A 144,179-nucleotide genomic window follows, 5' to 3' on the forward strand; every position below is an offset into this window, starting at 1 on the left:
CTGAGGGAGAAGGGAAAGGAAAATTCAGTGAAAACCTTTTTGTTGAAACTGAAAGAAAGGTAACATGGGGTAGAGAGATGGAAATGGATCTGAAACTGAAACACTGTTTATTTGTATTTTTTCACCTTTATTCATCACTTGTGTGATGGTAAAAAATAAGTTTTGATATATCTTGCAAGACTTTCCAAATAGTAATGTTTAGAAGAAATTTGTAAAGGAAAAATACATTAGAATAAGATTAGTAGCTAACAAGGCTGGAAAAACCTCATTCTTCACAAAGGACAAAGAAAAGGTTCTCTTTCACATATGGCCACATGGAAAAGGCAAATCAAAGTTTAGGGCAAATGACCCAGGACAAGTGGCTTCCCATCCTTGCCTTAGGCATTTCACAATCTTGCAGTATAGAAGAGTGTCTTTGATATTCATGGAATATGGCTAAGGTGTACACCCAGGTTATGGCACTCTTGATTCAAATGTGTTTCGTTGCTTCTAAATTGAACTATTGGTTCCTGATGAGTATTTTGTTGTATAACCGATATCTGTTTATTATATTTAGCCTTTTGAAAAAGTATTTTATATAGCACCATTTTATGCGGTCCTCTGAAAGTGCTCTACAAGCAAGAAAATAATTTGCAAGTGCAACTGAAGCCAACAGGTTGGTCCATAAAAGGATTGAGGTAAATGTGAACAATATAGAACCCAATGAAGCTCTTTTGTTGGTTTTTGGTTGCTCATTTGGTTGTAGTCCTGTTAAAAAACAGTTAAGTGACAGCCACACCCTAGTCATTAAAGTCCCAAGTTTCGTTGAGAGACTTTGTGACTGAGTACTGCAATATTAATAAGGAATTTTTTTGTTTTGTTTTTTTTTACGCTGATCCAGTCACTTCAATTAGTGCCCTGCTGGGTCTGGCAAGCAACGCCAGTCTTTTTGCATGGCATCTTTGCTTCTCCTCTCATTAAGAGGTATGGGTTTATTTTCATTGCACATCTGTAGCTGGGTCTGGGAAATTCAGCAAGCCAAACAAAGCAATATGTTATTCTTTATTAAACTTTCCTTAAAACAAATCTCTTTAACATTTATGTCAATATAATGGTATGTGCTTACTGGGCACAACCTAAGCATATACAGTATGTGTTGTTTATTTATGGTTCTAACATCTTACTAAACAACTATGGGCATGTTTGTTAAAATTTCTTTAGCTTAATGATTGTGTGTAGCTCATGACTAAATAATAAATGTTCACAATACCTGGGGTTCTCAACCTATTTCTGCGTTTTAGGCCTAGCACTTAATTTAAGCATAAAAGTCAACAGGCCACATTTTATCTTGGATTCTTCTTCTGCAATCAAATCTTTATTAATGTACATATAATTGCAAGGATATTAAAGAAACAGACTAAAATTTTTATGTAATAAGGCAACAGCCCAATTCTGAAACGGCCCTCAAAGCCAGTGCTCAATGTTGTAGATACATTAGGTTCTTGGTGGGATTGATTCCAATACTTTCACTAGGATAAATACTGTAGAAGTTCTTTAATGTATAAACAGCTTTTTATGTTAGTTATAATTTAACATTCCATGACAATAAAAATGATTACAAAACACACACAAATAAAACTCAAATACTGACGTTCTCAGAACATTACAAGAAGCATTGTATTAAAAAGAATTTATGGCTGAATCTAAATTTGTAAATAATTCTTACAGCAGGACTTTCCCTTAATCAACAGAAATCACCAATCACTTAATTGATCTGGTCATTCAACAAATCATTCATTTTGTACACATTTTTTATTGATAAAGTTAAAAGAAGATAATTCTTTTTCTACACAATGTGAACACAGACACATTGACACACATACTCTCACCTTACTAGACTGAAGAGCAATTTTGTAGCTCTAGCCCCCTGAAAAGCGTATATATATATATATATATATATATATATATATATATATATATATATATATATATATATATATATATATATATATACTACGTTAATAAGCCGTAAATTTACATGGAAATTACACTTAGCAGTCTGCATCTTCAAAATTCACCAGGATTCAAAAGCTTTTAGGTGCAATTGTTACTTACTATATCACCATAACACTCTCCTGTTCAATTATTTTTAACATATCATCTTCTGTTATAAAGGTTATGTGGTGTACTGGTACTGGAAAAGTGCAGAAAAACCTACATTTTTAAATGGTATGGTACCAGCATTTGAAGATTTTCGATATCGGAAGTAAAAGTCCGCTTTCTCTCAATCCCTGTGCCCCCGCCCACCCTTTCCCACTTAAACCCTCAATACTCACTATTGGAGTTGGAGAAAACATCAGTTTTATAGAATTCATGAAACGAGAAACGATGGCATTACGCACCAGGGAGGTGAGCAATTGTGTGGTACACCAGGGAGGCTGGAGGAAGATGGGATTTTAGATCTATCTAATATTTGCTTTAGAACTGTTTTGGTAGGTACTGAAGTCCAAATGCTGGTATCAAAGTCAAAACATAAGTACCATTCCAATACTATGCGTTACTTAAAATAATTTGTATAACTATAATTCTGCACCTGAGGAGCTCAACAATTTGAACATAAATTCAATATGAAACTTTTGTTGACTAACTCAGGTTTGCAAAATGAATATGCAGCTTTGAGGTTTCCTGTCTAACCGTTTAGCCTTACTTCAATGTTTAACTGTTATAAATCAATAAAGGTATATGAAGTAAAAGAAGATAAAAGGACAAATCTTTTTTAATTTGATTAATATTGGGAATATTTAATTCAACTGAGGTTTTTTTATACAGTGCTCTTCGATGAGTGCCGGGTCATGGTATTTAAATAATTTAAGACTTAAAATGCAATTACCCCTTATTAACTTACTAATTACATAATACGCACATATGACACAGATTTGTTTCAACATACAGACAAAAACAAGAAAGGTAAGCAGGACCTAGGCCATTTAAAGATTTATGTTTAAGAAGGAGAATTTTGAAATCTACCCTAAGATTATTTGGAAGAAAGGTATATTGACTTAAGAATAGAGGTTATGTGGTTGTATTTTCTAGTTCTTGTAATTCTTGCAGCAGCATTTAAATTTAAGCAAGTAAATGAAAGCTACATATGAAAACAGATTGAAGAGCATGTCTTTCATGGTGGTCTAGTGGTTAGGATTTGGTGCTCTCTCTGCTGCAGCCTGGGTTTGATGCCCAGTCAGCGAGTTGAGTTTTGGGGTGGAGTGATGGCTCTGAAGATAAGGATCTGGAATCCAGAAGGTTGCCAGTTTGAATCCCTGTTACTACTAAAAGAGACCCTATTCTGCTGGGCCCTTGAGCAAGGCACTTAACCTGCACTTGCTCCAGGGGTGCTGTCCAATGGTTGTCTCAGCGCTTTGACCCCAAGTGGTATGCGAAAACTAACAAATTCCTAATACAAGAAATTGTATAAGGCAAAATAAAGAGCAAAAATAAAATAAAACGAAAAAAGAATCACACATTGCAGTATTCAGTCTGACTAGCAGTAAATAAAGGAATTAAGGGAAAATCATGGATGACACACAATATAAAACAATTATGTGTCGAACTCTGTTCTACACCATTGGATGTGACACTGCAACTGTTAATTTACTAGAATGCCTTTACCATTTGTCCTGTGTTCACTAAGGTCTTTGACAGATGTTTGCTTATTCCACTGACTTCAGGCTTTTTCATATAATCTGTTTCAACTGAATGAAATGAACCTAGAAGTATACCCCAGTTCTCAAGAAAATATGACAAAGAAGACCACCTAAAAACTGTCGGATCGCTTGGCCGTCCCAGCATTTTATCGCCGCAATCTAGTTAAAGCTTGCCTTGCTACTTTATTATTTGCTCTGTCCACCACAGTTGAACATCTGAAAGTTTTATAAATTGTGATGGAAGGTAAGAATGAACTGGCAGACTGGACGGGTAAGGCTGGTGAGCAGTTTCCTGTTTGGGATGACATAATGGATGGACAACCAATATTAATTTACACACCCAATATGCCAGGAGGATGAAACCTTCTGCTGAGACGTGTATACACAAACTCACAGGTCTGCCTGGGAGTCATAGTGCTCCTTCAAGGTTGTTGTAAAAGTGGGCTCACATCTTGGATTCCATTACTAATGGTGACTCTTGGCTATTCTTCATTTACAGAATATTTTCCCTAAATGTTCTTTGTGTGCAGCAAAGGAAGAGCTGCAGGGAGAGGACATCTCCAATTTAAGGATGTTCCAACTGACCTGGAAGTGCTTTCAGAGTTCAATGCTGTGGCACTACTGACACTCCTGAGTCTAGTATAAAAGAAGCCGTTCACCTCACACATTTGAGTTGGAGTTGGGAGAGAAGAAAGGAAATGCTCAACAAAGAGAAAAAATTATAGGGTAGATCAGCGCTTCTCAACCTTTAAGTATTTGCGACCCGAGTTTTCATAACAGTTGTAATCGTGACCTCCCTAATGTTTTTTTTTTGAAAGGAGCCCACTAATACCAATTTGTTCTTTTTGAATTAATGATATATCATATATGCATATTTTATTATACCTACTTAACTTTTAGCGACATTTATCTAACTCTCTATTTATTTTTCTAGTATCAGAAAGTAGTTTAAGTTAATTTGTTTTGGTTTCAATAGATGTATTTTTCATATTTTTGATTCTTGTTTTCTTTTTTTCACATCTTCGTGCCCCCTTTTTGTTACTTTGTGCCCCCTAGGGGGGCCCACCCCACAGTTTGAGAACCACTGGGGTAGATGAAGAATAAGCCTGTGTAAGGTATTTGGTCAAAGAAAAATATTTACTTGATCTTGAAACTTGTGCGGGTCAAGTTGTGTCAGGGGTTTGGAGCTGTGTTTTTCCCCCTACAGGCCACATTTTGTTCTGTTTATTACAGCTTTAAAAAAAAAATCACATGTCAATAAACATATCTCTGTGTGGTTTACATGCAAAATATAAGTATCTTTTCAGCAACATAAAATACTAACTAATGCTGCTGCTATCTTATCCATTTTTGGTTATCTACTCCTTTACTATTTACTTATTGAAACACACAGAGTAAATTAAATTGTCTGAAGCTTACACCCATTTCCTGAACCTGGTAAATGAGAACAAGGTCCAGGAAGGCAAAGTCTATAATTCACAGAACATCAATATCATCTCAGCCTTGTTGCAAATCTCAACATAGTCACTGTCCGTGTATAATTTGCATGCTCACTCTACAGAGACTCTAGATTCCCTCACTCATCCCAAACATACTGTATGTCTATTGTATTGAGTGAGAACTGCAAATTAACCCTGAGTGAGTAGGTGTGATCATACCCAAGGATTGATTACCTGCTATCTTGTCCAGGGTTAGATCCACGCTTGTGTCTAAGGCATCCAGCTAAAACTCAGGGTGCCTGCAATATTGCACTGGAATTTGAGTATCCAGGTAATAGACGAACATTATTACACCTGCACCAACTCATACTGAACCAGTCTGGAATAAATTGTACATCTTTAGGGTATACGGAAAAAATTGATGCTTATGCGGGATGAATGTCTAAAGTTCACAAATTCATTGACTCAAGTGCCTGGAACAGTAAGAAAGCAACTCAAACTAATGTGCCAATCCTCAGCCAAACCAGTGAGTTTTTAGACACTTTAAAATCATTTCGAGCAAATGTTTTTTTTACTTTACAATATAAGCATTACACATGGGTGTTAAAGTGTACAGAAAGTAAATATCAAAATCTTTTCTGAAGAGCCAATGAAGAATTATGCAGATGCTTTCTACCCTATGTTGAAACAGAGTTAATCTTTCACTTTTTGAAAAATGTAACCCTTCACAAAATGACCTTGCAAGAATGACCTTGTCTATTTAAAGAAGAGATAGAAGAGTATGATACCACCCTTTGGGACCCACTCCCATTAGATATTTAGAAATTATAAAACAACCAAGCAAGTAAGGAAAGCCAAAGGCAATACAGCATGATCATAGCTCTGTGGCCTTCAAAGTCAACCTATGCCAAACTGGGAAAAGAGAAGGTCTTGTCTTAGGCATATGCATTCTTCAGATCATGCTAGGTGAACTTCAATATTAGAATGAGCATTCTAAGCCTAAATGTCTCACAGCTCCATTAGTTAATGCAAGATGGAGTTGTGATTGCTTACAGGTTTGATTTTATTGACACCTAACTGGCTAAAACATGTGTTGCTCTAACTAGCTATTGGTAAAGTCTGTATGTGTTATTGAGTGTCTCTGTCTTCAGCCAAATATGCAACCTTATCGATTCCATCCAGGTCAGGACAATCTGTCAAACCTGGTGGAAACTGGAGTTGCATCTAGATGTACTTTTTAAAGGGTAAATTATCAAAATAAAAATCACATATATAGTACTCCCTACTATTGAATCAAATTTTACTACACTATGCTGAAACTTTTTATATTACTTCATACTAAATAGCACCTTTTTGTTGTAAGCCAGGGGTGTCCAAAGTTTTTTTTCACTGGGGGCCACATACAGAGAAATATACGAAGGGCTGGGCCACCCACTAGAGGTGAGCTATATTGCCTCACCTCCTGTGTATTAAGCTAGCAAAATCAATCAAATATAGGTAAGTTATGCTTCACAATTGAATACACTTAAAGACAAAAACAGCATCACAGCTCTCCATTAATGGGTTTTCAGTTATTGTATTTCAAAGTGCTCTCATCACATACAATCAAGTAAAAATCAAAAGCACAAGCTTTATCTGACACTTGATGTTTTAAGTTAGCTGCCAAATCTTTAATTCGCCACGCAACTGTGTTTTCTGGACAAGTGAACGTTGTTGAATTCCTGCAGTTTCTCCAGGCACATTATGCCCGTGACTTTAGTGAGGCACTTTTTTATGAAGTCATCATCTGAGAAAGGTTTCCCGTGTCAGGCAGTAAGTTGCACTACCTCGTAACTGGCTAATGTGGCATTTTCTTGTGTTTTGTTAGGACAGAAAAAAATACTGTTGTTGAGTTAGCAGACGAGCTGCCATTTGCCTAACTTTCTGTTCTTGCTCGGCACCAGTGTAGGACATGTAGGTCGGATGTTAGCTTTCGTAGTGTCGACTTGCCCTTCTCTTCTAGGAAGAAATATTCATTTTCCCGCCGTGTCTGAAATTTTCTGCGCTCACTTGTTATTGTGCATTTCTTGGGTTCTGCCATTTTTGGTCACCCATAGCAAAATTGTTCTTTGGTTGTGCTTATTGGTGAAGACAGTGCCTTGATCAAGACAGTAGCTACGCCTTGTGTTAAACATAAGAAGTACGATACATTTAAGAACAAGTTTCGTATGTGGGCAATATTTCGTTATATTTTTAGAGTTTGTGGACCATAGTTGTCCCACAGGCCACAGTTTGGACACCCCTGTTGTAAGCAGCCATTGGTTAAACTGTGATTAATAATAAAAAAAAAAAAACAATTGAAAACAGGAAATAGACAACAATTTTATGGCTAAAAATGATACAAGATAAGTGAGTAATGTGATCATCAAATGGCTGAGGTGCCATGAGCAAAGTGGCCAGCTCCTCATTCTGTCCTTGACTTTCTCAGTCCATGCAGACGTCAGCAGCGACAAATAATGGAGCTCTTCAAAAATGAAGTCATTGTGTTACAGTAATGCTAAAGCCAATTAGGAATTTTCTTCCCTCCATTTGCTTAAGTCTCCCTTTTTCTTAAGATCGGGATCTTTTTTTTTTTTCTTTTCTAACTGCAGTGTATTACAAGAAACTGGTGTTTCACATTGATTCCAGTGTTCTCCATTTAACTCCTCATTATTCCCCAAGGCAGCAGGAAATTGGTTGTCATATTGTTTTTATTCTCTTGTCCTGTAGTCTCCAACTGACATCTCTTAAATATTAATTAAAAAAGAGCAGTGATAAAGAAAGAAAGAGATGCAGTGAACACAGCAGCTCATTTGCATGCACTCGCTTGGCAGAACTAGAGTCAAACTTTGCCACAATCTTTTTTTAATGGAAAAATGAAGTGCAGGCTACATAATAGATAAGAGGATAACAGGCAGATGTGCAAAATAGAAAAAAAAAATTAAAAGATTTCAGGATCTATCAAGATTGGGCTCTTCAATGAGGCCATTGTTAAGAGCTAGAAACTTGAGGTAGGGCCTGCCTGTAACATGCTCAACAATGGAAACATTAACTCAATGCATTCTGATGAAAAATAAGGTACACCTGTAGTTAGTGATTAGTGTCTCTTAATTATTTTAATAAATTTCAGTATGACTGTTGAAAGTGTCTCTGCTAGGGCTACTTCTGAGCCTAATGCTGTCAGACAAGGCTCTGGCTCTCTGTATCTCTAAGAGGAAAGACACAGCTATACAAAATAAGTGAAAAGCAACTTACATTCCTACATTTCAGAAATTCACTCTTTATAACTGATATGGTATAGCCATTTGTGTTATGTAGTATATCATGCAGCCCTTGAATTTCATCCGTGACAGAGAGGGAGATTTCCTCCCAATGTAACAACAAATGGGGGATTTTATTGGCTTGATGAGGATTTTATCTGACTATATATACTGTGTGTATCCTTATATATAATTTGATACTATCCGTATGTATGGTGTTCGCATCAATACCCCGTATGTATGGTGTTCGCGTCAATTTGATACTATCCATTTGTATGGTGTTCGCGTCAATACCTCGACTCAATACAAGTTAGAACCATGGAATGGGACTCTGCCTCTGTAGTTAGAACATAACGTGGTAAACACGGACACAGTATTGCATGATTGGCTAAGAATGTTCGAATGCTTCAGTGACGCCGCTGGACGGCCGAGTATAGTAAGTCAGTGTTAGTTCAAGCAGGTAACAGTAAGTTCGGTTGGTTTTTGGAACGTTGGTTTGGTGGGGCATACTTTCCAGGACTAACATTGTCGACTGACTTAAACCCTTCGACAGCTCTAGAACCGTAAGTAACTTAAAATGTATTGCCATTTGCTTGGTACGTCGAAATCTATCTTTGGGCAGTTTGGTTTTGGCATCCGTCCTTCTGACATCTATTGGCAAACTGAGTAATGATGGCTGGGTATTAACAATGGTCATTGTTTAAATTTAAGTCGATCTCAGATCTACAGTAAAATGACCACGCCAACATAATTATTACTCCGACTCTGATTAGAGTCGTAAAATACGGTTTGTTTTAAAAATTTGTTTGCCGGAAAAAATCAAATGAGGTGCGCCAAAGAGCTGATTTCATGTCTCGCAGCCCCATTTAAACAGGAAGCTCTTCATTACATCAGCCGAAAAGGTCTATTTTAAGAACAAATCAGTGCCATGATAACAAAATCATTTCAACGACTTAAAAAAACAAATAATTCTTTGCAGAGAAAGTATGGATTTTACAAACGTAGAGTTTGTAGCCCGATTTGATTTTGCTCCCAGTACATATATATATTGGCAGACAGCCAGGGCATCCTGGACAATACCTCCCCTGGGCCATGAGAGGGCAGCCACCAGGGGGTTTGGAGGACGTGGCCACCACTAAAAAGTGCCTGGACGGTCATGGAACCCTGGATGGCAGTACTTCCGCCACACCAGGAAGTGCTGCCGGAAGAAATCTCAGGGGCACCGGGTGCTCATCTGACACTTCTGCCACACCAGGAAGTGTCGTCGGACAGAGCACCTGGAGCCCATCCGGGTTATTATAAAAGGGGCCACCTCTCTCCAGCAGACGAGCCGGAGTTGGGAGGAAGGAGACAGAGCTTGTGAGTTGGGGAGTGGAGGTCAGAGAAAGAGAAAGAAAAAGAGACAGTTGTTGGTAATAAGGCATTGAGGTGCTGTTGAGGAATAAACGTGTGTGTTTTGGACATTCTGGTGTCTGTCTGGCAGTGTTCGGGGGCTGGCTTTCCACAATATATATTAAAAGAAGCACACAATAACACAGTTAAAGGGTTGGGGAACTGTCCCCATATACTGTAGAATCAGGAAATTGGTCTGGCACAGTTGTTACAGACAACTTTAAAAACATAAAAAACTGTCTTTAGGTGGAAAGATGGCATATTTATGGAGAAGGGGAAGGCGAAATGGATGTTGGGAACAGCAGGAAATCCTGGGAAGGCTGTGATGTCATCGGGAAGGGATGAGACGTGACTAAGGAATGCGGAAGTGGCGTGTCCGTCCGGGCAAGCAACTGACGATGCTGTTACGGTGTTGGATTCGTTTGTGGCTCATGCTTCCTATGAGAGAACACAGAGATGGCTCCTCTGTCTTGTTGGTTCACACAGTGCATTGGGTCCTTTGGTTGCCCCCTAATCGCACGTGTGTGACATGTGCCCCCCCTCCCCCCTTAGCCCAGTCCCGTCGGGTCAGGATGACCCACACAGAAAGGTCATACACGTGGGAGAGAACATTGGTGTTAGCCTGTAGAGAACTCTGATGATAAAGGACCATTAACTCCCCACACTTGAAACAGCGGGGGAGACCAAGAACATTCTCTTTGGGTCTTCTGGGAGCTTTTGGCAGCACGACAACCAGGCTTGAGGTTGGCAACTCATCCCTGTCGGGCTCCACAAGCAGACCACTCTGACCCCCCCAATCTAAGACCTCCAGCAGGCCATCCATGTCCTTAAATGGATGTCGCTGGAGTTGCTGGGCAAGGTAATCAGGCAATGCGTGGACTAGGCCCTCACAGGCCACTTGTTTGGCAATATGCTGTGGATTATTAAGGTCAGGTCGTAACCAGCAGCCCAGTTTGCCCCAGTACTCAAAGGCCTGAGTCCTTGCAGAATGCTCAGGGTCCAACTTCAACTCACACCACATCCTCGCCTGGTGTCTGGAGGTTACACCACACTTATAAATTTCAGCCCACAGGAGGTCTTAATTGGCAGCCTCCTCCTCAGGGAGATCATGATAGGCCAGCTGCGAATCCCACCTTCAAGTAAGGCGCCAGGATGTGAGCCCAATTCGCCCTTGGCCAACGATTACAAGAGGTTGCCCTCTCAAAAATTAACAAAAATGGCTTGATGTCATCCGAGTCAGTCGTGGCTACCATCTGGGAGGGTGGAGGCCATACTGGCTCCGGTTCAACCACCTCAACTGCCGCTAGTCAGGTTTCGGTGAGTTCCATCCAGGTGGTCACCATCTCTGTCTTCAGAGTCTGTAGCTCATTCATGATTGTGGTTAACACCGTTGTGAGGTCCTGTCCTTCAGACATTCTTCGGACACTATCCTGCCGACTTTTCCACTGTAAAAGAAGCACACGATAACACAGTTAAAGGGTTAGGGAACTGTCCCCATATACTGTAAAATCAGGAAATTGGTCTGGCAGATTTGTTACAGGCAACTGTAAAAAAAGAGAAACAAGACAGTTCTTAGGTGGAAAGACAGCGTATTTATGGAGGAGGGGACAGCAAAAAGGATGTCTGGAACAGCAGTGAATCCTGGGAAGGTTGTGATGTGAGCGGGAAGGGACAAGACGTGACTAAGGAATGCGGAAGTGGTGTGTTCGTCCGGGTGAGCAACTGCCGATGCTGTTAAGGTATCAGACTCTTTTGTGGCTCATCCTTCCTATGAGAGAACAGAGAGATGGGTTAGTACACTGGCCTTCTCCTCTGTCTTGCGGGTTCACACGACACATCAGGTCCTTTGGTTGACCCCTAATCATATGTGTGTGACTATATTATAAAATTCTAAGCCTAAAAGTGAAATGATTTTGTGCAACAACTTTATGTGCCTTTTTGTCATGCTATATTTGGGCTTATTTTAAAACCTACATATACATGTTTGGTATCATTCTTTTCAGAATTTATTGAACTGTTATCAGATTTTCAGATTCTTATTCCATTTTTAAATTATAAGCTAAAATATAATATTCCAGCACCAATCACCCTCAACACTTTCTCTCAATATCCAGGGGCTGCCTTTCTTCCTCCTGTCCCTGGAGCTTCATCCTGATCCAGCTCCCAACTCTAGCTCCCCAACTGTCCACCCAGATGTCCCTGTAAGGTTCTTCCTTCACCTGCTCAGGTGTGGTGGAAGTGCAGGTCTCCCTGGCTCCACGACGCCCGGGGCACCCCCTGGCAGTGACCATGGGCCCCAATGGGTTTGAGTCTCTTTGCTCCATCCCCGTGGTCCCCACATCATCTGGGGCTGTTTACTCCTCATGGTCTGGGCGATGTATAGACCGCCTCCCGGTCCTTCCAGGCGACCAGGCTGGGTCTGCCACTGTAGTGAGAAGCATAAACTTTAGTTTTACTAAGATTTTCAGTTTATTAGGTAATTTAAGGCACATTCTCTCACCTTTCTTTTTTATTCTTTGATATTTTTAGCATAATTAATTAAAGAACCTCCAGTGTGACATAATTCCAAGACAAAAATGCAGTCACAATCCTAACTCTACCTCTAACCCTAACCTCTTTTTTTCCTCCATCCTTTATCTTATTCAAAAATGTCTTATTTGCAGGCATTTTCCTAGGTTCTCATGGGCCCGATTTCGCTACATGTGCAGTACAAAGTATACTTTCCCTTCACACAGCTGCATGTTATTTACATTGAAGCCTAGCTGATACTTTTTTTTCTAAATCTCCATATATATTTATCTATTCTTTTGCACATGAGTGTTCTGAGATTTACTGCACAGTGACTTCTGTAGTCGGTCTCACCATGAGACAGTGTGGTAGCACTTGTGCGAAGCAAAGGGGAGTTAAATGTCTGAACAGGTGCACTTTGGAAGAGACCAGATGATGTGCGATGACACCACAGCACAATCTGTAAAGTGCTTTGGTTGTGAAAAATGGTATATAAATAAAATTCTTAATTACTGGATAAAACGACAAATTCTTTCCCCTCAAAAATACCAACATCTATTAGTTAGCTGCGTGTTATACCTTTATATTCTGCACATTTCACTTCTTTGCTGTGCACAGATAGTTCATGAGTACTTTGGTTAGTCAGTTTCATACCAAACACTTAGCTGTCTGCATACACAATACAGAAAATGTTTATTACACTATTAGGCTTCCAAACTACTGGTTTAATGTGGCTTTCTAAGAAAACCTTTAAAAGTTATTTCCAACAAGCTTGAAGAAACTTTTGAGCATCAGGATCTTTTTCTTGTTTTAACAACTTTGAGGTTTAGTTAAAGTTCTTGGCCTCGGCTTTCTGGCTTTGACTCTTGTTTGTTTAAGGTTGTTCTCTTAAAGTTCTCTTAATGTCCTTGTCCAGTTTCATGTTTTGAAACAGTTGATTTTTACAAACTATTTATATTTGTTTGCAGATATAGCTACAAAAGTACAGAATTTAAAAGAGGAAGAAACACCAGATCTCCTTTCCACAGGAAGCCATGGCATTATTGTGTCACATTTATGTAATGGACTATAGAGTTCAGAGTTCAAACATTTTCTGGCCAGTAGCAAATCTGAAAATGGAGTAAGGGAAGACCATTACCTGCTTTAGGAGGAGGAGGAGGAGGTTAGGAGCATGCACTGATATCGTGCATTGCCCCACCCAGCACACGACAAATCAACTCAGGATCCAGATTAGGACCTGAGTGCAGCAATGCAATGGGTGACACCTCAACACCCCACTAGTTCAAATGGAGTGGATAGGTCACCCTAAACTAAATCATGACAAAAAGAGATATTTGGTGTCATTTTTATAGAAATGGACTAAAAGAATTTTAGGCAGTTGGTTTTAGAATGCAGTAACATTAACCCAAGAAAAAGTCCTGTCTCCTTCTCTCTTCTCTCATTATACTTCTAACTACAAATATAAATCCACATCATGTCACTTGCAGAAATTCTTAGATGATCCTGTACTTATGTGGTGTATTGATAAGAGAGATGAGACAGAGTAAAGAGTCAGGTGGAAAACTTTGTTTTTGGTGGAAATAGAATTCAGAATACTGCACCAAAGAACCTTTATGTCCGATCAGTATTCAAGGCATGGATTTAGAGGTGATCCACTCCTACAAGTACTTGGGTGTCCACATTAGTGACAGATTGGAATGGTTTCGGAAAACAGAGGTTTGACCACCTCCTCCCGACTCTGGCTCCTGGAGTTGTGGTAGGCAGCTCTTTTTATGTTACACCCAGAAGCACTTCTGGTGTCCCAAAGATGCACTTCTGGATGTCGTGGGAGCCTGACAAAGGCTGATTCACCAGTCCCTGTACCACCTTTGGCAGCTCCCTTGGAACCAAATAGGGCTGAGTTGAAGAACTCCATTTCCCATGGTGCACTGTGGGAATCCGTGGCGCTGCCACATCCCAGAGGGGCTGCCATCTAGAGGTCTGGGGAAGACAATGTCCTGTGGACGCTATCTTTCCCAGTCCTTCCCGGCTGAAGGTGTCTCAGCCAGGTAAGGCTCCCAGCTGTCCCTCTCGCTTTCTATCTATCTATCTATCTATCTAACTCTCCAAATATTTCTTAAATTCTCATTTTGAACATATTACTTAGATTTCTGCCTTTTTTCATAGAGAAAGGAGGGTTTAAATGAGGCCAATGTACTATATGAAAATATGTAAACTATTTTAAACATTCTGCTTAACTAAAATGTGTTAAATTGTAACACCTTTGACTCATCCTACATAACGCATAACTTAACATTTTCAGACCTTTGTAATCCAGTTCGGTGTGGTAGCAGGATAGAGCATATCCTGGAAGCAATAGGCATAAGGCAGAATGCAACCCTGAATCTGGTGGTACTGTATGCAGGGCCCACTTTCACACACTCACACACACACACACAGGTCCAATTAAGAAATAAATACCAGTTAACATTCACATCTTTGGAATATTTTAGGGTGACCCTAGGATGAATTGATCATGGATGGATATATACATTAAAGGCTATAAATATCATATAGTCTTTAAAAGCCTGTCATCTGTTTGTAACAGGTTCAGTTTGTATCTGGATACCATAATATTCAGTATTGTAAGGTGTACATGCTGTAATTTTAAAAGGCCTTGCCTCTTTTTCTTTCGTCCGGTTCAATAGCAACTTAAGATAAAATTTAAATTCAGAGCTAATCTGTTTCCTTGGTCATATATTTGCTTAGTGAGACATTAGATGGCTTGAGGCAAGTCTTTAAAATAAAGTATTGTTAAAAGGGTTATTGAAGCTCCAGCTAAGAAAGCATTTTAAACAGGTGTATTTCTCAGCCAAGTTTTAGACAACCATCCAATTAGAAATCTAGACTGAACATTTTTATAGAAAATGAACACCAAAAGGAAAAAAAAGTGCAAGGTGCTCCAAGTAGACATGCATTTGGGAGGAAGCCCTGGCAAGGTTTTCTCTCCACTGCCTTTCTATAAACCAGCTGCAGATGTTGGAAAGAAACAGATCTGTGGCAGCTTTAAAAGAGAAAGTCTAAAAATGGATTGGTCTGCAAAATTAAACCCAGATCTTGCACATTCTCTCTGGTAGCTGTGGATGAGTACACAAGGCAGAGAGTGAGAAGGGCAGCAACAAGCCCTCCCTGAGTTTATTTTTTGGGTAGAATGCCTCATTCGAATCGTAAAAGAATATGTTTTAGTTGTATAAAGACTTCTTCCCTGACTTTGGCATTAAGAATTTAGTTTATCCTTCTGAGTTCAAGACCTTCATGTACAGGATTATCTTCATCAAGATCTGGACCTGAAAGTTACTTCAGCCCACAAGCTGTTTGCTTTTATCTCTGATTACTTTCAGAAGTTAAACAATCTGAAACGTGTGTACACATTTCGATTTTACTGAGAATCACTTTGTATTCATATTCAGTGTTTTCTGAAATGGGAATCCTATCAGGGTGTAAGTAATTTGAGCTTTCATTAAAATATTAAAAGAAAGTCAGTCAGTCATTATCCAACCCACTATATCCTAACACGGAGTCACGGGAGTCTGCTGGAGCCAATCCTAGCCAACACAGGGCACAAGGCAGGAACAAATCCTCAGGCAGGGTGCCAGCCCACTACAGTATTAAAATAAAGGACCAAATTATTTACTGAGTCAGAACACTCAACGTCAATTTGGTTTGTCCACACATCAATCCAGTATAAAGTACTCTTAATCCAGTTGAATTTTAAAAGAGCCAGAACCAATCCCAACAGCACCAATTAGAAGACAGGAACAAATCCGAGACAGGACACCAGTTTCTCTCAGGGGTACACTCAAGTAAATGCCCACTCGCATATCAATTCACTTCACATACATTTCTTTGGTAAGTGAACGGAGAACCAGAGAAAAACACATGGATACTGGGGGGAGAATGTGGAAACTGCATGCTCTCCTGGAAATGTAAGAAACAGCAAACTAAAGAGTCATCTTGAAGGAATAGTTCACCCAAAAATCATATTTGTTAATATATTACTACTTTGATTGTTAAACTTTTTTGTCATGTCCTAATTTTGCTTTATTTGTTAATTTGAGCCCCAGAAACCCCCCTTCATCCTCCTTGAATAATAATTAATCAATGCCCTTAGAGAATCCCGCCCTTAGAGAATCACTGCCAAAAGTTATCCCATAACCACTGAAGACCTGCCAATAGAGGTCATAGCAGAGTAATGGCATTTGCTTAAACTACCCTTGGTAAACCATCGCAAGATCATCCACATGAGTCTTTCCATTTGATTACATTGGTAAATTCACAACTCTGTGTGACCCAAATTCAGACAACCCATTTTGGTTCACAACCCATAGTTTAAGAACCTATGTGTTACTGCATTGCCAAGGATTAACACCTCAAGCCTTCTCATTTGGAAGATTTACACATTGCTAACTAGCCATGATCTCCGGATTGCAATGGCCCTCAGATGCAGAGTCTTTACAGCTTTAGCTGAAAAGGAGGACTCCTTGGCTTTGGCAAGCTCAGTTCTTCCTAGTGATGCTAGTTTAACTCTCTCTTTCTCACTCAGCCCCCATCTTTCCACACAGTGCCACTGTCACCAAAGTTAATGTCCCCGTTAGCTTTGTATTGATGTAGTGAAGGTTTTATTCCCAAGTTTTCATGAATTTAGAAAGTAAAGTGTCTGATAGAGTAGAAGTGTACTGAGAGCTAGCTATCAGTACAGGGTTATCTTTGAAGGAAAACTGGGAGAAGAGGCATAGTTAGAGTCAGAAAAGGGTCAAAACAGGACAGTCTATCATACAGCCAAATTGAGAAGCAAAAATCAAGGTCAGAAAATCACAGGCAAGAGGAGAAACCAAAAAGAAACTAATCAGAGGGAATATCTATCACAAAACTGAGTGGCAAAATGTTTTTTTTTTACAATCCATATACTTAGATAGGGACATTATCTCATAGGTGAAATATTAAACTTGTTGCATCATTAACATGAATCACAACCTTTCAAGGGACACCACTAAAAACACAGTAGCTGCCCTAATAACGGGAAGACAAATGTCACGCATGTGTGCTTGCCAAAACAGCTTAAAGGCTTGGGTGATGGAAATTTTGTGCTGAGAGACTGTATTGATGATCACTCTTAACCCTCTTCTGCAGAAAGGAAGATTAATGCCATTCCATCTGTGATGTCACTTCTGGGGTCAGGTCACCTGGACCCACCTCGTCCTTCCACAATTACTGAAAAATCGGAGGAGCCACCATCTTAGGCAGTCTACTTGAGATGGATGTTGGGACGACTTGCTTTTTTGCGTTGTGCAGGCATTTCTTTTTAAATTCGATCATTTCACTTATACAGGGTTGGCCTCAAGGTACTCCAAAGCTCTGACTTTGTTCTGCTTGTGGTTTACACAAAATAGCAGCAACTGTAAATAATCCAGGTGGTGGCAAAGACAGTACAAAATAATTTAAAATCTAAAATAATAAAAAATAACACTAATGGAAGATTCAGGATCCAGAGCTAAAGATCACCCTAAAACGAGTGCTCCACCTCATAAATTAAAGCGGAAAAAGGAATGAACAAAGAATAGTGAAGTCATTCATAATAAAGTGTCTAAGGTGACTAACACTGGATGACAGCAACAATATCAAAAGCATTTGTGGACAAAACTTGTGTTACTCGTGTTACAGACTAGGAACAACTTGTTTATTGGCTAACATTGTGCTTCATACTACGTCAACATTAAAAAGTGCACTGAGCTATGAGTGCAACAAAAGATTAGAAGTTAAAGAAAACCAAGTGAAAACGTTATCAGGAAAAGAATATGCCTCACATATTTAATAACAGTCTGTGAAACTGCATAAGTCCAAGGTACTCCAGTTGTGGATATGAATATAAATAAAACAATGTGTACAATTCAGATCTTCCTTTTTTGTTTCAGCAGATTCAATTTTTGTTCACAAAGGCATTTTCAAGAAATGGTCTATGTAATAATATTTTAGTAAAAATATGTATCTTTGGGATGTTGTCAGCATATACAGGATGACTTGCGATTTGGATTATGCTACACAAGTTACATGAGATTTTTTTCATGGACGTTATTATACTATATGCTGTAGTCCAGCATCGGTTCCCAAAGAGGCTTATGCTCTTAGAAACTTTGTTACCTCTGTTCTGCATGAAAACATGAGATTAAAATTATTTTTCTTATCTATCTCTCCAAACCACGTCATAAGTAAAATATGTAAAAAATAATCAACAAGACTTATTACTGTGTATTTTTAAAGAGGATTATTCACAATGCTGGGATGATGGTCTGAGTTGGCTCCATGCTCCCTGTTGCATTCTGGGAGCCTCTTGCACCTGAAAACATTAGTAGTCATGTAAAGGGATGAGCCGGGCAAATGAGGACACACACATCTTGCCATTGGTTGATTCAGAAGTGTTCACTGCTTTTATTAAAAACAATCCAAAAACGGTGTTCAAAAGTGCAGTGCTGAAATTCTTCAGTAAATAGTCAATATATAATTATTACAGATAGTAGTGGTGCTACGGATCACTGTTGATCCACGATCTGAACCGATTCCTGTCCACGGTTCGGTACACACGTGATCCGAAGAACCGAGAAAAAAAAAGTTCCACTGTATTGTGTACGTGTCTCTCGCGCACTCTCCCAACCTCTCTCGCGCACGGAACTGCAATTAAACTTCTCTCGTGCACTAACTCGGTAGCTCTCGCGCACTAATTCAACCTCTCGCGCATTTTCGCTCGACTTTTGTTTGGTTTGCCGCTTCATACGCGTGGTCATGCACAGCGGTAGCAGTTTTAGCAGAGGAGCTCGACAAACCTCCAGCATCATTTAAAAAAAAGTTTTAATCAATAATGTAACTTTCCCTGCAGCGTCAATATGCAGCACCGACCAGAAGTCGGCAATGGCGGAGCTTTTTGGCGAGACCTTTGCACAGAAGGACATGGTCAGCAAGGCTTTTGCTGACACCATCAAAGAGGAGGTGGTATCCTATAAGGCAGCAAGTGGCATTCCAGTCGATGGTGATCCAGTGACTTGGTGGAAAAGCAACAAATGTAAATACCCTCACCTTGCCACAATGGCAAGACACCATCTTGCTGTGCCTGGCACTTCAGTGCCTAGCGAGAGGGTGTTCTGAACAGCAGGGGACATAATTACAGCAAAGAGATCTACACTTTCCCCAGAAAATGTAGACATCCTCATGTTTTTGGAAAAAAAAAAAAAATTGAAATTATAAGCTCAGGTCTGCTTTGCTTTCTTCTTTTTTGATGATGTGGACATAAGCTAGTTTTTGTTTCTCTCTCCATGTTCAAAGTAAGAAGCAATTAAATTGCATTTAAAGTTGTTTTTTATTGTGTCAACATTAAAGGAAATAGTTATCATGCCCTATATTGCAACTTCATTTTTATTTATAAAATTGAGTGGAATGAGTCTTGAGTTGAATGTTTTTTAATGGGCAAAAAATGCTTAACTAAATAAATGGAGAGTTAAATTTGTCATCTTTTATTTATTTTTGCTGATCCGAAAATTGATCTGATCCGTGACTTAAAACCGTGATCCGATCCGAACCATGAGTTTTTTTATCTGTTGCACCACTAACAGATAGGAGCACAGAAGTGAATTAATATGCAAGGTTTTCTTTAGGCTGGTCTACTTGAACATGCATGCTCATATGACATTATTGCTAGTTGGCAGTTGGTGTTGAGATGAAGACTAAGCAGCTAATGTTTAATAAATCCATTTTATGCTTCTACTTACAAGTTAGCAGGACCTGGCAATTTTAGAAATATATGGCTTGGAATGGGTGAAATGAGTCATCAACAGGCCTTTCAGGGTGACTTCAGGTCATACATTAGGACATTTTGGCCTCTAACCCCCTGAGCAGCATTATCAAAGAAAGCAGTTGGGCACAGACTCTGAGGCTGTGCCATAATAACATGTTTATCATAGTCTTAGTATTAACTGGCTATACTGTATAATGAACTATGACATACTTTTAGATTATTTCTATTTCTATACCAATAAATCACAGAAATACTGAAACAAAATATATAAAAAAGGAAAGAGATTTACCTGTGAAAATGTAAATATCTAAGAACCTCAATTCACATTTTTGAAATGATTAATCTATTATAAAGTAAATACCACTGGTTTAGGTATGAGCTCAGCACTTGTTACACTGAAAAGCAGCATCTCTGTATTTGATGTGCAAGTTTCTTACCTTTCTGAGATGACCCTAACATTGTAGATAATTGGGAAGCTACCTACCAGGTCTTCTTCATCTCAGCTGGTTGGGACATTTCTTTGTCCAATTTGAGGGGTCCATTCAGATGTAAGGATTTAAGTGTGAACTCCATCCTGATCACAACACTGTTAGGGCTTTTGACTGCCTTGGTGAAAAGATAAAGACGACTAGTTGGGCAGAGATGAAAGGAGATACGGTAAGTAGAGCTGAGCTTAGCAAGTCTTCAGGCCAGTATAGTTTAATTATGTCCTGCATGTTTCTCGCAGAACACAGGACACAGAGCCACCATTGCTGCTCCCTGATGAACTTGGCCTTCGATTCTATCCAGTTTCCAGCCAGATTCCTGCTTGCCAAGGCCAGTAATGTGTATTCATTCAGTGGTGTTAATGCTGTGCTGCTGTTAACAGCATACTAAAGAACTTGTATAGTAAATCCGAATACTTCAAATGTCCTTGTATCTTGCTTAATAATGTAAAACAGGGGCGGGCTTGTCAGGTTAAAATTTCTATGAGGGTGGCAGCACAGCTCTGCCAGAGAACACACTTCTCTGGCAGCTCCGTGGAGTTTCCAGGAAAGCAAACACAAGCCCTCTGGCAGGCGAAAAACAGCCAGATTTTACTTGCAGACACCACACGGCCTTGTGACTCAACAGCCTAAGGTTACAGAGTGGAACTGTCAGGCCTCATGATGCCTCTCGCAATGATACCATCTTCCCCATGGGCAATTGTACACTCCAGGGCTCCATTTGCAAACTGGATCAACCAGCCTAAGCAGAAAACATGTCAGAGCAGCTAAATCAAATAAGGATACTGCAACTCTGACAACACTCACCTTGCAAACACTTCTGCTAGTCACAGACCGTTAGCTAATTTAACACTTGGCAAAAGTGAAGTTTCATTGTTGAGACCAGACAGGTTTCACATAGCGAGGTTTAATCCATACCCAGTACAAAACTGCATACTCACTTTCCCTGGGTAACACAGACTGCTATCCTTTCTTAATCTTTTTGGCTGTTTAGTAATCTTTCATATCAACATCTAATGAAATGTCAGCAAACACTTCATATTATTGAGGCAGACAAACAAAACTGAAATAGAAAGAAATGCATTACAGGGGCCCAGCTGCCTCCCCATTTAAGATCAATATTAGTAGGCTAGGAGGGAAACAGCTAATTTTCACTTTCAAACAATATGGGAGGATGTTTTGTGGCGTTGTGTCCATCAGCTTGAACCTACAGAAAAGATCAAAAATGGACTCATCGTGGATGATAAAGTTAGTTACATTATAGATAAATCATTTTATATTCACAGAATTGCAGGAAGCAACAGTTTGAGATCTTTGTGTCTTTAAAATTACATCATCATAAAAATGTGAAAAGGCGGATCAAAGTTCAATTAATGATGAAAAATGTAAAAAATGTTGGAAACAAAATATATGTCATCTGTTTTGTCTTTTTGCAGATGTTTGCAGATGCAGCCCTCTTTGTCCTATAGTAGCAAGCCCGCACCTGGGGGGGGGCAACCATGACACTTGTCAGGGGCCCGAGCTAGATAGGGGCCCGCCCTTTAAGTGGCGTTTTAAAATATACGCACATATTTGAAACACGAAAGGGGCCCGAACTCTGTCAGCTCCCTGGGGCCCAGAATTTCCTAGATGCGGGCCTGATAGTAGAGAATTATTATATATGAAGTTATTGAGGGGCTGTGTCAGTGTGCATCTGTAAAAGGAAAAAAAAATATGTCAAGATGCTTTCCCTGGTCACCATGTTTAGTCTATTTAACCTTCAATGCAGTTATCTCCTGGGAGAACACACACATATAACAAAGGTTTGTTTTTTTTTTATTTCACACATATATATTTTGTAACAGTTCAATGACTCCCTCAATTCAGTACTACTGACTGTCTCCTTTTTGTGTTGTCTCGGGTGCCCAGTGTTGTCTTGTCTAGATTTAAAGGCTAGATTGCTTATTGAACTTATAACACCTCAGAGTGGTGGGGCTCAAGTTTTCCCCCTATTTGCCCTTGGAGTTGAAGGTATTAGAGAGCTCTTTGTTGCTGGTCTGTCCTCAGTCAGAATTGCAACCACTTCCAGTTTTATTTATTTCTTATCTACTTATTTGAGGAAAGTAAGAGATAGGCTTGGTGCATCAGAACTGCTTGGAAGTTCCTGGATGCCCCATTATGATTATTTTGTGTAGGAGGGAAGGTTATAAAAAGTTATGATAAAGTTATCTTACTTTACTTATGTATATAAATGTTATTTTGTTCCACCTTATTCTGTGTATATCTGTGATACCTTTATCATGAACTTTTTACTAAGAAGTTTGTATGGGGTTGTGGACACTGTTTAATTACTGGGACCTGAGTGCTGAATTTCATTTCTGCTTATGGATGTTGGAATGACAATAAAAGATCTTTGATCAAAATTATGGTTAATATTAGAGAATGAAGTTTCTTTTAAATTGTGACAAGGGTGATTCCCAAAATATGACATTGTCAGTCAGTCATTGTCCAACCCGCTATATCCTAACACAGGGTCATGGGGGTCTGCTGGAGCCAATCCCAGCCAACACAGGAACAAATGCCAGGCAGGGCACCTGCCCACCACAGGACGATTTAGGATCGCCAATGCACCTAACCGTCATGTCTTTGGACAGTGGGAGGAAACTGGAGCACCTGGAGGAAACCCACGGAGACACGGGGAGAACATGCAAACTCCACACAGGGAGAACCCGGGAAGTGAACCCGGGTCTCCTAACAGCGAGGCAGCTGCGCTACTACTGCATCACCATGCCACCACTTATGACATTGTAATAGGTGCTAATACTAAAGACACATAAAAAAAGTATCTGACATAATACAATAGGATTGCTGCACAGAACAAAAAACAGTGGATTTGAACATTAAAGGAAAATCCTAATCATTGCACAACCAATGATGTCCAGCTCCAAAAAGCCAAATGACTTTCAAAAAAACCTAAAACAAAAGTCTAAAAGCTGAAAGACTCATGAGAACTTGAATAGACAGTCTGCATCTTAAAAATAAGTGTTACTGTCCCTTCATTAAGTGGCATCTTGAATAACAAACTTAGCATAACTTTTTATAAAAAAATAAAACCAATCACTGCTAATTATCTGACAAGCATCACAGCTGTTTGCGGCTACATGTAGAATTTATATCATGCAAATGCAGCAAGAAATGTCTATATGCAATGCAGCATCTTCCAACAACGCAAGGAAACAACACTGGAGTGTAAGCTAAACATCACCACATAACTGTAAATGCAGAGATATAGTAATAGCTCTGGGGCTATTGGAGAAGGCATGCACAGTACAGATGCCTTCTGGGATGTCAGCATGACCACATGTGGTGACGTGTGATGTTTCAGCCATAAAGGATGCCTGTAAATATGAATAGGTTACCATCATGTTTCAGTTTTTATTCCTATTCTTCTTCCACTTTGTCATTTTTATAGAAATTACTTTTGTGTTTTGATACTGCATGTTGTGACTTTGCATCTTTTGAACATTCAATTTGTGTTTTTTATAATCTTTGTTTAAAGTTTTGCTGATTCGCTGCCAAGTTTGCATACTTGCCTAAATCCTCTTTACTTGTTAACGTCCATATGTGCTCAAGAAATAACTGTTTTAACCTGAGAGGAAATTACTGTGATATCGAGCTAAAGCAAAGTCGCTATTAATAAAAGTCAAGTGATGCAACCCTCAGACCCTGTCCAGAACATGTGGCTCGTGCACAGCTTCTGTGAGGAGCAGATGCAGGAAAAGAGAACCTACTAAAGCCACAGAAATGTGACAGACTAATTGTTCTTTCTTTTTTTTCACAAATACAATGTTCTTTTGTGTAAAAAATGAACGGCAAACTGTTCAAGTAGCGATTATAAGCGGCTAACAGATAGCCACTCTTGTCTCAGACAACTGGCAGCAATAAAGAAGCATACTCAAGAAACTCACATTGAGAATAAGGAAAAATTGTGATACCTAGTTTGTTAAAAAAGCACTTTTTTGTTTTCTACCATGGATCGGAAACGTTGGTGAAAAGACCTACAATATAAATGCTGTTTTATGAAGGGATACTTATTCATAGAATATGAATTCTAATGAATCTCTGCCCTAACCACTAGAGTCTCTACAAATGGATGCCATTGAATAACGCTGTCCATTCACTTCCAGTTGCTTGTTTAGCAAGTGATGTTCTAAAACCAGCTCCAATTTGAATGAATAAATTAAAAGTGTTTACATAATCATGGGGATTGGGCAGTGATTAGTACTGCTGCTTCACAACTCCTGGGACCAGAGTTTGAGCTCTGGGGTTTGCGAGTGCAACCTATGTGGGTGTTTTGTGGATATTCTGGTTTCCTCTCAAACACATGCATGTTAGGAAAATTGGTGACTCTAACATAACAGCCTTGAGTGAGGATGGATGTTTGATGTAGCGAAGGCCAGAAAGTGAAACTTAAATGGTACAGAAAAAGGAAAAAGTCACTATGGAGTCAATGTTCTACTTAGCAAATAACAGAGTTGAAAGGCGCTTGGCTACAACATCTTTCTTCTGCACTCTTTTCTAGAAACATTTAGTGTAGCACAACTTTGGTTTGCATTTTCACCACTGACACGGACTTCTGTGTTACTCTTTGTTCATGTGTGTTTATGTACGTAAATGTTGCAAGATTATGTACTTTATTGTTGCTGTATTACATACGTACAGTACATCAGTGTAAGTGTTCTGAGCTTGTGCTCATTGGAGAATGTGGAAGAATAAAGTGAGTTGAATTAAATAAACTATGATATACAAAAAGCAGCTTCGCTCCTTCCATTTGTGCGCAATACTAAATTAGTTAATATGTCTGTCAAACTGTTTTGTGGTTTCTACTGCTGCCTCACAGTTTCAGGAAATAGGGTTTCAAAATGTAGCCAGTTTCCATACTGTTTATGTGAACCGCTCACTGGACTTATAGTGGATTTGTCCTGGTACCCTGGTCTCTGCTCATATCCCAAAAATGTACATTTGTGTTGATTGATTATTCTTAAATGGTCCAAAATGAATGGGCATTTGTACTGGACCATTCCCTGTGACCCAATCATCTTTTGTTCCCACCTGGACTCTGTTGCTGCATGGACAGACGTTACATCTATTAAGCCTTCGAACAGAAAACGCAGTCTCAGAAAATAGATGCATGGGTCCCAATACTGTTGTATTTTGAAACAACACAAAGGTTAAATTAGTTAGCATTTACCCTTTTGCTTTCAGAATCTTTCAGGTCAATGCTTCTCACGCTCACTTTAAACTTATAGGCCAAGTTTAACAATACATTTTGCTCCTATGCATCCATTTTATAGGTTATTTTGTAATAAGAAATGGATACATAAATAATCCCCTGATATGATGGTCATAGATTTGATGATCACGGATTTTCTAGTCAAATCAAACATTTCTGACTTACCTTCAAAGGATGAACTAACCAGGTACATTTCATAGATTCAAACACATCATCCACCCAGGTAGAAGCATTTCTGTGCAAATGGGGGTTAAGACTTTTTTTTTTTTTTGTAATTCCTGCTAACTCTTCATAGGATTTCCCTAATTTCACTTCTGCTTTTAATTATTTTTAACTGAGTTGAATACTCTCTATTCTTGCCACATGCATCCCCACTTCTTAAGAACAGTGGTTAGTAAATTTCCAGAATAAAGCATTTTTTATTTGGTCCTTGTCTTCAGACAGTAAATGTATAGCATTTGCACCTAGGTTAAAGCAAACTGAAACTGAAACATTTCTGAGAAGAAACATGTCAAAGTATCTGTTCAAATTCTTCTTCTAAAAATACAAGTCATTATAGGATACCTAAAACAGGTCAAAGGCTTCTAAAATTATATTTTTGGCATCCTCCACAAATAATTTTGTGCTATTACAAAGCAAAATTCACAGAATGATTTTTATTTAAGGAAGTCACTAATCCAGGGGACTGGGTTTCACCCTGGCCCAGCCATTATTGTTGCGGAGTCTGCTCATGCACAAGAGAACAAGGGAATCCCTTTGTAAGACTGAGATTCTGCAACATGCTGAAATTGGACAGATTAATCTACATAACAAGCTTTTACTGTAATGATTTCACAATTTTTTTTTACCAAAACCACAGCATTATAGTCAATGGATTAGATATAATGGAAAAGAGAAAGAGAATGAACGTGCCAGTTTAGTGTTGTGCTTGTCTAATATTATGTAATCTTATTTGTGTAATAATGTGATTAATCTTCTTGTTAAAATTCCCTGGGATTTTATAATATGTTATTAAAAATGTTGAGATAATGTATTAATCAATTGATTGATTTTCAGAGGAAAATTCAATTGTGAACATACTAAAATGGTGACATTACTGTATAGTCATATACTGTTTAATATGTTCAGGCAGTGTGAAGTAGTGGCATACACACTGGACTTTAAAAATCAAGGCTGCTAAGTTGAGTTCTGCCTGCAACGGAGTCTGATTCAAATCATGTTACTTAGTCTACTTCTCCTCCAGTTAGTAAAAAAATGATAAACAGCTGTCCTGCGGTGGGTTGGCACCCTGCCCGGGATTGGTTCCTGCCTTGTGCCCTGTGTTGGCTGGGATTGGCTCCAGCAGACCCCTGTGTTCGGATTCAGCAGGTTGGAAAATGGATGGATGGATGGATGATAAACAGCTGTAAGGAATACAATTTTATATGTCATTTAAATGGTTAGAGGCATCAGATATTAATACTAAGATTTGAATGAAGTGCAAGAGTAACTGATCCACCTGGCACATACACACTGTCCATTTGATACCAAACGGACTGATTGCACACATTCTGTCGTGGATAACTTTGAATATGAACATCACCACTGTTTTTCCAACCAAAAACGCTGACAACACCAGGAAGTAATAGACTCTGTATCATTGTCTGTGGAAACAATTACTCTTTCAGGGGATCACTGTATCACCCACCACTGTATAATGACAGCTGTCATAATTGGACAGATCTTAATATGTACCTTCAGCAAAGGAATTTTGTCAATCTGGTGAAACCAAGGCACTGCACACTTATAGAGAACAAGGCATAGGGACTGATGTGGAGGAAGCTGGCTTGTCATCAAGTTCAACTGATGTAAATTCGTTATTAAAAACAGCTCCCCAAACTCACCCCCAACACTTCATATGAAACAAATGTTAGAAATTCTGTGAAAAAAAAATTAAAAACAGCTTGGCTTTGATTTACAGAGATGCCTTCATATTGTTTCAACTTTGTACACAGTGTTTCTAGACTTTAAATACATTCATAAATGGATACAATAAGAAATATATTGAAATTGGATGAAGTTGCATAGGAAGTAAGGAATGTTAGCATTTAAAAACACTAAGCAGCAGAAAAAGCAAAGGGCAGCAGGTGATGAGCCTAGCTCATTATGCATAAAAATAACGGGCAATTTTTTTTTAAGATTGACACTTCAGTGCTTTCTTCACTATCAGATTCATTTTATTCTATATTAAATTAAATTATCAAAGGCTTTGGAAGAAAGATGATTGAAGATAAATAGGAAGAAGACATAATATTTGAAGGTTAACAATGATTAGGATTCAGAAATTAGTCTGCAGGGAGAGGTATTGAAAAGATTGGACACATTTAAATTTCTAGGATCAGTGGTAGCTCAAGATGGAAAAATTGGATGCAGAGATACTCCATTGAGTGCAGTGTGACTGGAAGAACTGGAAGAAGGTATTAGGAGTATCATGTAATCGAAGAATTAAAATGAAGGGTAAAGGTAAGGATTTTAACACAGTGGTTAGACCAGAAATGATGTATAAAGGTGGGACATGGACAGTACAAGAGAGTGCAGGAAAAGATGTGGCAGAAATGAGAATGTTCAGACGGATGTGTGGAGTTACAAAAAGAACAGAACAAGATGAGAAAATCAGAGATATCTAAAAAAATACAGGAAAGCAGGTTGAAATGGTATGAACATGTGATGAGGACAGACACTGAACACGTGGGCAAAAGAGTGATGTGAAGTTAAGTACAGGGGAAGAGAAAGTGAGATATCAGAGGGGAACGGTTTGACTGTAGATGGAAGTGCAGCACCAAGCATAGAGAAGGTTGATTGAGCACATCAATCCCACATAGAAGTGGGAAAAGATTAAGAGAAGGAAGAATAACTTTAGTTATTCTTTCCATGTATGATAAAGTAACTGATACCTCACCCAATTACTACTGATTATCTGGGAACTCCTGAGAACATCTAAAAACCTTGTCAGCTATCCACCACTACATTTATCTGCTCTAAACAACTAGTCTATGCAAAGACTGTAGAAGCTACCATGGTTCCAGGGTGATATACTGAAATATATGTATTTATGTATGCATGCATATACTATTTGAAGGGTCCAGTAGTGAGGGAAACATTTTTTGATCCTGAAAACTGTGTAATAAATTATGTATGTAAAACCTGGCACCATCCCTACAGTGAAGCACGGTGGTGGCAGCATTATGCTGTGGAGATGTTTTTCAGCGGCAGGAACTGGGAGACTAGTCAGGATAAAGGGAAAGATGATTGGAGCAATGTACAGAGACATCCTGGATGAAAACCTGCTCCAGAGTGCTCTTGACCTCAGATTGGGGTGACAGTTCATCTTTCAGCAGGACAACGACCCTAAGCACACAGACAAGATATCAAAGGAGTGGTTTCAGGACAACTCTGTAAATGTCCTTGAGTGGCCCAGCCAGAGCCCAGACTTGAATCTAATTGAACATCTCTGGAGAGATCTTAAAATAGCTGTGCACCGACGCTTCCCATCCAACCTGATGGAGCTTGAGAGGTGCTGCAAAAAGGAATGGGCGAAACCAGCTAAGGATAGGTGTGCCAAGCTTGTGGCATCATATTAAAAAAAGATTTGAGGCTGCAGTCTTAAGTGCATACACGGAGAAGTCCGTGCATATAAATCCGCCCTGTGTTACATCTGCTTCGGAGGGACGCTAAAAAAATACCCTGCAGTGGTCCTTCCCAACCCACCTTTTCCTGTGATATTAGGGCGGGACTGGTCAAACAGAAACTTCGGTAGACTATTGAGCACTCCCAATCAGGATCTGTGCCTAATGGTAGGTGAGAAAGACTCATCTCAAGCTGCCTCTACACCACGTAACCGGCCGGCAGAAAGTGAGACAGAGGGCCAAGACGGTGACACAGAAACTCCTGGTCTGTCGAGGGCTGCTACGTCATCTATCGGCACCCCGGCAGCTCAGGAAGAATCTCCGCCCCTTGAGGTCAGACCGGACTCTATCTCTGAGTTGCGTCGTTATAGAAAATGATCTGTTACATCGGGTCAAGTAGCATGGGGGGGTGGGGGTCAGAAGTTCCTGCTAATCCCGCGAGCCTGCCGGCAGCAGGTCTGCGAGTTACCGCACGCACACCTCCTTGGAGTCCATCTCGGCTCTGAAAAGACATTGGAGCAGATTAAGTTCTGGTTTTTCTGGCTGGGAATTAATGAGGAGGTGCGTTTTTTTTTTGCATTTCGTGTCCGGATTGTCAACTGCGGCAAATTCCCAGGAGGGGCCGCGTTCCTTTTGTTCCCCCTTCCCCAATTGAGGTTCCTTTTGACCGAATTGGGGTCAATATAGTAGGACCCTTAGAACCCTCAGCCCAAGGACATAAATATATATTAGTCCTTGTAAATTATGCGACCCGGTACCCAGAAGACATTCCCTTGCGTTTGGCTACCTCTAAGGCAACACGGGAACTAGTAGGGGTCTTTGCGCGAGGCGGCATCCCTAGGGAAGTCCTAACGGACCAAGAGACACCTTTTACCTCGGAAATGTTCAAGGAGACGGCCAAGTTACTAAAGATAAAGCACTTAAGAACCACAGTGTATCATCCTCAAACCGATGGTTTAGTTGAGAGATTCAATCAGACTCTCAAGCAGATGCTTCGCAAGGTGGTCAGCGAGGATGGGAGGTATTGGGATCAACTCCTCCCTCTCATTCTCTTTGCCTATCAGGAAGTCCCCCAAGCCTCTACGGGCTTCTCACCTTTTGAGTTGTTATACGGACGTCAGCCCCGAGGTATACTGGATATCTTAAAGGAAGGCTGGAAAGGACAGGCTCTTCCCTCGACAAATATTCTAGAATATATCGCACAGTTATGCAATAGATTTGCTAAAATTAGACCAGTTCTAAAGAGTCATATGGAGGAGGCACAAGCAGCACAGGCCCACCTTTATGACCGTGGCACGACTCTCTGGGAGTTCCGTCAGGGAGATCGGGTCATGATATTGGTTCCCACCTCTCACTCCAAATTGCTCGCCCATTGGCAAGGCCCTTATGAAATTAAGGAGAGGAAGGGATTGGTGGACTATTGGGTGAAATAACCCAATCGTCGACCAAGTGAGTGGGTGTATCATGTGAAACTGCTGAAACCGTGGAAGGAGAGGGACCCTGATCCCTCCTCCGGTCAGCCCCACTCACTCTTTGCTCAAACGGATCCCCTTAATTTCGGCGAGGAATTCTCTTCCAGGCAGAGGCAGGAGTTGGAAACAGCTATCCGCTCCGTCCCAGTGGTGGTGAGTGAACAACCCGGCCGGACCTCTCTGGTTGCGCATGACATATTGACTGAGCCGGGGATGATCGTCTGAGAGCGGCCCTATAGACTCCCGGAGGCAAAGAAAGCTGAGGTGGAACTGGAAATCAAGTGAATGCTGGAACTAGGAGTGATTGAGGAAAGTTTTAGTCCCTGGTCCAGTCCCATTGTCTTGATTGCTAAACCTGACTGCAATTGGGGGTTTCCATCATCTTAATCAGGTTTCCCAGTTCGATGCTTATCCCATGCCTCACGTGGACGACCTCCTCGAGAGGCTGGGACAACCTAGGTTCCTGACCACACTTGACATAATGGAGGGGTACTGGCAGGTTCCTTTAATGGAGTCGGCAATGGCTAAAGCAGCATTCAGCACCCCTAGCTGGCACTGGCAGTATTGTGTCCTTCCATTCAGGTTACACAGGGCACCTGCAACTTTCCAGCATCTGGTGGACAAAGTGCTCCGACCCCAATAACATGTATTGTGCTGACTACCTGTTATCTATACCAGCATTTGGAAGACGCACGTACAGCAGGTCACAGCGGTACTGCAGGCACTACGACAGGCCGGACTTCGAATCAATCCCAAGAAATGTTTCTTCAGGTTGAGAGAGGCTAAATATTTGGGCTACCTGGTGGGTCAGGGTAGTGTGAAGCCACAGTATTCCAAATTAAATGCCAAAAGGACATGACCCCATCCGCAAAACAAACGGCAGGTCCGATCATTTTTTGATTTGGCTGGGTACTACTGCCGATTTGTGCCCCACTTCTCCGAGAGAGCAGCGCCCTTGACCGACTTGGCAAAGAAAAGAGCTAGTTGTATGGTCTGACAAGGCAGAAGATGCATTTGGTGACTTGAAACAGGCTCTAACTTCAGCACTTATATTAATAACCTCTAACTTTCTCTTCCATTTGTCCTCCAGATGGATGCTTCAGACACAGGCTTGGGAGCCATGTTGAGCCAAAGTGTTGACGTTGAACACCCCATAATATACCTAAATCGAAAACTGTTGGACCGGGAGACCAGGTGACCAGGTACGCAGTGGTAGAGAAGGAAGCCCTGGTGATTAAGTGGGCGATTTCACAGTTGTTGTACCTCTTGGGTCAGGTGTTCACTCTGGTGATGGACCATGCACCCTTAAAGTGAATGGCCCTTCATAAGGAGCCAAATCCGCGAGTCACTAGGTGGTTTCTTGACCTGCAACAATACAAGTTTTCGCTCATTCATTGGCAGGGATCTTTTCATGCCAACGCTGACGCCCTCTCTCGGGTTCAAGACCTCTCGGTGCAGGCTGCCTGACCCGACTGGTCTGGGCTGAGGGGGGAGTCTTGTCACACACGTGTGAATATGAGGCAGCTGAAGGGCTTGGAGAATAATGGTAGCACATCTGCCCAGGGGGTGGCAGAGTGCACTAATGCTCTTTCTAAGTTCCCTGCAGACCTTTCCCGGGAAATCCCACCAGGACCACTACCTCGACTCGGAAAACGCCACTTCCAGCCCCCGTCCAGATGACAAGATCACTTCTGGCCAAGACCCCAAGGACGTCATCACTTCCAGCCAAGGCCCCGAGGATGACATCACTTCCCCCTAGACTTCCAATAAAACCTCACTCCCTTCCTCTGGAGCTCAGTTCTGTTTTGGACTCAGTCTTGTAAACTGCTTTGCACTTACAAATTCTTTACTTTTTGCTGCCCCAAACCTTTCCATGTCTGAAGTCTCATCTTGTTACACTATATACTGTACTTTGTATATATATATATATATATATATATATATATATATATATATATATATATATATATATATATATATATATATATTGTGGAGGGCAGGTTCCATGCCCGGCCGGACGCCCCTTCTACATATGTTCCAGCGGAGCAACCATGGGCATCTCAGTACCTCCACCGGGACGCTTGGTGGCAGCCTCCCTGGCTGACAATGGTGCTTCAGTTTCCCGCAGGGCTTCATGGGATCTAGGGTGGCCGCCAGGGGGTGCTGCATGGGTCCCTGAGCCGGCGTGGACAACTCTACAGCCCCGTCCGGGACTGCAATCAGAGGCAGGTGATCAAGCATGTGGAGCACTTCCAGGTCGGCTATAAAAGGACCAGCAACCACCACTCAACAGCCAGAATCGGGAGGAAGAGGATGAGGTTGCCAGTGAGGAGTGGTGGTGCCAGAAGAAGGGTTGTGTTGTGTGATTTAAGTGCATTTGGGACTGTGTTGTGGCTGGAGGGATTACGGGGAAGATGTGCCCTCCAGCTGAAGATAATAAAAGTTTTTGTTGGATTTTGCACGTGCCTCTGTGTGAGTCTGTTCTGGGTCGGACTCTATATAGTGCCTTTTATCACTGTATATATATATATATATATATATAGATAGATATATATATAGATAAGATAGATAGATAGATAGATATAGATATGTGTGTGTATGAAAGTCATATAATGTATAGTATGAAATACAGTGTGATATATTTATTAAAATATTTAATACAACACTATCTATGCAATATTAAATTCTTCTTATCATTCAGTTTATCGCTTCCTACTAAAAAATTTGCAGATCAGATAATAGGAGGTAGAGGCATTAATGGACAGATGTATCACATACCTTAAAAATTTTAGCATGTTTTCTGGCAGTCAGTTTGTGTGGGAAGACTGAATATAACCTGAGAATGAGGCATTAAGTAGGTTACTTAAAAGGTATATGCAGTGGTGAGAGAAAAATAACATACATCCAGTATGGACAACCAAGGACACTAAGGGGACAGTAGGCTCAAAAGGGACATCTTCTAATCCCAGTGCAAGACATACATGCAGGTAACATTAAGTTCTTGCTAATCATGACACTGGGCAAGCAGCCAAGTAACACTTATGAAGGCTTTGGCAGAAAACCAGAATTCAGCGTTGTAACCACTCATTCCTATAATTTTCTCAAGAACCTGACATTATACGTGAGGCTCAGATATTTAAGAATAAATAACAAAATAAGGGAAGTTCCTATATATTCCTCCTCACCATCACAATGAAGTCTCCCAATAACAAAAAAAATACACAGATAGACAGTGCTCTATTAAAAAGTAATAAAACAGATATAGCAGAATAGTGTAACATTTACAAAACATATAGACAGTGGCTTAAGTAAAGTAAAAATATAACTTAAAAAAATCATATACTGTAATATATTATGCAACCACAATCTAGTTAGCATAGCTGAGGTCTTATAGGAATGAAATAAGCTGCAAAAATAAAAGCCAGTTTGAAGGACAGCACTGTATTTGCAAATGTTAAACAGTGAGCAACAAAAGGTTTCCAGAAAAGAAAGATACACCGCCTCAAATTATCGGAAGTGTTGATCGTTATTTTGTGAAAGTGTTTTCTTGAACAAATGCCATTTTGGTGATTTCTGACAGGGGCACGGTCATACTCTTTATGGTATGGTTTTCATTGACCAAGCTTTTCCAAAACAGTATAACATTGTGAATTAATGATGGTGAGGCATAAGAACTCTGAGCTAGTGTTAAGATTTATGACACAAAGTGTATTTAGTTTCGGTGGTAGATTTCTGATCATTTCTCCTAGTCTATTCTTACTCTTGTCTATCCACTTACCACAATTTTGCTTGTTTATGCTTTCATCTCCTGATGGTGTTTTTCCCCCAACTTTCCTTGTGAGTCTTATTTTCTCAGACAAGGTCCAAACACTGCCCTCCTGGGATTTTCACACATTACAGTCTCTGGAGCTTAAAGAGAATGGTGTGATAAACAACAGACACCCAGCAAGTGGCAGTTCTGTTGACAAAATCGTCTTTTTAATGAAAGTATAAAGGAAAATGCCCAGGTTCATTCAAACTAATAAAAATAACAGCTTTATAGAACAGTGGTATGCAGAAGAGTGTCTCTGAACACATCCAATCTTGTAAGTATAGGCTACAGCTGCAAAAGACCACATCGGGGAGTTGCTCCTGTCAGCTAAGAACAGGAAGATAAGCCTACAGTTGGATCATGATCATCAAAAATGGCCAAATGTAGATTGAAAAAATGTTGCTTAGTCTTGCACAAAATTTGATTCCTGCTGTTATGTGCAGGTAGTAAGGTTATAATTTTACAAAGTATATAAACTTTATGAATCCTTCAAAACAAGCTGCATTGTTCTAAAAGAACAGCCTTCTGGAGGAAGTGGGACGATGGTAGAATACACCATACCTAAACACTTTATTACCATAGTATTATCTCTTTTTTTAATTTGCAGCACATAGTATACACAATGCCACAAAGTATACATAATCTCTTTTTGGTTTTAAAAAATGACCGTGATTTCAGTTTACTCCAAGTGCCTGAACAGTCCCCAGATCCAATCCAATAGATCAAGTTTGGGGTGAAGTGTAGCAGGAGATTGGCACCAAGAATGTATGATGGAGGAACTGCATGATGTTAGGAGTCATTAAGAAATGCATCCAGCACCTAACTGTACCCGTGCCTTAGAGTTCAGACTGCTCATGAGGCAAAAGGGAATCTTAAAATATAGCAGATAGGTGTGACTAAAGTGACCACCAAATGTATTTTTGACTACTGTAGCTTTGTTTGCTTATCCATCAATAAAGACAGTTCAAAAGCGTTCAGTAAGTACAAAACTAAAAATGTGCCTGTTCTCAAAAATGCAAATCCACACATATCTTTCAGGACCTATTATTGCTGAACTGACTGTAAAAAAATATAATATCAAAATTATTCTTTTTGTTACTAGATGTACTAGTGCCATCAACCCAACTAACCAGGAGGACTCACTTCTCATACTGTATATCCATTTCATCTCCTCAGATCATGAACACAAAAGTGCTAAAACTAAGTGACAGTGCCTGCAGTTTTTTTGTTCCTGATTATGAAGCAAGCTACAATAATACGTTTATCTTTTTTTAAATTTTTATTCAATTTAAGAAGCAAAATTAGTGATCCAATCTTCTGATTTCTGTCATATTTTTGCACCAAAACCACTAAGAAAGACATTTTTTTAAATGAAATGTGTGCCATATTCAACCATCTTTCTTTTGACCCATTTTAGTCAAGTTTAGGGTCACTTGAGATGACGTCTATTCTGGCACTATTAAGTATGAGAGACTTTCAAAAAGTTTCCACTCTATTTATTAAGAATTTCAAAAACAAATTACATCACTTTTCTACATAATCACCTTCATTTGCGATGCAATTTTCCCAGTGTCGTACCAACATTTTAATGCCCAATTACTACTCCTCCCGCCTTCACAGTTTCCAATGAAAATATAAAAGTGCGGAAACTTTTTGGACGTCCCTCGTACAAGGAACGAACCAATCCTGGACTGGGTGCCAGTCTATTACAGGGCATGAACACATGTCCATATTCATACATTCAGGGCAAATTAAGACCTTCTTGCAGGCATATCTTTGCATGGTGCCATATCCCCTATATTACAGGACAATCACACACATTTTCCCCATTTTAAGTCTCTCAACTTATTCTTAAAATATTTCTCATTTAGTTTTGTTGTGCAAACATTATACTGTGCAACTGTTAAAAATGAATCTTTGCCCAGAGTATTGATTTGACATGTATTTTTATCAAAATGGATACAAGATTATACAGTACACTCTGGATAGATAGCATTTTGCAGATAGTTATATTCGTTGGTAAGAATCACTTCAAATGACAAATACAGTTCTCAGACATTGAACAACCATCCCAGCATGTGAAGATTCGAAAGAACATTTTGAAATTTTGCTTTTGTAAATTATAGCATAGCAATGCTTTTCATTTCAAGTTTGTAATTACTGTTGTGGGTCCTGTTAGGTGATCTGCTTTCTTTTTAATTGTTATTGTTGGCTTGACATGCATAAAACATTTTGCTAATGCATTAATAATGTAGAGTTTATGATCTGAGTGGCTAGGTCTAGACCTCCTTCTGTGGACTTGAAAGTGCAAGCATTGTTCACGTGGCTCAAAGGCATACATAGCAGAGAATTTAATAGCACATACTGTATCACATATTTGCACATTAATAAGCCAACCAACCAAGTACCACCTTCCCCACAGACACCCAAATGTGGCCCATCATCCACCAATGACCTTTCTCTTATTCATTCTAGGAGAATTTGGTCATCCTGTGGTTTTGGTATATTGGAGGAAAATCAGACTAGCTGCAGTAAACCTCTTACAGGTATGGAGAGAAACAATAACCGGAATAAAATCCAAACCTTGGATTCCAGTACAAAACATTGCTCCACTATACCACACAATACATAATTGAAATGTTATCTATTATTGCTAATATTGTTATGTTTAATTAAAGCACACTAACACTAAAATGATACTTCTGTCTAAGATACACAGAACATTTTAGATATGATAAATAAAGCACTGTATTCTTATGCATGGCATAAAGATCTCTAGAGAAATTGCTGGTCAGAATAAAGAAGGTAAATATTCTCCACCCATCATTTTCACATTGTCAGGGGTCATGGTGACCTGATAATTAATCTAAACTTATCTGTACAAATATATTGTAACTTTTAAGTATTACTAATATAGCAGCAAAAAGCAGCATAGGTGTGCATCTACAAAATGGAAAACCAGGTGAACTTGGTTTTAATGCTGAAAATATACAGAGAAGGTTAGAGATACCTGTCACTATACACCAGATGCAGGCTATAGAGACAAAGGGCCATGCCTCTACGTTTTTCATTTGTGTCAATGTGGAACTGTTTTTATCTGTTTGTAAATTTCAGTGTAAAAAAAATGTGCATTAATGCATACATTATTGTATAAATGTAATCAAATATTGCAGCAAACAGTTAAAATTGATTCCATATTGAGAATTTTTTTCACAATGAAATTTCTCTTATTATTTTGCCTTTCTAATACCTCACTGTTACAATATTTCAATTTTTCTCAAGCTTCTACATGTATGGGGCAAATAGATAGATAGATAGATAGATAGATAGATAGATAGATAGATAGATAGATAGATAGATAGATAGATAGATAGATAGATAGATAGATAGATAGAGTAATATCTATCTATCTATCTATCTATTTGGAAAAGCTCACTGATACCACACAACTTTGTATCTTTGTAATAATTTATGCTTTACTATCACTGATAAATACAGATTTATCAATATCAAAGTTTACTTTGACTAAGGACTCTTAATTGTGACCTGCAAATTAAAGCAGTTTGTCTTGCCTAATCCTACAAAATATTTAACTTTTTTCATATTTGTTATGGCTGTTTTCTGCAGCATTATATGAGCAACAAGTAAAAACAGAACCAATATTCAACCTGATAAAACAAAATGATGATTTCAGTGAGCTTTAAGTGGATGACTTAAAATTATTCAAAGTGATTTGGCATGTTACAAATGAAATGCATTCAGCAATATGTAATGACACTGAATAGCTCTAAAGCTTGTTTGTTAGTATGCTCAGGTAACTAGCAGTCAACTGAAAAGAGAGGAAAAAAAGAAATACAAAAGGAACTATCAAAACATTTCACCCCTTGTCAGAATAAGGAAGTAAATATGAGAATGTATCCCAGTAACATCCAGCTCTTGGCTGAAAAGAGACGGCCTCTTTTCCTGTGTGGCCAAGTGTGCACACATTGACTTCTGCTTAACTCTAGTCACATGCTTTTTGTCCATTCGCATGTTTTTTTTTTAATTAATCAATTAATTGAATGAATGAATGAATTAATCAACTTATGTATTTATTTATGGTCACGTTTATTGTCAGGGTATACGGGGTATGCAAATTAGATACTTTGGTGATCACTGGGGCTAAATGACCTCTAAGTGTTAGCAGTGACAACCCCATCTAAAATATGCAGTAGCATACAAATACAATTCTAATATTACAATTGAATGGTTTGAATAGGGATAGTTATGAGGAACAATAAAGATTATAGATTCTGTTTGGTTTGAATAATTTATAATAATCTAAAGGCTCACCTGCATATGAAACTTTACAGCATTTAACAAGAATTAAAACAAACCATTTGAGATCTTTTATAAAACACCCTCCACAGTATGTTGCCTGAAAGCACAATATGCCAAAATTGGAGATACAGAGATATATTGTTTTCATTTAGCACAGGATTAATAAATTTCAGAAATAATATAATATTCTTCAGTTGGTTTATTCCAAAAATGGGGTGCAGAGGGTGAAACTGAGCCCAGCAGCATGAGGTGCAAGATAGAAATCAACACAATTTAGTGTGCAGAGCCCACTTACATATACACCCATATTCACACTCATATCTTTAGGAATTGGACCACCAAAATACATTAGGTGAATCCCCAAATAGACACAGAGATAATGTCCACCGCTGCTGCCTCGCAGTTAGGAGACCCGGGTTCGCTTCCCGGGTCCTCCCTGCGTGGAGTTTGCATGTTCTCCCCGTGTCTGTGTGGGTATCCTCCGGGCGCTCCGGTTTCTTCCCACATTCCAAAGACATGCAGGATAGGTGGTTTGGCGGTTCTCAATTGGCCCTAGTGTGTGCTTGGTGTGTGGGTGTGTTTGTGTGTGTCCTGCGGTGGGTTGGCACCCTGCCCGGGATTGGTTCCTGCCTTGTGCCCTGTGTTGGCTGGGATTGGCTCCAGCGGACCCCTGTGACCCTGTATTCGGATTCAGCGGGTTTGAGAATGGTTGGTTGGTTGGATAATGTCCACACTTCACAAACTAAATCTGGGCATGAAATTTGGCATAATTTGAAAGATGGCATAAAGGAAAAGGAAAAAAAAAAAAACCTCTGCCTCTAAGGAACTGACTTTTTCGTACAAACACCTCAAAGTTAAAATGGTGCTTTAGTTCCACTGGTTGCCCAACAATTCCTATGAAACTCCTCAATGAACAGTCAAAAGCTGCTCAGGAGATAGTTCCATATTGTGCTGGGGTCAACTGAAGGGTTCCCACTCAGCATCTGAATAATGTTCAAGTCTGTCTGTGGCAGCATGCTTCCCAACAAACTGTAGATGTGTAAGTTTTGTTTAATGTGTTATTCCAGATTATTGTCAGAATATACAATATATTTTATTGAGCCAATGCAAGAACATTTTTTTTTAGTTTACCGTAAGAGGAGGAGGAGGAGGAGGAGGAGGTTAGGAGCACGTGCTGATACAGCGCATTGCCGCACCCACCATATGACAAAACAACTCAGGATACCAGATTAGGACCTAAGTGCAGCCATGCGACAGGTGACACCTCAGCACCACTCTAGTTCAGATGGAGTGGAACAGTGTGAGGTTTTTTATGGTGGCCGGAGTGCCAATTCTGCCACCAACCTCCAGGTTTTTCCGTAGCGAGGAAAAAAATTGAAAAGGCTTTGCAAGGTGGTTCATTTGGGAATTCACAAAACACAGAAGTCAGAGCAAAACGTTTCCTGACCATGAGAGATGTCATTGTTAGACCTTTTAATCTAATATGGTGTCAACTGTCGAAATTAATTTTGCAAAGGTGAGAAAGACTTTGAAACAAAAAATACATGGTCAGAGATCTCGGAATGAACGGAAGCAGCAAATCACTTTTGCCATTATGTTTTATGGTTCTACTATTGTTTTATTCACTGTGGGATTGCATTCACGCTCATTAGTATTTGTCACTTATTCGTTAATCCAGAAATTTTAATAAATGAATCGGGTAGTGTTCATATTGTTCTCTGTGGTAATCACTATATTTTATTTCACCAGACTCAGGCTTAATTTGAATTTAATGAATTTGATCACAGCTCCCCCTAAAGTAGCAGAGAGAGTATGCATTATCCATATTGATACAAATAAATGTATACATTAAAAACAATGCAAATCTACCAGATGGTCAAGTTTTATTAAACATCTGAAAGCCGCAGTGGACTCATGAGACAAAAATAAAATATATTGTGAAAGCTGCAATGTTTGCCATTCTGCACTTTGCAGATCTCAACAGTCCAGCTTGCAAGGCTTAATCAAGAGAGTGAAATGGTGGCTATGTAACATAAGAGGGCAGTTCTTTTCTCCCTGCAAATTCTATAATACAAGTGTGTTCTGAATTGTATTATTCAACTGCTGCTGTACACACACACACTTAAAAGTTAACTCGTCAGATTTCTATAATTATGCACAGTCATGCCAAAATATCGTAAATCACTATTCCATTCATTAGATAAATTGTTAAGAAGAATTTCACACCTGCTAGAAAATGCAGCAGGAGAGGCTTCATGTCAAAGACATCAGTCATTAGTGGGATGTCAAATTCTGCTGTAATTTTTAGTTTAAGTGTTTGTTCAAGGTCAAACTGAATTTTCATAACCTTAGAATAACCAATAATCACAGGACCCTGCCCTCCTTTTTATAGTGGAAATCACAATGTTTTACAGTTTAATATTATTAATTTACAGTTGAGGAACAACAATAAGCACACATGTCTGCAAGTTAAGTTGTTTGTACTGCTGTAATAAACTAATAAGCAAAAGATTACAAAAAATGAATGTAATTAATGTTACACTGGAGTATGTAACATCTGGTATGGCTCTATTCTGGTACCAAGTGCCTCTTGTTCTGTAATGTGAAATCGGGGCCTATCCTCTGCAGTGAAAACTGAAAAACAACCTGCTTAGTCAATCAAATACTCCTTTAAGTTAAGTGGCTTACTATATGGTAAGAAATTCTACATTTATCATTTTTTAGTAGGTTTTACTCAAGCTCTTTTAAAGTATCAATAGTTAAATAGTGTTTAACCGATTTTGTGCTTGTGTTTGTCTTAGATTAACTGATACACTGCATATACTGTAGGTAACAGCTACAATAAATATTATTCTTAGTATCCATTATTTTTCAATTTGCTTTATCAATTCATGGCTGTGGGGAGCCAGTGCAGCACTGATGTGTGGTAGGAACTAACGCTGCAAAATGTGCCACCATGTTTATACTACACTAATAAGAAGGTTACTAATAAGAACCTAGATAGATAGATAGATAGATAGATAGATAGATAGATAGATAGATAGATAGATAGATAGATAGATAGATAGATAGATAGATAGATAGATAGATAGATAGATAGATAGATAGATCTCTCTGACACCCATTTTATTGCTGACCTTGAAAACAGAAGGCCGTCTATACAGCCTCCTGTCTGAGCACATAATTTGTGATGCATGTGTTCAAACATTAAGAACATACAGTTATAGTGCAGCTAGCCGATAAGAAAGTGTATGCTTCCTGATGGACATTAAAATCTTCACTACATAAAACAAACATTCTTTAATATACGTATATACTGTATTAACTTGCATAGAACAAAAATATATTTCAGAAAGAAAAAAGTGCATTTAAATTAATTTTTTCAATACTCAACTTTTATATTTAATATGTATTAATTTTAATGGTATATTAGCAAAACATTTGTACGAATATTTAAAAACAGCCCAACTATATATGAAAGTGTATTATAAATGTATATAGATATGAACATTTAAGTTAAGAAAAAACTGTTAAGAAAAATATTGCTTGAATCTTTTTTTTTTTTTAATATGTGTCATTGTGTTACAAGAGACCAAATGCACTGATCTTTCGGGCTAACAGGTGTATCCGCAGTACAATGTAAGGTTAACCACGAATTACACCCAGCACGTTCAAATTTGTATGATTATCAGTATTTTAGGTTTAGTAGTGACATTGCTTTTAACTTGAAATACGCATATACTTTTTTGCCATCCATAAGAAAAATGATTTATCCAGTTTCTAATTACGGATGTTTGGTCAGGAGTGGAAACCTGCTGCAGCCAGTTACTGACTAAAATGGTGTATCCATACACCTTATTTTTAATTCACCATCTAAGGATCAGAGAGACAGCAGACAGACTTGGTACATTTGTGCTCACTTCTTTATTCATTCAGAGTGCCCTTCAAATTCCATACTACACTCTTCAAAATAAAGGTGCCAGAGAGTGGTTCTTCAGAGCAATGCCATAGGGGAACCATGAATGGTTCCCAAAAGAATCATTCACATGAAGGCTCCAGAAAGAACCTTTATTTATTTTGATATGTAAGAGGCCCCAGTAAAAACCTTGAATAGATGTGAACAAATTTGTGAAGTACCAATAGGTCATGATTTTGAAAGGACTTTCGCTGCATATGTATGTAACACAGGCTAAGTCCAGGTTTTCTTAATCTGTTAGTGTCCTGCAAGGCAGCCTACCATACGTTAAAGATTTCGTATGTTTTTCTACTTATTAGGAAGTTTTCCAAAGCACAAAGATCCACTTCATATACAAAGAACCATTCCCAGTATGAAATGATTTTTGCTCAAGTTAAAGTTCTACGAGATTTCACACAATCCAGTCAAGAATCAGTATTTTTAAGTGTTAACTATAAACATTTAAAAAGGACACGGCAGCCAGCGGGTTAATTGAGCACTCCCGCTCTCTGGCGCGCACTGTTGAGGGGTCAAAGCTTCGCTCTTTTCTCCACGCATTTGCTTGAGAGTTTGCTTCGTTTATATATATTTGCCGTGTTCGATGTGGGCCGGGATGGGACAGGCGTTGGAGAGAAAAAAACACACACTTACACAAGTAAACAGTGAATTAGACTCTCGGCTGTTTACTTACATTATTTTGGACGAGAGCAGGATGTCCCAGCACTCATATCAAAGCGAACTCTAACAAGATCGAAACATAAGAATGCAGCAGGGATTTAAATAGTGTGAATAAAACTGCAAACTTAATACTATAAACGCTGTATGATAATATTAATCGAGGCAGACGAGAAAATCCCGTCTCTGTCAACTGGAACGGTGCCCGCTTTGTTGCCGTGTTGAAAGGTATACGTGAAAAGCTTTTGCACACATTAAACAAACTTTCAGATAATCATGGAGTTCATTATACTGTACTTAGTGTGTTTGTAAATTCTTGAGTATTGTTATGCATATTTCCACGTCACGACACTATCTGCAAAGGTGCAGATTTGCGCACGCTCTTTTTTTTTTTTTTTGTTAATTCGTGATTTTAATAATTGCAAGTCATTAACTTTAATTCTGTTTGTTTCCAAAGTTAAGACTAATTTCACAATTCTACACACAAGCGCTGCGTATGCAGAGATAGTGCTACTAAGATACACGTGTGTACTGTAAAAGTGTGAGGAGGGGTACCAGCTAAATGTTCATGCTGTTTATTTTAAAATATCCATTCATTCTACATCCCTGCACATCACACTAAACACATTTTAAAAGTATTTACGCGGCTGAAGTTTGGAAAACATGCGAAACTGAAATTTTACATTACTTCACCTGCAGAGGCCAATTTCTCTTCCAGGCTGCCGATTTAAATATGACAACGTTTGCATCCATCCCTCAATCCGTCCATTCCTCCATTTCTTTCACACCGTTTACTTGTCCGACTGTACTGACCCAAAAGCTTCTCACGGGTCCGGCAATGTCCAATATACCCTGCCAACCCCAGTGCGATGGGCCTCACTGCTCGACTCAGAAACAAATAAGAAGAATGAGTAAAAAACTGTGCAAGGTGCTACATAAATTTAGTAAAACCAATCCATTAATGAAAAAAAAAAATTTAAGTAAGGCAAATGTGCGCACAAAGTGAATTCAAACCGCGCTGTTGAACGTTTTCTCCACCCGAAAACAAATAGCACCGCATACGGCCTCTTGAATACACTCAACTTGATCCAGAACTGTAAAATTACTTTGCTTTCAAACAGTGTGTAAAGGATTTCAGAAGAAGCAGCATGTTTGAATAATACATAAGGAAAATTAAAAGAAAAGGTCATGAAAATAAATGCCATTTCAATGACTTTAATAAGCAAAATAGGAAAACATTTTTTTTCAAAATACAACAAAAATTAGACGAAACAGAAACCAGCCTGAATGGAACTACAACAGTCCAATTTTAACTTCTTTTTTCCATATAAACAGGATTGAAAATTTTCCCCCACACGCAAAATACATAAAGTAAAAAAAATTAAAATTAAAATTAAAAAAGAGCCGCTGCTGCAGTATAAGTTTGATTTCAACACAGTTGAATCATTAACAACCAAGTTTTCAATGCATGATTCTTTATAACAATATATTTTAAATGCAAGCACCATGCTTTTCTTTTCCATATGATCTTGATACTATTTATTAATTTAATAATAAAAGAAACCTTAATTATACATCTGGCCAGCAGAACCAGAATCTAAATAAATGACAAAACACAACAAACTAGAAATGAAATATATAACTTGCGTTTTCATTTGGAAATTTTGTTTGTGCAAAGCCCGAATCTTTTACTGACCGGCAGAAAAAAACTAAAGGAAAACTTTGGACCAATCAAAGCATCGTACTCAAAATGGTACTGAGCGTAGACTGAAAAAAAAAAAAAAAACAGTAAATTGCTCCCAGAGTAGTCTCCACCCGTTCACTTGATTTATTTATTTTAATTTACCGAAAGACCGAGTTCATAGACAATCGCTGCTTTCGTAAACCTGCAAATACCCCCCTGACTGGGATTTCAACTCAACTCGCCACAAAAAAAGAGGGTTTATTTACAAATTGACCCGCTGCCACCAAGAAAAGCAACACAATGAATAATCTGGAAAAAGAAAAACTAGTATTGAAAATAACAATTATTTTTATTTTTAATACAAAACATATCTTGTATATATAAACTTTTATCAGCTCTATAAAATACAGTTGTATTGCTTCTACTTAAAAAGAAAGAGAGAGGACCCGTTTCGAAATTCAGATTAGGCAATTGTGCGTTTCCCAGCCACGGCGGATATTTGACCTTTTTCTGGCTTGAAGAATTTATTTTAGCCATAAAACTTTGGGTGGAGGTGGAGTGCTCTGAGGCCTCACAATCAAAATTTAGTAAATTTTTTTTTAGTTTAAAAAAAATCTACGCTGAGATGCAAGACGATTGATACGTTTTAATCAAGATTATTTCACTCCCATAATCTTTCTATCTATACATATATATGTGTATGTGTGTATGTGTGTGTGTGTATATATATATATATTATATATATATATATATATATACATATATAAATAATATATATATATACACACACATATATATCGCATATATATACACATATACAGTATATCACACACATATTATATGTATACATATACGTGTGTGTGTGTGTCTTCCTTTAAGGAGTTCTGCACAACAAACCCACAATGAAAACGGCAAATACCCAAATCATAATAACATTTAACAAAAAAAAAAACATTAAAAGTGCACTTAATACACAAAGTTGGCTGCCTTTTAATGCAACTGCAAAAAAATGCCCATAACTTTGAAGAAGAGAATAAAATCAACAAAACCAGCCTCTTAAAAGTATTCTGTGCAGTTCCTGATGCATGTATTTACAAGCCTAAATTACCCCCTCCCCCCACCATGAAAACTGCACAAGCAGTAACGTTTATAACATGATGAACATTTGTGTTGTTCTTATTTTGCCACTTAGTCCAAACATAAAGCAACAAATTGAAAGTTCTGATCGACAACATGCGTTTAAGATAACAAAGAAAATAAGGTACAAAATAGAAATTATTACCATACATGTCCAGCATGCAGGATTAATATTTAATGCATTTTTATATAACCAAGCAGGCAAAAAGACGCAATAAAAAATAAAAATAAAAAAGAGATGTTGCATAAAATGTTCTCCCTACTCGGCAGTCTTAACTTTGGAAGCGGTGCACATATGTACACACTACCTCCCGGATTTTGCTTCTCAACAACAACTGCTCAATTTCAGCGCTTACTATTACTATTATTATGTTTGTGTTCCTTTTTTTTTTAAGATTTTTTTTTGTTTGTTTTTGTTCTTGCCTGTTGCAGCTGAGCGCAAGGAGTTTAAAATAGTCACAAAAGTCCATTCAGTTCAAATCCCAGCTACGCGTTGAAGTGGTTAAGCAAATTATCATGTTCAGGAAAGTTCATAGCAGGCAGTTTTTGTTTTCAAGTCTGTTCAGAAAAATAAATGAAATATAAGAGGAATACAGAAGTCGCTCTGACTACAAGAATGAGCTTCTATTCTACAGCAGTTTCAGGGATGATCCACTCTTGTTTCTATGTCCCTGCCTGAGACAGATGGAGATGATTAGATAACAGGACACTGTTCTTTCTATTATCATAATTATTACGGTCATAACTGGGGTTATTGGCGTTCAGTGAGTTCAGAAACGGGCAGGCGGAGCTCCATGCCTCTGCCGTGCTCCGAGTTGATTTTTGTTTCACATGAAGAACTCGGGCGAGGACGGATTGTCGCTCGTGGAACCGGCCTCTCTGAAGCCATTGTTGCCCGTCAGCTTCTCGCACTTTAACTTGTAGGCGTCTCTTTCGCGTGCCAGTCTGCTGATCTCCTGCTTTAGCTGCTCCACTTGGTTGATCAGCTGCGTCTTCTCGTTTTCCAGCACGTGCTTCTGTTGCACTCGCTTAAATCTGCACGACTGTGCGTAGCCCCGATTCTTCAGGGTCCGGCGCTTTTGCTTTAAGCGGATCACCTCATCCTTGGTAAAGCCCCTTAGGTGCCTATTAAGTTCTCGAACCGACATTGATACAAGTTGATCGTCGGAGAAACGGTCCTCAATATTGAGTCCACTACCCCCGCCGTGGTGACCCTGTTGCTGCAGGTGATGATGATGGTGGTGATGATGGCGGTGGTGCAGCTGCTGGTGAGAGCCCGGAGAAGCTGGAGATGGGCTGTCAGGGTCCTGGCTGTGGTGGTGGTGATGCTGAGGCGGGTTGTGCGGGTGGTGATGAGGCCCTGGGTGCCCGGCCATTTCGCTGTGATGGTGAGGGACAGCGCCATACTGGTGATGATGCTGCTGCTGCTGCTGCTGCGGCTGCTGCTGCTGCTGCTGACCGTGGTGGTGGTGGTGGTGGACCGGCCTGTAGTTATCAAAAGCCCCAGGATGCATTTGCTGCTGCTGCTGGACGTGAGCTGGGTTTGGGTGGGGATGCCCTGCCACCCCAATAAGCGCCTCCACCGCGTCTTCAGGGGTCAGGTTCAGGGTTTCGGGGTTCATCTGCTGGTGGTAGCCCGTGGGCATCCAGTAGAGCTCATCAAGGTGGCTCTTCTGTTCAGTAGGGCTGAAACTGGGCGAAGAAGGTACTGAGCTGCACGGCGTGCTGATTGGCGTGGAGGACACCGAGCCCGGTGGCTGAAGCCGGTTGCAGTGGCGCACGGACGACCTGTCCAACGCGCCAAGCGCTTCTTTCTTCACTTCAAACTTCATCAAATCAAAGTCATTGACATATTCCAGTGCCAACGGGCTGGTGGGTAGATCTGTTCCCATATTCATTTCACCAGCCATGATTTTTCTGGTATTATTGTTCACAGCTTGCTGCTACTTTCTGACAGCACTGCAAAACAACTCGCATTAAGTCTTTTCATACAAAACGCAGAGTAACTTGCTTTTTTTTCCCTCTCTCTCTGCTAATGGACTTTCGACTCGTCTTTTAAAACTTGCATCAGCCTTTCAAAATACAGCTACTTTTCACACTAATGCACGGCGTCAAAGTCGCTGCAACAAAACCGAGGTAGAATTTTGCAGTAGTCTCAAGTGAAGTTGTCTTTCTTGCAAAGCAAAAACATTAAAAAAAAAGCAAGCCTTACACGAAGTCCTCCTCTTCTCTCTTATTAGCACTTTTGAGTTGTAAGTCCTTCTTGCCCAGACAAAGAGTACGACAGGATAAGATCAAGGTTTTTTTTTCGCAGTGAAAGCTGCGCTCGCTCTCTGCACGGCAGAGATTGAACTCACAGCTCCCAGCTCCTTCTGCTGCTTAGTTTCTATCACAGAACGCTTAGCGAGCGCTTTCTTCTTATATCCCCGCCTGATGTCACGCTGTGGGGGACGGGCACTGCCGAAGCCTCTTCCAATAGAGGCAGGACTCCGCATCCTATTAGCATAACTGCGAGGAAGGGACGAAGGGTTTAATATTTTGACAGCTAGACACTGTCAGCTGACTCAATGGGAGGGAGGGGGCTGATCGGGTCGCGGCATGCAGAGCAGCTGAGAAGCAGATGCATGCCTTTACAGCGCTGCGCGCCTCAAAAGAAGCGATCGGGAGCAAGCAGCGCGTGTGCACGATCTCCATGCCGTTTCTTTTTATGTACACTGTCGGGCAATAAACGAAATGTTACGTGTTCACATAAAAAATGCTTCGTGTCTTGGGTTATAAACCTATCACTGCTACAACTAGTATCCCACATCATAAAACGGATGAGCCGATCGGTGCTTTTGGTGGTTTTCTAATAAGGGTATGTTAAGAAAAAAGGAAAACAATGCACTCGTTAAACAAATTACTTAAGTACATGCCAATGAGCAGCTTGTACCTCTTAGTTTTTGGTACTGTTCACAGACGAATCACATCTGTATGTTCACCCAGGCCTAAAACAGGCAATCTGTTAAAAAATATTTATTTATATACACACGTGTATGTGTGTTTCTGCCAGGTATTAATATTAATATTTGTGCTGAAACATTTCAGCTTGTGCAAAGTATTACAACCGCTACGGTTACTGTTGTTATTTATTACTATTACAATGGTGATCTATCAGTAACAGTGCCTATTACTGCTGTCTCTGGCACTGTAAATAATATGTAACCATGCAAAATATTAGCCTAAAACTGGTGTTTTTGCATTAAAGTATTTAATATTGCTAACGAAGTGGTCGTGTTGGCGGTTAAATGCAACAGCAGTAGAAGTAGTGCTTGCAAAAAGAGAAGACCAAAAAACCTCCCGATTTGTCGTCACAATAATACAAGTAATACATGGGGTATAAATGATTGCAATAATAGGTAAAAGGCTTCTTGTGAATGCAAAAATATATTAATCTGAATGTCCAAAGTGTTACGGTTATTCCTGTTAGATCTGTGAACAATAATATCAATGATGTAATCTGTAAAATTATACTTACATGTTATTGGAAGGATTATATTGGTTACTAATATGCATAGGCATAATCACGCTTTTTACATTCGCTTCCGTTGGGGAATTTCAAGTTATAGTGTGCAAAACACCAACATGTTCTGTGACATATAGTACAGTGCAAACTTGAAACGGCCACAACTGATTATGACACACAAAACAAAAAGGGTGCTCACTATTTAAAGTTATTTTAATACTACGTAAGCCTTGCATGTGTCATATAGTTGTGCTATTTAAAACAACGTTTTATCATGGCAGCTCAAATGCATTTTCTATTAGCATAAAACGCACGACAATATTTATAAAACGAAACCCAAGGTTAAAGCAAATTACTCGTCATGCACCGTTTCATGCTTAGAACCGATGGTAGCAAATGTGTGTACTTTTTATAGCCTTTAAAGAACATTAAACGTTGAGATATAAAACATGACATCTGGGATTCAAATGAACATACTCCCATGCTAGCTATTGAAAAGAAAAAGAAAAAGATAAAAAAAGACTCGTTATCTTTTTGTTTGGATAACACGACTTCTTAAACTTTTTTAACACTGAAGCCTGCGGAGCGCGGCTTTCCTGTTGGCTCCGCCAGTTCCGCACTCTGAGGAAAAGACGCTAAAGAGCGACTCCAAGAGGCAAAACCAGACACCGTCGGGTGGAACTTTACTTAGGTACACGGATGGATCCTCGGCTAGAAAAGGGAACTTTTATTGATCAATTTTCACACAATACAAGTTTCATTATCTTTCAGCTTCCCTATGTTATCACTCATTTTCAAATACGTATTTATGCTTATCTTACTGTATATTTGAGTTGCTAATCTTGTATTTAAAAGCTAAAAAATAAACAATACAAATTGAGCGTTTACTAAATGAAGGCGGGTAATTCGTGGTAAAAATTTATTAAATGCTGCATCGGTATTATATATACACAGTGTGTGGCGTGTTTTACATAAAGGTTTCTTTTCAGCAAGTCGTGTTTAAAAAATGTTTAGCATCCACCGGAGGAAATTGGTTGTAAATGAGTCAATGAGACCTATCGATCTGATTATAATCCCGTTTACTCTACTTATATACACTTGAGTACACATCCCCAAGTATTGATTCCTTAAAGGATTGAGATTGCTGTGTAGCTACAGAGCAGACAATATAGCTGGTCAGCAATGTTTCCACACAAATGCTTGGATTTATTCAATTTCTTACTATGGGGCATGAGTTAGAATAAATAAGAGCCCAGTAAGCATGAGTTTCTCACTACCGCACAAAGAAAAAAAGCTAACATTTCATATAAATATGTGATTAATGGTTTTAAAATTTGAAGTCGTTTTTTTATGCAGTTATTTTAAAGAATGTTAAAGCACTAAACACGCGTTTTACTAACAGCGCATTCCATTCTCTTCTGTCTTTGTATGAAGAGCACTCACTATGTTCGAATAATGAGGAACTTTTTTGTGTGTGTGTGAACTTTTACTGTAGGCTATTGTATCCTGCTTTATTTTTACAACAACATAAAACGGGATAAAATTAGAATTCGATTTTTTTAAGCCTGCTGGGTTTGTTTTCTTTAGTGATATTTTGAACTAATACGTGCATATACAGTTCCGCATCGTTGTGTAGATCTTCTCTCAGCAAATGATGCGTGCTTGTTATTTTTAAGTAGGAGGGCTTATGTACGTGCATAACATATACTAATTTTTGATGCAAAATATTGTAAACAAACATCTTTGACTGATAGCAAGGAACTGCGCTAGTCCATTCAAATAAATGCTTCCCTGCTGAGAAAAGGGGGGAGGGGGGGTATTGGGGCGTATAAGCTAAGGTGATGATCGTGGAACAAAATACTCCCAAAAAACCTGCTCCATCTTCTAGTGTCCTGAATGGCAGGGTCAATCGGCAGAACAGGTGCTTTCTGTCGAAAGAATTTATAATTAGTTGTTGAACAAGAGGTAAAAGTGAACGTTCTTGTGCCTGAGTGGGCTTGGCTAGCAGCATCGGTCCTTATGATTATGTTTTAATATTACAGACGTTCTTATTGAGATAACTACACAATACTTAAAGGAGACACCAAGGGAGTATGTTCATTTGTAAAATTTTACTTCATGTTTTAACCAAGTTTAGCATCGGGTTTTTGTTTGTTTTTTTTTTTTTTTTCTTCTTTTTTTAAGATTCCTTGATAAGCAAAATTTGAGATAAATATCTCTTGCGGAGACGAAGTAACGTTTTCAAGCTTCCGCAGCTTCATGCGTATTTAAACAAGAGTTGTTCGTTTCATGCTTACGGAGTAACCTCAAAGATTAGATTTTCCTATTAGGTTAAAATGCATCATTTGAATATGAAAACGTATCTTCAGACTTATACCATACCGCTAGTGAACTATGAAACCAAACCATACAGAAATACATATACAATAATTGTTAGCATAGGTTGACATTAAAAGCGAAATCCTTAACGGGGAAGTTAACATAACTGCTAGAAAATAATAGCACTAAGGAGTTGTTAATTTCCATTAGTATAAGATGATGATTTAACACCATACATTGACTGATACCGTAGCCGATTCGAGTAAAACTTAACAGCCTGGCATTTTAAAGTAAAAGCCAACTGTAAAGCAGTTACAACGCAATAAACTTGATTTTAACTTGGCGAAGAAATTGCAGATGCGTGTTGCCTTGCTGTCCCTATCTGTGTGTTAAACAGGGCCGCACAAGAAACTCTGAGGGTGGTGGGGGGTAGAGATAAAATGCACGCTGCGTTTCTTCTACAGTCCAGGATATGAAAAATACTCCAGCCTTGCAAAAAGCCTCTAATATACCCCAAGCTGCCGTGAAATCCACCCCCCTCGGTAATAGAAGGTTGTAATGGAGACGAGATGTGAAATGTCTAAGTCAGCACACTATCGTTGGTTAATGATCTATTAAGTGATCTGTGCGCTTCAAGACAGCAAGAAAAAAAGTGTTGATGTTTGCTTATTTAGACTAATGAGATCCCCATCCTACGAATTTTAAGAATGAATAACAGAAAATTCACCTTAAAAAGTACCCCCTTGTTCAACCCCTATCATAAAAGTCAATGTTAGAGGCTGGATGCATTGCAGATTATTGCGATGCTCCCACTTTGTCATCTTTGTTCGGTGTTACGTTTAGCACGGGAAAATATTTCATCTCCTATTAAATAAAAATGACAGCACAGACAGTAAATGCGCCAGAGTCTGCAATTCGGTACACCTCAGAGGACCGAGACCACATCGAAGAGGCACTGGCAGAATGTTGGCGAGGAGAAGAGATGAATACTCTGCGTTTCTCCAGGTAAATGCTGCTCATGCGATCTGCTTCACCTTATGTGTCTGTGAAGTGCGGAATGTAGGTAACTCATTCAAGAAATTGTTTTGTGCCAATCAAAGTTGGTCCTTTATTATACTGTTAAACATCACGAAAAATGCACTGTTACACGAGGTTTTGTGCTTTACAAAAGCTGGCTACATACTAGTGATCACTTTGATATAGCGCCTTTGTTTTATCACGTACCAGCATCGTTTTCAATTAACAGAACAATGAGCCGCAGTCGTACTTAGTCAATTAGCCACGAATCGCGAAAACTGACCTCTGACTTTCATATATTTTAATTGAATGATGCACCATTTCATTCTGAATCCGCCTTATTTCATTTTCTGTGCCGCTGCCTATTATAATTACAACTGCCTACCATATGCTCGCAAGGTTTAAATCTTGACTGTTTTATTTCAATAGACTGCAATGTGTCATAACATTAGGAAGAGGACATGAGACGGTTGCGAACTCTTAAAATACGTTAAAGAAATGCACTATAACATTCAAACTGAAACAGTTACACTAAACTGCAGCGAGAATTCTCTTCCTCGTGTGAGAATTTCAAAAAAGACTGCGTAACAGACATAGACGAATTTGTTCTGCATTTACAGTTAAATATTAAAGCAATTATTATTTCAGACTTCTTTAAATACTCCTTAAATTAAAAGAGTTCAAAAAAAGATTACCATCACCGTCTTCGTCATGATTATCACCAAGCACATAGTGAAAGTTGTGTTTTACGTAAAAGATAACATGCTATGACGCATAATTAAACTACATCTTAATTACCTTCGCATTCAAATGGTAGTAGATATCAATAATATATTTGTGTTGCTATAATAAAATAGTATTTTATCTTAATTTGTTTTACTTGTTTATTTTTTTTTTTCTTAAATTATTTAATGTCCTTTGTGCATATTTTATACTGGCACTTTGATTAATGACTGTATATAAACAATACGGGTTCTTGGCAACACCTAAAAAAAGAATCCCTTAATTTTTTAGACTGTCTATGCCTGAAGCACTCGTGTATACAACAGAATCACAAAAGGTAAGTGTTAAACTCTTTTATCATTTTAAAAGTGTCATTAATTACATACATGAAATACTTGCGCGCATACATAAATGGTGTTACATTGCTTGGCAGAACAGTGTCACGTTTGAAATAAGTTTCAAGATTCTGTTCAGGTACTTGAAGAAAAAGTGAGTTCAAGCAGGTTAGTTCACTGCTTTTAAATTAATAAATAGCAGTGTTCAGTTAACACTGATTTTTTTTTTTTAAGTCGACGAATGCTCTCTGTTGGCACCTAATGATGTTTTCCAAAGCTTATTATAATCTTTAGTTTAAGCGAGTCATATCTTCAGATTATCATCATAACCGCCACATACAATATTTCTTCTAAATGACCCTTAAAATGACATCAAGTTGATACGTTTGCATTGGTTGTTTATCGTGTAGAGGACAGCGCCCTCTATCTTATTATGTGATCTCAACTGAATTAATTAAAGGGTTTATTTGTGTGGAAGATACAGGGTAAAATAAAGCATGGATAAAAATGTTAGAAATTTTAGCAAAACCACAGAAAGTTCAAAAACAAAATGGTAGATTTACTAGAGAAGTATTCTCACACATTAATAATTCTAAGCAAGAGGATTGCCTAAATAAATCGCAACATTTATATTTAATATTTAACTCAAAATTATGAGTACATGGCTGCAACTAATTCGAATCTGTCTATCCATCGATCTATCGTTAGTCCAGCACTTTTTGATTTTTATGTAAACATGTGAATAAGACAATGCTTACAATTTAGCATCAATTACGCATGCTCCTAATCTCTCTCTCTGTACAATTTGCTAAATATGAAAACGCGATTTACTACAGATAAAGCGACAGTTATGTATTACGATTTTATAAATAATCATAACCTTTCAAGGTTTTCAAGGTGTGTACTTTTAACATTATCAAAATGTTGCCATGAAAGCTATACTTTTTATTATTTTTTTAATAGCTAATTGAATAAATAAATTTTGGCGAATGGTCTTGAATGGTGCAAAGTTCGTGGCTGAACAAAGGAATCTTTCGAATGACTATGAGGTTTGACCTACGGATCATTTCCACAAAAGAGAAAAGAAAAAATCACCGTAGTGGAATTCCAACCTCGTAAAGGGGGGAAAAAATCAACGTATTACTCGTTAGTATCCTCCGAATGAACAGGCCGAGGTGGTTTATAATTTAATTTAAGAAGAATATTCTTTGAATATGATTTGCAGCTGACATCGAAAGTTTTTTTTTTTAATTAGCTAAATTATAGAGGTCAGTTTTGATAAATGTAAGAATATCTATGTATCTGTCTGTCATTTGCTAAATCACATGCTTTGAAACTCTAAAAATAAAAAAATAAAAAAGAGTTTCAAAAACTTTATGAATGACGTTGTGCAAAATTCCTGTGAGTACTTTGCACATGCATCGATAATGATAACGTCCGGATTGCATTAGAGTAGGCTGGCCAAAGTAGTATCTTTATTAAATATTTATTCAAGACAGTGCTCTGGCTGCAAAGGGTGAAATCTATAGACCCAAGGCTAATAAGAAAATCCACGAAGTCTGATAAATAACATCTCTCGGAATTGGGACTAGCAGCACTGTATGTTAGATGCCTCAGCTAATGTAATTACAAGCGACAGGCTATATTATTATTATTACTATTATTATTATTAGATGTTGTTGGCTGTTGTCATTATTATCGTTAATATCACCATTATGTTTGCCTAATCATGACTGGTTCTCCTGATCGTTGCGTATGGGTTTTGAGCATTTACATTTTTTTGGTCTTCTTTTGGTTACTAACTGAACCTTCCTGTTACAAAGCTAATCTCGCTTCAGTTCATGCAGTGTTCAGGACGGCAGCTACAAATATTATTTTGATGCGTGCACTCGTTATAACTTTCTTAAGCTGCAGAGTAATATAGTGACACTGCGATTGTATGTAAAAAGCCACATACGAAGTCAACATGAAAAGAGAGCATTTGCCCAACTAAGCACAACTGTAATCCTTATGGACGATTTTAAAAAAGTAATTTTTGATCAAAATGTCATTGTATGACATTTCCCTGCTACCCTAAGCCCCTCCCCCCCGGCAAGATTGTAATTTTAAACCGCACATTTCGAATGTCCAGTGTGGTTTTCCGCCCTGCTTCTTGGTTGACATTTCAGTCAGCTAGAACCCGTCTCTGCTGTACCAGTGCCTCTGACGTTTTCGGTGTCCAGCTGTTGTGTGTGTGTGTTTTTTTTTTTTATAATATAGCTTTTTAAAAATTATTTCTGTATCAAATCTCTTTACACAAAATACGACTTCTTATGTATGTGGCTCCGGATAAAAGTGTCCGCTAAATAAATACTTGTAGATGTAAAACTCGAAGGGATCGAGTAATACCTGTATGCATAATGTAACGAGAAAGATCTTACGTTGGCAAAAGCCGCCTAACCAATAAAAAATAATTAGAACAAATTCATATAAAAGGCAAAACACGACATACACATATAATTTCAGCAATTGAAGCGATGGAAGATAAAACTATTTTAAGCGTACAGCTTCGCTATCAGAGGGAAATCTGTAGTGAAATATCTTGAGGCATTTGAGCGTGGAATTGTCTCCATCTAGCTTTCAAACCAAAGAGATGTCGTTAGTTGACAGCAACTACACCAATAAATTCTTGTTCATTAATCCAGATGATGATTAATACTACTACTATTGCTACTGATGATGATAATAATAATACATTAATACAAATAAAGACGTTTTGCGTTCTAATTTAATATTTCTGTAGTAATGTCTTATCCCGATAAATTTCATGCGCTTTCTCTCTGTTATTGTTTTTGTTTTTTCTCCGGACATACTGGGTTCTCTAGCCACGGCAATTCTGGGATGTTCTGGTGTCCATCCGGGCTTGTTTTACGCCTTGCGTTCGACGCAATTGTTTCAGTGGTTCGAGGCCCAAAGTTGAAATAACTCGGACTGGGAAGCTAATGGATAAATACTTCGTATTGGATAATAAGAAAGTCGTTTTGTTGCTTTCCTCTGCGTTCAAGAATGTACTCTGTATTTCACACATTAGGATTTAAAATATAATCCGTCGCATTTGATATTGGTAGTGGCGCAGTTATAGTCATCACAGATTCTGCGAATTGCTCGGACGATGTCCGCGTGGACTTTGCAAGTTCTCCCCTTGTGTGAATGAGTTTTAATCCCCTATCTCCAAAGTGGTAGAGATTAGGTTCATTACCAGTTACCAGTTACTTGTGAATGTGTACCTGAGTCGACCTGTGGTGTCCGGTCCAGGGCTGAAGAGGATACGCTTCATAATAAAAATTCCACCCAGTTGTCACTTGATTGCCACCGCCTCCTGCATGCGTCATCTCTAATTAATTTACGCAGTTACTATGTTGTTTATCTCCTTAAATCTTTTATAACGCATGTATTTTTTTAATTAACACACAAGACGCAGAACCTTTACCCTTAACGTTACTGAAGACACACACACGAGTCAATGCATCGCCAGAAGTGATTTGTATATGAATTATAAAGAATAATTTTCTTATTTAAATCCTGTCCATAGCTTCGTTTCATACCAAACAGTATATAGAATTTTACTAAAACATGAAGTAATTGCATTACACTAATATCCCACAATAAAATAATCAGCTCAATATTTCAATAAACATTTTTAAATGTATCTTTAAATCAATTTCAAGATCAAAGGAAATCATTACATTTGTAAGTGAAATGAGTTTCATATTGTTCAAGTATGAATCAACTTATCGTTCACAGTACTGAATCTAAAGCACAATTCTGAATTAGATAATACACTGTTCAGTACACTGTGCATTTTGTGAACTTACAACAATCCCAGTCAAGAGTTTCTTGATAAGTTGTGACAATTCTGCAGAAAGATTTTATTTTTTAATAAATTAGGTACTATATGGTGATAATTTGTAAGTATACTAGTTAAAAAAAAAGATTTTATGAATGGAGTTGGATGGAGCACTGGACCAATCCATAAATAACTGGTGAAAACCAACTGCACATTCACCTTTACTCACACCAGATGAATTTAGACAGACAGACAGATAGAGTAGGTGGCACACAGGATGGATGGGCACCCCATCAGGGACTCAGGATGATTCCTTACCCAGTCGTGAGGCCCTGAATGGACAGAAAGGCATCCCGGAGGAAGGAGGTTTCACCCAGAGAAGGCTTCCCTTATAGAGGTATGGACATCCCAACTGTAGAAGAAAATGGTTCCTTACCTGGATGGGAAGCCCTTCATTTTATCTTTTGCCACTACCCTCAGTGGGTCAAGAATGCATCCCATAACTGAGCCTGCCTTCTTAACTCAGCTTCTATATTCTCTGGGCTTTTCTTGAAGTGATGCAAACCATAGCAAAGAAAATTGTACTGGCTATCACAGTTAAAGAAGATTTAGCCAATGTAACTACTCATATTAAATAATAGTCTCCTAATAAAAAATATCCGCTCTTTCTTATATAGTCCAGCTGGTCACTGCTGAGGGGCACCAAGTATCTATAGCAGTGTAACACCTCTATACCCACTCCCCAAATAGGGACCAAACCTACAGGTTCTTAGGTGTAGCAAAAGTCAATAAGCAGTTCTGATTTTGATGATGTTGAGTTGCAGACAGTCGTCTTATGCAACATGAACTGAGGTTCCCAGTCTCACTCTGTCTCATCCCCCTTGTCAGTACACCCTATTAAATGCAGAGTCGTCAAATAATTTCTGCAAGTGACATGATCTGGTGTTATATTTATAGTCCGAAATGTACAAAAATGTTACAAAAGTGTTACAAAAATATAAGAGGACTGTTCCTTGTGGTTCTCCGGTGTTTCTCATATCTGTATCAGAGACCAGTCATTGAGCCTCACAAACTACAATGTACCTAATATTTCGTCCATTATCCCGGACACTATAGGCTCATCCACCTGCATAGCTCTGAGTTTACCCTTTAACAGATTTGGCTGGATGATACTGACGGCACTGGAAAAATCAAAACACATAATCCTCATGATGTTGTCAGTTCAAATGGGAATAAGCCTGAGCAGCAGAGAGATAATTGCATCTTCCACTCCAATATTTGGCTCATAGGTAAACTGCAGTAAGTCCAGGTTGTCCATAACCAGATAGGTTATATAGTCAAGAACCAGCATCTCAAAGGTCACCATCATGTGGGACATAAAGACCCTGGTCTATAGTTACTAGGTTAAGTGATTTCTGCCTTCCTGGGAACTGAAACAACAAGCAGTGGCACTTTCTGAAGGTTCTATGACAAAACAACTGAGGTGGCAAAAAACGTCACAAATTTTGCCAGCATAAGTCTTAAGTTCTCAAAGAATGGTTTCATCTGGTCCCATACTTTTTCCTCTGTGTTGCCTCCTTAGTTGTCTTCTCACTTGGTCATTAGTTATGGACAGCCAAAGCTGATATTTAGAGATAGGCTCAGCACTTGCCATACCAGTTGACAAGACAGGAGTAAAATACATACAGAGAGTTGTTGATGCAGTAGTGATGGTGGTTGTGGCGGGCCAGACTGGCCATTGGTGCGGGGAGAGATATACAGCAGACATATTATTTGGATTTACTGTAAAAGGAAACAGAGTACCAACAAAAATTTGACACTGACACAGTAAGAATATGCAATACATTATTTAGGTACTATCCGATCCAGGAATTGAAGACAGCTCCATGTGGGCTTGGGGCCTCATTAGCAACTGTACCGTGCTATTGTGTTGCTCTGTATGCTCTGCCTCTAAGTTGATGTGTCTAGCACTAGGCCTAACATTTTTTCCATGACACAGCACCAAGTAATATGCCATGTACACATAATACATTTGGAAAAAATATATTTAATGTTTGCTATTTATAGACTATCATTGCCCCTAGTGGAACAACTGAGTAATTCTCTGTCTCAATCTCTGACTATTTCTAAATAATGTGTATTCAATAAGAATAAGCCCAAATCTGAAACACAGTAGCACTGGAAGCAAGCTTTGGCGTAATACACTAAAAAGTACAAAACTACAAGAGCACTAAAAAGAGTATTTAACTTTTGAAATAACAGAATGGGTGGGCATATTTTCAGACAGTTTTGACATATAAATGAATGAATAAAAGTCTATGACACCAGAGGAAAATTAGAGAATTACAACAAAATGACACAACAGTAGGGTCCCTGCTGGGTCCCTCTGATGAGGTTTCTTGCAGTTGTAATCATCACAGCAAACTGAACCAGCCCTTGATAGAGCAATTGAGAACAGCACCTTATTTTAAGGGGAAAAATGTGAAAGTATTCAGCTTAAGATCTGAGTCTGTCACAGAGAAATTGTTACATCCATTCTGCACATCAACTTCCTCTGTTAAATTAAGACCACAAGAATCCCTCCAAGAAAGCCCAAGAATTGGTGCATAGATTTTGACACCTCATCTGTAATGGACAGCAAAGTACATTCTGTCACATGACACTGTGTGACCAACAGACAGTGACTTAATCTGCCTGTGTTCCAATTGGAAAAACAAAAGAAATGTAACCAAATTAATTTATCAAATGTCGTAAGTTGCTTTGGATACAGGCATCAGCCAAATATGTGAATCTTAAAATATGAAGTTCACTGCCCATTTCACTTAAAATTAGGTTTACCTTCAGCTAGGACTAGATGAAGCTGCTAAGACAGTTCCTATAAATATTTTCACCCCTTATTATTTGGAGGGGCTGAAATACTATAGTAGTATAAAATGGGACACACAGAAAGGAGAGGAACCTTACTTCACCATCCAGCTCATGAGATATTTCACTGGAACAACACTGCATACAGAGGACTCAGTCTGTGGATGTTCTTGTGAATAAATTGTTAGTAAGTGTGAATCTTCCCCAATCTGAAGCTTCAGTTATTTTGTTGTCTATATCTCTTTTGAACCCTAGTGAAATAAAAGTCTTCAACTGGCCATTGAAAAAAATACTTGGAAAGTTTAAGAGACATTCAGTATTTTGTTGCTTTAGGAAGCAACTAAGCATACAGTACAATTGGAAAGGTGCATATATTATTTAACTTAATTATCAGAAGGCTATTGATAGCCCTACATAGGAGGTTAGTTATCAAACTAGTAGTGGGACTTCAAGGGATAGATTGTAGATGTAAGCAAAATTGGGTTAAAGACAGGAAGAAAAAGGCTATGGTATGATGAACTTTGTCATAAATTAGGTAATGCTAAAAGCTCTGTTCCTCAGGTGTCAGTACTGGCTCTTCTTTTGTAAACAGACATACAGTAAATTATCTTGATAAGAACCTAAATAACAAACTGGTTAAGTCTGTAGATGATACCAAACTAGGTTGAAAAATATAAAAAAGTACAGTGAGTCGAATCATTACAGATGGACTGAGACAGAATTCAGGCTTGGGCCAGTTTGTGGGAGATGAAAATTAATGCAGAAAAATACTAAAAAGTTTGAATTAAATGGACTTTGGGAGGTTTGAAATTCGAAAGTACCCCTTATGAGAAGGGCCTAGGAGTTATGGTGGACTGTTCACTACATATTTTCAGACAGTTTATTTATTTATTTATCTATCTATAGCACTTTTCTAACCAGCTATTAAGCAGGCTAATTAGACTAATGCTTCTATAAACCGATGTGTGGAGTACAAGTCAAACTATAAAGCATGTTTGTGTGGCCTCACCTGAAGTATTATTTTCAGTTTCAGACCAAAAAAACATATTAGCTTTTGAAAATAGGCTGAAGAAGACCTGATTTCAGGACGGTGAGGTATAAACTATGAGGGAAAATTATAGAGATGGAACCTTTTTATTTTAAGCAAATGAAGGCAACATGACTGAAGTGTTCAAAATTATGAAGGAAATCGGATCCAATTTCAAAATGAGATTTTCAAAAAGAATACTGCGACACAAATGGAAATTTGTTATAGGTATATTCCAAAGGTTTGAAAGATTTTCATCACAAAGAAAACTATAGACACAGGAAATAAATCACCAAGTAGTATGGTAGACAGTGGTACATTAGGGTTGTAACCACAAGGGGAGGTACCACCAAGCCCCAAACTGCAGGAACAATGTTATCAAACACAATTCAAATAAACAATTTTTTATTAGTCACCAACATTTTTCAAATAAGCACCAGGCAAAATACTCAAGTACAAACAGATTATTTTCCTCTTTCCGCCTCCAATTGAGTGTCGCCCACTGCCTCCCAACACTGACTACCTGAGGTGAGTCTGCAGGCTTCTTTAAAATTGGACCTGGGATTGCTTCTGATATCCCAGGACTGGTCATCTGGGTTAGGTAGAATCTGGGGTAGTACCCCACCGCAGCAACCTCTAGAGGTACTTAAGTATTTTTGGATTCCAAGTCCCATGAAACCCTGTAGGTGTCTCAAATGTGTTCAGCCTGGAGGAACATTGCCATCTGCTGTATTGGGGAATGAACTGCTTCCAGCACACGTGTTCATCCAGTCTATTCATCATTCTTCTCTCCATGCGAAAACTGAACATGGTGCCTCTTTTCTGTAGAAATTAAGCGAATAAGATTGACAAGTTTTGTTTGGCTAAATGGCTTCATCTCAACAAAATGGTTCTACTGTTCATATGATCCCATGTGGCCAGTCAGTAAAAAAACACAGAAAGAAAATGTAAAAGAAAGTAACAGTTTAGAATAGGGTGTTGCCTTTAATGCATCTATTAGTCAGTTATACCTAGGCTGCAAGACCTTTTATCTTATTGGGACTTACTTACTAATCACTAATTTTGGAACAGAATCTTTCTATTGTACATCTCTTGTTCTCTTACTACTTTGTACCAAGACAATAGCAAAGACTTTATTTTATCTACCAGTACATGAGTAATAGGGAAACCAATGCAAGGCCTTAAAGGACCTTTTGTGATACTATTCTTGATTGCACCTTACAGTATGTGTGTCTGACTTACAATTCCCTTTCACATCAATTTCAGAAAACGCAGCTACTATTCTTCTTGAACATTGAAAAAACTTTTTTCCTTTTTATTTATTTATTTTTATTTACTGAATATTCTAGCATGATAGCACAGAGATGAAGTGGTTAGCACCGTTGCCTCAAAGCTCCAGGTGATCTGGGTGCATTTTTGAGTCATGTCTACAACTGTATGGAGATGAGTTATTTTGCCCTATTCTGATATGATTTTGTTGAGGTCCTTTTGTTTTTCTCTAAATATGTTAGATTAATTAGCAATTCTAAAATGGTCTGATATGAAGGGGTACAGGTTCCACAGGGTCATGCGGTGTTTAGTAATGCTGATACACAGATCCAGAATCCTATGTTCAACTCCTACACCCTGGCGCTCTTACCATGAAGTCTTTTCCTATCGGACTGGGTTTTTTATACAGTACTATAGCTTTCTTGCTGCGTCCTAAAGGTCTGTGGACTAGCACTTTGACAGGATTTGATTTCTGCTGGGACAGACGTCTGCTCTCCATGACCCTGATATGAGTTAAATGATAAGTTTGGTATTTTTCAACTTATTTATTAATAATCACTCTGTATATTAATTGCTACATACAATCATGTTTTAAAGTAAGCATTTTTTAAAAGTTTTTTAAAAAAAACTTGTCTGTTCTTGCATCTTACAATGGGGTTAAAGGGTACACAGATTCATAGATGAATGAAAAACCCTTAAACTTACCAAATACATTCATTATTCAAACCAAAAATATTATCAAGTGTTGATCTGCATCTAGAGATTGCACACATACTGCAATACAGCATATCCATTTTCTTTTATTTTCATGATTTGGCATTGTCTTTTGATCTTGGATGTGCAACTAGAGATGTAATACTGTCTGTTTAGTGGAATATCTCTGGGTAGAGCATCTAGTGTTAAGATACAGTATTTAAAGACAGCAAAAGCTTGACTGGAATTAAAATCTGGCATGCACTCTCAGCATACAGCAAAAGCACATCATCAGTGAACAAAAAAAAATGTAAAGTTAACATTCTATTTTTAATAACATATAAGTGTCTTGCATGCATAGGAAATAATTATAGACCAACTCCTGAAAGAGCTGTTATTAGTGGGATATTTTTTTGTTTGTTTTCTCTTTTTTGGGAGGGGGGCACTTTCTAATAAACGTCTCTAACCACAGTGCACACATGTCAACTGTGACCCCAAGACCAGCTGTTTTTTTTTTAAGCTGAAGAAATCTCTTGATTTTGAAGCCGCATTTGACCAATGTGGTGAGCTCAAAAAATAACTTTTGCTCTCATTTTATAGCATTTTCTTCCAGACATCACACAGAGTCTGAAGACAAACCCTGGCTTCACTGTGACAACAGCTGTCCTAGGCTGACCTGTAATATATTGTGGAATCATCGCCTTGACGGAGAGATGACTGACAAGAGAAAGGAACCACTCATTCCGTTACTGGGCTGTATTTAACAGGCTGTCTAATTACACAGAGGATATTCAAGATGTAAAAACATGGTACTGAATGTTGCGAAACATATAATATGCAAATCACTCATACTTTCAGAAAGTAATTGAAGACAGACCAGAAGGGAAGCTTGCTTCCAAGTCTTGTATTTCCTGTCCATTACTTCCAGAAAATATCTAAGTTAGGGAAAGAATCTGTTCGCTTCTGTAATTATAAGGTCAACATTTCTTCTTTCATAATTTCATATGCTTCTTCCATTTCTAAACATTTCATTTAGATTTGCAAAAACTTACTCACTAAGGTTTTCTTGGTGATGAAATGACAATAATGCAATATTATTTTTATAGGCTGTACACTGCAAGACAGAAAGCTGACATCGTTTGGTGGATGTTATGGTAGTTATTGAGTTTTAATGAACCATAAAACTCACATTGCACGGCCAAGATAGACAGACAGACACAGTAGCCCCTTCTGGCATTTGATCAAAGAGCTCTGGTAGAAGGACGATTATTTACAGTGAGTACAGTACTGTTCTCAAACCTTTTAGACCAAACATACTCTTCCAATCAATGACCATACACATAACTCATCCATCACTTTTCACACACGTGAATTACAACAGCAGAATCATAACTGGAATACAAGAATGAATACCATACAGTAAACTCATATGTAAAAATGACACTATCATCTACCTGTTGCACAAAAGGAAAAATAGGGAGTGGCTCAGTAATAAACCAGTATGGCCGCTTCTTTGATGACCCTACTTTTCACTATAAAGCTTAGCACAGTTAGGAACAACCAGTGAAGTTTTACTTTTGGGTTCTGCTCAACGTTCATTTTTTGACAGTACTTTGTCTTCACTGATTTATGGTATAAGTGCATAAGTAACCCAACATACGTAGAGAATTTATAGCAATGGTCACAAATACCTTTAATGCTTGCTTAAATCTTTAATATTGCCTTTTATCCAAAACCCACAACAGACTTTTATTTGAACTGAATATTTAGTCATCCATCCATCAGCTCCAATATTTTATCCAGGCTTGTCATTTTAAGTAGTTTGCAACATTGATTCTAAGGCATTGCCCTGGGTGCAAAGTTATAAGATGCTGGACAAGTTAATCAAGGAGTTCAATAATGAAGCCTTTCATCCTAAACACATTTTCCTCTATAAATTCATGTGGCAATGCTAAAGAACCCTGCCATGGCTGGTAGTCAGAATGCCAGTTCTACAGATTAAACAGACTGCCAACAAAAATGGTGGCCTTCACATTTCAAATAGAAATTCTTTATCCAAGTGTGCAGAGTGACAGCCAGTGCACTTTAGTGAACAAAAGAAGTGTCATGGTTGCTTCCCAGTCTTTGAATTTCCTTACATTTTTTTTAGGAAGAGGATGCTTTAATGATGTTGATGATTCTTAATGACTTGTTAAGCATCAATAGAAGCTCATCTGGTAATTTTTAAGTGGCAAATTGCGTTTGCATGAATTCAGGAAACTGTTTAACTTTTCTCATGAAAGCTAAAGTTTCTTAATGTTCCCTCAGTATGTATTCCTACACAACTTGCCCAATACATTAGCCCTAAAGGAGACATCGATTAAGTGGAAAACCTCTTCTATTATTACATGAGTAGATTGGATTGGCTGAAAAAAAGGCCCACATCTATTGTACCTTTAAATAAGTAACAAACATAAACCAAAGGATTGTCAAGATTTGTAACAACTGTGAACTTGTGAATCTCAAGTGTCCTTTTTGATATGAACAACTAGCTGGCAGAGACTACTGTCAGACATACTGTCATTGTGGTCAGCCACAGTAATTCTGAGGAGAAAGACTAGATCCAACTTTTTTGACTGCCTTTCTCCCAATGCATGCAGCTGACCATGTCTTTGAAAATAGGTCAGCCTAAATGTTCAATGATATTTTGTTCAATTTTTTTAGCTATTTTCTGGCTAAGAAGTTATAATGCTGTATAAACATTTTTTCATGGTCTACTGCTTAAGTATCGCTGCATTCATTTGCCACCTTTTTGTAGTTCTTTTAGTTTGCACTGGAAAATGCCTTTCTTTTCATTTCTCTTCTTCCTATCTTAGTGGCAAGGTAAATAAGGGTTAGAAAACACTGTTGGCTTGAACCTACATTCAAATCACATACTATGGAATTGGACTTTCCAGAATTGTCTGACCATGTAAACCACACTTGCAGTATGCTGTAACTGTTGTCACACATAGATTTTTACTTTCCATCTTTCTCATCTGCTATATTCCTTCTTTTTTTAACTCCTTTTTAACAGTTTTTGGTGCTGTGTGAACCATTTTTCTTCTTCTCCAGACGTCCCCTTCATTTGAAGCTGCTACCCCATTTTATGGTTTAACTTCCCATCTCTCAGTTACTCCTTATCTCGGTCTTTATTTTTGCAGACGTTTCACTATAATTTTTCATTTTTAACTTTGATCACTTGCATTGGTAGGAGAGCAAAAGACTAGACTCTGTGATAACACAAGTAGTAATTTAGAGAATTAGATAGCGCATTTCAGATTAGATTAGACTGAGCTTTATGTGTCCCCAGAGAAATTTACTTTGAGTAGAAGCTCTTTAAATAAATACTGTACATAGATAGACAGATACACACATATACACACACAATATGTTCGGAACACACGCCAGAATGAAAGAAATAAAACTAAATTTAAAAAGAAGAAAAACGTCTGAAGTTGACTGTGATAAGCCAAGTTAAGTGGCTGTAGAAATAAAGAAAATATAGTTACGGCCGCTTAGCTTATCACAGAAAGGGGGAAAATTCAATAGAAATAAAGTTTTCATTTACCTGTTTTAGCGCCCCGTAATGAGATTTATATGACACCGGCACAGACTTTCACCTATATTTGAGCACAAGGTTGCTCAAACGGATGCATGGAGGCCTATAGGCGCTCCGACAGTAAGCTGTGGAGCTCGCACTGGTCAACGCCGAAGCACGCGGCTGAAACCGTCTTTCGAGCGCGCTCACGGTTTCTGGCGGTCGATGGCGGAGGCGCGCTCCTGTAACCGCTACAGGAGAGAAGGTGAATGTGCTATGTTTAAATTCAGAGAAAGAGATCATAAGGATAGAGCGCTCAGTTTCAGAGTAGCCGGTCAGGAGAATATAAGCAAAAACGGGTGAAAGTAAAACAGTCACTTACCAGAGGCTGAACTCGGAGCCTTTACGTCACCAAGACAGCCATGTACACCGGCGTGCGCGAGTGCGGAAAGGTTTAAATAGGATGAACTGCACCTGAGCAGGTGTTGATGTTCAGTGCACGTCCCGACGGGATGGTTTATTGCGAGATCGCAGGTAACGTAAATAAGGACTGTATGGACAAAAGGGTTCGAGGTATAAAACCATGGGGGTCGTCATTTGACCAGGTCTTCTGGCTTAAGTGCACATCTCTGCTACGGAATTGCTTAGTTTAGTAGTAGAGATACCTTTGTGTATAGTGGGTGCTAAAATCAGATTCACTTCTCGGATTAGTTTTAGTGGAAAGATTTTGTGCTAATGGGTGCTCGATGTATTTCTCTATTTTTTATCTTGTCCTTTTGCCCTTAGTTTTTCTTTTCTTTTCTTTTCTTTTTATATTTGATTATTTTCATCTTGTTCTCCTGAACTGTCTTGTAGCTGGAGGAAGAGATCTGTTTTTCTTCACTTTTGTGTTGGAGCCATATTGTAAATATTATAAGTAACACATGCACTAATTTTCTTTTGTTTTGATGATAACTTTGCATTGGACTTTGTAAATATTTCTGCAAGACATTTGTTTTAAAAATAATTTAGACACGACAGGAATAAAACAGAATCCTATTTTTGAATAGTCTTTCAGTCTGAGTCACTCTTACTCCCCTGGTCTCTCAATCTCATCTACTGGCACCCCAAGTCGGGAATTGTACAACAGTGCTCTTGCAGGGAGTGCTACAGAGCCCCAGTAGCATTTCTTGACACACTTCTGCTGGATGATTCTTTGGCCGAAATTCCTCAAAGTTAGTATGTCAGAGAAAGGATTTGCAAAATTTCACATAATGGCATTAAGCTTTTTTTTTATTATTCTCTCCTCAACTACTACCTCCAGGGGGTCCACAGTGACTCCCATAACTGAGCTTGCCCTTATAATTAGCTTGTTAATTCGGTGGACTTCTTTTGATGTTTCCAACATAGCAAAACCATCCTGGCAATTACAGAGTTGTAGAAGATGTGAAAGATGTCACTTCCCACAATGAAGAAACATAGTTTCCTATGAAAAAAAGAGCCTGCTCTGCCCTTTCTTGTATAGCTCCTCTGCGTTCTCAGACCAGTCCAAGCTACACCTCTACATCCACTCCCTAAATGGTGACCGGACATAAAGGCTCTTTTATGCAGTAAAAGTCAATAACAAGTTCCTTGTTTTTGCTGATGTTAAGTTGCATACGTTGTCCACCTGACTCCTATGCTCTGTCACATCCCCTTTATCAATAAACCCCATAAATGCAAAAACATCTGTGAATTTCTTAAAGTTACATGACCCAGTGTTGTATTTATAGTCCATCATCCAGGAAACCATAGGCCAATCCAGTTTCATATCTCTGAGCTTGCCCCTTATTAGGGATGTTAAAAGAAACAGTAGTTATAGCATTACTATGCAAACATTGAAAAATTAACATTCTCAAACCTGCTTAACGTAATTCAGGGTAGCTTGGGCTTATTCTGGCAACATTGGGCAAAAGGTAGAAACTGGCCTTGGATCGCTGTCAACTGATACACACAGCCAACTGAGAAAAACCAATTAGCCTAACGTCCATGTAGTAGCAGTTGTAGTAGTAGAAATGTCAGCCCTGTAAGGAACTTCTATTTGCATTATGTCTTCATAAAATCCTTCCCAGGCCAAATGACATATCAATCGTGATCATTTTTATTGTATTTTATTACTCGAATACTTTTGCAACAAGCTTTACACAATGTCATATTTGATATCCTCAATTGTAAGTACATATATTTTATTGTAATTTTACTGGCTTCTTGGCATCTAATTATATCACTTAAATTCAATCTTAACCTCATAATTTCAAAAACAAAATTTGGAAATGAAGACTTATATAATTATGGGAATAATATTGTTAAGTTAATTAATTTTCAATAACCACAATTTTTCTATCTCCAGTTTGGATTTCATTACCATTCCCCTCTCAGTGTATCAATGACAACACGGAGTCATTTTTCCAGAATGCTTCTCCTGAATAAGAGTCATATCAGAATGCAGTTTGCCAGATGTTAAATAAGTAGTGTATTCCAATTGACAGCCCAAATGAGGTTCACTGCTGCCACAGTGAATTGTCATTGCGTTTTCTAACCTGCTTAATCTAGGGCAGGGTCATTGGGGCAGCTGGAGCCCATGTGAGCTATTATTGGGTGCAAAGCGCAAACAAACCTTGGACAGGGCACCAGATCATTAAAAACTCACAGTCAATAAAATTGCATGAACAGAAAAATATTGGTTGGTCTGAAGAATCACAAATTCTAATTATAACAGAACATGATAGAAGTTTAATGAGTTAATGGACCTATCAAGCTCATATGTTGAGAATGGAGACTGATGCAGGTAGTGTAAAGTGGTGCTTTCTTGAGATGTGGTGTTGGATCCCTTGGCATTAATACATAAATATATTTAATGGCTATCTAAAATTCAGTGACACTCAGGACTTTTTTAGTACTCTAATTCTCCATGGCACAATAATAAGAAGAAAAACAGTGGTGTAGTTAAGGGAAAATGACGTCTACAGTCATTTGAATAATGAGAAAAAAATGAGGTACTTAAAACAGACCTGTGGAACAGAATGGTCTCAAGAAAGGACTTACATTTTTACTCTTATTCAGTACATGTCACATACAAATCACTCTATTCTGAGGTGTCAGGTTGTTCAGAGTTAGGTCACCTAATGATCTCAAGCTGTCTCAGTCCAATTAGAATCACAAAGTAATGGAGCTTATGCAAGCAACATCTGGAGCAAAGCTGGGGTCATCATTTGATGGGACATTGCAGGATGAACCAGTTGCAGAGTGTCATCCGGTTTTCTCCCACTATCCAAAGACATGTAGGTGAGGTGAATTGGTGATGGTAAATTGGCTCTAGTATGTGTTTTGTGTGTGAGTGTGTATGTTTGTGTAAGTGTTTGCCCTGCAATGGACTAGCATCTGGTCCAGGGTTGTTCCTGCCTTATGCCCTAGGCTATCTGAGATAGGTTTCAGAATCCAACATGACACTGGTCTGGATTAAGTGGGTTAGAAAATGACCAGTAACCTAAAATGAATATGCTTGAGATGCAGAAGGAAATCTGGAATACTTGGAGAAAATCATGAAAACTTCTCAAAGTGACTAAGTATGTGATTAAAATGCAGGGAGCTCACTCCATAAGGCAGTAGTAAAGTTGCTAGCTCAGTATATAAAAACTCTTCCAAAAAAGCTTTAATTTTAGATGTTTAGCTTCTGTTTATCTGCAAAATTGCATTAATGTTAATTGAAGTATGAACAACCACATTAAATAAATGCAGCAAGAAAATAAGAAAGAAAAAAGTCCATGCAACACATAACATTTTAAGATAATGTAATAAAAAATCTAAAATTGAACAAAATGGTAAATAACCTTTTCAGTTTAATTACTGTTGCATTGTTTGGATTTAGGCATAATTGTGGTTTTTGAATTTATTGATATCAACCTAAATAAAGGGACTTAAATAGAACTGCAAACCCCACCTACCCATCAACACTTCTTGTTAACCAGTAAAAGCCTCTCCCACCCACTGCCCTGTTCCAAAATCTCATTTTAGGACAAGGATTCCGAATTGCAGTGTGTTTCTTAGAAATTACAGAGATGAGTGTTTTTCTTCCTCTTTATCTTCCTCCTTCTACTTATCTTTCTTTTTCGCTTGTACACAACTAAAGGACAAAAGCAGCTGCTGAATTAAAAAAAAAAAGAGAGAAAAAAGAAAAAAAATAACAAAAACAAAAAATCATTAATCTTTGCCAGGACAGTGTCATCCTAGCCAGAGAAACAAAATGGGTGTCCTAACAGCACAGAGGATGAGCCAGTATTGAAATCAGTGACCCGGTACCAATTACCTCTGAAAGGCCCACCAGTATTTAATAGACTTTTGCTGATCCAACACTTGTTTGCATTCCAGCACAAAAGGCTGATTGCTCCACCTGACAAGCCCCTGGTTATTGGGGGCTCCTCTCATGCTCTATGATAAATGACCCTGTTTTGAGAAGGAGGGACGCGTTCCCAGCTCAGCTTGGTGCTTCCTCTTTACTAGTGATCTGAGGAAAAAGTGCGTCCCAGCCAATGAGATGTATTTTCAACCTACGAGCTCCTGGCATCAATCACGCCTACGCTGTCCTGTACCCATTGGGCCTTCAAAGGAAATTTTAAAACACTTGCCTTTTTATTTTATAAAAAATATGTTTGAATAATAGTCCAAAAAATAAAAAGAAAGGAAAAAAAATGCAGTGATAGATAGCAAAAGTACACAGTGTGATGCTAATGTTCAGCTCTAGAATAAATCCTATTAGGTTGTTAAACTCAAGCATTTTTGCCCTTAAAATAATGTTAGGTTAATTTAATTTGTAAGTTTCACGTCAAATCAGAATGGAGTCAACTGATATAACCTTAGACGATTAATAATGAACAAGCCCAGGATGTTATTTGAGCCAGCCATTTGCATGACAGTGGACCTAAATTCATCATTGTGCCAACTTGTTATGTTCTACCCTCTCCAAGTTCTAGCCTGGGAGCATTGTGTCCCAGCTGTTCAATGCATGGTAAGCCTGCTTTGTGGTGCTTTCCCTGGGAGCATGTGTGTTTTCTGGCATTAGTGGTGACTATAATGCTTTTGTCTATTTTAATTACTGGATAGACGGACACCATGATTCTGGATATTAAATCTTCAGGGAATGGTAACTTGCCAGCATAAATGATGAATATAATATGCAATGTTAAATGTGTGGTTTTTAGAAGAAATTGTTACATAATATTTAACATAAAATTGTAAAGACTTTTAAAAATAGTCACTTATGATAGGACAGCTTAAAGTTGTGTTTTTTACATCACACCAAACAAACAAAAAACAGCCAAATGAAGCATTACCTGACCTTTGTGGTTAGCTGCTTTTATCTAAAGCCTTCATTAGTTTACGAAATGCACTCCATGTTCATGTCATAGCCACATGCAATGCTTCTTTGCTCATTAATAATTAATCATGTAATTATATAATACTGTTTTGTGGTTTTAGACATAATTATTAATTGTCACGGCTGGAAGCATGATTTATGTATTGAATTTACCTATTAAATGTTAGTTTAGAAATAAGAAGAAAGGAATGCTTTATCAGTGTGAAAGCATAAAAGCATACATTTAAAAGTTTATATACAACACTGGTCCAAGGAAAAGGCACCCAGGCTTTGTTCTATTCTGCTTTGACCTGATTAATCATATTACTTATTATGTATTTTATCAAGTTTGTTTTTTTAACAGCAAAAATTTCCATGTTTCTCCTTATGGAAATTTGTTATCTTAGTTATTATCCATCCATCAACTGTCTAAGTCCAAAATCTGGCATGTTCTTTAATTACTTTAATGATGTAGTATGTAGTAAAACGCTAAGGTCTGTGTGTGTCCGGTTCCTGTGAGCATTCTGATTGGTCAGTTTGGCTTTGGTCATGCAATCGAAAGAGGAAGTGTGAATGTGAGACACATGAGGAGGAGTTAAGGCATAGAAGGCATTCTGAGAGTCACTTTCAAAGACGGGACGCTTAAAAGTGAACCGGAGGTGAGTAAAGCACCTCGAAATGACAGAGTCTGAGTGAAGCAGGCTTTATAAGAACATGATCGATAGAGGGAGCCCTAGTCAAGAGACATTCAGACACACGGGGATACCAAGGAAAGGTATTGAAGGAACCTGTAGGGCAAGAGATAGGAAATATTTTTAAATGTATTTTATTCGCTGTAATGTGACTACTTTATTATTTTAGCTATGTTTCCATTTATTACAACAATGTACTGAAAAAACTATATTATTAATTCAACAAAGCATTGTATTGTTATTTTTTTCATTACTTTGCTAATTAATTTATGGGACCAATGAATACACTGACAGTATCTAGTGCAAGGCATGTACCAACCCAGCCCATCCCTGGACACACTCAGGTCTATTGATACCAGGCTGGTTTGGAGTCCCTACTCATCCTGATGTGGATATATAGAAAGCACTCAGATAACACCACACAAACATGGAAGAAATGTACCAATGGTACACAACAATGACAGTGATCCACAACAGATTTAGTTTTTTTTGTTATTATGCATTTTCTATTTGTGATAATTCTGCAAAATTTATGGTTCAATATTGTGATCTTATTTATAATTAATATTTTAGCCAGGTAATGTAGAGTAATAGCTAAGATATTGTACCTTAAACTACATTTCCTGAATAAATTCCCACCCTGATGCTATCCTGAGAAAGTCAATTAAGCTTTACAAAACATATTCTAAGTATGTGAGGTGTCACTCAAATATGCAGTGATAATGATAGCCCTTTTAATTTGAAAGACTTAATTAATGCGTAGGCCCAATGACTAGGTGACCAGCATGGTTACCTAACTGGTCAGTGTCTTGCATTCAAATTTTGCATTTGTGAGGAGTTTGCATATTTAGTTCATGTATGCATAGGTTTTGCTTCCAAAGATTCTGAATCAGCTCTCTGTGAGCATAGGCTTTTGTGTTTGTATGTTTGTAAGTGTGGCATTACAGTACCTATAAAAAGTATCCACTCTCTTAGATGTTTTCACATACTGTATTATGGTTCTACAACTTTGAATCACAATGGATTTCATTAGATTTTTTTAATACTGATTAATGGAAAAAGACTCCATAAAGGTAAAAAACAGATTTCTCCAAAATGATCTTAATTAATTACAAATATACAATGAAAAAAAAATTCATACGTGAGCGTCAGTAGGCTTTGTGCCCTAGGAATCGAGTTACCTGAACTATTCTATAATATTTCAGTAATTATTTACCGCTCTGATGCTGATCTTTCTGGTCATAAAATAGGTCATTGCAATAGTACTTGATGAGAAGAATTCATAATTAATTACAGAATTACAGAATTTGCTACAATTCTCGAGATATTATCAGAAATTAATTTGAAGGTTCCTGTAGAGTGTCTCTTTCTCTTGCACGATTTGACTCAAAAACTAATCAGCACATTGTCATTTCATAACAGGCTTAAGTTTCATTTTTGGTAATTTTCCGTCCGGCCGATTAAATGCTAGATTGTCCTCAACAAACTGTGACACACTGACACACACACACAGACAGGCACACATCCATCATCGAGACTCAATGTTTTCGGTGTCAGGGACCCCAAAAACGTCAAAATCCATCGAAAACTGGAGGTCGAAATTTTTTGATGAATCGAAAGCTTTCGCTCTTCACTCATAGATGACAGGTTATGGTAGGGGAGGACACAAAGCAAAAATTGATTATTAAAGTATTCAAGTTAGCACTTAGTAGGTGCACCTTTGGCAGCCATGACAGCCTTGATTCTTTGTGCACAGATCTCTTTGTACATCTGGACACTGATATTTTTCCCCTTCTTCTATGCAAAACTGCTCAAACTGTGTCAGACTGTATGGAAACTGTGAGTGAACAGCCTTTTTGAAGTCCAGCCACAAATTCTCAATTTGATTGGTAACTGGTCTCTGACTTGACCACTCCAGGACATTCACATTGTTGTCTTTAAGGTCATTTGGTGCTTCTTTGGCTTTTTGCTTGGGGTTGTTGTCTTGCTGGATAACAAATCTCAAAGGTACAGGTTTCTTGTAGTTTGCATCAGGTTTCCCCCCAGCATTTTCCTGGGTTTTGCTGCAATCATTTTACCCTCACAAGCCTTTCAGGGATTGCTGCAGAGAACAATTCCTTCAACATGGTGCTGCCACTGCCATGCTTTATTGTGGGGATTGTGAGTTTTTGATAATGTGTTTAGTCTGATGTCCACATAGCCCAATTTTAGTCTCATAAGACCATAGAACCCTTTTCCACATGAGATGTCATGTGTATTTTTTAACAGTGGTTTTCTCATTGCCACTTTCTTATAAAGCTGCAACTGCCGAAGCAACCAGACCAGTTAATGTATGTATAGTGTCTCCAATCTCATCCTTTATAGCTTGTCGCCTTCTTGTAAGATCAGTCAGTAGTTGTGGATGGCCTGCTTTAGGCAGACTTACTGCCATGCTATACTCTTTACATTTCTGAATGACCGATTTAACTGGACACCAAAGAATGTTTAGTGACATGAATATTTTTTTGTAGCCATCTGCTGACTTCTGCCTTCCAATCAATGGTTCACAGAGTTGCTTGCAGTTTTATTTGTAATGTTATTTTGTCTTTATTGTGTAGACTTACCACAAATTGGACCTTCCAGATAAGGTGCATTTATATTACAATCAATGGAAACCCAAGACCCGTAATCTCCATTGAACTAATTCTGTGATTTCTAAAGCCAACTGGTTTCACTGCTGATGATTTAGGTGTATCAAATTACAGGGGATGAATACTTTTTGATCCATTGTTTTGTGTTTTATATTTGAAATTAGGGTGGCGCAGTGGTAGCGCTGCTGCCTCGCAGTTAGGAGACCCGGGTTCACTTCCCAGGTCCTCCCTGCGTGGAGTTTGCATGTTGTCTGCGTGGGTTTCCTCTGGGTACTCTGGTTTCCTCCTACTGTCCAAAGATGTGCAGGTTAGGTGGATTGGCAATTCTAAATTGTGCTTGGGGTGTGTGTCCTGCGGTGGGTTGGTTCCTGCCTTGCACCCTTGTGTTGGCTGGGATTGGCTCCAGCAGACCCCTGTGATGCTGTGTTTGGAGTCAATGGGTTGGAAGATGGATGGATATTTGAAATTAATTAAGATCACTTTGCAGAGTTTTGTTTTCACTTTGATATTAAAGAGGTGTTTTTTTTCTGTTGATAAATGTCAAAATTACATATGAAATTCCCTGCGATTCAATGTTTCATAACCATAAAATGTGAAAACTTCCAAGGGGGTGAATACTTTTTAAAGGCACCTTATCCAGGGTTGATTAATGCATTTTTACTCAGATACATGGATGGATACAGTGGAGTTGACCATGTCATGTTATGTTATTCAGTGCAGAATTGTTAATATATTTTCAGCCAGCAGATTAAATATTAGTTTATTATTTGTTTTGACCAATTTCTGTTTAGTATAGATGATTTTAGCAAAATAGATATACATATCATTCAAAGTGGTTTGTGCAAGAAGGAATTATTGTTTCTCCATAGTAAATAGTTTTCACTAAATATATTTTTTCAAAGCATGTGCCACCAATATGGAACAAAATAATTGGCTTCCGATTTCAGCCATTTAATTTGGCCTGTATTATTTTATCCCCCTTTGTCCATTCTTTTTGGGGTTTCTCATTATCACTGTAACAAGATACCAAGTAGCCAATCCTGTTCTCTCCTCTCCTAAATCATCTTAAAGATTCTTATAGCCCTTCTCCTCCCTTTTTTTCCTCCTATTTAGGTTATTTTGACATTTCTTGTTGACTATCTATTCCTGCCCTATCTTTCCCTCAAAGACATGTTCTGTTGTTTCAATGTCAATATCTGTTAAGCAGCTACCCTTCTTGACAACTGTTTCTTCAGCTGATCTCAGAAAGGTGTTAGCCAATATAAAAAATAAATAAATAAATAAAAAACTTGTAATTGGTCTCCTTAGCACCGTACCTTTTGTTAATCACATAACCCTTGTATTCTGGGAGTTTACGCGACTCTGACTTATTGGTTAAAGGCTTGGTGGTTATGACCACATCTCCAAGTTGGTACTTGGAGAGTTGTAACTCTGTGAATCATCACTTTAATACATTATATTAAGTTTACTAAACATCAGTACTGAATGTAAACCTTCTCAACTTTTATAATTAGGCAAGTTAGAGGACTCTAAAACCACAATGCTTCTGATTCAATCCTCGACTCTGATTCACTGTGTGGTCTTTGTCAAATAACTTAACCTGTTTGTGCTTAAACAATTATACTAAGAATCTGTTTGAGCACTGTACGTATAGCACTGAACAACAGTCATAAGCCATCTATGAAAATGATTTTTAAATCTAGTCTTAAGGGGTGTAATTGTATAATTACTTGTGAGAACAGCATACTGTATATTACATTTAACACTGATACAGTAAAAAGCATGTCTTGCGTTTTCCTAGAACAATGCATGCTTGGCTCCAAACCTTTCCTTGAGGCACCCAGCTAGTATTTCTTAATTTCCTCCAACCACACTCCTGATTTAAATAAATTAGTAGTTTTTGTGCATGTGATGCAGTTTAATAAATAGATGAATGTATTGGTTGGTAATTACAAATGCTGGGTTGCTCTGATGGGAAGTTTGGAAATATCTAAGCTAAAACACTTGGACCAACATTAAATCATAGGTAGAGGTGGAGTAAAAGTCACTTTATCGGTCCCATTTTTGCTCCTTCTTGTTCATTCTAGGAAGAAAATTTGAGATTGTGATATAGACTCTCTTTTTCCCCTTCCCACCAGCATATGACTTCACATCGAACCCTGTAAAAGACTCACCATACCTGCATGTTTGACATGCTCTCCCACCATTCAGATCAGTCCTAGTGGAGTGAATGTACCTGGCTGCAATTCTGAAAAGGGTCTGTGTAAAAATCAGAAGATAGCCACAGAAAGATATGGGCTTCCAGTCGGGGGATCTTCTTTTACTGCATGGAAGCACAAAGAAGATATCTTTTTTTTAAGAAATTAATCTAAAATATCCCCTCTTGTTATGAAGAAGACAATTACTCTGCTGTGTTACATGTTTGAGCCCTATGGGTTGAATGACAAATTATTCACATCTCGTCATTCCTTTTATTCTGGTTGGTCTGTAGAGGCAGAACTGGAAGTGGAGTGGGAATTATGGCAACCTTTTTCCTGTTAGTGTTCCTCCATTCTAGACAAGGAAATGGGGACTGTGAGAGAAAGTAAAGCTCCACCTCCTTAGTACACCTCCATGCTACCTTAGAAACACTCTCCAGTTCAGCTTGTGTGACAGACCCTTTCCAAAGGATATTCTTAAACTTATATGATTGCAGTTTTGTGGACCAATGAACAAGTGAGGATTTCAGCTCCTTGTGAGCTGCCATCCATTGGAATGAGATACAGGCAGTCATTAAAGTGAATTCCCAACCCAGCAAATAATATTTCAAGTTGTAGATGGACAGTTGTATAGCCAGGGGTTCATTCTCCATGGCTGCATATCTTTTCTTAAAATCCAGCATTTTCCAGCTGAGGTAAAATACAGAGTGATCTGCTCAGTCAAAGACATTCCTTGACTTGACACCAAGGTTGGTATGTCAGTCAGCAGGATACAAATAGGAAAAATTAGGAGAGATTGAGACAAGCTGACTATTTAGAGCTTTGTTTAGGTCACAAATACTAGTCTCTATAGCAGTTTACTTGATGTATGCAGCATAGTTGGCAAAATGAATCCAAAGCAGTTTGTCCACCAGATTTTGAATGGTGGCTGAGGCGCCGTGTAGCCAAAAGAGAAGGACATGATACTGCCAATGCCTACTAAATATTTTTTTTTTTCCTTTGTAGATCGTGTGAAAGGTATTGGCCAGTAAACTTTTTTCATATCACATATTATTCTTAAGAAGGGTAGATATGGCTTTTTTACTCAGGTAACATAATATTTTTAAAGCGGAGAAAACCATAATAACACATTTTTTATAAGTTCTTTATTGATTCTGTTGTTACGTTTGATTTTATATGTTGGCTTGGCAACATCTTTAAGAATATAAACCGTTAACAACATTATAAAAAGTAGCAGTAAAATTATCAGTTTACAGCAGACCTCTGTCACTATTACAAGCAGGTTAGAAAGTCTAGAAGGTCTACCCAAGTCTGTCAGACATTAGCTATCTACTTTTCGCTAAATTTCAGCTGTTGCCATCGGGCTGCAGATTTAGATTTCAGAGGGAAAACTGCAACAGATTTAACAACTCTATTATTCCCTGAGCTATGAGCATTTTGAATTCTGTTACTTGTAGGGATGCTGCTAAATGCTAAATTCTGAATTATTATTTTGTTTACTGTTGGAGGTAATTATTCATCTTTGTACTAATCTTGTGTATGTGTACTCATGATAATGCTAGTTGTCAGCTGTTGCGGTTTGGCCTCTTTTCCTGTGTCTGTGTAACAATGTTTTATGTTTTTGTATTTTCCTTCTGCAAACAGACTTCCCTCTTGGATAATAAAGTCTACCTAAACTAAAAACTAGCAGTTGATGTTAAAATGCAAGCATTCTCAAGTTTCTCAATGAGATCATCACCCCTTGGCATTGGGAAGGCATTGAATTGGGAGACTTGGTTGAGTTGTGTAAAATTGTAACAAGATCCATAATATATCTTGTTTGGGCACAAGAACCATGGATTTGTATTTATAGCTTGACTTCTATGGGTTGGTGACAATATCATTTGGTAAAACATCACTAATTTACCATCCACAATGTTAGCCTGCTGCTTAATAGTGCGAAGCAATTGACATTCTCCATAGGTGTTCTCCAAGGTTTAGACTATCAGCATCTGTTAATAAACTTGCAAGCTCTCCAGGGATTTTGTAGAGTCGCATGATACATCCTCTTAGCCAGGGATGAGTTGAGCTGTTGTACCACATAATCCTCTAGACCCTTATATTCTTTAATTGTCTGTAATTCCTTCTAATGTGCCAGCAACTCAGAGTTTGAGCTGGGAATGAATACTATGACTCAATCCCCAAGTTGGAATTTACTCAACATAGTTCTTCCACTGAATAATTAGGTTTAAATTCTCTGGGCTTCTTCCAAGTGCTTTCATATCAGGAAATATAATTTTTCAAAATGGTCACCTCTGCTATTTCCTGAAAATCCGTTTTAGAAATGGCTTTGGGGTAACAGATAGTGTTATCATCCAGTGCTAAAAAAGAGTTGGTGGAGGACTGTGTCAGTGTGCATCTGCAAAGGAAAAAAAAGTTAATTTCCACATTTAAAAGGAAAGAAGGTTAAAGACATACATTCTGTCTGCTTAGCCTTAATGAAAGCCCAATAAAGGCTAAACAGCCAAAACATTGTGTTTTACCTTCTGGTTTGTTTTTTTTTTTTTTGTGTGTTGAAACAACCTTTAATGTTTTCCAATATTTAAATATACTTGCGTCCTCAAGTATGTGGTTCAAGAGGTCCCACAATATCCCTATCCAGCTTCTCAAAGGGGAAATCAACTACTTGGTGAGGCACTACGATGGCTTTTTGGCAGCAGGGTATTTGACAAGGTAGGCATACAACAGCATCTTACTGCTTCATCAATTCCAGTCCAATAAAACCACAACTTAAGGTTGTTTTAAGCACCCACCCAATAGATGGGCAAGTGCCAGCTTGCAGATTTTGAGATGGCACATACAGGGAATCAGCCAAACCTGATACTTGTTGCTCTAGTGCTCCATTACTAGGTACAATAAATACTGTTTGATCACCAAGTGAGCATTTTGTGGAATTGGATCTGATGGTCAGGTTTTTTGTTATATGTTTGCTCCTTTATTTTTTCCCTTTTTTTGTTAATATTATATGGTATGGTACATCATATATCTAACCTGTTATTGTACTGGTCTTGCAAAAAAACTCCACAGAAACCCCATCTTGTCCCATCAAGAACTTAGAGAAATGAGTGAAGAAGGGGTGTATATATTGCATTCTATCATAAAGGTTTGGGGTTTGAGCCCCGTATACTGAATAGTCCAGAATAGCCTTTCCTGGCTTATGTATTCAATATGGCATTGAATCATACAACGGACAAAATTGCAGTGCATAAATTACATTTATATAGGAAGACTGATAGGAAATTGAAAACAGAGGAATGCTAGGAAGAAGGTCGAGCGGAGATGATGTGGAATGGAAAAGCCAGAAGTGCAGTCGTCAGGTAAGGTCGGAAGTGGAGGATTTAATGGGTGAATGGAATCGTTTGCCAGTCTTCTTATTGTACATTTTATTCTTCTTCTTTTCTGTGAAATGAGAGAGAGAGAGACGTTAGTGCCTTGTACAAAACCCACTCTCTTTGTGTTATCCCGCGTCGTTGAGACCGTCAGCTGCTCCCCAAGCGTGTGTGTGTGACAAAAGATAAAAGAATAGCTACCTGCTGTGTGTGTACCACAGTAGTTTCATATTGAAATTCACCAAGTCACCAAGAACCATTTTTTTCCTAAACCAAGCCACCTGGAGATTCTTGAAGAGCTAAAACCTCAGGAACAGATCAACAATGTGAAAATGTTCCTGCTATACCTGAGACTTTTGATCTGATTATGTGCTGCCTAACTTTGTCTTGATGGCTATTTGTTTCAAGAAGTTAAATCAGCTTTCAGAGCTAAGCTAAGTGACATTTGTATCAAATGTTAGAGTGGTTAGTCCTTTATGCCTGTTTTTAGGTGTGTTTATATTTTTCCACAATTCTCACCCTTGGTGCACTTAATGTTTGCAATTCTTTTCTTTTAGATGTGTCTACTTGGTTTTAATTCTTCCCTGATCTGATCTTACTTTAACATTTATTTCAGAGTGTGTCAAATGTCTTTATTTAAAAATTCATTTACAACACCCCTTGGCTTTTGTAAATTTTGTTCACTCTTCAGTTTTCTTGGACATATTTCATGACTATGGCTGGGTCTACTGCTTTTCAGTACAGTATTTACTATATTTTTGAGAACACTATACACATTTTCTCTTTGCCACCTTTTCCACCAAACTGAACTTTCATACATTAATAACATCAATGATTATGTGAAAATACATTCAGTGACAAAATAAATTCAAATTTCCTTTAACTAAATACCAACAAGATGAAATAACTTCTTTTGGCATCCATTAATCCCCATAGGTAATGTAAATCAAGCAGATTTGGGAACACCTTGCATTTGATCATTATATTGGAGCTTGTGTGCCATGAAAAGAAGCTATTTTTAAGTGGCTCTTCAACTTTGTGATGTGAGATTCTCAACCATGGAGTAATGAATCCCTTCTGGTTAAATGGTAGTTCTCTGCTAAAGATCAGAAGCCTTAGATTCATAATATATACCATGGGGGAAGGTAATTAGAGAATCCTTAATGATGAATGGAAGAAGTACTTTGACTCTTCATACTTGTACTTTACCAGTGTATGATGGGGAAATAAGATCACACAAGGGTTCTTGATTCCTGCCATGGCCTCTGTTTTTATGGAACATGTATATTTTCTCTGCGTTCCTTACTATTGAATCCCAAAAATATATGTTTAATTGTTTAATTTAAATGTACGTTTAATCCAGTTTAATGGTGACTCCATAGTGGTTCATTGCTTGTATAAATGTAGGTTTGTACATAAATGCATATATAGCATGCATGAGTGACCCATCCAGACTCGGTTCCTTTCTTTCTTGAACTGAAATGGAATAAAGTACATTCAGAAAGTGGGCAGATGCTTGGATAGTTTATGGTGGGCAATCATAGAAATAGTCCAGCATAGCAATCACGGCTTGGAGTTAAATGGGAAGGTCTGCTGCTTTGTTATTTTAAACCGTTTTTGTGTGTGTTTACTAACTTTGTGTTGTTTCCTTTAAGTTTAAACACACCAGCATTAGGAAGAAATAAATGAAAGTAACTTTAGTGGTTACTGGTTATTTATTCAGGATCCTATGCAGTGCCTGCAGGGTGGATACCTTGACACATTTTAGCTACAGTGAAGACTTGATATTGCCACATTCACAATATTGCTAGAACCTGTCATTTCTCGTGTCTCACATCACTGCTCCTCGGGATTGCTGCAATTCTCTCTTTAACAGTTTACCATCACATAGCATCAACAGTCTGTAAAAGGTTCAAAATGCAGTCATTAGAGAGTTGAGCCAGACAACATGCAATGATCGTGGTAAGCTCAGCTACACTGACTTTCTGTCAGGTACAGAACCATTTAGAAAATGCTGCTATCGACAGACACAGCCATTAGTGGTAAAATCCTTGAGGACTGTACCTTCCCATGCTGTTTAGGCTGGATAAACCTGAAAAATATCAAATATCAATGTGTTTTTGTCTTACTACACAAATTCTGAGAAACATTCATATAGTCCTTTCCAGTTTCTGTTATATTCCAAAAGGCCATAGGTTCCATCTTATTGCTGTTTTTGTCAATCCAGACAAGACTATTACTCAATTTTACAGAAAATAATTTTTTTTTAAATAATGCTGCCACTTCCATACTTCACTATGGGGAGATTGTTACCTTTGTGGTGTTGAAGTATTCAATTTGTGCCACACATGCACTCAATTCAAGACTTTACCAACTTAGTTTCTTCACAGCACAATAATTTTTGTCACATATTTGCCCTATCTTCTAGATTATATAAATACACTCATTTTAATTTGAATGTTGTAAATTATTTTCATCATGATTTATTTTTATGAAAGGTAAACATCTATTTGAAGGTTTCTGCTGTATTTTAGAGTAAGCAAACATCCTATTAGCAATTTTCTTTCACCAAAGATAGTGTCAATGCTACAGCAATTTTGTTTTGGTTTACAAAAGGTAAATAATTAAGCAATTTAATTATAAAATGAAAATGCTTGTAGACTATAGGTTTTAATCCCCAGCCCATGGAATTTACATGTATTCACCATGTCTGGGAGATCTAATATGTTTCCATGTGTTAGATCACTTGGCCCAGTTGTGACTGATGTGTATAAGTGTTCCCTCTGGAAGTTGTGACCAAAGTACAAATGGTCAGTCAGAACAAACTTTTGGAGTTCTTACTAAAATTAAATATTTTGCAATATGCTCAAAAATATGTGGATGAATCTTAACTATTATCTATGCAGTTCAAATATATATTTTTAAGATTATATTTGAAATATAATCAAGCATACCTTTCCCTTAACATATTATAACAAACACATCTGTAAATCTATTGTGTTTCAAACATGCAATATATTGAATACAGTAATCCCTCCTCGATCGCGGGGGTTGCGTTCCAGAACCCCCCGCGATAGACGAAAATCCGCGAAGTAGAAACCATATGTTTGTGTAGTTATTTTTATATATTTTAAGCCCTTATAAACTCTCCCACACTGTTAACATTATTAGAGCGCTCTAGACATGAAATAACATCCTTTAGTCAAAAGTTTAAACTGTCCTCCATGACAAGACAGAGATGACAGTTCTTTCTCACAATTAAAAGAATGCAAATAGATCTTCTTCTCTTCAGGAGCAGAGAATTTCAGAGAGAGAGAGAGAGAGAGCTCGCGAAGAAAAGCAAACAATCAAAAAATCAATACTTGTGCTTTTAAGTTTGCCGCGGCATTTTTAGAGGAGCGTCAGTATCTTCTAAGCAAACAGCCCCTCTGCTCACATCTCCTCCGTCAGGCGCAGAGAACGTCAGAGAGAGAGAGCGAGATTAAAGCAACAATCAAAAAATCAATACGTGTGCTTTTGTGCTTTTAAATATGCCGAGCACCGCAATAAAGCGGCATTTTTTTAGAGGAGCGTCAGTATCTTTTAAGCAAACAGCCTCTGTACAAACAGCCCCTCCGTCAGGCGCAGAGAATGTCAGAAAGGGTGAGAGAGAGGCAGAGACAAGCAAACAATCAAGCTCCGCGCGGGATGCATATCCTATAGCATTGAGGAGTTTTAGTTAATATGTAATACATGCTCTGATTGGGTAGCTTCTAAGCCATCCGCCAATAGCGTCCCTTGTATGAAATCAACAGGGCAAACAAACTGAGGAAGCGTGTAGCATAAATTAAAAGACCCACTGTCTGCAGAAATCCGCGAACCAGCGAAAAATCTGTGATATATATTTAGATGTGCTTACATTTAAAATCCGCGATAGAGTGAAACCGCGAAAGTCGAAGCGCGATATAGCGAGAGATTACTGTATTTGGTTCTATGATTCGGAAAGATCATTTAAGGTGTGTGTGTTTTTGCCTTGAAAACAATTAGACATAGGCGTCCCAATGAATCCAGTTTATTGGTGTCAGCACATGTAGGATCTGATGTATCCCATACTAAAACATGTACTGTGAGCCTGACGTTTTGTGATATTTCAGTAAAAACTGTTAAAAAGGTTACAGTGCTACCAATTTGTTAAATGTGCATGTCTTTAATATTAGTTCCTAGAGATGAATAAGTCTGCCAGGCAGATCTGGAATGTTAGACCATTTGTTTTTAAGCACATTTTTTAATAGTAGAAGGTTGACATACAACAAAGATAAATATATGTTAAAATATATTAAAATATCTACAGACTCGGAAATATATCAAATAGTATATTCTAACTAGAGTTTATCACATATTTAAAAATATGTTTGTAATATAAATTGTTTTCAATATATAAAATGGCAATAATTTACTTATTTACAATACATTTCAGTCTAGCACAAGATATTGTAGTATATTTATCCTTGAGGAATATATTATATTATATTATATTATATTATATTATATTATATTATATTATATTATATTATATTATATTATATTATATTATATTATATTATATCATTTTAAAAGATATATTTTAAAACTTATCTAATTTTTAAGGGAGAAGAAAGGGGCAATCCAAAGCAGTATTCAGGTAACAAGGCAAGTCAAAAACTAAAAGCAAAAACCAAAAAGAAAAAAAAAAATCAACACCCAAAACAGAAGTGAAGAATTTATTTAGAAAGGTTCAAATAAGTTTAATCACTTCCCTTAGCAAGACAGACAAATGACAAGTTTTTTTTTTTTTTGAGAATGCAAAGCTTGGATGTTGGGAACAGTACAATGCCAACCTTGAAAATGTTTATACGATGATGTCACACATAGCAATGGCGACAAAACACATGAGCGGAATTAAATGTCTTTGCTATAAGAAACATGGCTGCAGCAGTCTGTGGCAATTGTGCCATTCTAAATAATAAACAATTAAGAGGATTGTGGCTAGCCTAGGACTTGCAGGAACGGCACTTTTCTACACAGTCATGTGGAGTTCAGTGGAGCAGAGAATCGATTATCCTTTACATACCTGTGCTGTTAACACCCCCATTGACACTCTCCGTCTAATTAGGAGAAGTGTCTGAGCTCACAGGTACAAAAGGGAGGGTGACTAGAGAGCTGAGAGAGAGCGAAACCGAAAAATGACGATGATGAAGGTTAAAGAGTAGTGAAAGAAGAGTCAAGACTTTGAAGATCCTGTGAAGAGCCTGTGCAGTATGGTACGGACCTGGAGGCAGGCCTGTGCTCGAGAGGGGAGGCTGAAGTTCTCTATAGAGCTACATTCAGAGTAGGAGCAGCTCCATTGTACAGTGTCTCCGTTATGACAACAAAGGGCTGGCAAAGGGGTTCAGTGTAGACAAGGGACTGGCAGTCTGGGCTCAAACCCAGATTTTAAAAGTTAACTGCACCTGTAGGCGGGTGCCTCCTCTCATTGCAAGGTCCTGATGGTATAAGAAAAGGAGAAGCCAGTTTTTAGAGAGATGATTTCAGGCTTGTAGACTATTTTAATGGAAGGAACTGCCTGAGATTTTAAACCCTTTTCTTGAATATTTATTGCTAATTTATTTGAGACTTTTAACCTTCATTTTCATCAAGTTTTGTCTCAGATTATTCATTTATGTATTTATGAAGCGCCCTGCACCATTTGCACTTGTGGTAGTTTGTATAGAAAAAGTGGTATGCACTTTACACCTACCTTTTGATTGTGTGTCTCGATTGTGACTATCAATGGTAACTGGGTTCAAGCTGCCAAAGGACATGGAGCCAACTTGAACCATCACACAGCCATGAAAATCAAGTCCAAACTGGAAGTGCCTATAACAAAAACAAACCATAAAATGGTAATGTGATGATGTCATAAAAATAACAGTAAATAATGGAATAGTATGAAAAAAACCATTAATAAAGAAATATGTCAAATAGAAATAAACCAAGATGTTCCCAAACACATACATGACATGGGAGAGGTACAGGTTCCAGGATCCATGACACAGAATTTGATTAAGCAAGTTTGAAAAAATATGATAATAATTACGGAGGTGTTAGCCTGTAAATCACAAGGTTGTTGGTTCAGTCCTTACTACTGACTCATTACATGGCCCTGAGCAAATCATTTACCACTCAGTTCTCTCAGCTATCAGAATAAGCAAACAATCACACTTCACACCAGTCCCATCAGTCAGATAAGTGAATCATATTAAATCATTGTTTAATTATAATGGTGAAACATTTATTGTTTTATGTTGGTTATATGACATGCAAACAAGTTCCTGGCTGTTTTTTCACTTAATGCCATTTGATCACTTTTTTGTTACACATTCAGTCTGCACTTTATAAATGAAAACTATAATTAAAGCAATTGAGCCTTTCACTTTACAGGTGGAACATTGCTTCTCTGAGAAAAAAAAAAAAACAAAAAAAAACCTACCCAGTTCAAAAAGAGCTGCTGAATAAATATCATACATGAAAAAATTACGGAAAAGACATCTACACTTAAAGTCTTCAATGATGTCAACCTAATTTTGACTTATACTAATGGATTTCTTAGGGTGTTTCCACATGTTTTGAGTGAATTGTAGAAGTAAGCAGTATATCAGGTACTATTTCAATGAGCTAATGTTTTTAAGACATTCTTACTTTTTGTGGCACTGAAGATTGGTGACATATTACATCTCCCTGTGGTTTACATATGACAACACTACTACTACTACTACAATTACTACTACCTTTAATTTATTATTAATTCCCTAGAATACAGAAATGAACAGAAAGTTAAAATGAGGCTCATTATTATTATAAATAACTGGAAATCGAGGAATCCAATATTCAAGATTTCCAGAAGAAGTTATTTTCATGGTGACATGGGTTTTCCAAAGGATAGTCAACATTCTAAAACAGTATCAAGGCATGTAAAATATCTTGAATTACCAGTATTCATGTAAATAATAAATAAAAAATCAATATAAAATGTCTTAATAGGGTGTTGGGGTTTGTAGGTATGGTATTATGGTATATTGAATAGATACGACTTTCTTCCATGAGAAATTCCATTGTTTTGTGGTTTGAAGATGGTTGTGGTGAAGAATCCTTTTTTGCCACCATTCTATATTTCTCCCAAAATGACTGAATTTGATTAAAATCCGGCATTAAGAATGATCATGGTATAAGATTTACAAAGTTTTGCTCCTTGCATTATTCACTAAACACTCACACATGGTTGCTGAGGGAATGGTCAAACCTGGCAGATTCCACTTTAATCAAGATAGAAATGCTTTACTGGAAAGTAAAAGCATGACTCTGAGGTGCTCTGTAGTCATTGGCAGTTTGACCCTTAAAGAAATGAATGCACAACACACCAGGACTGAGCTTCAAGAACCCTTGACCTTGAGAAATGTGTTCTTTCATGTGCATTACACCTGTGCTCTTCCTTTTCCTAAGACTAAGACGAAGGATGACTCAACTACATTTCTTTTAATACGTATGTTAATTTGCTGCTGCCATTCTTTACCTTTTCAAGTACAGTGAAGATCTTCATGCTACTGTGGTTACTGACAAGAGAATGAAAACCTTCTTTAGGCAAGTAGTGTATGTATGGAAAGTACAAAGTTGACAAGAAGTTGTAGATAGATAGATAGATAGATAGATAGATAGATAGATAGATAGATAGATAGATAGATAGATAGATAGATAGATAGATAGATAGATGGGAAGCCCTTAGACAAACGAATAGGGCACATGTGTAACACCTTCTCTGGCCAAGATAAAACAAGATACGGAAGGACTGTCTCTGAGGGGTGTTTATTCCCCACACCCCACACCTAGGTGCTACATGGCATTAGCCCACCATATCACACCCATTTGGGAACCAGCAGGGAATGCTGGGAGTTGTACTCCGGCAGTACAACCCTGCTGAGGTCCATGAGTGCTGGAAGAAGGCACTGCTGGGAGATATACTCCCTATTAGTAGTAGTAATTCCAACAGGCAATAGCCCTGGCCTTTGTGCTTCAGTTTGGAGGTATTGTGTATGTAAACACATCCTTTATTTGAACCCAGGACTGTGTGGTGTATTTGTATTTGGCATCTTGTTTCCATTACAATAAAGGAGCCCCAGTGGAGTTTTTTGGCATACTTTCAAACATCCATCCATTATCCAGCCCGCTATATCCTAACTACAGGGTCACGGGGGTCTGCTGGAGCCAATCCCAGCCAACACAGGGCACAGGAAACAAACCCCAGGCAGGGCGCCAGCCCACTGCAGGGCATGCACACACATTCTAGGGACAATTTAGAATTGCCAATGCACCTAACCTGCATGTCTTTAGACTGTGGGAGGAAACCAGAACACCCGGAGGAAACCCACGCAGACACGGAGAGAGCATGCAAACTCCACGCAGGGAGGACCCGGGAAGTGAACCCGGGTCTCCTAACTGCGAGGCATACTTTCAAACATTATATCTTTAATCTGTCCTCACCATTTTATGTTTTCCTTTTTTGATATGGTCCATTTTCTGTCTCTCTTTGCATGGCCACAGTTACTTTGCCTGTTGCTAGCTGTTCGGGGACCATAGAGATACCCAAAATTTGCACTTGGAAATAAACCAGAAGATGATTAACAAAACAGGAATGTGGTTTGGGAAAGCAAAAAGTCAATAACAGGAGGACAAAGATACTGTGTCATAAATGTCAAAGGCCTGTCACAAAATTGTAAACTGAGAAAATAAACCAAAATCAGAATTTATAACACTGGGCCTATTTGAAAATAAAGCTAGTTAACCAATGCTAAGTTTGAAAGTTGCAGAAAGAATCCACTGAGGAATACTGGTCGTGCTAAATGCTGTCAAATTTGTACTGGACATATCAGGGACATCACTGATAGTGGTTCATTCAACAACTTGAGAACAATCTCAAAATTAAAGTAAAAATAAGTGCAAAAAAATTATGAAAAACACAAAAGGGTACAGGAACATGTGGGATGGGGATTATAAACTCACTACACTGTTTACACTGTCCATGGGATACAGAGGACATGTGACACATCACATCATCCTACTCTATCTAAGATGGCAGCACTCAGCAGCAAGCATCCAGGATATGCAGTATGTACTGTATATATACATGCAGATGTAAATATAAGTATTGTTATGCCCTAAAAAGGGACTTGTGTGATATTCTTGAAAATGGATTCTGCCTTGTAAATGTTTTTGCTGCAGTAACCTACTTCAGAAAATGAATTGATGAATGACTAAATCTGAATTACTAATCTTTAACAAATAGTTCAGCCAAATGTCATATTTTCCCAAATGTTTTCTTGCCTCTAAATATATTCAAGTAGGTGGCATCTGTCATTTTAAATATAGTTATTTTGTTTATTTTTCATTATTATATTATTATTTTGATGTTTTTCAATATAGGCCCTATGACTTATTTTGCTTGCTTCGTTTGTGTGCAAAATCTTGTTGTGAATTGGACATGGTACAAGTAATCCTATGTGGATGGAGAAAATTCAGTTACACTTTAGTGGTCTTGACTAAATATAGATCCCAATACGGAGGCTTCAACGAAATATTTGTGTTCACTCTTAAATTGCTACAATAACAATATTCACACTAAAAGATGAGAAACCAACTACTTGTCTGAATGTCACCTCTGTTTGTCTAGGAAAACGATAATGCCAGCAATGAACAGCATAGAGCTAAGTACCTCCAAGAAGACAGGGAGATAGATAACACCAAGTTGCAAACTGCAGCCTTGTCATTTGTTTCGGCCTATTAAAAACAGAAACCCACTGTGAAAATGCCATTCTGCAATGTGCTTATTAACAGGATGGATTTTTTTCAAAGAATAAAGCAAATGCAAAGATATGGTGCATGTTGAAGAAGCAGAATTTGTTTAATGTGACTCCTCAAATGCCTGTTGTTTTGTCTCAGCTCTTTTAAAGCATGGCCCTATGGTATGTTTCTCCAGGAATGGTTCAAAATCCATCCACAAGACAGTAAATGGGTACAGTACATATGGTCTTGTTGTGGAAAAACTTTCCTCACGGAGTCCAGAAGAGAATGCAGAACAATTCTTTATTTGCACAGAGTTATGCACAAATGTCTCGGTCCATGGAATGAGCACTCAATAATATTTCCAGTTGACCGAACGCTGGCATGGCTGGTTGCCGGTAACTTTTTAACTTTTTTACGATTAATTTACAATCTAATGGACTAAGCAACTGTTTTCATTTTGGGCAGATTTATTCGTTGGGTTTTATTTTTCAGTTATTTAAAGCTAAACTGATTTCTAGCGCAACTGGTGATTTGGCTGTGTATGGACTATTTTTCAGCCTATCCCCGCTTGAAACTTACATGGCTTTGTTCTCTGGACATCCCAGTTGTCTGCATCTTCTCTTAACATGTGGACCGGTAGGATATTTATTTGGTTTGTGTTTGTTTGGTCCCTCCTGTCGCTCGCTATCCAACCTGCGAAGGGCCTGCTTCAGTACTCAGCTGCCGAGCTCCTCCAACTGCACTTCCACCTCTCCGAGCCTCCACTGACTGGTCTGTATCTCCACCCAAACATCGTATTCCTCCCCCATCGGAGATACATCCACCACTGGTCCCGCCGGAGTATCCAAGCTGACAGTTCGAAAATAATAAACTCCATCTGGTCCAGTTCTCGACGTCCTCCACGTAACTTAGGTAGAGTTGCTGACCACAGTTTGTTAGCCAGCCTAGCCCGGTCAGCCAACACCATTGCTAAATGTGATAATGCCGTTGTCAGCTTCGGTCTGTTGAACATCCACTCACTTACAAGCAAGGGGCCTCTCATCCACGATCTCCTCACTGATCATAAGTTTGACTTTTTCTGTCTAACCGAGACATCGCAACAACCTCATGACTTTTCCCAATTTAACGGATCCACTCCTCAGGGGTTTGTTTGCATCTTTCAACCCTGTGGCTCTTGCGTTAATGTATCGTGAGAAGTGGAAAGTCAGTTCATTTGAATCTCTTGTATGTCAATTAACTGGACCTATTCCTACTATTATTGTAACTCTTTACTGGCCCCCTAAATCAAATAATGACTTTCTGAATGACTTTGCTGTTTTTCTTACACACTTATCAACTGTTTCATCAAACATAATACTTCTGGGGGATTTCAATATACATATGGATAGTATCAATGTCCCTATTACTAGAGACTTTACATCCTGCCTTGAGAGTTTTAGATTCCAGCAGTATACTGATGTTCCCACTCATTCCAAAAGACATATCTTGGACTTGATTTGCTGTTCTGGAGTTATCCCGTTTGATTGTACTGCAGATGAACTCCTCATAACTGATCATTTTCTTATTTCAGTCAATGTTAAACTTTCCAGTACTAAGCTTTCCTGTCTCATTTCTTTCTGTAATATTAAGAATATTAACTTAGACTCTCCTCTAGTATTGATTCCCTTATGGACATTCATAATTTATCCACTTCTGAAGAACTGGTCTCACACTATAACACTGGACTTAAATGGTATTAACTCTCTTGCTCCATTAAAAACTAAAATTGTTTCCTTCTCTTTTTCTGCTCCCTGGTTCACACCAGGTTTTTGGCTTTCGGTTTTTGAAAGCCAAAGGCTGGCTACTTGAATGGTTGTATAAAAAAACTGGACTCTTTGTTCACAAAGAGATGTACAAAAACCATATACTTTATTACAAGGACTGTATCGCCCAAACTAAATCTAAGTGTTATACTCACATTGTTTCTTCCAATGAAGGCAACATCAAGTCATTGTTTTCACTGCTTAAAAATATCATACAACCCCTGGATTCTTTACCTTATCACCTTTATTCAGCTGATTTTTGCGATTTTTGTAATTCCTTTATGTCCTTTTTTAATGAAAAAATCCAGAAGATTTACCAGTCTCTCGGTACAGATTCCTCCAGTACTTCATTTGAATTTCACCCACCAACTCACTCATTTTCCTCTTTTCAGCTTCCTGCTTTCTCAGAAATCTCAGATCTTATCTGTACGTCTAAGCCATCCAACTGTCAACTGGACCCTCTTCCTACAGTTCTGGTCAAAGCCAGCCTCCCCTCTTTGGTCCCTCTTATTTCTGCTATAATCCACTCTTGTCTTACTATTGGTACTGTTCCTTCATCTTTTAAAACCGCTGCAATAACCCCAATACTGAAAAATCTGGTGCCGATCCGACTACTTTCAGTCATTTTCGTCCTATTTCTAATCTACCCCTTATTTCCAAAATTCTTGAAAAAATAGTGGCTATTCAACTTCATTCTCATTTACGTATCTCAAAATAATCTGTATTAATAGATCCAGTCTGATTTCTGTGCCCTCCACAGTATAGAAACGGCTCTTATAAAAATTACTAACAACCTTCTTATGGCAGCTGATTCTGGTTTAATTACTATTCTCATCCTCTTTGATCTGAGTGCAGCCTTTGACACTATTTGTCACACTACTCTTCTCAATAGATTATCTTTGATTGGCATTACCCACACTCCACTAGATTGGTTCAGATCCTGCCTCTCAGGTCACACTCAGTTTGTTCAGCTTAAAACTTTCACATCCCAACCCACTGCTGTTACTTCAGGTGGGCTCTGTCCTGGGGCTCCTCCTTTTCATTATTTACCTCCTTCCCCTTGCAAATATCTTTCGTAAATATAACATTAACTTCCACTGTTATGCTGATGACACCCAGCTCTATATCATTAGCAAACCTACTGTTTCCTTTCCCCCCTCCTCACTTATTGATTGCATAGCAGAAATCAAATCCTGGTTTTCTTCCAATTTTCTTAAATTAAATAGTGACCAAACTGAGGTTCTCCTCATTGGTACAAAATCAACATTATCCAAAACTGATACTTTTTCATTTGTTATTGATACAATACAATAACATATTATTTATTTTTTGTTTAGCCCAAAATCACACAAGAAGTGCCGCAATGGGCTTTAACAGGCCCTGCCTCTTGACAGCCCCCCAACCTTGACTCTCTAAGAAGACAAGGAAAAACTCCCAAAAAAAACCTTGTAGGGAAAAATGGAAGAAACCTTGGGAAAGGCAGTTTAAAGACAGACCCCTTTCCAGGTAGGTTGGGCGTGCAGTGGGTGTCAAAAAGAAGGGGGTCAATACAATACAATACACAAAACAGAACAAATCCTCAATACAGTATAAAAATAAAAAAATTACAAGTACAGAGCAAAATTTAACAGTAGATGATATCACATAATATGATTTGGACTTGTTTAGAGTCCTAGAGACCTCAGCCATCAAGCTGCCTCCCTCATTTGGCCATTCCACAGCTGAAACAGTGCTGGGCCAGCCAATCCAATGAAAGGACCCCTCTACCCCACGATTCCTGTGATCCTCTATCAGGGATGACTTTACCTTAGGCAGGCAAAACAACATGGCAGGTGGGCTGTGGCACCAAGTGCCACATTTGAGTACCGAGAAGAGGAACAGAATAGGTGAGGGTTATTCACAAATTATAATTATCATGTTACTTATGTTTTAGTGCTAATGACTAACACCAGAGATGCAGTCTGTACAGTTAATCAGCAGCTCTAGTCAGGATATGCTAAACTGAAGTAGTGAGTCTTCAGCCGGGATTTAAAACTTGAGACCGAAGGAGCATCTCTTATAGTAGCAGGTAGACCATTCCATAGTTTAGGGGCCCAGTAACTAAAAGCTCGACCTCCCACTGTTATTTTATTAATTCTTGGTATCATAAGCAGACCAGCATCTTGAGATCTTAATGTGTGCTCTGGTTTGTAAATCATGATAAGTTCAGACAAGTAAGCCGGACGTTGGCCATTTAATGCTTTATATGTTAAAAGGATGATTTTGAAATCTGCCCTAAACTTAACTGGGAGCCAGTGTAAGGATTTAAGAACTGGAGTTTTGTGTATTTTCTTGTTCTTGTAATAATTCTTGCAGCCGTATTTTGGATTAACTGGAGGCTGTATAAAGAACAGTTTGAACATCCAGTGAACACCGCATTGCAGTAGTCAGTCTTACTAGAAATAAATGCATGAATTAATTTTTCAGAATCATGTTTATTTATTTTTAAGATGGAAGAAACATGATTTGGACAACATTGTAATGTGCACTTTAAATGATATGCTAGAGTTACAGAAAACTCCCAGATTGCGTGCTGATTCAATAAAATTAATGGTGATTTCAACTGACTTAAATGATGACAAAATATTATTATTATATTCATTATTAAATGTATTATTATATTATTATTAAATTATTATTATATTATTAAATTTATTGATAATTCCTCTGACTCCCCTTCCCCACAGGTTAATTAATAGTCTGGGTGTCATCCTTGACAGTACTTTATCCTTTTAGTCCCACATCAATAACATCTCCCAGTCTGCATATTTCTGCTTGCGTAACATTAATTGTATTCGCCCCTCCCTCACTCCCCATACCACTGCTATCCTTGTCATAGCCTTGTCACTTCTCGTCTGGATTATTGTAATTCCCTTTTCTTTGGTCTTTCTCACATATCTCTTTATAAGCTTCAACTGGTCCAGAATTCAGCTGCCCGCATCATTACTAGAACCTCCTCTATTCACCATATCACTCCCGTTTTGCAGCAGCTTCATTGGCTTCCAGTTAAGTTCCACATTCAATTCAAAATTCCTCTGTTAACTTTTGAGGCTATCCAAAACCTTGTCCCTCCATATCTGTCTGACCTCCTCCATGTTGCTATTCCCTCCCGTACCCTTAGATCCTCTTCCTCCATCCACTTGGCTTTCCCCTTCGTCTTTCTTACCACTATGGAGAGCAGAACATTCAGTTGCTCTGCTCCACAGCTCTGGAACTCACTACCATCTGAGTTTAGAAATACTGAATCATTTTCACTTTTCAAATCTAAACTTAAAACTCATTTGTTTAAGACTGCTTTTTCTCTTTGATTACAATTGCTCTGTCTGATTTTAATTTTTTTATTTACATTTTTTTTTCTCAGTCTTATTCTTGCAGATTGGAGGATTAATTTAAGAAGTGCTCAGTTTTTTTGGATTAGATCTGGAAAAAGATTGTCTAAAACAGAATCATCACTAGAGTTCACGTGTCAGCTAACTATTCATACGCAATGGAAAACATTGGACATTTAGTTAAGATGTTAGTTGATCTCAATAAATTGTTTTGAGGCGGAGTACACTTTTATTCTTTTATAACTGATAGTTCCAAAGCACACAAGTCTTAAAAGTACTTACAAAAATGCATGATAGAGGAGGAAATCTTGTCAAAAAACCTATCAAGATACCAAAAGAGACATATAGAAACTTTGTACAGGGTGGTCTGGATCTAATTATGCAGATACAGATCGTCTGGATGACTTTGATTTATGCGGAGACGATTTCAGTTCAGCGCACAGACAATTCTTCATGTCGTTAGTTCACACACTTCTCGATGGTCCGTGATTTTTCGGGGGATTTTCTATGTAATAAACTTAATAAGTTATAGCGTAATGAAAATTCCATAATTAGATCTGGACCACCCTATACAATGAAAGGTTTATTATCTCAAAAATATTCTATATGTACGAGGGGAAGTCAAAAAGTAAAGGGACATTTGAGAAAAGGGGCATTTATTCTAATGATAGAAATGTGAAACATACCTTATTTTTCTACATAACTTCCCTGGACTTCAATGCACTTTTCCCAACGTTTCACAAGTTTTTTGATTCCGTCAGAAAAAAAGTTTTTCAGATGCATCTGCAGCCAATTTTGCAATCAACGACTATCACATTGTCCTCAGTGGTTGACGTTGATGGCCTGCCCGATCTTTCTTCGTCACATAAAGAAGTTCTTCCCTGTTTTAAGCGCTCTATCCATTCATAGATCTTGCTTCGCGATAAACAGTTGTCACCATACTGTGCTTGCATTCAACGAGTAATGTCCGCAGGTTTAACACCTTCCGCAAACAAAAAGCGAATCACTGCCCTCATTTCCTACTTGGTGCAGATCGACAATGGAGCTGTCATGTTTAACGGTCTGCTACACTCCAACGAATAACGCGGGAATAAGAGTTACACGTTGTATAGAAGTGTTGGCGACTACACTCATTCAGTGCTGGATACGAGCAGTGTTACCAAACTCTGAAAAGAAAAATTTAAAAAATCCCTTTACTTTTTAACCCTAACCCTCGTACATACATGAAGCACCTTAGAGTACACAAGGAAAAAAGGAGTTGCCAGTATAGTGAAAAAAAATGGTTAGGAATCCAGACAAAATCCAAAAGCACAGTAGTACACAAGAAAACTCACCAACTCCTTAGCACATTCAAAGAGAACCACCAAGAACTATGGAAGACCCTCTGGATTTATAGGCCAAAGGGCTGTTCCTAGAAGTGATTGTCAGGTGTCCCCGCCTTTTGGGAGAACATCCACAAAACACATGGAACATAACAAAGGCAGCTTATGCACATAGGCACAATTAAAAATAAGGAGTGATACACATAATCAAAATAAATAAATGAATCAAGAATTAACTTGAATTTAAACCCTGGCTGGGATACAGTATAAAGTATTCTCACTGTGGAGGCAATTCGATAAACTGTGGTTAAAAAATTTTAGTAACAACTGAATCTTTCTTCTTATGAAGGCTTTTGAAAAGTATTTTGTTGACACACTGAGGTCTGGGATAATCCTATTAAGCTAAAATAAACAATCCTGCTAATATCAGTTAACTACAACACCAATCCTGCAAAAACCTAAAAAATAAAATTTATTAAGCATGACTTATTAAACAGCTGACAAGCCTGGGGATCAGCACAGCGAGACGTTTATTTATTTGACTGTTAGCACCAGGAACATTTTGATTTACATGCATCCATGACAGCATCCCAAATCTGTTCCAATCCATGATGTTAAAGGGAAAACATTTGTTTCTGTTTTCCGATTCTGAAAAGACTCAATGACTCTGCTATTACGAACTGTCATAAATTAGAATTACTGCACCATCTGCCCTCCCAGTTGACCCTCTGGTCATTTGTAATCACAGTGCACCACTTTAAATTGAGACTTGGGAGTTTCCCTGTTTAAGTAATTGATAAATAAATAAAATGCAATTTAACAGCTGTGATGATTAATTATTTATCTTCATGGTAACTTTCCATCCAGTTACTTTTAATTAAGTTGGTCTGAAAAAAAAATGTCTATTTTTCTGAATTTCTCTATCAGTGCCCTTTTTGATGAAGACAATGGAACTAACTGAGTAACTGAAAAACCACAGCTATAACTGTATTTTTATTTTTATTAGCTAATTATTATGTATGTTATTAGTTACCATTTGCAGTCACCCTCACACTTTGAAGGTGGTGGGGTAATTAGCAGTGCCGACTGGGAAAACTTAGTTATTAGGTAAACAAACAGGTTTGATGGACTTAATGGTCTCCTGGTTTGTCAAATGTCTTATGTTCTTTTGTTCTTTCATTTGTATATTTATGTGTCTGACATCCAAAAAAATATGCATGTTTACTGGATTGGGACTTTGGACCTTTTTGAACCAGTCAGCTTTGTCAATATTCCAAACATGATACCTATTTTTAGTTTCTCAAAAGACTAACAGCTTGTAATGGCTCAGCAAGAGAAAGTGAAATGAATGTGACAAGACACATGAGGCAGAATATTCGATTTTGAGGAGCAGAGAAGTACCTGTGTGTTTTGTTTGTAAAAAAAAAAAAAGAAAAGTAGCGGTAGTTGTTTGGGGATATGTTTCATTCCACATCAGGTATATGAAATATTGCTTTTGGACCTCAGCAAAACTAAGTTTGACACCCCTGTACTTAACCAACCCAAGGGAATAGTGTGTGCATTTGCCATAAGAATTATAAGATATTTGGCAAACGTGAGGAGACCATTCAGTCCATCAAGCCTGTTTGTTTGGCCAATCTTTCCCAGTATCTCATCCAGTTTCTTCTTAAAGGTTGTCAAGGTTTCTGCTTCAACTCCATGTCTTGGTAATTTGTTCCAGAGTCTCATAACTCTTTGCATAAAGAAGTGCTTCCTGGCTTCAGTCTTAAATAAACTTCCCCATACCATGGATTGGACTGACATCACTTCCAGAGTTGGTTCCTTCCTTTTACCTTATGCTGTCTGGATAGGTGGCAGGTCTGATGGATTAAAAAGCTTCAGGAAATGTACTAAAGTGATGAGTTTTGCGACCATAATAATCAAAAAGTAATTAATATTTGTTCATGAAGTTTAGGGCACAAACATGCAGTTGCACCTCAATCATTGAATTACTTGCACAGAAATCATGAGTTTATTGAGGTCCAGTTGGAGTTCAGATTTTCAGAGCATTGCGAAATGTTACAGCTCAAACAGAACAAAACAAAAAGGGTAACAAAATCCATATGTGCAATACAAAGAAGTCTGACTAGTTGATCAACAATAAGAAGACTGCCAATGAAATTCTCATATTTACCAACTTGACATTTTTGACAAAGATGCTAACTCCTCTCTCTTGCTTTCCTTTACTCTTTTTTAAACCCACCCCTGGTGAAAGCGGCTTGTCTTTATTGAGGAGTGATAAATTCATCTGGGCCGGTTGGCAATCTGTCCTGTCTGACGGGACGCTGATTAATCTCCTGCTGCACTCGGCCAGGAGCGCTGGAGAAAAATTAAAGAGACCGGCCCCCAGATTGTTATAAATGGGGCAACTCGGATGTGTAGGCAGGCAGAATCATTATTCACAAGTGCCCCAGACCATGTAACACCCCCCCTCCACCAACTCGCTCTCCATTCTCCTTTCCTCAGCCTGCCACTCATTTCAAGCAGCTCTCAACTATTGACTTCAGCTCCTCTTGCTTTTATTAAGAAGGGAAATGAAGGCTATTAAAATGTGAAAAATGGCTTTTTTTTGAGTTGTTTGTCTAGCTCTTTTTTTCTCTTGTTCGCTCAAGCACATTCATTGGCATGTGTGTGCGTAGCTGAAAGCAGTCATTTTTTTGGGAGACTGCAATGCTATTTTTTTTTTGGCTCATTTATTATTACTGTTTCTTTCATCCTTCTTTAAAAGCATCCTGCTTTTTGAGTCTCAGATAGTATGTAAACTTAATAATTGGTCAACATCTTTCCACCTCATATTGTGAAATACCTCCTTAGGGTCGAAAACTTGTAAACAAATTGTCACTTTAGATCTTTTTTTCATTTACAGATCTCTGTCTCAGGTTTTAATGTTGCTGACTTACGCTGTTTCAGTTTCAATCGTTTGATATAAATCTGACCATTGCTGTGCGTCACTGTTGAGGGTCTGGTAGCTGCACTCAGCCAACTTGCTTACAATAATTCTTGAACCAGACAAATGTCAGCTTCCCTTTACTGCATAAATGAATCTTCTGTGATATTACATGGCACCATATTTTTCAAATGTGCATCGAAAATACAAATAAACACAGAAAATGGCACCTCACGTTTGGAGTGGATGCACATATTAAAGTATAGCCATTTTCAGAAAAAAACAACTGAGATTTAACCCTTAACTTTTCACCACCATATAAAGTGAGAAAAATGGGAAACGCACAAATAGATAAAGAGAAGTAAGGAAGTTATTTAAGTTTAGAAAGTAAAGGTACAGTAAAGGCACAATACTACCACCCATGAGATCAGCCGTACGTCTCTTACTAAGGTGACTTTATACTATAAGGACTCTCTGTCTTCTTCTTCTTTTGGCTGCTCCCGTTAGGGGTTGCCACAGCAGATCATCTCCTCTACATCTTGCTCTGTAACACCCAGCACCTGCATGTTTTCTCTCACCACATCCATAAACCTCCTCTTAGGTCTTCCTCTTTTCTTCTCTCCTGGCAGCTCTATCCTTAACATCCTTCTCCCAATATACTCAGCATCTCTCCTCTGCACATGTCCAAACCAACGCAATCTCACCTCTCTGACTTTGTCTCACCAACCTTCCAACTTAAGATGACCCTCTGATGTACTCGTTTCTAAATCTATCCATCCTCGTCACACCCAGTGCAAATCTTAGCATCTTTAACTCTGCTACCTCCAGCTCTGTCTCCTACTTTCTGGTCAGTGCCACCGTATCCAACCCATATAACATAGCTGGTCTCACTACCATCCTGTAGACCTTCCCTTTCACTCTTGCTAATATCTATCTGTCACAAATCACTCCTGACACTCTTCTCCACCCATCCCACCCTGCCTGCACTCTCTTTATCCCCTCTCTTCCACAATCCCTATTACTCTGTACTGTTGATCCCAAGTGTTTAAACTCATCCACCTTCGCCAACTCTACTCCCTGCATCCTCACCATTCCAATGACCTCCCTCTCATTTACACACATGTATTCTGTCTTGTTCCTACTGACCTTCATTCTTCTCCTCTCTAGAGCATATCTCCACCTGGCCAGGGTCTCCTCAACCTGCTCCCTACTCTCGCTACCGATCACAATTTCATCAGCAAACATCATAGTCCATGAGGGAATCCTGTTTAATCTCGTCTGTCAACCTGCCTATCACCATTGCAAATAAGAAAGGACTCAGAGCCGATCCCTGATGTAATCCCACCACCACCTTGGATATTGGTTTTATTTTTCTTACATTCTTACACTAATTGAATATTAATTTGTGCCAAAACAGGGTCAGTTATTGTCATGAAAGCATCGTAAAAAGCAGGACAGGCAGCAACATAAGAATAATAAAACCAAGAGAAAGTAAATAGTTAAAAAGGAGGAAGCTTAGTTGTCATCAGTGGTCAAAAATGTCAGTAAAGACCATAAACATAAATGTCAAACCAAAAGTAAAATCACAAAGACAAATCGAAGGTCAAAAAGATCATGGCAAAAGGTAAAAATCAATGGCATATAGCAGTTACCAGCCATGTGAAAAGTAAGCACATCCCATGTTTTATCTTTTAAAAAGTATGTGGACACATCAAGATTTGACCTTGATTTAAACAGTGGCTATAGATAAAAGCAATGTAATTAAACAAATACCATGCTACATTTACAGTTTGTATTCCAAACAATTTAATTTTCACATGTGCAAAAAGTAAGTACACCTACATATAAAATCAAATGCACCAGATCAAGTGCAAATGATTAGAACGTCATTAGACAGGACCTTGGAGGAACTATTCTTACTTGAACCTCAGATATTTAGTTTAATTTGGTCATTGTTGAAGTGTGTATCACTAGGCCTAGAAAGAAGGTTATAGATGCTGTTGTGATGTAGGATTTTGCACATAACTTGATAAATGTTTTGTATGTCTTTATTTATAATTTAGGCAAACCAATGTAATTTAGTGGTACCTTTGGTGAGAGGCATTCTTGTTTATTCCCCCCATGTTTATGACTTTTCTTTGTAATTTTACGACAGTATTTGGGGGATGTGTCTTAAACCAGTTTGATGAGGATTTCTTTGCTAAAGTCTTTTCCCCCATCCCCCACACAAAGCCAGGTTAGTGTAATATATGGTCTTCTGGGGGCAGGAGATAAGATGTTCTATTTCAAACATTGGTCTGAGGTATGGCTGTTTGGAATTGGCTAGTCTCAGAGGCCTTCAAGTACCATGATGTCCTATTGGTTCTAGGAATTGGAGAGAACATCTATAAATTTGCTTGCTCAACCACATTCTCTCTCTCTGACTGACCCACATATGAAGAAGCATCTCTCTTGCTAACCTGTGATGATGAAGACAACACAATGAAGAGCACAGCTCAGCAGCCATATTGAACAGACATGTGGCTGAAAGCTGAGCACCAACGATGCCTTAACTAGAGACATTTTAAGTAACTGCAAGTCTGTGTGCCACCTGAATTACACACCACCATTTTATCAGGTTGTATGGTTGCCAATATTCAAATGTACTTTGCATTTTGTTATTATTTATGAATATTATCAGTAATACACTATTTTATGTGTAACAACTCCTGCTTGTCTTTTTACTACATCTAATTGCCTGAGGTTATAGATATAGAAGGGAAGGTGGGGATAAGTTATATACAGTGGTAAGTCTGTGAGATTAGGCATTCTAAGGCTAGATATTAATAATACAATAGGGGACAGTAGAGCAATATATATATTACTCTACCAAGATAAAACAGATGCTTACTAGTCTGGAGCAGGATTTAAAAGAATCTCCAAACAATTGGAAATCAATCACTCCATTGTCCGGAAGATCATCTATAATTGGAGAAGTTTTCATACAATGATCAATTTGTCCAGGCTAGGTCTCCCCAGCAAGTTCAGCCCAAACACAGAACACAAGATGCTGAAAAAAGTCTCCCATATCTCCAAACTTTCATCATGGGCCTTACAGGTAAATCTTGCCCTTTGTTAATGGTAAAGTGCATAAGACTAACATTAGAAAGAGGCTGTACACATTAGATTCACATTGGAGGTGTGCCAGGAGGAAATCTCTGCTGTCCAGAATGAACATCAGGAAACATCTGTACATGTGGCAATAATGACCCTATAAATTTTGTGTTATCAATCAACTTAATCAGGATGTGGGAGGAAAACTACAAGATTCAGCAGTAGAGTTGCTAACCACTGCACTACAGTACCACTTCATAGTGTGAAGCTCAGTTCAATAATTGGTAGAAATGTACCTTTAAATTGAGTAGCACGAGTAGAAATCAAAGACCAGGGTACTTAGATGTTTTCTTAGATGTGTTAACATCTGATCATTTGAAGCAAAGCTCACCCTTACCTTGGGATCACATATTTCTCCGGGTCTTAATGAATGACTTCATTCATCTTCTCAAATGGTATCTTTTTCTTACCCACTCTCACCTTGTCCACTTTAAACTCACTGGTTTGCTCCATCCTTCACCTCCTATAAATGTTACCTGTTATTTCCTTTTCGGTTGCTCACCTATTGAAGGCTATACAGTTGAAACATTGTGTCTTTAACCTTCTTTCCTTTTCAGCCTGGAAATAACCTTTAACCTTTTTTCCTTAACATTTAGATAGACACAATGCAAACTGTTTTCAGGTGAAAATAAAACAACTGAATAGCAAACAACAAAAGTGGAGTATAAATTATTTTTCTTTGAGAGTTAGCCTATTTCATCATCAGTTTTTTTGCATTGTTCTGTAATACAGCATACTGTATTTGTTCAGAATTTGTTCATGACTTGTATTGTAGGTCATAAAGAGCTGATATCCCTTATAAACTGCCCACTGTGTGTTTATATAGTAAGCTGTCTTTTACATAGGAACCAAAAGTAAAAGGATTATATACAAAAAAATAAATATAAAGTATAAAGAAATTATGCTGTCATGCTGAGTTTCACTGTACAACTTTATTAATTTGACTCTTTCTCTTGGCCAAGTCAGCACACTCAAATATTTACACCTCACCTTCTATTGTCCTTCTGGATCTGCAGGACATACTTTGCTCAACTCACTTCCAACCCTAGACTTTACAGCCCACAGTGAATTTGAAATCAGATGTTTAATTAAGGATTAAAGGATATGTCTAAAATGTATTAGCTGTAACGCAGTTGGCCTGTCTTTACTTGTTGGTTATGATGAAATAGAAAATCAGGAGATACCTAAGGTTGTATAAGTGGGTTTACATCTGATTGCTTTTGGAATTTTCCAGGCCTTTACTTTTATGTATTATAATTTGAGAAAGCACAATTTTACTTGAATGAGCCTCTTGTTTTCCACCAGTGTTTAACTGAGCTATCCATTAAAATGCATTGTTTTCCTGAACTATGTTTCCATGTTGCTCATACTCTGACTTTTCTGTATCAGGCATAGAGGAAAGAGGAGGTACATTAGGTGATACAGCCACACCACTGATACCAACTGGTCCATGAACACATATTAAAGAAGATCAGTGCTCCAGCAACCTGAAAGCTGGAAAGAATAATGCAATTGAATAGTACTAGTAGAAATCAATGAGTTAGAACAGCTCTAGATTTGTGAGGCAGGTATCAGTAAGCTAAATCAACACACTTGGATCCCAATGTAGGGCTTGTGGCTGACAGGTATCTTCTCCCCTAAATACGACTGCTGAATAAATTTGTTTGGGGATTCAGAGAGCAAAGTGAAATATAGCTTAGAGAATGTGGGGCAATGCAAGAGGCCTGGGAGCCTTGGGAAATAACAAATCTCTCTGCGTCATTACACAGGAAAACAAATACTCTGTTGTACCTAATCCATTTATCTAGAACATGAACATGGACACTGACAGTCCTAGAATTTATGCAGTTATTTTCTTGTTTATTTAAAGAACCAAACTCCATTTACAATAACCATTGCACTGAAATGAACTTATTCATGTTTTTTTTTTTTTGTTTTTTTTTTGTCATAATGCCAAAGTTGAAAAAATTGGCAGTTCTTTTCTGATAAAATATACATCAAAGTCTGAAATCTTTGATAATGTAGTTCACTTTCCATAAATATAGTATATTTGTGATAAATATCTTTACTGTTTCCTCCTAAATCCCAACGACTTGTAAGCAGAGGAGATTTTCATCCCCATTCTGTATGATATGTTGTATGTAAGGTAGACTGCACTATGATGGACTGATGGCCCACCCAAGGTTGATTATTGTCTTGCATTAAATGTGGCAAGAATAAGCTTCAGTTCCCACAAACTCTGACAATAATGAATCCATTCAATAAATGGATTGCTGACTTATTCTCACTTAGATACTTCCACTAAATACTGTAATTAGATAAGGCTACATACTATATAAAATGGCAGCACTCCACCCAGTAATAACTTCCACAGATGACCATGTCCAACTCTAGCACAGTTCTCCACACCTTTGCAGACAGTGACATGAACTACACAGTATGCTTGCCCAATGGTCAGAAAGACCAATGCCGAAAGACCATTCCAGTGCATATTATTGATTCTTAATGTCAATGACTATCACTCCCTAATCCCAGAATCCTGACATTGTACTGTTTATACCTGTGTGCTTTCTTATACACTCACCTAAAGGATTATTAGGAACACCTGTTCAATTTCTCATTAATGCAATTATCTAATCAACCAATCACATGGCAGTTGCTTCAATGCATTTAGGAGTGTGGTCCTGGTCAAGACAATCTCCTGAACTCCAAACTGAATGTCAGAATGGGAAAGAAAGGTGATTTAAGCAATTTTGAGCGTGACATGGTTGTTGGTGCCAGACGGGCCGGTCTGAGTATTTCACAATCTGCTCAGTTACTGGGATTTTTACGCACAACCATTTCTAGGGTTTACAAAGAATGGTGTGAAAAGGCAAAAACAGTATGCAGCAGTCCTGTGGGCGAAAATGCCTTGTTGATGCTAGAGGTCAGAGGAGAATGGGCCGACTGATTCAAGCTGATAGAAGAGCAACTTTGTCTGAAATAACCACTCGTTACAACCGAGGTATGCAGCAAAGCATTTGTGAAGCCACAACACGCACAACCTTGAGGCGGATGGGCTACAAGACCCCACCGGGTACCACTCATCTCCACTACAAATAGGAAAAAGAGGCTACAATTTGCATGAGCTCACCGAAATTGGACAGTTGAAGACTGGAAAAATGTTGCCTGGTCTGATGAGTCTCGATTTCTGTTGAGACATTCAAATGGTAGAGTCAGAATTTGGTGTAAACAGAATGAGAACATGGATACATCATGCCTTGTTACCACTGTGCGGGCTGGTGGTGTAATGGTGTGGGGATGTTTTCTTGGCAAACTTTAGGCCCCTTAGTGCCAATTGGGCATCGTTTAAATGCCACGGGCTACCTGAGCATTGTTTCTGACCATATCCATCCCTTCATGACCACCTGTACCCATCCTCTGATGGCTACTTCCAGCAGGATAATGCACCATGTCACAAAGCTCGAATCATTTCAAATTGGTTTCTTGAACATGACAATGAGTTCACTGTACTAAAATGGCCCCCACAGTCACCAGATCTCAACCCAATAGAGCATCTTTGGGATGTGGTGGAACAGGAGCTTCATGCCCTGGATGTGCATCCCACAAATCTCCATCAACTGCAAGATGCTATCCTATCAATATGGGCCAACATTTCTAAAGAATGCTTTCAGCACCTTGTTGAATCAATGCCACGTAGAATTAAGGCAGTTCTGAAGGTGAAAGGGGGTCAAACACCGTATTAGTATGGTGTTCCTAATAATCCTTTAGGTGAGTGTAGTTCTTATAACTCTCATCAGGATAAGAGTCCTACCTTCACCCCATGCCAGTCATATGGACCCTATGGCTGTAATACTATAATTTCTTGGATATTATAGCCATGTCTGACTTGATGACGGCATTTGGTTCTGACTAGAGTGTGTTTAGTCAATTTGGTCATTAAGTGAATTGACATATATAAATGGGGTTGGGGGGCATGCCTCTGATGTCACTTTTACCACGCTGACTTTAGATACAAGGCACTGCATCTGCAGCACTGCATTCCGTATACAGTGCATGGCAAAAGCATACCACGTACCAGCAGACAGGAACATGCCTTTATGTCATTTCATTTATTGTATCTCAACAGAAGCTCAATCATTAAAATGCAACATTGCTATTCGAGACATTGATAACCGAGTCATAACTGCATATAATTTTGGTGGTAAAAAGCCAAAGAATAACCAAGTTAAGTTTTTACATGTAAGCATCAACAACAACCACAACATTAATTTCTTTAGCACATTTTCATATATGAAATTACTTCAAAGTGCTTTACCATAATAATGGCTAGCCAAAGTTACAAAGCAAAGCTAAAAACCAAAGAAAGGACATTTATAACAGCTGAAAGACAACTCAACTCAATAACAAAACTTATGATCAGATGGCCAAGGTCGACAGGAAAATAAAAAATCCAGTTGATGAGATGTTGGAGAAAAATCCAAAGGACTCCACAGTCCCCCCTGAGCATTATACAGTCCATCAGTGGTCACCATTAAAATTATAATTTTGTGGAGCTATCTTCCTTTTCCTAGCATCTCAGATGACTGCACCATAATTTGATTTAGGGGTAGTGGCGCATAGTGCCACCGCTGTGTACCAGAAACAAAAGCAGTGATTAGTGACCAGTCAATAAAACAGCTAATACAATTTTATTTTATGAAAAGAATCAATTTCCTCTCCTCTTCCGCATTAAGCAATACTAGTGATGCTAGTAATTTTTTAAGTTATCACGAAAGCCAAAGGTAGGCTTTGAGAAGGTTTTTGAAGTGGTCAGCTGGCCTAGCAAATCTCTAATGGTAAATTATTGCAGATTTTTGGTGCATAGAAACAGAACACTGGCTAGGGGACGTAACATTACAATTTGGAAAGCAGGGGAGCAAGAATTCCAAAATATACAGAAATTCTAGGTTGTTTAAAGCTCTACAGTATAAACATTTTAAAAGTATTTTAAAATCAATCATAAAAGACACAATCAACTAGTGTAATGATGTTAAGACCTCTGAAATATGCTCTGATATTCCCTTTTCAATTACATTCTTGATGCTGCATTTCTGACTAATTGCTGGTGAGTTATATCTTTTTTAGGTAATCCTGATAAGAGTGCATTGCAATAATCTAAGACAAAAGCATGTTATTATATAACTTTTCAGCATCCAGCAGTGAAATAAACTCTGGCAATGTTTCTTAAGTGAAAGGACATAGTTTTTGTAATATGCCTAAAGTGTGAATTGAAGTTTAGCTTTGAATCTAAAATTATTAGTAAAGCTATATAGGCTAGTTTATATCTAATGTCCACACTTTTTGTTTGCTGCCAATAATTCAAATGTGCATTTTTTTCCTTGTCAGGTTTAGGAAAATTATTATATAATAATAATAATAATAATATATAATATATATAAACTATTTCATGGTGTCTGTAAGACACTGAATCCAAGGATTTAGAGCCTAAGGATGATCTGGCGTTATCGATAATTAAAACTGTTGTTGTTTGCACAGCTGTGGTAATATACTTTATGTTACGAAATTATCAGGATTAATGGGAGCATGCATATTAAGAATAATAATGGAACCAGTATCATATCATCGTCACAACTGACAAAAACTTTCTTCTTGTGGTATAAAAGTGAAACCGACTCAAGGTGCTGCCAGAAAGGCTATCTCACTGTCGGAGATTGGTCAATAAGAATTCTGTGATTGATGGTGTCAAATGCTGCTCTCAAATCTAATTGAACAAGAACTGACATATGATTTGAATTAGTATTAAAACATACATGATTGACTATTTTAACCAAAGCGGTTTGTATACCTACAATCTACTCAAATGTCAAATCATAACTGAGATGGTGTTATTATTTAAAAATACAAAACAGTGTGGAGTATCTACTAAATTTTAAATTAAAACTGTTTAAGAATGCTATAAGAAAGACGCTATATAGCGCCCAACCCGACACAGATTTAACACGGGAAACACGTGTAAAATTAAATAAAGTTTTATTTTCTTCATCTGTGGGTTACGTCTTCCCCGTACCCCCAGAAACAGCACAGTCCCAAGCACAATTCAGCAATCAACCATAAATGTCTCTTCTTTCTTCTCCACCACTCCTCACCAAGCTTCGTCCTCCTTCCATCTGACTGTGGCCACTGAGTGGTGGTCGCTGGCTCCCTTTATAGTTCACCCAGAAGTGCTCCAGGTGCTTGATCCCATTTTCCAGCTGCACTTCTGGGTGTGACGAATTGGTTGCCCACATGGGCTCAGGAGTCCCAAATACAGCACCCCCTGGCTGTACCTGCGGGACCCAACAGGGCTGCACCCAACTCCAATTCCCAGGATGCCCTGCAGGAACCCGAGACACTGTTCCATCCAAGGGAGGCGGCCAACTAGCGTTCAGGGGGAGGTATTGCAATGTCCATGGCTGCTCCCCCTGAATATAGTGTGCAGGGGTGCCCCGGCTGGGTAAGGACGCCAAGCCACTGTCACAATGCATATTCATTTAGTGAAATGACACAGCATTAGGCAAAATTACACAGGCAATAATACAAGGACTTTTCTGCCCATCCTCTCCTTACCAGACCTTCTGAATCCACTTCAGGGCTCCATGGGCAAACCATCTTTGAATAAGGTGTTAGTTGAACAAAGGGCACACTCTTGCTTTTGCTCATACTCAAAATTAGCTAAAATCTTTTTTAAAGCTAGCCATCTGCAGTAAGTGTTTATTTGCTTATAAAAACACTATATATGATTAAAAATGAATACAAATAGACATTCATACAATAAAAACTAATGACAACATCTTGTGTTTTTGAACAGGTCAGTATATTCTGTGACTTCCCTTTAGAATGCAAAACTTCAGTAATTCATTTTGGTATAATTCTGTGTATTGTTTTTAACAACTTGACTGTCTTTCGCCTTACCCCCAAACAAAAACATAACCTAAAATGGTTGCTCCTCAATGCAATCTAGACTTGCCTTATAGTTCCCCTTTAATGTGACTCTTTGGTGCTAGATGCTTTTCTCAGCAGCTGAACAAGCACCTCACTAAGATTCCCTGCACCTCTTAAGGAAATTACTTTAACAGTAAGTACTGTTCATGAAATGCTGATGGCTTTTAAGATTTTCCACTGAATGTTCTGTCTTCAACTTGCCAAGTGTCATTAAATGTCTTTCTTGAAAGTTCACTTTAGTATACTACTGCCTACTGACCATTGCATTATTGATACAAAGCTCTCATTTAATGTCAGTTTAATTGTATTTTAGTTGTTTTTTGTAGTTTTTGTAGATTGCATCACCACCACAATGACTACCTCATTAACTTGAATCTGGTGTACTGTTAGCTGGATATGAACAAATATGTGGAATGATTGTGGTACCCTGAGGAGAGGTTTAAGGACCAAAACTGTTTTCTTCTAGCAAAATCACAAGATACCATAACATTCTTGGAAAATCCTTACAATTTTTTTATCTCATAAATGTTTATTTCTGTTTATTGTAGTGTTACATAGTTCTGTGATAAGCAAATAAACCCTTATTGCCCAGACATCTAGTTCCAAAAATACATTTCTTTGGTGTCTTAAGATTTTGCACAATACTGAGTACAGTATATAATATAATTGTATTTTAAGTTTTGTTTTTTTGAAACATGGTTCGGCACATTTTTTTTCTCTGTATGCTTCAGGTTCCCTCCCACATCCCAATAATCTGTTATTTTCAAAAGTTCCCTAAACTGACCTGGCATGAGTAGGTGTGGATGAATTCCACGAGTGGATTGGCACTTAATTCAGGCGCTGGTTTCTGCCAAGAGATGCCAGAATACACAAAGAGTGTCTGTGAGCCCCAAAGTAGATTAAGTGTGATCAGCTAATTGATAAATTGATGATTGGAAATATGGTTGGGAAGCACTGAAAAATAATTTGATTAAAATTACATCGCACATGTGGTCTTCAGCCCCCTCCATTCCCTGGACTGTGTGTCTTTGCTAATCAAGTGAGGAGAGAGAACTGGGAAAACTCTACACAAACAAGGCTTCAAGGTGTTGAGCCATGTGCCAGCCAGCACTTATTTTCCCTTTAACTGAATTTACAGAAAGTTCCCTAGCTATGGAAAACATTCTGTGTGGATACAGTGCCAAAGAAAAGGCATTCCAGTGATGGTAAAGACTTCAGACGAGTTACTCTTACTTCATATATTATGAAGACATTTGAGACGCTGGTCCTAAAACAGCTATGACCCCCTGGTTTCAGAACATTTAGAACTTCTGCAGTTTGCATTCTGCCACATTGACTGGGCAACAAAAAACTGAAGGCTTTGAATCTTCTTGTATCCTAAGTCTCCTGAATCATGAACCATGAATCATACCAGACCAACAGAGAGCAGTTTGTGAGGCTGAGGGACAGTGTGTCAGAAGTGGTGGTGTGTAATACTGGAGCATCTCAGGGATCTATCCCATCTCTCTTGCTTTTTACCCTCTGCACAACAGACTTCTAGTGCAATGCCAGTGCTTACCACCTACAGAAATTTTCAAGTGACTCGTCTATCATAGGCTGCATTAAAAATGGAAATGAGTCAGAGTACAGGAACGGTGTGGAGGATATCTTCATGTGGTGCAGGGACAACAACCTCCAGCTGAACATCAGCAAGACAAAAGAGCTGTTGATGGACTTCTGGCATGCCAAGGAGCCTCTGAGACCAGTCACCATTCAGGAGGAGTACTTGGAAGTGGTGCAGAGCTTGAAGTGTGTGGGGTTTCACATAAACAGCAAACTGGACTGGTCTGACAACACAGTGGTGCTGTACAAGAAGGGTCAGAGCAGACTGGACTTGCTAAGGAGACTCAGGTCTTTTGATGTGTTCAGCAAGCAGCTGGACATGTTCTACCACTCTATAGCATCCAGTGTGTTGTTCTACACTGCAGGCACCTGGGTAGCAACCTGAATTCAAAAGCCTGAACAAGCTTATCAGGAAAGATGGTGCCAACACAGGGTGAACAATGAAAGCTGTTGTGGAAATGAAAGTGATGGCAACATTGGATGCCATCATGAAAAATCTCCTCCATCCTCTCCAGGAGGCATTCTATTGGAGCATTTTTAGCCACAGGCTCAATCCACTACAGTGTGCCAAGAAGCATCACTGGGGGTCTTTTCTGCCAACTGCTATTAGGTAATTCAGTGCTTCCAGCCAATGTACTTATTAAATTTATTTAATTTTTTTTATTTACTTATTGGATGATTTCTTGATTGACTATCTAATCTAAAATGTTTACTTTTAAAATACTACAAAATAGTTGATTTTTTTCAACCTTTTAATATTGTAAAGCATTATTCTTAAGTAATTGCTCTTTTCTTTTAAGAGTAGCACCATTAACCTATCATAGGTTTTTAAAATCATTACCAAGCATCTTCTCCAACAGGAAGAAGAAAAAGCACAAAAACCTTTAGTAAAATATCAGAGAATCATGTACTTTGACTGGAATATCAGTCAGGCTTTATTAAATTATGTACAGTTCTCTCACAAAGCTGTTTACAAAGTCACTGAAATTACACTGAATAAAAAATGTACTATATGTATTATAAAATGAGAAAGTCTTTACAGGAAGAAGTACAATAATATAAGCAAACTTAACATATTGTTATTCAAGCTACAGAACAAAAAGAAAGAAATGGGTGATCAGCCTGTATTTAAAGGTCGGCACTAGAAGTTCTTCAATGATTCAATGACAGGTACTGGAAAACAGGTTCAGAAAGTAGGCTTAACAAATCTGACAATCCATAAGAAAACTAAGCAATGTGGTTACACTATGTATTTAAAAGTTCTTGATTTCTAGATTATTAGAATTATCTGAGGTTATTTTGAAACAAACAAAAATCTATACTCATAATTTGGTGCTTTCAACAACTCACTGACTATGTGGCACTAAATAAATGCTTATTAGGTTTTGGTCTAATGACACTACATTTGCTAAAAGTAGACATTCTGGAGCCCAGTGATTAGACTGCTCATCTACAGTGCACATATTTTCCATATTTTCCAGTTTCCCAAAATTGAGCAGCTACTGAATTGGCAAGGTAGGGTCCAGCATGAGTCAAACAAGTAACAAAAGAAATTTCTCAGTCCAATAGAGTTTGTTTTAAAAAGGTTTAGTGAAAATTCACAGAAAAACAGTTCTCACAAAAATAGAGAAAAAAATCAGAGCATAGCATCAAGTCAGTGAAACTTCTGGGATATTGATCTGCTCAGTTAAGTAGCAGAGGGGCTTGTTAAACAGTTTAAACTGCTTTGGTGTTAATGAAATTAACAACAGGCGCACTAGTGGGGCAACAATGAGATGACCCCCAAAACAGGAATGGTTTAACAGGTGGAGGGAGGCCACTGACATTTTTCCCTCCTCATCTTTTCTGTTTGTTTTTTCACTAGTTTTGTATTTGGCTACGGTCAGTGTCTCTACTGGTAGCATGAGGCGATACCTAGACCCTACAGAGGATGCACAGGTAGTCCATCTTCTCCAGGATGGCAAATTAATACTTGTCATTGCCACAAGGTTTGCTGTGTCTCCCAGCACAGTCTTAAGGGCATGGAGGAGATTCCAGGAGACTGGCAGTTACTCTAGCAGAGTTGGACAGAGCTGTAGAAGGCCCTTAACCCATCAGCAGGACTGGTGTCTGCTCCTTTGGGCAAGGAGGAACAGGATGAGCACTGCCAGAGCCCTACAAAATGACCTCCAGCAGGCAGACCACTGGTGTGAATGTCTCTCACCAAACAATCAGAAACAGACTTCATGAAGGTGGCCTGAGGGCCCAACATATTCTAGTGGGCTCTGTGCTCACTGCCCATCACCGTGGATCTTGATTGGTATTTGCAATAGAGTACCAAAATTGGCAGGTCCACCACTGGCACATGTGACAGACATGAAAGGGTTTGGAGAAGCCATGGAGAATGTTATGCTGCCTGTAACATCGTTCAGCATGACAGGCTTGGTGGTGGGTCGGTGATGGTTTGGGGAGGCATATTAATGGAGCGACGCACAGACCTCTGCGGGCCAGACTGTGACTGCTATTAGTTATTGGGATGAAATCCTTGGACCCATTGTCAGACCCTCTTGGTGCACGACAATGCCCAGCCTCATGTGGTGAAAGTATGCAGGCAGTTCCTGGAGGATGAAGGATTTGATACCATTGACTGGACCCCACGCTTGCCTGACCTAAATCCAATAGAACAACTCTGGGACATTATGTTTCAGCCCATCTGACACCGCCAGGTTGCACCTCAGACTGTCCAGGGGCTCAGTGATGCCCTGGTCCAGATCTGGGAGGAGATCCCCCAGGACACCATCCGTCGTCTCATTAGGAGCATGACCCGACGTTGTCAGGCATTCAATACAAGCACGTGGGGGCCATACAAACTACTGAGTAGGATTTGGAGTGAAATTTTGTCAAACTGGAGTAGCCTGCCACATCATTTTTTCACTTGGATTTTTGGGGTGTCTTTGAGTTTAGCCCTCTGTAGGTTGATAATTCTCATTTCCATTAAACAATGTGGCATCCTTTCATTCCTAACAAATTACCCAGTCCATATCAGTATAGATGTAGAGCATGATTTTTTTCCAATTGAGATCTGATGTGTTTTCAAAGTGTTCCTTTGATTTTTTGGACAGTTAATACAAAATAGATCCCAGGGGATTTTTTTTCATGTTTAAAAATATGCCTTGTCATGTATGCGTATCAGAGGATATCTCCTCATTGGCTAGATTGAGGTATGTAATAACCCACCGGGCGAAAGTTAACACTGTTGCTAACATTCTCTTCTCTTTTTCTCCCCGCAGCACCGAGAAACCATTTAGTGAGGGTGCTTAGCTCAGCCCCTTCCGGTTCATCCTCAATAAGAATATCAGCTGCCTAGAAAGAAATGTCTTTTATGACCAGACCTACCCACCAGACAAGAGCTCCTGTGAAAGACCCTTAATTCTGTAGCGGAGAAATGAATCTGTTTGTTTATGTTTTGCCTAAGGGCTGGCAACATAACGGCAAGAGGCACTTCTTTTGTTGGACTTTTTTTGTTAATTAAACGAGATGACCTGGTTGGCAACCCAACTTTTATATTTGCGTGCTATTCCTACACCTGACCATAACCTAAATACTTGAAAAGAAATGATAATATTCAGAAACCTGTGGGGAAAAACGATTATAGTGAAGCATTCTGAAACCCGATTTATTCAGTTCTGCATGGCATTAGACTATGAGCCTGTCCTGACCACATTATGTATAAAGGAAATAATCAGCCCTGGACAGGAAGACAGTCCACTGTAAGGCCCACTCACATACACACCCACATTTACACCCACAAAAGATGAATTTAAAAGTGGCAATTAACCTAACATGCATTTTTCCATGCAGTCAATCACCAGGTACAGAACTGTAACTTAGGACACTGGATCCGTGCCCCATATTATGCATTACATTTATGAACTGTTGAATTCAGCTATTTTGGTGTTGCCCCATTGTAAGTTCACTACTCAGAACAGTTCAGTGTTGAACACTTAATCGTCACATTCTAACACCAAATCAACTGAGCTTCCAGAATATCAGTCTGTTCAGTTAGGAAGCATAAGTGAGAGGCAACAACAAGACAACCTACAGAGAGTGGTTTTACAGGTGGTGTCCACAGGCAGTTGTTCTTTCCTTATCCTTTCTGACAGATTCTCCTCTAGTTTTGTATTTTACTAGTGTCCTTGTTACTGCTGATAGCATGAGACGTCCCTGTAGCTGATTCAGGTTGCACAGATAGTTAAGGTCCTCCAGGATGGCACATCCATACATGACGTCACAAGAAGGTGAGCTATATCTCCCAGCACAGTCTTAAGAGCATGGAAGAGATACCAGGAGATGGGCCATTACACAAGGAGATTAGCAGAAAAATGCATCTAATCAACTCAATGTACAGTTAGAATATTTGATTAAATATTTGATCAACATCAACACCTGCAATAACATGAAAAGATACAAAAAGGAGGCACCACAAACAATATAAGTAACACAATGGCAAAAATGTGACATAATTAAAGTGAAATACCTTTTAGAAGACGAAATACTGTAAAATAAATAAAAATAGGAATTCCAAGTGGCATTAAAAGACTATGTAATGTAAACTGCTCAAAAAAATTAAAGGAACACTTTGAAAATACATCAGATCTTAATGGGGAAAAAAATCATGCTAGATATCTATACTTGTATGGACTGGGTAATGTGTTAGTAACGAAAGGATGCCAGATCGTTAGATGGAAATGAAAATTAGTAACCTACACAGGGTTAAATTCAAAGACACCCCGAAAATCAAAGTGAAAAAACGATGCGGCAGGCTTGTTCATTTTGCCAAAATTTCATTGCAGCAACTCCAAATCACACTCAGTAGTCTGTATGCCCCCCACATACTTGTATGCATGCCTGACAATGTCTGTCTCCTCATAAGATGACAAATGGTGTCCTGGGGGATCTACTCCCACATCTGGACCAGGGCATCACTGAGCCCCTGGACAGTCTGAGGTGCAACCTGACACTGTCAGATGGGCTGAAACATAATGTCCCAGAGGTGTTCTATTGGATTTAGGTCAGGCAAACGTGGGGGCTAGTCAGTAGTATCAATTCCTTCATCCTCCAGGAACTGCCTGCATACTCTTGCCACATGAGGCTGGGTATTGTCATGCAGCAGGTGGAACCCAGGACTCAACGCACCAGCATAGGGTCTGTCAATGGGTCCAAGGATTTTACCCCAATACCTAATGGCAGTCAAGTGCCGTTGTCTAGCCTGTAGAGGTTTGTGCGTCCCTCCATGGATATGCCTCCCCAGACCATCACTGACCCACCACCAAACAAGTCATGCTGAACGATGTTACAGGCAGCATAATGTTCTCCACAGCCTCTCCAGACCCTTTCATGTCTGTCACATTTGCTCAGGGTGAACCTGCCCTCATCTGTGAAAAGCACAGGGTGCTAATGGTGGACCTGCCAATTCTAGTATTCTATGGCAAATGCCAATTGAGCTCCACGGTGCCAGGCAGTGAGCACAGGGCCCACTAGAGGATTTCGGGCCCTCAGGCTACCCTCATGAAGTCTGTTTCTGATTTTTTGATCAGAAACATTTACACCAGTGGCCTGCTGGAGGTCATTTTGTAGGGCTCTGGCAGTGCTCATCCTGTTCCTCCTCTCCAGAAGGAGAAGATACCAGTCTTGCTGATGGGTTAAGGGCCTTCTACAGCCCTGTTCAGCTCTAATAGAATAACTGCCAGTCTCCTGGAATCTCCTCCATGCCCTTGAGACTGTGCTGGGAGACACAGCAAACCTTCTGGCAATGACAAGTATTAATTTACCATCCTGGAGAAGATGGACTACATGTGCATCCTCTGTAGGGTCCAGGTATCGTCACATAGCATGTGGGGGCTGTCTCATTGTTGCCCCTCTAGTGCACCTGTTGTTAATTTCATTAACACCAAAGCAGCTGAAACTGATTAACAACACCCTCTGCTACTTAACTGACCAGATCAATAGCCCAGAAGTTTCATTTATTTGATGCTATATTCTGATTAACAAATGTTCTTTTAATTTTTTTGAGCAGTATATTTACAACATGGGTTATCCACCGCAACATTTATGATGAAGACACATTCCAAAAGTCCTGCTATATACAGTCCATGCCTTTAACTTGTTTAACATCCAAGTTTTCAAGTGTAGTAACAGTAATGCTAGGCTCCCGCTAGAGTCTTACTCCATTAAAATCTTCCAGTGAATTTAGTTGACTAATTCCATCTTTGTTTAACACACTTCATGATATCTTTGGAGCTAATGCTCAGACTTTATCTCAAAACACTAAAATTCATTGTTTAAAGTCACATTTCCAAATACTGTTAGTGAGTTCTGTTGTCTAACAGCTTCTGAGAACAATTCCTAGTCCTTTTCCATTTACTTTTGATTTTGCATATTCAGTAGTGTCTACAACAATTTGATGAAGGCGTGGAAGTTTCCTGCCATTCTCCAAATAAATCTGTGCACAGGTTAATTAGAGGCTCTGAATTGGCCTTGTGATAATAAAGGTGGATAGGCTGAACCCAAGGTTGGATTCTTTGTTCTCTTCAATACTTCCAAGACAGACTTTGTCTCACTATGACTGCATAATGGAAACGTAGGTCCATAGAATTTATGGTTAAACTGTATGTAATAATGATCAATTCCTTTACAGTTTTACTGGGTATGTAAGTATGTCTAACATGTCCGTATCAATCAGCTACTACATAGGCCAGTTGTGGTCTCCAGAGGATACTAATTAGACAAACACAAATATTACCTATAAGACAAAAATAACTGAAAAGAAAAATGTATTTACATACGAGATTTATTGGGACAGTAAGCAAGCATGTCAGGTACCTTCACATCAGTCAGATAACAACAACAACAACAACAACAACAACATTTATTTATATAGCACATTTTCATACAAAAAATGTAGCTCAAAGTGCTTTACATAAAGAAGAATAGAAAAATAAGAGACACAGTAAGAAAAGAAAATAAGTCAACATTAATTAACATAGAATAAGAGTAAGGTCCAATGGCCAGGGGGGACAGAAAAAACAAAAAAAAAACTCCAGAAGGACGGAGAAAAAAAAAAAAAAATCTGCAGGGATTCCAGGCCATGAGACCGCCCAGTCCCCTCTGGGCAATCTACCTAACATAAATGAAACAGTCCTCTTTGGATTTATGGTTTTCACGGAAGGATTTGATGATGATGATGATGATGATGATGATCACATGGACTTCTGGCTTTTAGTCCATCAATGCTGGGGCATCATGGTGCTTTGAGTAGGTGGTGGTGGCGCAGGCACAGAAGAGAAACAGAAGAGAGAGTAGGGGTCAGTACGGATTTTAGAGCCACCATGAATAGTTATTATGATGAATTGAACATATAGAGTATCAGGATTAAGATAAAGTGAAGTTATAAAAAGGCCATGTTAAAGTAATGTGTTTTCAGCAGTGTTTTAAAGTGCTCTACTGTATTTGCCTGGCGAATTCCTATTGGCAGGCTATTCCAGATTTTAGGTGCATAACAGCAGAAGGCCGCCTCACCACTTCTTTTAAGTTTAGCTTTTGGAATTCTAAGGAGACACTCATTTGATGATCTAAGATTACGATTTGAAATATAGGGTGTGAGACATTCCGATATATAAGATGGAGCGAGATTATTTATGGCTTTGTAAACTATAAGCAGAATTTTAAAGTCAATTCTGAAAGACACAGGCAACCAGTGTAGTGACATCAAAACTGGAGAAATGTGCTCAGATTTTCTTTTCCTAGTTAGGATTCTAGCAGCTGCCAGATACTAGATACTACATATTTTCTACATGCCAGTTTACTTCAGCTTGGTGTGACTTATTCATACACACAATTTATGTGTACATGTAGAATGAACTCTGTATGAACGAGCACATTATACATTTGCATGAACTAAATTGAACGTTGGCGTGGAAGAATGAATTTGCATTGAATCAACTTGGTACAGTTAGGCAGAGGCAAGTAGTAATCACATCGCAAAACACCTTCTAGAAGAAGAAACAGATTTTTCTGTTTTTCCAAAAGAACTCCTCTACTACGTTGGATCCACAATTTCTACCCTGGTTAATCCTTTGGAATTAGCTGATGCCTCTATAATACAGTATATGACCAGAATTAGCACGCTTTATGTGTGCTGGAACTTGTCTAGTTCTTTACTAGTGAAGAAGCTACACAAGTTACAGTAGAAATGATGAAACATTGTAAAACCCCCTAAGTTTGGTTCTGGTTTTACTCAAGACCTGAAGTGTTTACTACTGCTTGGTAGATAATCCTGCATTTGTTGGCTTCTTTGTTTTGAACTAGAAAATAGTTAGCAGCTAATTTAATTTTCAGAGAATTCTTATTAAGTCTGTTTTTACACTCTTAAGGGTGTTCACCTTGTGTAATACAGAGGTGTGCAGCAGAGCCAAGTAAGGCCTAATGATTTCATCTTCTGGCCAAAATGGATGCACACAGAATTATGCGTGAGAAGTTACGGTACCATTTAAAAACACACAAATTGTCATTTTCCATTAGTACATGAAGAAACTGTTTAAGCCCATTTTCAAACCAAAGACATTATAGATTCAGCAAAGGTTTAATACATTTTAAGCAGAGTTAGACATAAAGTCTGTTCATTGCATCTACAATTTTTTAATTGTCTTTTCATGTTGTGGAATTTGTTGGAGCAGCTTGCAAATTAAATCTAGAGGTCAGACTTTTCATAGCTATGTATGCTACATTTATTGTGTAAAAATGCTCATCGAAGAAAGCGCAGCAATTATAAAGCCTTTTTATTTGCTCTTAATTAGGTCAAAGCTAGACCTGCTGGAAACGGGGAGGGTCACAAAATCATTTGTTGGATGAATATTAGCTTGTTGTTTGCAAATAGGTGATGTATGATGCCCCTATCCCACAGTGATGAATGGCTTTTAAAAATTTTCTTTTCTTTATCAATTGACTAACAAACTCATGAATCACTGCCAGTTGAGAAAGCTTTTCACATAAATTAAACACCAGCGTCTCCATCTTTTACCTTTGTTTTACACCCCTCACCCTTTTTGTTTAATGTATTATTATCAATGGCACTCCATGAATTAAGGAAACATTCTGAATTACAACCCACAATCATCCAGCTACCCTGAACATCCTTTCAATGGAGACAAGATGGGACTTGCAGATAGCAAACTTTAATAAACCTGGGAGAATGCAATAAAGTTGATAATGTAGTGAAATAAGGAAGATAATCTATATATATATAACTCACTAAGGCAAGACACCCATGGAAAGGCAAGACAACCATGGAAAGCACGCCGGAAGGGGCGTGGATTCACTAAGCCGCCGACAAGTGAGACACCTAGGGTGCATGCAGGAAGGAGCCACGCCCACCAACTCCAAGACCATTGGATACGACGACAACTCACAAAGCCACACCCACCAACTCAGAAAAAAAACGGCGTCATTTATATTCGTCTGTTGTAGAGGTCACATGCAGCTCCGACCCACATTGACTGTTAATAGAGGCATGTTTCTCACGGAGGTGAATCGCCATATGCAGTGTGTAAAACTGTTTTCAAGGAGTATACCATGGGATCCTTAAAACATTCATTTACAACTGAGGTTAAAACACAATGAAGTGAGCAGCCTTTAAAAAACGAGTTTTCGGTTACGACGCACGACCGCGTGCACTATAGCAAACTGTTTTACACGCTACATACAGCAATTCGCATCCGCGACAAACATGCGTCTTCTTTGATGCTCCTGCACTTTGTACACACCCCTCTCCCACCTCGCTACCACCGTGGTCGGGTGTCTTGGTGGATTATACATAGAAAGGCAGCCAAAACCGCACAGAGCAATGAAAAGTCTATGTGAGTCACACGTGCATCTGGACTGTACAAAGTCGACAACGACTCGAGTGACGAGTTGGAGGTGGGCACATGAGCAGGCAGTGCATACTGAACGAGAAATCAGCAGACTAGCATGACGGAGGGAGCGGAGTGGATGTCCTTCTCCTCTCCTCCCGTTCCACCCTCCGCGTCTGAATGCCGCACAGACGATTGTGTGTTGGTTCGTTCCGTGCATCGGTTAAAACCCAATGAAGGAAGCAGTCTTTAAAAACCAATAAGCCCTGTGCCTCTGTTTCATTAACGTCTCACCTGCTTCACCAATGCAGGCCCTGCAACAGTCGAGACGCTCTCTCGGCAGCTGACCTTCTCTGTGCCTGACCGGTTCACACAGAGGCACCACATGACCAGGCGGTGTGTATACTTCGAGAGCGAGGGTGGATGTGACAGGACTATCTAAGAAGAGGCATATTTGTCACGGATGTAAATCACTGTATGCAGCGTGTAAAACGCTGTATTGTATGTTGCCCTCTCCAGAGTTGCATCTTTTCATTCATCTACAGTCGTATACACAATGAAGTGAGCAGTCTTTAAAAAACGAGTTTTCGGTTACAACGCACGACCGCATGCACCATGGCAAACTGTTTTACACGCTACATACAGTAATCCGCATCCGCAACAAACATGCGTCTTCTTAGATGCTCCTGCACTTTGTACACACCCCCGTCCCACCGTGTTCGGGTGTCTTGGTGGATTATATATAGAAAGGCAGCCAAAACCGCACAGAGCAATGAAAAGTCTACGTGAGTCACAGCTGCATCTGGACTGTACAAAGACGACAACGACTTGAGGGACGAGTTGGAGGTGGGCACATGAGCAGGCAGTGCATACTGGATGAGAAATCAGCAGACTAGCATGACGGAGGGAGCGGAGTGGATGTCCTTCTCCTCTCCTCACGTTCCACCCTCCGCACCTGAGCGCCGCACGGACGATTGTGTGTTGGTTCGTTCCGTGCATTGTTACAATGTTGCTTTTCTTGCTGATTTATTTCATTACCGATTTTTCAAATGTTAATTTTCTCCCTGTGCTTAAAAATTATTAAAAAACCGGCCTAATTATGCAGCTTATGGTACGCCGCGGGTTGGCTAGTAATAATAATATTTCTTAACATGTATATAACGTTTTTCTCGCTACTTAAAGTGCTGAGACAGAGGGGAACCATGTCAACCACCAACAATGTGTAGAGCCCACCTGGATGATGCAACGTCAACCATTATTTTCCCAGTACGCTCACCACAAATTAGCTGTTACGTGGTGCAGTGGTGAAAGAGAGATAGCCATTTAAAGGCAGGGGATGATTAGGGGGCCAGAATGACTAGGCTAAGGAGGGCAGTTTAGCCAGGACATCAGGATAAACTGCAATCTTTTAAAAAGATGTCCAGTGATCTTTAATGACCATAGAGAGTCAAAATGGTGCCAGATTTATAGCACAGTGTCTCCCTCACTGCACTGGGATGCAACTACAGTCCACAGGGGAAACACCCTCTGCTGGCCTAACCAACACCTCTTCTAGCAGCCACCCCAACTTTTCCTAGATTGTCTCCCATCCAAGTACCGGCCGGGCCCAAACATGATTAGCTTCAGGTAGATGACTTGTTCTGAAACGCATGTGGTATGACTTTGGTAGGAAATATCTTGCTAATAACATTGACATTAAATACTGTAATTAAAGCATAATTACTATCTGAAGCATACAGACATTTTCTAAAATGCCACTACTTTATTGAAGAAACTGAGACCTTAAAAAATTGACTTGAAAGATGTAACCGTTTTATCTTATTATTTCAAGTTTGTCTTTCCTCTATATTAATCTAAACCATTTTACAGAGTGGTAGACTTCAGTCAGTCCCTTCTCATTTTTCTGTTTCACATCTGGAGAAATAGCAAGAACTAGGAACTTGCAAAGTGACATTTTTCACTATTGATTTGTACTCTTTGTTGGTTTGGTCAGGTAGGTGTCAACTTAGGTTCATAATGTGTCTGGCTGCTTTGGCGCTCCTTTATCACTATGACTATGCATTGCATGTTAAATAATGATCAACAACAGACTCAATTTAAAACTGGTACAAAACTTGGCTCTTTATGTTATTCATAAATTAGGTCAGAAATTTTTAATGTTAGGAATACTCATTCAGCTAGTGCATGCAAGGGGCTTTAAGGAAGTGTGAAAACAGGGTTCTTTCCTTATGTTCTTGTGATTGAAACTCAACAAAAAATTTAAAATGAGCTCTTGAATAATAAAGTGAAGAACAGAATCTCTTTGAATTTTCACCCTTAAAGTTTATTAGTTTATGAACCAAAACTCAAAACTTTTCATTTACGAGTAGAATATAATTACTTTTCTGATGCTCTTCTATACCCGAAGACATAATCTACCACAAATACGCTACTCAAAAAAAAATAAAATTAAGGGAATACTTATTCATCACAGTCCAACACCAAGTCAATTAAGGTTCAGGGATATCACTTTGTCCATTTAGGAAGTATAAGTGATTGTGAATCAACTTCACCTGCTTTGGTACAAATCAGTGTCACAACAGGTGCACTGGAAAGGCAACAGTATGACACCCCTTAAAAAGAAAGCAGTTATTCAGGTGGTGTCCACAGACAATTACTCTTTCCTTATCCTTTCTGATTCTTCTGTAGTTTTGCGTTTTCTAGTGTCACTGTTGCTACTGGGAGCACGAGGCGGCACCTGCTGCCGATTCAGGTTGCACAGGTAGTCAGGCTCCTTCAGGATGTCACATCCATGCTTGCCGCTGCAAGAAGATTTGCTGTGTGTCCCAGCACAGTCTCCAGAGCACTGAGGAGATTACAGGAGAGAGACTGTTACATGAGAAGAGCTGGGGGATGTGCTGACCAATCAATGGCTTTGTCATCGAGGAACTGCCTACACACTCTGGCTACATAAGGTCAGGCATCAACCTGCACACTGGAGGAATCCAGGGCCCAGTGCACCAGCGTAACATCTGACAAAGGCTCTGAGGATTTCATCAGCAGTCAGGGTACTTGCCTAGTACGTGGAGGTCAGTAGCCAGCTAGACATGATTTTGTAGGGCTCTTGCAATGCTCCTGTTCTTCATCGTATAAAGGAGCAGATACCGATCCTGCTGCTGGGTTGATGCCATTCTACGGCCTTGTCCAGCTCTCCTTGTGTAACGGCCCATCTAAATCAGCAACTCACCTTGAATGAATATTCATATTGTGAGGTCCAAGAATGATGATAAGGTAGGATTCTTTGTTGAAGACTGATTATTTTTAGAACTTATGGACATAGAGATTTGTTTATATTGTGACAGATTAGGGTTTTTCTCGCACCCTTGTACCCTCAGACCACACGTCAGACACCAGATAAAAGTCCAAATAGTTATTTATTATAATAATAAAGTGCACAAAGCACCCTCCTCTCCACAATACTCAATAAATCACAATAACCACAATAATAAATAAACCAATCCTCCACTCCCAGATGCTTAGCCACCCTGCCTCCCAACTCAGCTCGCCGTCTGGGAGCTCCCACAGTCCTTTTATTCCTCCTGACCCAGAAGTCTTTCTGCCCAACAGTTCCACAAGTCCTTATTCCTTCCGGGTCAGGGTAAACAGTACTTTTCTTCGCCCCGGAAGCCCGTCGCTCTTCCTGTGATGAACCTCCGGGTCATGGTGCCCAAATGAGTCCATTGGCCTCCCGACAGCGACTCCCAGTGGCCCCCAAGGTATCCAGCAGGGCTGTGTATAAAAACTACATAGTCCATGAGGCCCTGCTGGAATTCGGGGCCCATATATGCTCTCAGGAGAGCTCCTCCTAGCGGCCAGGGGGTGAGGGCCGGAATAAAATGCCGGCAATCCACCACAATATACAGTAACACTTACAGCTTTGTTGGTACCGCTCCCATTTAAGTCTTCATAGTAAACTGAACAAGGAAAAGCATCATTGCATCAGTGAAAGGGCAAAGAAAAAAATACAATACTAGCCAACACTCTACGCCGCATAATTATTTATTGATGGGTGAACACTTCCTGAAAGACACAGTTGTCCAAATAGGGTGGGTTTGAGGATACGACTGTGAGTGAATGAAAAGATGGAACTCTGGAGAGAGCAACATACAATTATCCATGACTGAAAACTGGTTTTGGCAGATTCAGGCATATCTTTTTGAAAGTTTGGCCCTGTGCCTTATTAATTGTCATTGCAAAGGCCAATCTAACAGGAAATTGTCTGCGTGTAAAAGTAAAAGGCAAATTTGAATCTAATAGGGTCAGGTAAATCCGGGGAATAAGGACAGTTTGATGAGGTAGCAGCTGCGATAGTTTTACACTCCAGTACATTGCGGTGAATGCTGGTAACAGTCAGGAGGGCGGGCAGGCGGACAAGCCAACAAAAACACTACGCTCTTAGTATGGTATGAATCAGGTTTTTGTAGACAAAGGTTTTCCCTGTTCCTGCAGGACCATCTAAGAAGAAGCATGTTTGTCGCGGAGGGGAATTGCTGTACGCAGCTTGTAAAACAGTTTGCGAGGGTGGACGCGGGAGGAGGGTTAGACTTGGCGGGCGGGGCTCTGTCCTGAGTATCCCATGACGCGGGAGGAGGGTTAAAGTTGGCCAGCGGGGCTCTGTCGTGCGTATCTCTATCCCATGGTCTCTGCCTTGAATGCCATGGTTGACTTAGTATATAGAAAATCAGCCATAACCGAAAAAAACAATAAAAAGTCAACGTGGCTCAGAGGTGCATGTGGACTGTAGCAGAGACGAAAGCCACTGAGGCTGTGTTTGGTGAGGTGTTGTGTGCGGGCACATGAGCAGGCAGTGCACATGCCTCGAGAGCGAGGGTGGATGCGGGAGGCGGGTTAGGCTTGGTGGGCGAGGCTATATCGTGCGTATCCCATGATGCGGGAGGGTTAGAGTTGGCGGGGCAAGGCTCTGTTGTACGTATCCCATGGTCTCTGTCTTGAGTGCCATGGTCAGCTGGTTAGTGCATTGTTGGTGGGCGGGGCTCTGTGAGTTGGCAGGCGTGGCTCTGCCGTGCGTATCCCATGGTCTCTGTCTTGCGTGCCATGGTCAGCTGCTTAGTGAATTATATATATATATATATATATATATATATATATATATATATATATATATATATATATATATATATATATATATATATATCAATGGAAAAGAAATTGCTATTTGCAGTCCTCTGAAGAAACTGAACACTTGTGTAGATGATGAAGGTATTCTTAGAAATGGAGGATGGTTGTCTATAGTATTTATTTAGTCTCAAATGAGAAGTTCTGTTTTAGCATTCCAGTCTTCAGATAAAGCATTTCCACAACTAACGTCAAAAAGCAGGGACATGTCTCCATAGAAGGATCTACAGTATTTGTGCAGCAGGATACTGGATTTCAGGTGCAAAGAGATGTTTCAGTAGCATTCTGGACAAAAGCATGGCATTCAATAAACTTCATGACACATTTGCAGAGCCACAAATGGAACACCTATCAATTAAATACTTAGGCACTGAGTCACCTTTTACTGATGAGGGCATAGATGTTTTTTGCCCATGAACTAACACAACGAGGCACACTCAGGGAGGACTGTTGTGCCGGAGGGCATACATCTCTCAGCTAGCTTGGTAACACTTGGGAAATCACAAGGATGAGCTGAAATCTGTAGATGAGAACAGGACAGTATGGGCTGACCTGCTGAGCCTGTGGCAGCTGTGACCTTCACGAATGAAAAACAGTATGAGAAAAGATGAGATGAAATGCATTTCTCTACTCCCCTCCTAAAGTCTAGCTTCATATGTAAATGTACTGACCTATTGCGTTGGTCTGTCAAACAGAAAGTTCTGGGAGAGAAAGAAGTGGGACTATACCTTTCAGCAGCAGCAGGTTGGGCAGGGCTAGATGTTAGAGAAGCAGCAGGTTGGGTGGGACTAGATGTTTGAGTGGCAACATTCTGCTGACAAGTGTATCCTTAAAAGCAGGAAGGTCTGAGAAAGAGGGCTGAGATTTTCTTAGGAAACAAATAAATCAGAATCTCCTTGCAGATGTTAGTATTTGTCTATATATACACCATCAACTCAATGATGATCATGATCAGTGTAACAGTAATTGGTGATACCATATTATTGACAATGTTGCAAACAGCATTCATCCACTGCGTCTTCTTTCCAGTATGTACCAGTTTTGGAAGCATTTCTTTTCTCTTTAAAAATGGGTAGGTGTGAACATCCATCTAGTTAGGCTCTTAGTATCCAGTGTTGTTACAACCCCAAATCAGAAAAAGTTGTGACAATATGGAAAATACAAACTAAAAAAAAACCAAAAACACAGTGATTCTTAAATTTACTTTTTCATTGCAAACAGTATGAACCCAATATATTTCATGTTTTGTCTGGACAACATCATTTCATTTGTTAATATACATCCATTCCTACACATCAGACTTACAGTACATTCCAAAAAAAGTTGAGACAGCAAAGCATTCACCACTTTGTAATGTCACCATTCTTTCTCACAACATTTAAAAGACATTTTGGCACGGAGGATACCAAGCATCGAAGCATTTCAGGTGTTATTTTGTCCCATTCGTCCTGTAAACACGTCTTAAGGTGTGCAATAGTATGAGGTCATAATTGTTGCATTTTACGTTTCAAAATTCTCTACTGGGGACAGTTGAGTACTGCAGGCAGGCTAGTCTAGTACCTGTACCCTCTCCTTCTGCTGCCATTCCTTTCTATTGTGTGCAGAAGGTGATTTTGCATTGTCATGTTGAAAAATGCATGGACATTCCTAGAAAAGATGTCTTGGAGGCAGCATATGTTGTTCTAAAATCTTAATGTACTTTTATGCATTAATGCTTCCATCACAGAAGTACAAATTACCTTTGCCATGTAGACCCTGGCTTTTGGACTTATTGCTGATAACAGAGTGGATGGTTGTTTTCATCTTTGTTCTGGATCACATGGCGTCCATTTCTTCCAGCAAATATCTGGAACATTAATTTTTCTGACCACAAAACACATTTCCATTGTGTGATGGGTCATCCCATTTGCCTCCAAGGTCAGATAAGTTGACACCACTTCTGGACATGTTTAATGTAAGTCTTCTTTTTTGCACAGTAAAGTTTTAAGTGGCATTTGTCAATGTAACTCCATATTGTAGTGCTTGACAAAGTTTGCCAAAGTAATCCCTTGCCCATGTGGTTATATCAGCTATTGATGAATCATGGTTCTTGATGCAGTGCCATCGAGGGATCAGAGATCATGGGTGTTCAACTTAATCTTGCACCCTTGCCCTTTACGCACTGATATTCCTCCAGATTCCTTGAATCGTTTGATGATATTATGCACTGTAGAGAGACAAATATGCAAACCCCTTCCAATCTTTCTTTGAGGAGCATTGTTTTTAAACACTTCAATAAAATTCTAAAGCATTTGTTGACAAACTGGAGATCCTCTGCCCATCTTTGTTCCTCAAAGACTCCATCAGGTTAGATGGGAAGCGTCGGTAGATTCAAGTCTGGGCTGTGGCTGGGCCACTCAAGGACATTCACAGAGATGTCCTGAAGCCACTCCTTTGATATCTTGGCTGTGTGCTTAGGGTCATTGTCCTGCTGAAAGATGAACCGTCGCCCTAATCTGAGGTCAAGAGCGCTCTGGAGCAGGTTTTCATCCAGGATGTCTCTGTACATTGCTGCAGTCATCTTTCCCTTTATCCTGACTAGTCTCCCAGTTGCTGCCGCTGAAAAACATCCCCACAGCATGATGCTGCCACCACCATACTTCACTGTAGAGATGGTATTGGCCTGGTGATGAGCGGTGCCTGGTTTCCTCCAAACGTGACGCCTGGCATTCACACCAAAGAGTTCAATCTTTGTCTCATCAGACCAGAGAATTTTGTTTCTCATGGTCTGAGAGTCCTTCAGGTGCCTTTTGGCAAACTCCAGGCAGGCTGCCATGTGCCTTTTACTAAGGAGTGGCTTCCGTCTGGCCACTCTACCATACAGGCCTGATTGGTGGATTGCTGCAGAGACGGTTGTCCTTCTGGAAGGTTCTCCTCTCTCCACAGAGGACCTCTGGAGCTCTGACAGAGTGACCAACAGGTTCTTGGTCACCTCCCTGACTAAGGCCCTTCTCCCCCGATCGCTCAGTTTAGATGGCCAGCCAGCTCTAGGAAGAGTCCTGGTGGTTTCGAACTTCTTCCACTTACGGATGATGGAGGCCACTGTGCTCATTGGGACCTTCAAAGCAGCAGAAGTTTTCTGTAACCTTCCGCAGATTTGTGCCTCGAGACAATTCCTTTGACTTCATGCTAGGTTTGTGCTCTGACATGAACTGTCAACTGTGAGACCTTATATAGACAGGTGTGTGCCTTTCCAAATCATGTCCAATCAACTGAATTTATCAGAGGTGGACTCCAATTAAGCTGCAGAAACATCTCAAGGATGATCAGGTGAAACAGGATGCAAATGAGCTCAATTTTGGACTTCATGGCAAAGGCTGTGAATACTTATGTACATGTGCTTTCCCAGTTTTTTTATTTTTAATAAATTTGCAAAAATCTCAAGTAAGCTTTTTTCATGTTGTCATTATGGGTTGTTGTGTGTAGAATTCTGAGGAAAAAAATGAATTTAATCCATTTTGGAATAAGGCTGTAACATAACAAAATGTGGAAAAAGTGATGCGCTGTGAATACTTTCCGGATGCACTGTAATCACCTGTTGACATCACCTGTTTGAAATCACATGATTATTTAATTATTTTACCTCATTACTGACCCACATTTACCCCTGTCCCAACTTTTTTTGGAATGTGTTGCAGGCCTGAAATGCAGGAAAGGATACATATTAATAAATTTAAAAAAGTTCACCAGACAAGAAATGAAGTATCTTGGGTTCATACTGTCTGCAATGAAATAAATGTCAAAATAAATTTAGGAATCAATGCACTTTTTTCATTTTCCATACTGTCCCAACTTTTCCTTATTTGAGGTTGTAGTTGTTCAGTAAACAAGGCTGCATTTGGGATGAACTTGTTGCAGTGCTACAGAGAGGATTTCAATTTCCAGCAGCCCACAGGACTGCACAGGCACCAACAGGAGTTCAGCACATACTTTAAAAGTGGTTTGGTGTTCACACTTTAAAGTGAAGCTATGGCGTTTTTGACAGATGGCTGTTAAGTACGTTTATGATATAAAATGTGGCCTTTCTGCATGACGCTGCTATGGTTTTTGCTTTCAGACTGCGTATAATGCAATTTGCATGCCTAAGATTTCCTAACTTAATATTCTCCATATCAAATCTATTGTATATTTTGCACTTCTCCAGTGCCCAATTTTTCTAAGATATGCTCTGGCCCACTCTGATTCTGTATAGTATTACATGGGTTCAGAGTTCTAAGCTAAATTTGCCTTGTTAAAATAAAGTACACCCAATGAAGCAAGTCATTAGAACTGAGAACGGCTACCAGATGCTGTTGCAGAGTAATTGATTTTGACTACTAATTTACTTTTCTGAATTACAAAATGAAACTGTTTAACATGACAAATTCACTCTGTAAAACTGTGCATGTTTATTTTATTTAGTCATATAGAAGCTTTTTAATCAAACTACTGCATATGAGCCTTAAGTACAGTACATCGGCCCTGTCTGTTATTTCACAAGTGCTATCAAGCTTGGCCATCCCTGTTTTTCACTCTAAAGGGCAGAGTCAGGACAGCAGACATGTCCACGCAGGGCCACTTCTTAGCAGAGCGGCTGACTGTGTGCATTATTTATAGGTCCTGTTTGGTAATCTCCCAGCAGAGAGAGTGCCGAGGAGATCTGAGTGCATAATGGATTTGGTGAACTACTGTAGAGTGTCGAGCAGAGTTGGCTCATCTCAACCCAATTTTCTTAATTTGTGCTGACACCAATCTCTGCTGTCTTCCCTTTTCTCTATAACAACTCCAGTTACTGGGCAAAGCAGCAGTATTTTTATAAGTGTCTTGTTTTTGGTTGTGCTGCTATGCAAACAAGAATGAACAGAGGGGCAATTTCAATAAGTTAATGTGCAGATCAGTACATGTACTTTGATTAATATTGTTTTACACAAAGTGCCTGTATGAACAGATAATTTCCAATACCTGATGACAATGTTTACTGAAACATCTTGAGACCATACTATAAAAGATAAAGCAGCAAAGATAGGAACATGTTAACCTTAAACACAATCCACCATTGCATTTAAATGCAAAAGAAGTGTAATCATGTCTTTTAACAAGAAAGACTGCACAGTAAAATGAAGTTCACATAATCTCACCAAACCTGTGTATGCAAATCTTAGCAGTTATTTACTGAAATCCCTGCTTCTTGACTTCTTACTAGTTTTGTTTCTGCCTCACGTAGTCAAATTAGAGAAAGCCTAAGGCTATGTACATACTACTAAGTTTTTATTTAAATATACTGTTTTTAAACAATCCATGCTAGAATGTTCACATCATTTACAAAAGTTTCTATGTCCACAGTAAAATGACCGAAAACGCATATGAGATAGACATTCACCTACACCAAGCAGGTATGCATCAGCAGAAGAACCCTTGAAGGGATGGTAACACTGCCGGTTAGGGGATTTATTGAAAACCTGTAGTGTGGTTAACTAATTTGCCTTTTGTGCATGTATGCAGCATTCATTTGGTACAAAAGATAATAAAAATGCATACAGATAAGCAGCACACCAAGCATCATGGACAGCAACTTTTCTCTGTCCGCTAGGGGAGAATATGATTTTCTTCTGTGAAGGGTGGCCAATCAGGAAAGGAGATGTTGGTGTGGGGCCTTAGGGGGGTCTTGACGGTGGCTGCGGGTTGCTGCCTAGTGGCTGCAATGCCCCTGGGTTGGTCTGGGTGTGGGCCTGGTGGCTTAGGGTATGGGGGCGGCCGTCCCCAGATGAGGATATGGGTGGGGCTTTGGGAATTGGGTCCTGGCATGTACGCTACCGGGAAGAGGGCCGGAACGTGCGGCATTTCCACCATGGGGGAGGGGGATGTCCGGGAGGGGGAGGATCCAGCTTTATCCTGGGTGTCTTATGTCTTACTTAATCTGAATGTTGAGTAAATGTGGGGATGGGAGTAAATATTCTGCTGGGGTGGTGTGGGTTGGTGGCCTCAGACTCCGTGGGGCTCTGGGATGCTGCTGCTTCGGGCCATGGCTAGATAGGCTGGGGCCTCCGTGCCCGGTGGATTTTGGGAACGGAGGTGCCTATTGGGGCCAGTAGGGGAGCTGGCTCCTGGAGGGCTCAGGCCCCTCAGCCGTTCCTCCCCATCCTCAGACATTTCCCTCCTCCTGCTCCTTCACATCATCACACAAACATGCACATAGGGCCTTGGGGTGTGGGTAAGTCAGGGGGTGCGAGTATGGATCCCATTTCCGCAGTCCTGTGGCAGCCTACACCCCAATTTTATTTGCACATTAAACACTTCCACAAAAAACATTCCACACAAATGCACACTTAGGGCCTTGGGAGTGGGCACACTCAACGGCATCCGGTGGGGGGAAATTTCAGCCTCACTCCGAGTGCCGGTGTCCACTTCCAATTTTAAACTGCACCTAGTCACGGAGAGTTTTGGGGGGAGGTGGGGCTGTGTGTTGGCATCAGCTGGTGTAGGCCACATGGTGCGGCACTGCCGCACCCCCAACCACAAAATGCACCTTTTCAACACACACCAACATTACATTAGAGCAGGCGGAGGGAGACTAGAGGTCTTATTACACCTCTGTTCTCAGTTAGCTGCCCGGGCTGGAGGCTAGGAGTGGGGGCTGGCCGTCTGCCTGTGGTCTGGAGTGGTGGGTTGCTTTGCTCTGCGTTGGACGGGGGTGCCTGCTCACTATTACCCCTGCGGAACGGGGCTAACTCTGACGTCCAGGAATGGCTGTACCTCAGGTACGGCAGCACCGGGACCAGAGTTAGTAGGGTGTGTGGGGAGTGTGAATGGGTGTCTGGCGTACATCCTTGTAAGTCTTGGGTTGTATGTGTATGTGAGAGCATGAGGGAGGGAGTGTATGACTGTGTTTGTGTGTGACTGTATATGTCAGGTGGGGTTTTGGACTCCTCCCTCTCCTGGGACATCTGGCAATACTACAACATCTTTGCCTACCCTCCCCCTGCCTTAAGCATCTGTCTGGTCGCTCCCGGTGGCTGCCTGGTGGGGTTTGGTTCCCTGGGCTCTGTTGGGTCCTCGGCGGGGTGGGTCTCCCTTGGGTCCCGGGCTGCTTTGTTCCGGGCCCGGCCGACTCGGGGGTGAGCGTCTCCCGGGACTCTGCCAGCTGCTGGTTGTGGACCCCCGGGGTGATCCTCTGCGCCTCGAGGGGGTTGGGGCTTCTCCGGTGACAGTCTCCCTGGGGTCTCCGCACTCTGGGGTGACCTCTGGATCTCTGGGCTTGGAACTCCCTCCATCTTCCGACGTTTTGGGGGCAGGTCTGTGGCCCTTCACACTCACTATTGGATGCTCCTATAGAGAAACCTTACACATACAAGCGTGCGTACGCACACAGGTGCTCACATGGTGCTTTCATAAGTATTACTTGGACATCTTCAGCACATGACCTAAGGTTGTGGTGCCCTAAATGCCTTAGTAATAATTACTGTATGATTGTCAGCAAACATTTTTACTTTTATATATCTTCATGTAGCTGATGCAGCAATGTTTTTGTCTTGTGGTTTGTTTTTTCCCCCCCTCTCTTTCTGCAGGTCTAGAAGCGGATTCTGGTTCATTTATTGTTTATTCTATATGAAACCCCCCCCCTCCCCCTTTACCTCCATCTCTTCCTTCTCTCTCTTCTTTTTCTTTCACTTTTGTCTCTGTGTCCGGTTCGAATCTTAAAAACATCTAAAAATATTTTTAATAAAGTTTTGGTATCAGGCGTGACGTCAGCAGAAGCTGTACCGCTCCACCTGAGAGAAAAACTGTAAGGCTAGTCGCCAGCATTCAGACATCAATTCTGATTGCTTCGCAGCCAAACAGGACACGGTAAAAAAAAAAAAAAAAAAAGGAAATGAGATGTTGTAATGAGCAGGATCCAATCATGGAAAACTTATTAAGACATTTAATAACATTTAATAAGAACAAACAAATCAGTGCATCATTACAGTCTGTGTTTATAAAAGTCTTTTGCTTTCACCCGTCCACATTTTCAGAACTATGTGACTATGGGAAGCACTTTCAAAAGACTCGATTCTTGGGTGTTGAAAATATTGGGGTAGCGCAGATAAAAGGCCAATGTCTGCATTCAAAGAAAAAGGAAGACATCAAAGATCAGATGCCATGACACAACTGCTTTGACTTCCACTACATTTTGGAACCATCTGTGTAAGCATACAAAGAAATTATAAACCAATCATAGTTAGTTAGCTCTTAAGAATACCCAATTACACTGCTTCTAAAGTTGTGTACTACCATTGCCCTCTTCATTTTTTAAAATCGTTGTTGGCCAACGTTGTTCAAAGAACAGATTAGATATCTGTTTCTGTAAGTTGCTTTTGATTAAAAGCGTCTGCCGAGAAATAAATGTATTTAGTAAATAAATACACAGTAAATAAATATATTTATGTACTGTGGAACAGGGAAGGTCACCTTCATATTGACAGAGGGTGAATGTAGGTGTCGTCCTTCTAATTAAGGGTTTAAAAACAACATACATAATGACATTACATTCTTAAATCTGCTTAATTCGGTTAAGGCTCAGTAATTTGTTAGAGTCTACCCTGACATCCTTGGGTTTAGCCAATTACAGAGCCCACTCGTAAAGAACCTAATCTGGTATTGCCAAACCAGCGCATCTTTGTGGATGTGGGAGGAAAAGTGGAGTAAAACCCATGAAGGCACAACAAAAATTTGCATGCTTTTTAAAATTCAGGACACTGGAGCCATGAACCAATGGCATAAACACTGCACTACCATGATGACCCAAAGCACAGCTAATATTTTCACATTTATAAGCAACCTCCATTTATGTGTTTTAATCCACCTTAATAAAAGGACATACAGTATGTCTGTGTATCTGTCTCTGTCATTCCAACAGATGGTACATCGCAAAACATTTGTTTGTGATGTACCATCTGTTGGAATGAATAATGCAATGCATTTTGTTACTACGCAAATTAAAAGGTACGTTCCAATATATGGTGCACTGCAAACATCAACGCTGAGGTCTACATTGATTACTTAGATTTCAACCTACCTTAGATGGGTAGCACAGCTAGATTGAATATAAACATGACAGGTACATTCTTTCAAAGTACAGAACAGTTAAAAATCCACCATTATAAACTCATTCTTGTGTCTAAGACCATGCCTTTTGGATATCAGAAGATGCTGAGCATTACTGTAATTCAATTTAATATAGTTCATTTTTATAGAGCCCTCTTCACTGAATGCCCCTCAGAAATGCAATACAATAGTACAAGCTACCAGGGAAAGGGATACAGATTTGCTAAAATACATCAAAAACAAAGTAATAATAATTCTTTGCATTTATATAGTGCTTTTCTCACTACTCAAAGCACTCAGCAATTGCAAGTTAAGGGCCTTGCTGAAGGGCCCAACAGAGCAGAGTCCCTTTTGGCATTTATGGGATTCAAACCGGCAACCTTCCGATTGCCAGTGCAGATCCCTAGCCTCAGAGCCACCACTCCACCAAGTAGAAATTAATTAACATAAATGAAAAAAACAACATCTGTCCTAATCAGCTAATTGTAGACCCACGGCCAAATTGTAGAAAAGGAGTCAGAGAAGTCCTGGAGACCTCTGTCAATAGGCCGACCCAAACTAGCCAATCTACAGCTGAGTCAGTGCTGGGCCAGCAAGTCTGAGTTTGAGACCCTCCCACCCCATGATTCCAGTTCTCATTTATCTGAGATGACTTTTTCATAAGTAGGCAAACAACTTGGCAATAGAGCAGTGGCAGTAAGTGCCACATGATGATACTGAAAAGAGAAACAGAAGGCTTAGAAACACCTTGTAAAATATTGTATTACTTTTACCTCTATACAGTATTTGTACTAGTGACTAACAACCGAGATGCAGTATGCACAGCTAATCAGCAGCTCTAGTCAGGGTGTGCTAAACTGAAGTAGCGAGTCTTTAGCCTGTAAGTAAAATCTCGTCCCTCCACTGTTTTATTAATTTTAGGAATCATAAGCAAACCGGCATCATGAGATCTTAATTTGTGCTCTGGTTAGTAAGTAATGATAAGGTCAAATAAGTAAGCAGGTCCTCGGCCATTTAGCAACATGGTATGAGGAGGAATTTAAAATTTGCCCTAAACTCAACCAGGAGCCAGTGTAAGGAATTAAGAAACCTGTGTATTCTAGAATAGTTTGTTTTTACAAGATATTGAACGTTAGCACATAATCTGCTTTATTCATTGATCCTAGGGTCTATTCAGTGGTATCTTTTTAAAGTTATTTATGTTTCCAAAATTGCTGGGACGATTTAGCACAGCTGAATGTGCTCAGAAAACATAGCAGGGAATGACATCTTCATACTGTTTGAATGGAGTAATGAAGGATAAAAGAACAGCAAGATTTGTGATTTAGAAAACTCCAAGACACAAAAGAAAAAAATACAGAAAAAACACTTGGAGATTTTACATACCACATTGTACTCGTTCAAATGTCAATGCAGGGAAGATCACGTTTTACAAACCTACTGAGGCAAAAAATGACGGTTTCATTAAGAGCCAAGCACACAGTCCAGTTGGGAGACATTAAAAACCCTTAGTACTATGTTATTTATTACACTTTTTTAATAATCTTTACTTGAATGTATTGTGCTATTTATCCACTGGAAAAAAAAAAGTCAAGAACTTTAAAATCAACCACAAAATGCTTAGTGTTATCCAAGTCAAAGTGCAAGTCAAGAGGTCTAGACATATGACAATCAAGCTCAAATTGTTCATTTCCTTCTTGAAAATGATAAGTTGAAGGTCAAAACTAACTTCTTTGTGATTTATTTTTTTTAGCATTGAAGTACTGGTTAACAGAATTTCTCTTTTTAAAATATCTTAAGAAACAGCGTACTAAAACTTTCTGTAGCTCATCTGCTGGCTGTTTCCGTGTCCGAATGTTTCAGAGTCCATATGCCTGCAAGTACTTGAACAATTCGAGGTAAATACGCCACAGACAGGCCATTTGTTTTGGCCCTGCAATGATGCATTGTTTTGCTGTCTACAGCACATTTTTACACCAGTGAAACAGCGGGTGAATAATGAAGCAGTCGAAGGGACGCCTCTCGCCCCTCCTGTCCACTCTTACAGCTATTTTTATTATTGTCTTACTTATAGTTTTCATTTTTCATTCTCCACGGGACCATGCCTCTTTAACGCAAGCGGCTTTCAAAGTTGGGTGTGAGACACATTCTCTGGGCTGCTGTTTCATTGCTGAGAACATCTGATTTTTAAAGTCTATGACAAAGCCTAGGTTGGAAAACAGTATGAAAATATATGCAACAGAAAGCCTTTTTAATTACTATTAATTATTGCTTCTTTACAATGTAAAATCATTTCAAGCATTTGTACTGTATATTTGAATGCTGCTTGCTAATCATTAACAGTGAGATAGATAGATAGATAGATAGATAGATAGATAGATAGATAGATAGATAGATAGATAGATAGATAGATAGATAGATAGATAGATACTTTATTAATCCCAAGGGGAAATTCACATTAAAAAAAAAAAATCAGGGGAAAGTGCGAACGCAGTCCCCCACTACCACAAATTATGCAGTCGAGTTTCCCGCCTTTGGGAAAATCGCAGGGGTCAGCACACCCGGAGTGCAATGGATGAGCCTCGCCCTGGGAGAACCACCTTACTGATCATGGTATCTCCCCTGCCAGGTAAGTATAGTGAGAGGGGTTAGCATAAAATGAGGGAGCCTGTTTAAAAGGAAAGGCTGCGCTCCTAACAGTTTTTAATTCTCCAGATATGATTTGATTACAAGGACTGTGTACTTTGAGTGGGTATAAAGGCACTGATCAGTTGTTCTGTAATATTATGGGTTTTTTTTCCAGAAATGCAGTGTGGTGTAGTGGTTAAGACTTTGGACCTCAGTCTCTGAGGTTGTAGGTTCAAATCCCACTACTGACACTGTGTGACCATGAGCCTGTTCTCCAACTGGAAAAAGAAATGGAACCAATTGTGTCCCAACGGTTGTAAGTTGTCTTGGCATCAGCCAAATAATACAAATACCTTCCAGCTATTTAAGCGTCTGCTCCACAGTAAAATATCAAGATTGAAGATTATTGCAAAGATAATACATGTGGTAACATTAAAGATGCTGCACATAATCAGAAGTTCATGACATATCCAATAAATTCTTAGGGCTAGCAAAAAAAAAACAAAAGCTGGGACCTCAAATTGTGTTATGTTTCCTATAGTCTTGTAAGCACACTGCCACAAGATTAGTGATCATCCAGACTTACTCTACTATTACCTAGCACAAGAAGTTCAATTGAAATGCTTAAAGTAGATACTTAGCAAATGCATGCTGTTCCAGAAACAACAGAAACGCGACCATATCAGATCATCCGTTAACATGCATATAATGGTATCAAAGAGAAAAGTGGAACATGAAAACATATTCTCGATACATCAATATGTCTTTAATGAATAATGGATTTTACTTGACAACACAGACAAAAGCCAAAGAATATCTGTTCTTTTTTTTATTTACTCAACCCAATATTAGAAATCTACTACTGATATTCACAAAGCAAAGGGCTATTCTCCATCAATGCAGAACCAGAGGGTAGGGCATTAAATGATGGCAACATAAGGAGCACATCTATGTGAACTCCTAGAGAAGAACGATAAACTTGCTCCAGGCTGTGGTTGAGAACTTTATTTGTTGGATCTTTCCTTGAGGTTTCTGTTTTCTCTTCTTCATTGACAATTTATATTTCATTAACGGGAACTATCCTTCTACTCTATAAATTCATTGTTTGTGCTCTCTACAAAGTGTTAGTCATGCATAGTAAGGATGAATAGCTTGTATTTCTCTAATATTCATGAATGTACTTTCTCTGTGTGTGTTTAGAATGTACATACATTCAGTAACCCATTCTACAGTCTAACTTTGTTCAATCTATAATGCAGATTACAGAGAATTATAATGAAAAAAAAAAAATCAGATTGCCTTCATTTTGCAGTTGTTTACAAAATAGCATTAAAAAATACATTTTTTTTTAGATCCCAGGATCATTGATTGGTTAACTAATTAATTAGTTTGTATTCACATTATAGTTCCTGCTTCCAGTGTTATTATTAGTATTCCCAGTCTGAAAATTCAGATCTGTTGCAAAAGTAGTATACACATTTATGACAAGGGAATTTTAGCTTTTTGTGAATAGCAGTTTTATAACAGGTCAGCTTGATAGTTTGTTCAGAATTCTGATGCATACATTATATTAACAGAACAATGAAGATTTCTGTGTTGAATCTATATAACTGAATTTTAACATGAGACAAGATATTTCTTAGGAGCATCATTAAATGTGATCCGAAGGCCTTTATTTAGTCCAAGGTGTGTGATTTTTGTACTGACGCAAGCCCTGACACTGCCTAATCGTATATGTGCTCAAAATGTGCGAGCGAGCATGCTAGGTGTCACAATCTGAGTGTCCAGACTATACACACAAATGGTCCAGATGGACAGTTTTACCCATTGACAATTTGCAATAAAACTTTACCCCTTCAAACTAAAAAGCAATATGGCCACAGGCTTCTTAAAATGTCAACAAAACTTGTGTTCTGGAAATACAAAGAAAAGAAAAAGTCATAATTAAACATGTGGATGGTTAGGAAGGTGTGAACACTATGGTCTGTCTATTTGAAAGAAAGAACTGGAGGTACATAATCTATGTAATTTACAATAACACCCAAAAATGTATTTCTTGTATAGCCCAAAATCACACATGGAATGCCCCCCAGCCTTGACTCCCTACAAAACACCCAAAAACAATCCCTTGTAGGAAAAAAATGGAAGAAATCAATCAATTCAATAAGATCCCCCCTTCCAGGTAGGTTGGGTGTGCACTGAGGTTAAAAAACAGGGTAAATACAACACAAAGAACAGAACACAACTAATCCTCTTCACAGTTTTAGATGGCCAATCTATCATTGCCACCTCAGAAATACAATCAAACAGTACAGACTACTATGTTCTTGTACAGCACTCCTCACTAAGTGCAGGCACAGAACTCCGTGATCACTCTCAAGGCAGAAATGCAAAAACAGATTATACCATTCACTAAATAGAGAATGAGGATACAGATTTGTTAAAATATATCAAAAACAAAGTAGAAACAACTATATCTGTCTGTCAGCTAATTGTAGAACCGCAGTCAAATTAAAGAAAAGGAGTCAGACTAGCCAGATACAGTCAGAGACCTGGAGACCTCAGCCAAAAAACTGCCTTCCCCTACTGGACATTCTCCAGCTGAGTCAGTGTTGGGCCGACCAATCTGATGAAAGGACCCTTGTATCCTCAATGATTCCAGCATTCCATTAACTGAGGTGACTGTGACAAAGTCACCAGTTTACCTTTGGGTCTGTTTTTTACAGGTTTCTCCAGTAAATGATTGGTTCCTGCCTTGTGCCCTGTGTTGGTTGGGATTGGCTCCAGCAGACCCCCGTGACCCTGTGTTCGGATTCAACGGGTTGGGAAATGGATGGATGGATGTTTCCTAGATACTTTTATCATTGGTTATTTACTTGTAAGTGTGTTGCTAAATGATACCTAATGTATACAATCTTCATCCTCTACATTAAAAACATACTGAAATACATTATATAGGCATGTGTTTTGCTGCCAGAGCTCATTTAACTTAGTCTCCATGCTGTCCATGCACAAAACTCATTCTCTCTGTGGCATGTATATTGTTATTATTGTTACCACACGCACACATGGAGGTGTGAAAATTGGCTCATGAGACTACTCACACTAGAAGACAGCCGAATTAAAATTCTGACATGACAGAAATTCTTCTGATCTTACAACATCCTAGTTATAAGATGGAAGCGGGAAATCGCAGCCCCTATCTTACTGCATGTGAAACAACAGTTGATAAAAGTGAAATTCGAGCGGACTCTGAAAATCAGTTGGCGACTGCACATTGTGCCAGAATCACACAGTGTACACTTTTCTGTTCTGTAGTATACTTCAGATAACTTCAGGCAAGTAGCGGCAACTTGGAATATGTCAGTTCCACGTGAATTGATGGCTTATTTAGTTAAAGTATTACTTCACTGAAAGATACAAGGTACCAAGAAGACTTGAAGAATTTCTTAGTGTTTCAGAAGGAATATTTTTTATTCTTTCTTCCAAAGCTGCTTCAGTTTTGTAAAGATTGGTGAGAGTCTGGTTGACAAAACTACCATTAAGCTCCATCACATCCTGTGTATGAGGTTTGGTTTTAGACTTTGACTCGACTATTCTGACATTACATTGATTATTTGTTTTGAATCATGGATTTTCAATTGAGCTTTAAATGTAAGAGTAATGTCTAATTAATAGTAGACTCATCATTAACATGGCATCCAAATCCTGAGACTGCAATATATTTATCGTATATACTCACGTTAAAGCTCTCCTACAAAAAAGTCGGGGCCTGATTTTACCGCATAATTTTTGGTATTTTATAACATCGGTCGTATAAGTAGAATGCGGAAAACTCACGTTATTGGTCCAAGAGATTATGATATGCTAATGCCTACCTGACAGAGTAACCACAGAACACACTGCCTTTTTTTCTATGCCTTGTGCCTACGTGACCACACGGTAATACCTGAAATATTCCAAAGCAACGTTTGCAATGTTTTGTGTTTTTTGTATCTCACACCCTCATACACATTTATCGTAAGAGCATCTCTTATCTGTGATGGAGCATTCGATCAGAAGAAAATATGAAGCTGGTTTTAAATTAAAAGTCGCTGAAGTCGCAAAAGAAATTGGTAAATGCGCTGCTGCAACAAATTCGATGAGAAACTGGTGTGAGACTGGAGGAAGCAAGAAGATGTAAAAGTGTCACATTTTTGAACGGACATATAAGTCTGGGTCTGATTTTATGATTGATTTTTCAGGTTCAAAACCTAACTTATATGCAAGTATATACGGTAAACCTGTTGAATCCATGCTTCATCAGTGGTTTGAGATTGTTCTTGTTTTTATGACCAAAATCCAAAACTTACCAATGTTGTTTCTTGTCCTAGTGTGTGGATATAAACACAGGGAACTTCAGTTTCT

The 144,179-nt window shown here is 38.9% G+C and overlaps 1 protein-coding gene, 2 long non-coding RNA genes and 1 other non-coding gene across 4 annotated transcripts; 1 reads left to right on the top strand and 3 right to left on the bottom strand.

Moving 5' to 3' along the window:
* Window positions 1-46,957: 46,957 nt before the first annotated feature.
* mafba (v-maf avian musculoaponeurotic fibrosarcoma oncogene homolog Ba) lies at window positions 46,958-48,990 on the bottom strand. The gene has a single exon (XM_039735011.1). The coding sequence runs from the start codon at window positions 48,503-48,505 to the stop codon at window positions 47,423-47,425; it is 1,083 nt and encodes a 360-aa protein (XP_039590945.1). The 5' UTR covers window positions 48,506-48,990; the 3' UTR covers window positions 46,958-47,422.
* Window positions 48,991-53,040: 4,050 nt separating this feature from the next.
* LOC120515165 lies at window positions 53,041-116,964 on the top strand. The gene is made up of 3 exons (XR_005630606.1): window positions 53,041-53,424; window positions 54,451-54,496; window positions 116,250-116,964. It is a non-coding gene; the product is annotated as an uncharacterized LOC120515165 (long non-coding RNA).
* LOC120515166 lies at window positions 62,601-67,977 on the bottom strand. The gene is made up of 2 exons (XR_005630607.1): window positions 67,764-67,977; window positions 62,601-63,034 (listed from the first exon to the last, which is right to left on the bottom strand). It is a non-coding gene; the product is annotated as an uncharacterized LOC120515166 (long non-coding RNA).
* A 22,653-nt stretch (window positions 116,965-139,617) lies between the features above and the next one.
* On the bottom strand, window positions 139,618-139,781 carry LOC120515294. The gene has a single exon (XR_005630629.1). It is a non-coding gene; the product is annotated as a U1 spliceosomal RNA (small nuclear RNA).
* Window positions 139,782-144,179: the final 4,398 nt, after the last annotated feature.

This window comes from Polypterus senegalus, chromosome 14 (assembly GCF_016835505.1).
Source record: "Polypterus senegalus isolate Bchr_013 chromosome 14, ASM1683550v1, whole genome shotgun sequence".
Taxonomy (NCBI): Eukaryota; Metazoa; Chordata; class Cladistia; order Polypteriformes; family Polypteridae; genus Polypterus; species Polypterus senegalus.

Bases quoted from the DNA above. Each gene is read 5' to 3' on its own strand.
- mafba (XM_039735011.1), bottom strand. From the start codon at position 48,505: ATGGCTGGTGAAATGAATATGGGAACAGATCTACCCACCAGCCCGTTG.